Here is a 124,595-nt window from a genome sequence, read left to right on the forward strand (position 1 = left end):
GGCACAGCCAGCCTGACTGAGGAATGGCTCCAGGGCAAAGGTGAAGAGAAGATTGAGGCATTTAAACTTGCTGACTGCTGCAAAAATTGCACTTGACTCCTTCACTCCAGTGTAATCAACCATTACCTGGTTGATTAGCTTGCCCTTTGTGGGCACCTGCCCACCCCTGCACTGTGCTGGAACAGTTTTCTTACTCAGATTTGTTTACAATTCACTTATCCTTCATCAGAGGATGTAATCTTGAATTCCCTTTATAACTTTCCTCCTAGATGGGTCTGTTGGCAACACCTCTGGCTCCAGCCACTAGTACACACCACTCCCACATATCCTAACAGCTGGATAGGGTGTCTTTCTGAGTTAACAAAACCTGTTTTTTGAGGAACAAGAAATACTCACTTGCCGTTTAACCATCAGTAACTCCCAGAACAGACACCTACTAGCTTCTTTACAATAGCCACTCCTTTGAAATCATTCTCAAGTTCACTTTCTTCATCTCATTGAACCTTGCCTTCCCCTCAGTTGGACCCTCTCCTTTGATTCAAGGAGCTGCCTTTAATCATTTACTTTATGCTACAAGCTGATCAAATAACTTTTCCACATTCAGTTTTCTCAGCCCTGAGGATGTCTGTATGTGGAACCCAGCCACCTACAGCATTTCCTTCTTTCCCTCCTTTAAAACAAAACAACCTAACAACCCTAGTCTGTCTTCCCACATTGTCTTTTTGTGGGTTGTGTACTAGAGATCAGTTTCTCATTAAGATGTTTTCATTTAGGATAGAATGTTCAATCTTATGCTTACTTCCCAAGTCTGGACAATTAAAAGCATTCCCCACCTACATCTACCCTACATTCTAGAATATTCTCAACCACAAGGACACAACATAAGCCATGACTGTGCATGACTCATATATAAGATAACAGCAAGTGCTCTGCAACCAACAAAGTGTCAATGTTTGCAAATGGACCCAAGGATAGCCCTATACTAGTAATACCATTACCACGGCTAGGCATTCCTGTATGCTCCCATCCAAGAGGGAGAGAAAGAGGTGGAGTCACAGGAGCCATATACAGCACTGCCATGACCTCCAGCCCGGGTCATTTATGCCAGAGCCCTAGCCAGACCACAGCTACGGACATCTTTAATGGTTATGGTGATTACACATTATTACAGAGATTTAATCTGGATATATCCATGGGACTGGCCCTGCATTAAAAAGTACAAATCACACATTTCTTTGGGTGGTAACACCTGTTTGATCTTCAAAGAATTAAGAAGGCTAAAATTTACTGTATAATACTAAGTATAATGGAAAATACTGGACAGATAACACATTTTAGATTGGAAATTTAATCAGGATAGGTAGGGCATGCTGTATTGTCTGGGCACTATTACATGCTTTTTTTTTAAATGACTTTTTTAATTGTGTAAATCAGCATTGTTTGAGGACTCTTTTTTAAAAATATTTTTTAATTGATTTTTAGAGAGAGGAAGGGAGAGGGAGAGAAACATGGATGTGAGAGCATCCATGTACACCCCCTATCAGGGACCGAGCCCACAACCCATGCATGGATCAGACCCACCACCTGGGCATGTGCCCTGACTGGGAACCAAACTGGCAACCTTTCAGTGCACAGGATGATGCCCAACCAACGGGGCCACACCAGCCACTGGCCAGGGCTATATGCTTTTTTTTCATTCATTACATTGTGATAACCCAGCTAGAGAAGTTTCATAAAACCACTTCAATCTAAACAAAATCCTTTGGTTAAGTTATTTTTCCTGACAATTCAACTCTGCTAAATCAGTCCTTGGTGGTCAATTTAATGATACATGTCACAGCTGGACTGCTCTCACATCCAAAAGGTGTTCTAAGAAAGCAACTTAGCCATAAGAACTCTGATTTTTCATGCCATGGCATCATTGCTAAATAATACCTTTTCCTTCACAGGCATAACCTTTGAAGCAGATGAATCAATGCAAGACATTTCCCAATGTGTAGATGTCTTGAATAAACCATCTTTAAGATCATTTTCTTTTGAGTATCAACTGAACAGTAAAGCCAAGCGGGGGGACAACCCTCAATCGCATTTGTGGGGGCACACTAATGGCTTCTGCTGATCTGAGATTATATGAGGCACTCAGAATAAATAAAAACATCGAAAACTTTAGTTTGGCTTAATGAAATAAAAAAAGCAATTCAGGTTACTTATAATTTTAGAGTTTGTTTCACATATACAATGCTGTGTTACTAAGTAATGAACACTTTCATAAAAAAATTTATTTCATACTTTTATACAAATATCCACAGGTATTTTCTAATCATGAAATAATTTTACAATGCTAGTTAGTATAAAAATGTATCAAATGAGAATAGACCAGTGACTTGACTTGAGATGACATTTTTCACAACTATAAACGTAAAGACCACTACATTCTTGTTTCTTTGTTGTTGAGCCACCCTTGCACCCACCTCCCCACCCCTTCCCAAGGACATTCGTCTTTACAACAAGGGCCTATAAACATGTTTAAAAATCAGCTTCTTAGCAACCTATGAAGCCAGTACATTGGGTTCCAAGTTACCTAAGCAAGAAACTGAGATTTTAAACACTGTTATGACCTGTTCTCAAGAAATTTTTGTAAACAAAATATCATTTGGAAAACAATATTTGTGAATGAAATTTCTAAAGTACAACTAGAGTAATGTTCTTAGTATCTTAAGGGTGTAAGATTTCCAAAAAGGAAAGAAAATTAAAACTCCAAAGCAACAATGGTACATAGCTGTATTTTGTTTTTAAAAGAATGAGACACGGCTTACATTACATCCAAACAAATTAGCACCTGGTTTGCTCTTGCTCCCCATATAACTTAACATCTTGAAGCACAGTCATTTTTTAAAATCCGGCTTTCATATCTATTCAATCTCTATTGAATGTATAGAAGAATAATGTCTTCCTCCCCTCCTCCACTTTTACACTTAAAAAACAAGTTAAAGTTCTTGTTAGAGTAGTCCTAAAATAATTTGGGGAATATACATAGGGGAGGAAACACAGCAAAAAAATAGAACTCTGACTCACATGACGTGATTCCAATAATATTTAAAACATAAAGGCCATGATGTTCTAATCTGACTTTTGGTATCGGGTATTCAGTAGTCTTCCACTGGATCGGATTGGATCCACCATAGGCACTCACCATTTCTTTCAAGTCCTGTATATACAGCAGTGAAAGGTCAAGAAATAAACCCCCTTTTTTCCAAGAGTTCCTGAAAGTTATAGCATAAAATTCATAACTGTCACACAGGGCTCCAAACTCAAAAATATCCATTGTCTGTTCAGAATTAAACTTCTAACGGTTAATCCTATTCCTTAAACAAACCTTTTGGGTTTGGAGGGAGGGGGTCAAGGTAAGGGATGTCATGAAGGAAGATGTTTTAATAACTTAGGTTGTAAATTATAACAACTCTCTGGTACATTTATAAAGCATTATTTTCTTTTTGCAGTAAATACTTTAGATCAAACCAATGACCTCCCATGTTCTAATTCTGATTGCTTACTCCAACCTGCAGGACAAACTGGAGAATCTTTGGCCCGCTAGTCAATAACAAAATGGTTTGTAAAAAAGAAAAAATAAATACCATATACAAATAAGGATAACTAGCATTCAAGTCAGTTGCACCTGTGTGTTTTAGTGAAAAGGGAGAAGGAAACCTGGATGCCTTTGGTGTGAACAGGTATTCACACATCTGGGAAATGGAAAAAGATAGCAGGATGGCAACATCACCTTCTATTGCACATTTAATTTAAGATAGCACTTTAAATGGAAACACAGCTACCCCTACGGCATTGTCTTGTGATGGGGGACAGTTAACTTGCAGGTTCTCCAGTCCTATTGGGAAGAATGCTTGCAGAGGCAGCACCGACAGTCACTCTGCTGACATGGTGACCACGGGCGCCTTCTTCCAGTTACACTAGCGGGAGGATGTCAGATGAGCGCAACTGGGCGGGGCCTTCCCTGGCACGTGTGAGTCAGCCACACCAAAAACAAAGGCAACCGGGAAAGTTAAATTAAGGCAGTTAAAGAAAAATCCATTCCAACAGTCTTACATTTGGCTGTGCAAAACAGGAGCCGTAGGCTACGTAACAATGTCCACAGCAGTTAAAACTGTCGGTTCGTACTATGGTGCAGTCTGTCTGAACTCAATAGTCAGGGATCAGGCTTTTAAACCATTTGAACTTCTGAGCTGGGGAAGAAAAAAGCAGTTGGGGGCTGTGACGCTCCTCTGGCCCCTAGGAGTAGCTTTCATTTTCATTCCACCTTGTGATCCACTGCTTTTTCTCCAGGTGATCGTTGTATTTTTCATCTCTGATCTCTCGCTCTTCTTTCGGGATCTTTACAGCTTGGTATCGGGGAATGCTTTCATCGTACCTAGAGCGTTTGAAGAATCCACACTGGAGAAGAAGGAAAGATAAACAGAAGCACGTTTAGGAATCCCAAGGAAAGCAAGTGCACTAGCCGGGAATATCTAAGCTTTCTGTTCAGATCGGCCTACCTCTGGACTAAGGAAAAAAGACATGGTTTTCTTTTCAGAAGAAACTAATCGGCTGAAGATGTTAACAGCCAGTGGGGATAAATGGAAGAGAAAAATAGTTGTAAAACTGCTAGGAAAGTCTCTTTTTCCATATTGTTTTTACATTTGGAAACAATGTGAGCTCTCTCCTTACTGAAATTTAAGTTTATGCAACAGTGCTCCCATTTTTTATAATCCCAATACAATCTGTAAAAGAGCTAACTTTTAGATGAGAAGAACATCATTTTGAACAATTTTTTTAGAGGCCATAAACCAAAGGTTATTTCATGCCCCTCTTCCACTAACGAAATGAAACTCAGGTCACAGATATTTTACAAGTTACAGTTTGGACATGTCAGTGTTTGAATGGGTCAGTTTAAGAGTCTTCTCTCCCCCGAGGCTGCGGGACACATCCCCAGCGAGAAGGAGAATCACACAGCCCGGGCCTGTGCTGTGCTTCCCAATAAGCGGTTTCATTAGTAAATCGGGGAGTAACTCCATCCTGCAATCAAATCAATCAGGTACCAACAGAGAGCTGAAGGAAAGTATCACCAGACTGAATTTCAGAGCGCCGCCTAATTGTTCTTTTTTAATGAATGTATATTTTATTCATTTAAAAAATATTCAATATGATTCCAAGTAGATTTTTCTTGAGAACATATCTAGATATTTAAAAATCAAATTGAATATTTTAAATGAGGAAATATATGTGCCTTTTTTTTTTTAAAAAAAAAAGGATGTTTTCAATTTAAAAATGCAGTTAATAGGATGAGGAAGATACTTGGAATGGTTGATTAATTTGTTTATTACATGAACCCAACAGGAACAGAATGTTAATATTGAATTAATTTATGTTATCAGAATGTCATGGGGCAAAATAAAATTACATATACAGTTATCACTGAATAGACAAGAATAATGGGCCAAGAAGTTTTGTTCTAAGGCCATTTCAACATGGACTCCTTTATTCTGTGCAAAAAAAGCCAAAAGATCTATCTATTACAAAATGTGCTCTTGCTCCATTTAAACAAAGAAGGAAAGCAAGGGTGATATGCAACAATTAAAGGGAGATGCTGGGATTCACTGTGACAGTGCCATGGAAAGGGACTGTCGGAGTAATTCTATCCTCTCACACCCACAGGAATGGAAAAAGGAATCATCACCAATTCCTGTTTCCATGGGTTTACAAATAAGAGAAACAAAACATGAACTTAAAATCAATTGAATCCCAAGGTGGAATTGAATCTCAAGAATATGAAACAAGGTCAAAGTCCATTGAGAATAAAAACTGTCCAGAGCATTTTTATACTAAAATTTGGATACTGAAGGTAACACTTTGGTAAAGAGCTGCCTTCTGAAATTGGCCGTAATGTCCATCATGCCAATAGTCACAGTTTGCTGCAATGGTCTTTGACCTGAGGTAGATATGCAGGAAAGGAAGGTGCATGCTTAGCTAGCATAGAACAATATCTGAGCAACAATAAAAGCATTCCAAACCTCCCCCCATCTTTATAGCAAGGAGATACAAAAGATGACAGTGAGAAAGTCCTCTCACCCAGAGAAACACCATGTTTCCAACATGCAAAAGGTTAATTAGGCAGTCAATACAAGCGTCCATCGGTAGGAAATTCCAAAATGGACAAGAAATCGGGGATGATTTCTCATGCACCTTCGAAATTCCATGGGATGCTGCATACTAAATGAACAGTATGTGGCAAACTGGGCTACGAAGCCTCCTTCTGTGTGTATACAGATTTCAGTTTCTTCATTGCTATGGGTGATGTTTAACCACAACACAGAACAACTCACCTGCAACAAATGACTCTGTGCATTTAAAACAAAACAAAATAGCTTTCAAGTGACATAAATAAAACCATTCCAAGCAGGGCAAGCCAGTGTGGACATTTGGAAACATCTGTTAATTGGACACACATAGCAAGCTGTTGCTCTGAAAGTTAGCCACCACAACCATAGCAGGTCCCACAGCTAGCAATTAAAAAAACATTGATCAATTACCAATTACAGAAGTAGGTCACTACTATGCATCAGAAGTAAGCCTTTCTTTATCAGATGGCTGAGCATGGATCTCAGCCTTGTGATATGTGGCATCATAATGATCTTTCTTATTTCTCTTGAAGAAACCACACTACAAGGAAGCAAGGTATTTAGTCAGTTTCGGAGTTCTGTGAAGAACTAGACAAAAGAAAATCTCAGATTTTAACCTGTTTTCTATTCATAGTTCGTTTACAAAGAGACCACACTAATGGATCAACTGAAAGTGAACAGCCACTGCATTGTGTTACTTTTGGACAGCAATCAACCCAACTCTATTACCATGGGTCTCTGGTCAAACATTTATATGGATGACATTAGTCGGCTAATTGATTTTTCTATTTGTAACAGAAATCACAAAGACAAAAATCATCCTAAAAGGGAAAATGCATGCACATCTGATTTTAGGTTTGGGTGGTTTTTTTCTTACAGAAAAATATGGACCTTAAAATAGGTAGATAGCACAAATCCAAATAAAACAGAGAGATACTGTATTTTTCTACTTTTCAAGTAAAAATGCCATTTATTTGAGTCCTCTGAATTTGTGGGGTGAATCAGAATATAAATTCAAATAAACCATCATGAAAGAATGATTACAGTCAGTTTCCCAAATTCTGGGCCACCATGTAAGATTAGGTACTTTAAATGACTATTAAAATATAATTCCACTTTCTACTATAATTTCCTCCATTCAACAATGAGGATTTTCTCTATTTACTTTAATCTAGTTCATAAGGCCATGGATCTGCCCTCCGAAATGTAACTTGGGCGAATAAATCTGTGCCCTTCTGAAAAATTCTGTTTCTAAGTCTGGCAACTCATGAAGGTAAAACTCCAGATCTGCTTTGTACAATATGGTAGCTACCAACTGACTAGCCGTTGCTATTCAGATTTAAATTAAATTAAATTTAAAAGTCAATACCTCGGTTGCACTAGCCATATTCCAAGAGCTCAACAGCCACATGTGACTAGTGGCTGCCATATTGGATAGTACAGCCTCAGAACAATTCCACTATGACAAAGTTTTACTGGGCAGTGTTGATTTGGACAATGTATCTTGATATTTATTTGTGACTAAATACCTCAGTGAACACTCTTAACAAACTTAGGGAACCAAGAGCCCCAGTCCTGTCTCCAACTTGGCAGCCTATATAATACCCATGGGCATGAGCATCTTAATTTGCAAAATGAAGGCGACTGGAACAGCCCGGAGGACTTTCCTCTCTTACCTCCAGAAAAATTCCTATGTAGAACCCTAATATTTAAAGCAGATACAATTTAGGGGGATGTTGGTCTTAGCCTCACCTACTTAGTTGTGGCACCTCTGTGGATGTGCAAAATCCAACTTAAAGGACACTGCACTAAAGTCCTTTCTGGCCCTAAAATTCTATGACTTTAAACTTATAAAAATGAACAGTTCAGTTTCAAAAAGAAGAGTGTCTGTAAAGTTATAAAAATGATTTTCATGCAAGGGTTGTAGATATTTAGAGTTCCAACTTGTAAGTTGGAATACTTTAGAACTTACAAAAAAAAAAGAGAAAGAACCAATGAGATCATCTAATCTAACCCACTTATTAACAGCTAAGGCAACCCAGTATCCCAAGAAGGTGAAATGATTTGCCCAGGATTATAAAGCTTGGATTTCTCAACTCTCAACCCATTGCTCAATGGTTGAGTGTCGACTTATGAACCAGGAGGTTATGGTTTGATTCCCGGTCAGAGCACATGCCCAGGGATGAAGGCTCGATCCCCAGTGTGGGACATGTAGGAGGAAGCTAATCAATGATTCTCTCTGATTGATGTTTCTATCTCTCTCCCTCTTCCTCTCTGAAATCAATAAAAATATATTAAAATAAATAAATAAATAAGCAATATTCTGCATACATAATGCCACTGTAACAAATATATTAATATTTTTGCAGTGAAATTAATGCATAAGGGCTAAAGATTATCAATAGCCTCTCCTCTTCACATCATGTCAAGTTTTCTGCCAAATAAATAATTAAAAACTTTCAATTTTCAGCCGAAACCGGTTTGGCTCAGTGGATAGAGCGTCGGCCTGCGGACTGAAAGGTCCCAGGTTCGATTCCAGTCAAGGGCACGTGCCTGGGTTGCAGGCACATCCCCAGTAGGAGATGTGCAGGAGGCAGCTGATCGATGTTTCTCTCTCATCGATGTTTCTAACTCTCTATCTCTCTCCCTTCTTCTCTGTAAAAAATCAATAAAATATATTTTAAAAAAAAAACTTTCAATTTTCAGAGGTGGTTTTTTTTTTTTTTTTGGCAATTTGATAAGCGACTGTGGACCTCCATTACTGAGAATAAATCCAAAATCTATAGGTCATAATCTCTGGCAACAAAATTTGCATCCATCTCACACCCACTTTCTGGTAATGTAAATTACTTACTAGTAGGAAGCAGGGGAAAGATATTACATTTTATTTGCAGGACCAATTCTAATGAACACCATGTTGAGCCCAATCTTCCTCATGTTTGATGTAGGCTATCATGACCCCCTTGAGATGGAGTTATTCATTAATTTCATAATCCCAACCTGGCTATAATGATAAGAAACCCCAATTGCAGCCATGAACATTACTTTGCAGTTGAAATTAATAGGAATACAGATTCAAATTAATGTGCTACCCAAAAATTTGGCTTAGGTTTAGAAAATGATCTGATCATAGATGAAGAAAATGATAAAGTAGTAATATTTTAAAAATTGTTACTTGCCAAAGATGCTAACTTATATGTGAAAAACACCAAAATTTATACCTCTAAGAAACTTCTTATACTGTATAAATATTATATCTTTAAACACAAAGTATTAGATAGATGTGCAGGTATTTATTGTAAAATTTCAAGTTTTCTGTTAAAGTTTCATAATAAAATGTTGGGAAGGGAAGAGGAATCAATGAAAAGAAATTATATATATATATATATATATATATAATATATATATATATATATATATATTCACACTCATTGTTAGTGTGAATTCACTTTTTTAAAAACATGAAATAAAGTTTATAATGATGAAATTCAAATGCCAGGTATCACTTACCTTCCATAATAAAAGAACTAATAGAGCAAGCATCAAAATCCCAGCAAGAATGGCCACGAGGATGACCCACCAAGGAACTCCCGAGTGCTGAGCTGCCGTCTTGGAGGGAAACACAGTCACACGAACCTATGGCCACACAAGAGAACAACACGATTACAAAACAGGAAGACAGTTGACACCAGGAATCTGTCCAGACACACTTTGGATAATGCAGCCTGTGGAAGGATGAGATGCCTTTTTGATGCAAGACCCTCTCTTTTATTAATGGACTATTGCTTCTTTCCTAGAACCTGGAAAATGCTGGCTTATGTTTTGACAATGTCTGTATTTCTTTGCCAACGAAAGTAGATAAATTGTATAATAAATCATCATTCAACATCAAGTTGCAAGTTATCAATACACAGACAAATCTGTTTCATCTTTACAACCTGGTAGCTTTTTGAGAACGATCACACTTTTTAAAAATTAGTTTTCAGCGATGAAAACAACAGGGCCAGTTTAGGCAAAATTAGCCTACATTTGTCACTCAGATTTTAAAGATGTTGTGAAATACAAAAACAGGGATGGAGCTGCATGACTGACGCTGTCATTGGAGAATTGGATGGGTGGAATTTCCCTGTTGCTAGCAGAAGAGGGGATCTTACGTTATCTTGAGAAAAAGAGCTTTCTAAGACTCGCATGGGAGAATGAGAGATTTTTACTTTTGTGTGAAGTTATATCCCTGGGTTTCAAAAGTCCCATTTCCCTTAAACCAGCCCTGGAAAAGGTGTAGCTGGTCAGCAGAGCTGGAAGCAAAGCCAGTGTCCAGTTTCCTTTCCACGTGGAGTTAAGTCTGGCATAGCATCAGGCTAATCACAGTCCACTAGTCCATTGTGTGTGGGGTGGACATGGCTGTGGGCCATGTGGGTGAGTGCAGAGTGTGAGAGCACACCCCCTACAACAAGAGTCCTCCCGAGAGAGCAAGAGGGCCAGGAGCGGGAACTCCCTTTGCTCAGGAGCTTACGTTTCTCAGATATCACACCCTTGCAGTGGCCACGCCTATTATGGCCAGTGACCTACTACCAGACCTTCCTGGCATGGGTTTATTCTTTCTTTGCCCAGTCCCTTTCCCCAGGATCCGCAGGGAACAGACCAGAAGAGTGAAAAACTTCAGCTTTCTAGCACGAACGGCTTGCCTACATTATCTGGCCTTCCCTTTGCTCCTTTCCTGTTAATTAACTAAAAACTAGGTTAATTATAACAGTATCAGTACCATTTTAACTTTTCCTTAGGATAGCAAACTAAGGACCCTAGAAATATCCTAAAATGGCTTGGTGCCATCTTCTACAACAATATGTATGGATAGTTTAGACCCTGGATTCATTGATAGTTGGCAAGTACCAATTAAATAGAAACAAGTGTTCATTTAGAAAGCTAAGAAGTTGCTCATGGAAATTCACTACAACTTGGTTAATGTGAGTTTACAATTCCAGTGAATTTTTGTGATGCCAGGAGACGACCTGGTGATGGCTACACATATGATTTTGTAAACTATACTGATTGGAATTTGATCACTTTATAATTTCTGCTATTTCAGAGGTAAGAGAATAAAGAGTAAATTTAACTTCTGAGAAGTATCTTAGTCAAATATTCTACATGCGTATTGGACACTAAGTGCTGCCTAAAAATGTGCCTACACTGTGCTCCAATATTTCTAAGTTACAATTCTTTTTTTAATCTCTTCATTGAAGTACTTCCCTTTCTACTTATACTTGAAAACACCTATCCCTCCCATTTGATTCAGAAAATACTTAAAAAGCAAGAGAACTGCTTTTCTTTAAGCATTGAGCAGGAAGGCCCACATTCAGAGTTCCCAGCCAGCTAGACGGCCTGTAGCGGCAGCGTGAACACCTTACCGGCACCCTGGTTTCCTGTTTTGCTCTCAGTGAGGTTTCACTCTAGCTCCCAGCCCCGGAGGGGACCTCAGAGCGCACTTCCCCTCACCGCCCTTCCTCCCACTGGTGTCCCAGCTGTTAGGAAAAAACAACCCTTCCTTCAGGTTACTGGTTCTAACACAGGTGAGCCATCAAGGAGGGAAGAAAGAATGAGAAGAGACCAGTGAAGAATAATACAGTGGATGCGACCTGTAAACCGACTAGTCTAAACTAGACAGAAAGATCATTTCAACTGGCCTGTGCTGAAGCCCACTGGCCTTCGCTTCCCTTGTATCCAGCATAGCAAAGGCGCACAGTGTGTCCCTGGGGGCCAGGTGGCAATCTGGAAGAGCCATTCCTATTTGTAAGAGTAAGTTCTGATAAAACTGGCGGTGGAGAGTGGAGGGAGTCTGGTCTATGCCCAGGAGAATCAACCTTATTATAACCACACCGTATACCAAAGCCTTTTAAACAGCTGATCATAGGGGGAACTCTCTACCACAAAAGGCTGCAATCCAACAGCATCCTGGCTGAACAAGGTAACTTTTGACTTTGCAGACTAGGGGGGCAGGACGGACAGGGGGGAATCCAGGTGAGAGTGCTAAGCGCCCCCCCTCCCCCTCAAGTCTGGCTACCATGGTAACCAGAACTTGGAACCTTGGAACTGCAAAACAACTCACTGGACAAAGACTGCGTGCGAGGACCAGGACCGAAGGCAGGGGCTGGGCTCCCCATTTAAAGGGCACGTAAGGCCGAAACCGGTTTGGCTCAGTGGATAGAGCGTCGGCCTGCGGACTGAAAGGTCCCAGGTTCGATTCCGGTCAAGGGCATGTACCTGGGTTGCGGGCACATCCCCAGTGGGAGATGTGCAGGAGGCAGCTGATCGATGTCTCTCTCTCTCATCGATGTTTCTAACTCTCTATCTCTCTCCCTTCCTCTCTGTAAAAAATCAATAAAATATATTAAAAAAAAAAAGAAAGCGACTCCCAAAACATTAAAAAAAAATAAAAAAAATAAAGGGCACGTAAGCTCTACAAACCCAGTCTGTGCGAGGCCAGTGAGCAAGACTTTATTGTTTGTTTACCTCCATCGCCAACGGAAGGGTTTTTGGGTTTTGTCTGAGGACAGGCACCCTCCAGCTGGGATTAGGAAGAAGGAAGCGCTGGCCTCAGCATAAGTGAGGAGACCATGCCGGAGCCGCCGTTCCCAGAGCTCCGGGGAGCCTTTCTCATCTTGCCACACCCACTTTTACTGATAGACAGTAACAGGTTCTGGTGAGTAGAAGCTATTCCAACTCCAAAACCAATATTTTTTTTTTGTTTCATTAAAATCGAGGCACTTCCCTGGGAATGACCTCATCCCTCGTGCCTGTAAGGGGCAAGGGCTTAAGCTCCGCTGACCCATTCCATTCCACCACCAGCGAGCAGTGCTTCGACCCCAGCAGCCTGCCCACTGCGAAATGCTTCCCCAAATCACTCTGCAATCGAACGCCCTCCAGTCCTGCTGAGCACGTATCAGTATAAATCACCTGGTGAAGGAATTTTCGTATCTTTTATAAAACTCTCTATTACAGACACATTCCCTTCAGTGAATGTTGCTCCTATCAGAAACCCACCTTACAAAAGGATCCACCTCAAGTTCTTCTCTGAATTCAGAGCCCAGAAAAAGGAAAAATCACATTCCCCTGAAACATGACGTGTCCACTTTTTTACCTGTATTTCCTTTCCTCGTTGGCAGCTCAGACACTCGCTTCCTACTTCCTTAGGACTGAAGTGCGGAATGTAAGTAAAACAATGAACAACTCCCTCCCCTTCTGTGGCTCACATCCTCAGTGCCAGGATTAGAGTAAATGCAATGGGAAGACATTTCAATATTAAGACTAAAAGACATGACTGAATAACTCAACCTCCTTTGTTTCTATCTCAAAAGATAAGTAATCCTCCGAATGGAAAAAAATAGATGAAGCAAGATAAAGATGAAACTAAAACCCATGATAAGTAAAGGAATAAAAAGAAAAGGCATCCTGACACTTCAAGGAAGCTAAAACTTTTAGGACCCAAAAAACTTCTTAGAATACTAAGGAAATGTGTACGTACATATGGTATCTGAGCTAGTGTATCTCAGAAATCACAGTAAATATCAATGTCATAAGACTAGAGATGAGACAATGTCTCGGTTTTCAAAAGAAAGGAGTTCCAGATATGAGACCAGTAACCTGCACAAATCTACCAATTATTAAACAAAGCAGGATCCCAGCCAAGACTCCAAATCCCATTCGCCAGCACCAGCTCTCCACGCCCTCGGGACATACAATGCCCCAAACAACCTCCTTTTCACTTGTGACCCAGCCACTGGACTGGGCACCAGGCCCCCAATTCCATCGTCTTCCAGAAACAAGAGCCTCTACTAAGGAGCCATGAGCCCCACATCTGGTCTCATGTCCCCAGGCTGGCGGTGATGAGGGGAGGTGCACCGGGTTGCCATCGAGCAGCAGCTCCCAAGTCTACCATGTGCACTGCAGAACCAGAGGCCCCGGATTCACTCCTTTCTTCAGTGATTCTATTAAAATACAGCGTGCGGTGGCAGCACCTGAAGACGTTATGGGATTTCTCCTTGACAGGGTCGCCATGCTGTGAAATGAGCGCCAAGGCAGCACGTCCTGGGCCTTGGGCAGGGGTTTTGTTCCGAGTGAGGACTGGGGCCCGTCTCACCTGGGTGCCTGCGTGTGGCAGCTTGATGTTCTCGGTGGCAGCAGTTACATCAATGGAGGCCCGCACGAGAATGTCCAGGTAGTTCATTTTAGAGTACTCCTGTGTGGAGACAAAGGTAGCGAATGCGTTAGGGAAGTGAGACATGTCCTAGGAGGTGGCAGATGGCGTCCGGAGACAGCCTCCCAGCGGCCACACCTCTAGAAACGTGCTGTTCCACAACCTGGAGCGCAGCAGCACCGAGGCCTTGCTGTCCAGCCCCCGCAGCGGGCACCTGATGTTCACGCAGTTCACGTTGACGCTGCAGTTCTGGGAGGAGAGTAAGGCAGGGGTTAGAACGCAAGGGCTCGGGGAAGACCTTCCCCCCATCCTCCGTCAGATCACAGCTCTTGAGAAATACTTACAAGGGTCTGGTATTTCCTTTCAGCAAATAGTGAAAATTTCTTGCTACCATCAATCTGTTTTTCGGCAATTTCCCGTTTCCTTCTGGAATTGTGGGACTCCTGGAAGGAATTATATCCCAGATCATTCTACTTAACATGATTCTGTCATGATTTGCACCTTCCTGAGTACTCCCTCCCAAATGATGCCAAATTCACAGAGTCCACAGTATTTGCCCTTCTCCTGCCACCAAAGGTGCAGAAATAATTTAAGTGTAAAAATCTGCAAGTGTTACCACCTCACTTCAAGGTTACTGATTTGGGTAATTAATTCCCACTCTGACCTTAAAACCCAGGGAGAGAAAGAGGCTTTCTTTGTTCTGTCTCCCCACCGAACTGTGAGCATCCTAAGATAGGGGTCAAATCTCATTCCTGTATCCCTACCACCAGCTGGTACCTAATACAGGGTGAAAAGTCAGCCCATCTTGAATGAGAACAAACAGAGAAAGAAGCAAAAAGAACCAGCATGTGACTTAGCCAGAGTAGAGTACTGAAAACTAAGCCTTGTAGGAAGTTTTAAAATTGCCCTTCCCTTATAATAAGGATTAGGAATCATGGAGCATCTTACTTCTCCAAGTCGATGAATAAAGGATCATTCTAGAAGCCACCAACTACGAACACCGATCATACCCAGTCACTTTAGAATTCAAGATAGAAGAGACGGACCTTCACTAACTACGTCAATCTTCATCACACTGGAGTGTAAATGATAAACCAGGTGTGTCCGTGTGGAGCAGGAGAGGAAAGAGTTCCATGTGGCGGCTTTGAAAGCAGGCGGAGCTGAATGTTGAACCTGCCTCTTAGAGGCTGAGTGACTGAGAAAGTTCTGAATTTCCATTTCCTCATCCATGAAATGGTGAGGGAAAGAAAGCTACTCTCACAGGACTAGCCAGAGAACGAAATGAGAAAGTGCCAACAGAATGTTTAGCACAGTGCCCGAGACTCAGTAAGCACTCCATACATATCCACTGTTTTAAGAAACAAGAATGAAAGGCTTTGGAGGTCACTTGCTAAGGCGCCAATATCTTTTGGAATGAGTTTTCTTCTACCGGGCGTTAACACTGGCTGCACCCCCACCTCCCCGCCTGTCCCAGTCCTTTTTATATGTCATGCTAGGTCAGTGATGGCGAACCTTTTGAGCTCGGCGTGTCAGCATTTTGAAAAACCCTAACTTAACTCTGGTGCCGTGTCACATATAGAAATTTTTTGATATTTGCAACCATAGTAAAACAAAGATGTATATTTTCGATATTTATTTTATATATTTAAATGCCATTTAACAAAGAAAAATCAACCAAAAAAATGAGTTCGCGTGTCACCTATGACATGCGTGTCATAGGTTCGCCATCACTGTGCTAGGTCATACAACTTCAGGAAATGCCATTTGCCTCAACAAGCAGTGAATGACCCTGACTTAGGAACCATAATGGTCTTCTATCTACAGAAATCCTCAGCCTGGCTTGGTTACAACACAACTATCAAAGAGAAACTGAGATGCCAAAGGAAGAGTCGACATGCCAGCACATGGGTTTCCTAAGAAAGTAGTGGGTTCCCCCTCAGAAGTCAGCTTCTCCCTTCTTATCTATGGAGACGTGAGATGAACCCACCAACATACCTTTAAGTTCAGAAAGTTTATTTCACGCTGTGGTTCACAAGCTATCTTTTCCAATCCTTTGGATTCTACTTTCACCAAATAAAGCAACCATTTGCCGTTGCTGATTTCTTTTGGCCACTGGATGTTCAAGGTTGCTGTGCCCAGGTTTTTAAGAGGCTTGCCCAAGTTAATAACCTGTTAGGAAACAATACACATTATCTCCGTGCAATTGTTGTGACGTGGAATTAAGTAGCAGCTCCTATTTCCAAGAGAAAACAAACAAAATACTTGGCATGATCACACAATCAAAGCAAAGGCTCCGAAATTAGACTATAGATAGGGTATTCAAAATAGAGATTTGTGCTTAAAGGATTCTAGTCAATAAAACTGGAAAGAAAAAAAGGTCAAAGAGAAATGATGGTTCATTCAACCCAGGAACAGCTGCAGTGTGCAACAGGCTATTGGGTACAAATACACCCCGTTCTCCACGTGTCCGGGGACAGTCACGTGTGACTAGCTCTGTAACCACCCTGTTTGGCAGGTGACAAGGCCTGGGCCGTGGCAGTGCACCAACCACCTGCTTCTGGGAAACCCCACCGACTGAAAAAATGAAGCTGCCTGTCCTGGACCACCCTCGGGAGGCGTGGGATAGCACCTGGGAGACGGAGTAACACCCTGATGGCAGCCACAGATCTGAGGCCACGCTGCAGGCGGAGCAACTCCCTGCAGCAGAAGCTAGAAGAGGTACAAGCCCCGTGCCTGTGTCGGGGACAAGCCCTGTGTGTGGGGGACGAGCCCTGTGCCTGTGTGGGGGACAAGCCCTCTGTGTGGGGGACAAGCCCTCTGTGTGAGGGACGAGCCCTGTGCCTGTGTGGGGGACAAGCCCTCTGTGTGAGGGATGAGCCCTGTGCCTGTGTGAGGGACGAGCCCTGTGCCTGTGTGGGGGACTGCTCCGGAACCCAGACCTCTCTCAGCCACACCCGCAGAGGCCTCACAGCCACCACCGCCTGTCACAGCCATGTCTGTCGGGCTAAGAGCCGCACAGAGGAGAATTCAGCTTCGACCCTGCTGGAGTCGGGGGAGCTCATTCCTGCCATTTCAGTCATTCACCTCAACAATGGTCACAGTACTTTCAGGAACAGGATTTCAGCCACAAAGATCCAAAACCCGCTTGTCTAGGAGCCAGCTCTGTGCCATGCATTTATGTGCCACCACCTGGGCTGTGCTTGCCTACTGTGCTTGCCTACTGTGAAAGCGTTCAGAGCAATCATCGGTCTTTCTTACTGGCATATGCCAAACCCACATACCCCAGCACAAAACTGGGCTTGGGAAAGGGGAGTGGGCATTAGCCACGGCAGAAAGAGAGATGGCCTTAAAACGGAGGAGAATCACAGCACATTCTAAAGCAGTGGTTCTCAACCTTCCCAATGCCGCGGCCCTTTAATACAGTTCCTCATGTGGTGGTGACCCCCAACCATAAAATTATTTTCGTTGCTACTTCATAACTGTAATTTTGCTACTGTTATGAATCGTAATGCAAATATCTGATATGCAGGATGTATTTTCATTGTTACAAATTGAACATAATTAAAGCATACTGATTAATCACAAAAACAATATGTAATTATATATGTGTTTTCCGATGGTCTTAGTCGACCCCTGTGAAAGGGTCATTCGACCCCCAAAGGGGTGGAGACCCACAGGTTGAGAACTGCTGTTCCAAAGCCAAATATAAATCACTTTTCGATTTTCCTGCTTTTACACAGACTGGAGGGGGCGAGGGGGCGGGGGAGATCAAGTGTCCCTTTGTCTCTCTACCACACTGACATTCAAACTCTCTGATAAGAAAAGCAAACGGAACTGGATTCTGAACAAAGTCCTGTGTTGTTCTCTGTTCTGGAGGACAGGACTTTCCCTGTAAGCCAGTGTGTTAGTAACTGGGCGTTTATCAGGCTTATTTATTAATATGACTTATTAAGATTACATATTGGGGACCCTAGTCAGCACGGTTAGCTTCCCGTGTCTGTCATAGAAGGGCCCGCGCTAGGACTCACCCTGAACTCATACTCTATCAAACTTCCCACTTCGTCTTCAGATTTCATGGCTCGCTCACCACGGACGGCCCCTCCGAAATACACCTGGGAAGGTTTGGCAACTCTGTTAAATGAAAAAACACCCGTTTTAGTGAGGCCTGTAAGTGGTTCTTTCAAACACTGATTTGTTATGCTAAACACAAACACTTACCCAGAGACCGATAAAAGCAGTTCAATAACCACTTTTGCAGAAGCTGTAATTGGAGCCAAATTATCTTGATTGCTTGTTCTGAAAATGAAAAGGAAACAATAGGGTTTTATCTTAACAGTCAGTTTTCTCACTACAATTACACGTCCTTTATGAGGTAGATCAGGGCCAATCCGCTGACTGGCTGTGCTTTCACGAAATAATTCTGAATGGAAAGGTTGAAGTGACTCTTACGTTTCCAACTTCAGATTAATATCCAGATCTGTGGTGTCAAAGGTGACCTCCGTTGTACTTAAAATCAAGTAAAAAGTAACCTAAAAAATAAAAGTAGCCATGAGCACGGGTCAAACATATCAACATTATCATGGCACTTAAAACAGTAAAATTCAATATGGGAAGGCAGGACCTACACTGGAATTTCTTTTAAAAGGGTTTCCGAGCTCACAGTCCGCTTGTGAGCCATTCTGGTTGGCAACACAGCTCAGCTGTTTCTCCTACGACAGAAAAACACACTAGGTCACAACGGGCCCCTGCCACAGTGCGGCTCCCCCTCCCAGCTGGTCTCTCACTGCACTCACAGGGAAGGCCTTCAGCTCTCTGTATGCGGAGTAAGTCAGAGTGTCCGGGAAAGTCGCGATGAGCTTAGCTTCGTGCGCGTCGTCGCCATCTCGGGTGGGGTTCCTTGGGTCAGAAGGGCTGTTCGTCACTGTTATTTCTAAAGCAATGTCCTTCTGGTCTTTTAGGACTAGTTCTGGAACACCTTTTTGACTACTAAAGAAGAGAAAAATGACAAAGTCCTCAGTATGTTTTCAGTAAGCCCCTTTTTAACAAAAGCCCCCACAAAGCCAGAGTCCGATGGGCTGGGGCCACAGAGCAGTTCTTACATCGGGAGATAAGAAAACTTGTCCTGGTTTCCTTCCCGGGTACAAAACTTGTATTCTAGTTTAAGGTTGCTGTTGCACACGTTGTCGTCTCCACATCCCTCTTTTAAGAAGTGCACCTGGAGGAAAATAAAACCATGGTCAGAAATGTCTGCCCTTTGGGGCTCACAGAGGCGGGTGACTGGCTTTCTCCTCACGGTTCATTTCCGCGTGTGACAGTTACGGGAGCAGAAGCCCAGCTTCAAACACACTTAGGCATGCAGGCCATGCCCCTTGGTCTAACAGAACTGTGCTTTAAGACACTTGGAGCCCAGCCAATGTGGCTCAGTGGCTGAGCATCCGCCTATGAACCAGGAGTATGTCTGCTAGGTGCAGTGCTAATAGTGCTCGATAATCACCCTGATAAATAATTAGGATACTGTCTCCTTGTCTGTTACGTTTAACATGACTACAGAGCTGGCAATATACACGAGAAATATTAATGTGATAATCAACATGAAAAATATATGAAAATATACAAAAGTACAAGGACAATAAAAACTGACAATGTGGCCCTGGCCAGTTTTTCTCAGTGGTTAGAGCGTCGGCCTGCAGATCAAAGGGCCTCGGGTTCGATTCCCAGTCAAGGGAATGTACCTCGGTTGCAGGTTAGATCCACAGCCCTGGTTGGGTGCATGCAGGAGACAACCAATCGATGTGTCTCTCTCACGTCAATGTTTCTCTCTCTCTTTCTCCTTATCCCCCCTTCCACTCTCTCTAGGAATTATCCTCGGGTGAGGATTAAAAAAAAAAAGACTGACAATGTATACATTTAGGCATCAGCTCCTACCCTAACACAGTGAGCACTCACTTCTAAAAAGCTTCATCAGTGGACCACCAGACCCAGGTGCCTCCGAGTGGGCACTGTGGTACCGATGGGATTCTGACAGCAAGTGCATAACGTCCAATTAGGATGTCACAGCTCCAGCCTAAGCTTGCATCTCAACCAGCTTAAAACCTGGCAAACATGCCCCACCTTATAGGCATGCAGCGAGCCATATAATATAGATTTTTCTCCTAAGATTGTAGGGTACACTTAGCACTAAATGACTATTTCACAGCTGCTACTTTTTTGACTTGCTGAATTTCTATATTCCTTGATTTTAATGTTCAGACTAACAACAGTTGGTTTTCTACATCTTAATGTTCTTACTGGCAAAATGCAATGTATTTTTCTTCATACAGCTGTAGGAGAAACTTGATACGAGAATAAGAAGTTCTGCCAATTATGCTCTCAGTAAGTTGCAGTGGCCAAAAAAAAAAAAAAATACTTTCTGGCGGCAAATTGTATTCCGTATGCTTCTACATTCATGGCTAATCAGAGAAACAGATCTTCCAACTTTGCAGATATTTTTAAAAGCTTATTTAATACAACGAAATGACCTTTAAAGCACATCACTAGCTCTTGTGCCTTTAAAGACATGTGATTTAACATAATAACATGGCAAAGCATGTCAGAAAGACTTACATCTGTATGGACCGTCTTGGGCTCGTTGGAATTCAGAATTGGAAAAACCTCTGGAAGTGAATTTACTCGCCGCCGCGTGTTCGGGTCTTGGATCTCCACGGAAGCGGTTATGGGGATGGGACGCAGCTTATCCCTGATGTTTTCCTGAAAGGTTGCAGAGATACAGGTCAGCACGGGATAAAGGCGACTGGGAAACTCCAGGACAACGCTTCATTGCGTACTGAATAAAGGGTTTCTAGGATAAATTTCAAAACCTATACATGCCACCATAATACCCAACCCTTGTCCCCGCTAAAAAAAAACTGTTTTGACTGCCCGCCAGCCTCACCTGCAGCCAGAGCGTTTCCTCCATGCACGCCTTCTGCTTCTGCCTGCTCAGCGTAATCTGTTTACTATACTTGGGCTCAGCACCTTGGTTCCGAAACTGAACTCTCGATGACAGCCCGGATTTCCTTCTCTCCTTTTCAGCCTCAAGTGTGCCCACAATGGCTAGATAAAAGGGACAGAAATCATGTGATCTTCAAGTGCATTCATGCACATTCAGCTGTAAGGGTGCTGAGCTCCTTTTAAAAATATTTTGATTCCTTTTAGAAGGACACTTTCCCCACTGCCACCGTTTCTCTTCAGATTTCTTGATAATGGACATTTTGATTGACTTACGGTGTTCAAGTCAAGCTGTCCTTTCCTGCCCATTGCTGTTGTTGACAGTCTTAAAGTTAATTTTTCATTGAGCCACCAGGGGGAGCTCAAGAATAAGTCAAAACCTCTGAGCAGTGTCTAAGAATCAGTTTCTGGCTGAAACGCAGGGCACTCAAGATAACAGGAGAACCCAACGCTCCCTAAGGGCCTACACTGACTCTCCCTTCAACAGGCCGGTGCTTAAATGTCCTAGCACTTTGACACTCAAAAAGGGATTAAGAAGTAAAAATTGCCAGTTATAAAAACAGTCATGGGATGTAAAGTACCACACAGAAAACATCCTATATAATAAAAGCCTAATATGCTAAGTGTCCGGTCATCCATTCAACCAATCAAAGTGTAATATGCTAATGATATGCTAAGGCCGTTCACCTGCTCACTATGATGTACACTGACCACCAGGGGGCAGATGCTCTGACCAGTAGGTTAGTTTGCTGCTGGGGTCCAGCCGATCGGGACTGAGCGAGACAGGCCGGACAAAACCTGGAGCCCTCCCGTTGTCCCTCCCCAGCTGGCCAACCTCCCGCATCCCTCCCTGACCCCAATCTTGCACCAGTGGGTTCCCTTAGCCTGGCCTGCACCCTCTTGCAATCCAGAACCCTTCAGGGGATGTCAGAGAGCCAGTTTCGGCCTGACCCCACAGGCCAGGCTGAGGGACCCCACTGGTGCACGAATGCATGCCCCAGGCCTCTACTAGTAAATGATACTGTAATAACTATGTATAGTGTCAGATGGGTACTGGACTTACTAGGGTGACCACTTCATATGGCATATAAATGTCTAATAACTATGTTGTACGCCTAAGGTGAGTATATTATATGTCAACTGTAATTGAAAAAGAAATTAAATTTTAAAAAATTAAAAAGAAAAGAAAAACAATCCCCTTCAAAAGGGTCTCTAGACGAGCAGCACAGCATCTCCTGAGGTCTGCTAGGGATGCAGACACAGGCCCCGGCCAGACCCGCTGAGCCAGCTCTGCATCGTAACAGGACCACCAGGTAGTTCTTTACATGCTAAAGTTTAATAAGCACTGATAAAGGACAGGTGTCTAAAGAGGAATAATATGTATTAGAGACATAAAAGACTTTTGACAATAGGAAGAGACTTTTCAAGTTAAAAAAAAAAAAAGAATTAAAAGATAAAACATATTCCTTTTAATGGCTAAAGGGCCTGTGTGTCAGCTAACCTAGCTTCCACAAGCCACGCTTCCAACCTGCAGAGCTCTAGAAGGCACAGCTGCTCTTGACTGCTTAGACCAGCGGTCGCCAACTGGTGGTCTGTGAGGTCCGAAAGGTTGGTAACCGCTGACCTACACTAATGGAGCTGAGGCCAGCCAGGAGCTGGATAATCAAAATCTCCATCCTTGACTTCAGAATGCATTCTTTGCCAGTTCTCTGGATACAGCTGCTCTTTCTTTATGCTCTTTCTGAAGTTACTTACACTCATTAATCACTAGCCATCAGAAGGGAAGAAACCAAAGGGTGTACAGTGCCAGAGGAGGCAGCCTCAAGGGGAAAAAAAAATCTGCTCCAAAAAATGCAGAAAATTGAATCAATGCCCCTTGGTCTCTCATTCAAGGTAGAGTTTGCCAGAGCCCTTTTGAGAGCATCTATGGTAATACACTCTTCCTGCAGACGAAGAAATGGAGGCCCACAGAGGTGGGGCTGGCCCAGAGCCACACAGTGAGCAACAGAGGTAGAGCTGGCTTCTAAGTCTGTGTCACCAACACAAAAGACAATTGGTTGATTTTAAAGTTTCTTAAATATCCAGGTTCCCACTTGCCTCTAGACCTCTGCGTGACTCTCTCTCTCTCTCTCTCTCTCTGCCAGTTGGACCCCCTCTTTCCTCCCCTCCCCCTGACTGCCCACAAACCCTACTCCTTCAGATCTCAGCATGGACATCACTTCCTCTGGGAGGCCTTCCCTGACTCCCCCCACCCCCCCGCCGCCCCCGCACCCCGGGGGATCTGACAGTATTCTACACTTAGCCCATTGCGCTGTAACCACCTGACCACCTTCCCTGGGCAGAGCTATGGACAGGGACCACCTCAGTCTGCTCACCACTGTACTGCCAAGCAAAGCACAATACCCGATACAAATACCATTTGTACAATAGAAGAATGGAATCGGGAGTGACTAACCCCACATCAACATACACACCGGTACACATCTGCCCACACAAGCACACAGTGGGACGTTATCCTTATGCTGAAATGACAGCGCTTCATGCGCTAGACCAAAATTCAGAAACACTGACAGTTTCGAAAGTAATTTCTGTGTCCACGTAAAGAATTTTCAAATGTCATGGCTGCCAAATGGAATGTCTCTCCATTTTAGGCCCTCGGTAGCCTTGACATCATCCACTTATCAGTGACCTGCTAACTTCACAGGGAACCAGACGAGGGCTCCCACGCTGAGTGGCCCTGGCAGCAAGAGGAGGGGAGGGTGTGGGTGCATTAAAACCGCTTATCCACCCAAACCACTCCAACCTCCCCTAACCCTCCAGACAGTTCACATCATCTTAAAATCCCTGCAGGCCACCCTGGCCGACCTTTTGAGGGGCAAGCCACGGAGAACACTCATTAAGGCTCAATTATAAATATTGTCCGTACAGAGTGCCACATCCGAGGGCTGCCTGGCCCAACAAGCCCGCGTTCTCAGACCGCAGATGTATTCCCTTACACGCTCTGTGGACGTTCTGCTTAGTTTGATTTAGAATTGCCCAATACTGAGGAAATACAGGCAATGAGAGCAGGTTTTCTCTAAATGTCCTCGGAGACAAGAGTTCTATCCATAAGAGGCCCTCAATAAGCACTTGGTTAACGGAGTCGCTACATAAGATGAAATTAATATTGATTTGGGGGGAGACAAGGAATGCCCTGATGAGATTTCACGTCTATTGTCGAACTGAGCGTGGCCTGAGAGAATGACAGGCTGAGAGAACAGAAATGTTCCCTGTTCCTCTCCTGGCCCACTCAGAGTCCCCACGTCTCCCCGTCTCTCTCGTCCACTTCCCAACACAACGTAAAGGGCCTGTGATCCGAGCAGGCAGGCGTCGGGTACTGCATTTGGGTAGAAATGACACAAGTGATCCTGGGAGGACGGCAGACGGTGCGAAGTCATCGAAGCCGCACAAAGAATTGTTTCTCTGCTCAATGAAATGCCAGCGGCATCAAAAGCAAAGGGAGAGGCCGAGCTCCGCCTGCACACAAAGCCATAATCCGCCGGCACCGCGTGCCTGGGGCCCTGGTCGCAGGTCCCAGGGAGATGATCCAGCGGATGCCGCCGGCACGTCGGGGAGACGCAGAAACCACCTGAGAGCTTAGCATCTCGGAAGGTGAAGGCTAGGCGGCTTATGGCAGTGGCCCAGGTGGGAGCAGACTTATCTGCCAAACACTGGGAGAGGAAAAGGGACATCTTTTAAATAGAGAAAACAGGGCAATACTTGAGATAACAAGGAGCAATCTTACCCAAACTCATTATCTCGAGGTGGAGGAAAAACATGAAAAGAACAGGAACTACCTGTCCCTCTAGAACAGGGTGGGCAAACTTTTTGACTCGAGGGCCACAATGGGTTCTTAAACTGGACCGCAGGGCCAGAACAAAAGCATGGATGGAGTGTTTGTGTGAACTAATATAAATTCAAAGTAAACATCATTACATAAAAGGGTACGGTCCTTTTTTTTTTTTTTAGTTTTATTCATTTCAAACGGGCCGGATCCGGCCCGCGGGCCGCAGTTTGCCCACAGCTGCTCTAGAAGCTTCCCTTGGTGGCACAGACACCACAAAGCACAGCAGCGGGGACCCAGACCAGACCCCGAGGGAAATCAGCCTCACTCTCCGTACATCCTTTTGGGGAAAGATTTTCTGTCAACTTCCACACCCCCGTCGGGAGCTGGGGCAGGTGGCTTCCACCGGAAGAGGCATGGCTGCTCCAAGACACACCAGAGAAGCTCGTGATCGACCATCACTCTGGTTGTTGGAGGGGGAGCCCTGTCAGGATTTGCATTACAAAGGAAGGAGCAGAATGACACCTTAGAAATGACAAACTGCTTTCACTACATCATCTCCTCTGATCTCCACACAATGTTACATAGTAATTCCTATTAGAGGCATTTTGTTTTGAACGAATGGGAAAATAAAAACTCAGATGTGAAGGGACTTGCTCTGAGTTGTAGGGTCTGTCAGCATCAGAGCTGGAACCAGGAGCAGAGCCCAAGTCTCTGAACGGCCGAGGCCAGCCTTGGGGACACAGCTGCAGTGCTCCAGCCCCGGTGGGAGGAGGCCGGGAGCAAAGAGCAGAAACTGGCAATTACTCTGCCCTACTGGGCTCCTGTGGTCACTCGTCCACAACCACGACCCACCACCCACCACCCACCACCTACCACCTCGCAACCGCAAAACCAACTTTCCACACTGCCGTTCAAAGACAGACATGGAGGAAACAGTTGTGGTAACAAATGAATCCTTTTCCAAGACATTCTGCCCCAAACCATCTGCTCTGGAAAATTCAAATGGGGACCAAATGGCGAGTGTTTCCCTCGTGTGCGTGCGGCACCCTCCTGATGAAAGGGAAGACAGCGGAGAGACTTGATTCCGTAAACAAGAATGCACGGGCCCATTTTGGCCATTGCCGTTTTATTTTTCTGTCCTTTATGCAGAACTTTCAACCTGGCAGACAGAAAACACGTCATTTTTAAGGGTACTAGGTACTTACAGATTGAAGGATTGTAACCAGCGGGTTTGGCAGTATATTCGAAGCAGGCCTTAACCTTGAGGCTGTATAAAATTGAACACATACTTCTTAAAAGATGCATTATTGCAGCAGAAAAAAACCAACATGTTCCCCAGCTCTCACATCCCCCCACGGCTCATTGATGAGCAACTTGTTACACATGCACTCGGCAGATTCCTCTTCCCTCCGCCCATTTCTCAGTCTTCCCTGCAGCTCTTCAGGGCGATCGTGTCGTCACAAAGCAGACGTGTGAAACCAAGGGGTCTGTGGGCACGGCGGACACTCACCAGATCCCACTGGGCGCCCCGCAGGCCGTTTTCTGGCGGAGATCGAGCCTGTTGGGTGTCACTGTGACGGTTTTCTGAATATTAATCACAGGCCGGGATCTGAAGACAAAGGAGTAGGAAACAAGGTCAGTCCTTGCCTCCTTGCATGTAAGATGAATTCATCATATACACTGGCACCTCAGCTGCCCCATACGCCTTAAAACCACAGGGGAAAATGTTCCCCCGTGTAATTCATTTCCGCTATGACTGAAGAAAGTAACTGTTAAATATAATTTAAAACCCGATTCTGTAAAATTTACTTAAAATTTTTAAATAACACCGAAAATTCTAAAAAGTTTTCGTTTTAATAGGTGTTTTTTTTTTCATTTTTTTTTTCATTGAAAGAGTAATAGGTACAACATGTAAAAGTCCCAGGGTTTTTCAAGCAAATAGTGTCTCCGTCCCCACCCAAGCTCCCAAGTGGGCTTGTGTATTCTCCCAGACACGTCATAGTCTATGTTGGTTTAAAATTAAATATAAAAAGATACACATAATTATTTAAATGGGAAATCCCATGCTTTCTGTTGCTTTTCCCATTTATTAACGTTTTGGGTCTTCTCATATCTGTTCACATGGTTCCCACAGGTGGCGGGGGCTGCGCTGTGCTGAGGCGGCAGCGTGGATATAACCAGTCCCTCGTCGGTACCCACGCATATTGTTTCTGGCTTTCAGCCCCGACAATTTCTAATGCATCAGCCCTGATACATTCCTAACAGCAGAGTGAGTCAAAGAATATGTATATTTTAATTATGAGTGATCTTGCCAAAAGAGCCTTCACAAAGGTGACACCAGCATACGCCTAAGAGCTGGGATGCTCACTATTAGGGTTTCTGCATGCACATGAGTTTAGTGACACACGATCCTGCACCATGGGCCTCCATCTTACAAACATTCGCCCTTCCCTGTCCTCCCGGAACCACCATCCCCAACCTTGAGTCCTTGGCCTCCTGCTGCCGGAACGGACTACAAATTTTCTGCCCCACAATATCTCTGTAGGCAAACACTCGAGTCCCTCAACCTCTCCCCTCTGTGCTCTACCTCACCCCAACCTCACAAACACTCAAGACGCTGGAATCCCACACCGGGTCTTCTCACCGTATAAAAGCATCTTCTCTCTCCCTTACGTATTCACCTCTACTCCCCACAGCCACGGGGTCAGTGCTGGCCTGTGACCCAACCTCTGCACGGGCACAGTCCTGCAAGTGTGCAGTGGCTGGGGGTGCGAGTGGGATGGGGAGATACCTCTCACCTCTCTCTCCAGCCAGAACTCAGAGCGGATTCCGTGATTTCATTACCACACAGATTCCGTTAGACTGACTGTAGTGGGCTTGTGGTGAACCCGGCCATCCTGGAGAAGTATTCTGGTAGGAAAATGCATTCCAATTCCAAAAAACTAGGTTGAACTTCTGGAATCAATCTATCAGTAGGCCAGAGAGGGCCCGAGTACACTCTCAGGGAAGGTGGGAGCCAATGAAAGGCCAACGCTGCCCACAGTCTGTGTCTCCCGTTCATTCTATTGTTATTTCACATCTTGGCAGCTGCTAGTTCCTAAGATACTAAGTAGAGACACTCCAAGTTTCAAGAGCATATTTAAAAGGCAAAAATTCACAGATCTTTTAACGCCAGTTGCTGTAGATGCTAAAGTGTTTTGAATATCATAGCATTAAGGCTTCAGGGTGGCATAAATTTCAAAAGAAAGTATTTTAACACATTTTGGCCAAACTCTATTTTTACTTGTTTTTTAAACACCCAACATCCACATGCAATTCTGAGTATACAGTATATATGAATCATGAAAATTTTGCCTTTTAATACATAAAGCAAATCTTTTTGACCCAGCTGTCTTGTATTTAACTGGCATCTATTTATTAACTATCCTTAAGTTCTAAAATGATTTAATGGGGAAAATGTCCAGGGAAAGAGTTGGGAAGGTCTAGGTGCCATGCCCTGTTCCCACAGGATCCAGCCTTAAAAGCTCAGGCAAGTCTTGGGCCTCCATTGCTTCGTGTGTAAAATAAGGGAGTTGGCTTTCCTTTCATTATCAAATGATTTTGAAATTTACTTTCCTACTATCTATGAGGATAAAAGGAACAGGTTTATAAGATTCACAACCAGTTTATGAGGACAGGGAAAGTAAGGGTGTTAAAACATCAACGACAGCCAGAAGCAAGTATTTAACTAAAGACAGGTTATCTGCGGGGAAAGACTTGGTAACCAAATTTTGGTACAGGAAGTCAAGTCTTCTTGATACCTGAGGGCTAGGCCTCAAACTAGAACTAGAAATTCAAATTGCTTTTTGATGGAAACTTTGCTGAAATAGTTGAACGTTATATAGACTCTTCCACCTTTTAAAAATGTTGACTATTGTATGGTTAGTATCCATATGAACGGAGAGAAAAGGGTATAAAAGTAGAGCTAGAGAACCACCAGGTAAAACACGGGGTGGATGCTTTAACCTAAGAGAGGGCACGAAGTACCTCCTCACTCCCCACTGTGACAGCCGGGAAGGTCAGGTATCCGGGACTGATGTGTATTACCATCAACACAAACCACTACTGAGAACTTCCCCGCCCCGAATTCTTTCTCTTCCCAATCACATACGCGTGTTCATTTAGTCACCAATTCTAACCTATCTTTTCCTCAGTGAGTTCAAAATTAGCGAGATTTTACAAAATAGGTTTTTGTCACATTGTGATACTACTCGCAAAAGAAAAATCTTCACAATTCATACCAGCTTTTGTCTTTTGAAGTATAGGCATTACAAATTTCAATTCAAAAGGTCAAAATTTTAGTGTAACCCAAGTATTGAACATGCTTTTAACACACCTGAAAATAGTTACTGAATCTGACAGGGAGCCAACAGCAACATCAGGGTAGGAATTTCTATCAAGGTCCATATTTCCAGCAATTGAATATCCAAAAAAACGTGAATTACCCTCGAGAACCTAAAAAGAACAGGTCATCAGAATGGATACGGGGCCACCAAAATGAGCTTCTTACCGCCCATACTTTGAAAAAGACACACAGGGTTTTTGAAATGAAGTTTAAGGGCTCACGAATAAATAAATTATATTCAATTATAAATAAATCAGAACTAAGCATACATATGATGCATAAAAGTCACCTGACTTACACTGTATCTCAAAGAATAAAAGAGCTAATTTTTGATGAGCTTGTTTACTGCATTAAGTCAATCAGGATATTTCAAACCAAACCTTTCTAACTGTCCCCCGAATGTCTTATTTTTCTCAAAAGCAATTTTTAAATTATGGTGTCTGAATAATCCATGCAATAACAATCATCTCTTTCATTTGCCTGGTTTCATCTCTACTTAGTATATGCTACTGAAGGAAATACATCCCAGGTCCACCTACTTATGCTGCCAGTGTCGAACAGTCTTTTCCTTGGATTACTTTGAGTCCTCACTTATCAAAGACATTTTACAATTAAAACAAGCAAGTCATTGCAGTTATATCTATTTCCAAGCTATCTTCAAATAATACATTTTTTAAAACATAAAATTCATACTACTGTAGATTTGTAAGCTACAACTTGATTAGTGGGAAATTCACTTAAACTTGAATATTCTATCACCAAGCAAAAAGCTCAGACCCCCCCCCCATTGTTATCTGGTTACCTGTGTTGGTTTGGTGTTTATTCCGCTCGCGGAGCCGTGATAGATAAAAACCTTTCCGTTACCGTCATAGGGCGCTCCAACTGCAATGTCTGTTGACAACATCACATTGTAACAAACATTACATTTTTAAAACATTTCAACACAATGTTTTAAGTAAGATGCCACAAACACTCGTCAATCAAATAATCTCGCTACAAATCATAATCATTTCATAATCTATTCTTTTACCTGGGTAGCCATCTTGGTTAATATCGCCAATATTTTTGACGGCAATGCCAAACATAGAGTCTTTGGTTCCGTTAAGACGAATTGGCTTGACATTTTTCCACCGGCCTTGCTGGTTCATGTAGACATACACTGCACCTCCAACCTCTCCATCTCTATCAAAATACTGTGGGGCTCCAATCACAATATCCTGCCACCTAAAAGCATAAGGAGGGGAGGAACTGTGAACCATCAGCTGAACAGTGAGCTTGGGGGGAGTACCACCAGCCCAGGTACAAGGACACAAAGAGGTGTGATATGGTAGAAAGGGCCCCAACTCTGCAATTTCTATCTCATCAATTAAAATATTTTTTAAAACCAAAGAAAAATTATGGAGGTAAGAACTTGAAGCCAGTTCCCCAAGTTAGATCTAAGTGCAGAGACTCCCAGTAAAGATTCCACTCCCCTCCTGTTTCCATTCCAGACCCAAACTGGCACCACACAGACCTATGTACTGAGTTTATCTCCAATCCCTACTTTCAACAGGACATTCTAGATCAGTGATGGCGAACCTTTTGAGCTCGGCGTGTCAGCATTTTGAACAACCCTAACTTAACTCTGGTGCCGTGTAACACATATAAATTTTTTGATATTTGCAACCATAGTAAAACAAAGATTTATATTTTTGATATTTATTTTATATATTTAAATGCCATTTAACAAAGAAAAATAAACCATAAAAATGAGTTCGCCTGTCACCTCTGACACGCGTGTCATAGGTTCGCCATCACTGTTCTAGATGTTCCAACAGCCCCTTAAGAAACCAGTGAAAAGATCCATATAGGTGTCATTTTCCAAGTTAATTTTTTGCCCCAAATTTTAATTCTCACAGACCCATTCCCAAGACATGAGTAAAAACTAAAAACTAAAAAAGATGTAATCCTACCTCTCAGGAAGGGTAATGATTGTCTACTGCCAAAATATAAGTGATAGAGGCATGAAAGGATGCTAAAAATTTGGCAGCAAAAATATTCTTTGAATCAAGACCTACAGGAGCCGAAGAAGCCCCGATTTCTTGACAAATGCGAAATGACCTAACATGCTCTCACCCATCTTTGTTGAGGTCCACCACTGCCACGTCGTAGCCAAAGGAAGAAGCCAGACCTTCTCCTTCAAATATGTGCTCGGGGAGAAGGTGTGCAGACTTCATATCTCTTTTGAGCAAAACCACAGCTCCACTGTGATTGGCCCTCGGAGCACCAGATACAAAAGTGATGTCATCTTTAGAAACGATCCCTTTCCCTGAGTCCAAAGAAAAGCCTAGAAAAGCAAAATACAGCTCACATCAACTCTGTGCTTTAGAGGCATCGAACACTGGTAACTCCTTTCGCTTCCCACCCCTCTCCTTCTGACCCTCCCCACCAGCTATCACACTTATGATATGAAAGAGTCGCAGAGATATGACACAAGTACAAAGCAGTAAGCTATTTCACTGCTTTCTATGGAATATATTAAGACTTAAAGAAAAAACCTATGCTATTTAGCATCTGTCCAACTTGAATCATGAAAGATTCATTAATCAGTCTAACCTTATTTTAATATTAGAACTGTGGTAAAGGGAGATCAAATCAGATACTAAATTACCATAGCAAACTGACATCAGATACACAGAGATACAACCTGATAGAATAATAGAGTGCATGTTGTGGGGTTCTGCTATAACAAATGACTCGTAATGTCCATACTCATCAATCCCCTTGGTGATCAGGCAAGCGCAAATGCCAACTTCATCGATACACCACAAGCAGCATTTCATTATTTTGAACCCACTTAGTTCTCAGACACAAACATGCAAACAAAACCATGATTGATGAGCCACAGCATTTGAGAACACACGTAAACAATAGAGGTGAGCAACTTATCATCGGTATCATTTTGTCAGGAGGGGGGCGGAAAGCATTCGAACATCTCATCATAAAGCGTCAGGTAGGGCATCCGATTACGAATACAAGATTTAATTGGGAGGCAAATATAAAAGCCCCTATCAAGACCATTCAAATTAAGCAAGTATTTCTACAGAGGCAAGGCAGCGGCAGAGTAGCGTAAGGCCACCCTTTTCTATTGGGTTTTATTTATGCAAAGTTTCACCACTACTGTTGCAGTTCTCAAACTGTGTGCAGTGAGTCGAGAAATAGGATGAGCCACCAGTTTAGAGCAGGGCGATCTAATCGAATGCAGCTCTGAAAACCATCTGGAGGCAGAGCCTCCCCCGCAGCATGCTTCTCGTGCGGGCTTCACTTGGAACGAAATAGAAAATAAAAAGGTTTATGCTCTGTACGGATCCAAAAGAAAAAAAAATGTTTTAAATGACCATGACCAAGACAATGGATTTGTCGTCTGGGAGATCACAAACCTAGGTAGCTATTCATCAGCACGTCAGGGGACGTGTCGGGCTGCTCCCTGGGAGGCTGCGTTTTATAAACAAACTGATCGGGATCTGTGTAGGAAACGCTGGTCAGAAACAGCAGGCCTGCGCACGTGCGAGAAGTGGAAGAGACGGAAGAAAAAGCAATTACGCCGGGTAGGGGGCACCACGGCGACCGCCGTTCTTGCTGGATGATGAGGCCACCACGGCATCTGGCAAGCCACTCTCTCTGCCAGCTTCCAAAGCTGCAAGCAGATCATTTCATTCCTAAAACCCACTGACTTTTTTGAAATGACAGATGCACAGACAGCGTGGACAACTAAAATGTAACCATAAGAACTTGACTTTTTTCCCAGGCAGCCACTTTTGAGGAAATCCATTCTGAAAGCACCAAATGTCCCAATAGCAACGAAGCTCGTAAAACCCATGGGCCCCTATCCTAAAGACTAAAGTGTTGGTTTCCTGCCTAGAGCCATTAAAATGAAATGTTTCTCACCAAAAGCTTATCCTTGAATAATGCATTTGAAGAGAGGTTGTCTGTTAAAATATAACCGAATAAAGTATTGGTTTGGTGATAATATTTACCTTGAAAAACCATATTTAGTAACTGAGGCTGAAAACTGCTTGGCCCTATGTCCCCTTCATGTCCTGCAAAGCCACTCGCACACCCAGCAAGAGGGGCAATAATACTTATTTTACAATATTGTTGAGAAGATCAAATGAGACCTATAAAGCATTACGTAGGTGCTTGACAAGTAGTTAAGTATAACTTTTCTCTTCCCTCTTCTGTGCCTTCACACTAAGTTTTTAATTTTTAATTTTAGGGGGAGGGAGTGTCTGAAAATTTTTAATTAACAGTTCTGTCCATACATACCTATATAATTAGAACTTATTTTTTAATGTTATTTTTCAATTAAGTTGACATTTAGAACAATTTTTTAAGAATATGTTTAACACATTATTTAGAATTATTCTTATATTTATTCTTATTTTTTTCTCTCCATTGTTCCAGTAATATCTTTAGCATATGGGTTCTTTTCTTAAAAAAAAAAATAGGTTACTATTTGGGTTTAGGAGATTTTTTACATTTTTTCCAAGAAATGCACAGTAATTATTCTTTATGTCACATCATACTAAGAATTAAAGCTTTTAAAAGCCTTTGAGTAATTACCATAATGCACAGGAATAATTTAGGACCCCATTAGTAATGCAAACACGCCTTAGGAGTTAAGCAACGGGCACTTAGCCATAATCTGGGTGTCCCCTCGCTACTTCAGCAAGTCCTGCTCAGCCTCGGCTGGGAGGCCCTGTGCCAACCCGCCAGGGCCCGGTGACACGAGGCCCCAATCCAGAAGCAGGGCCAACCCCTGGAGAAAGGCAATCACAGTGGAAGGACCTGAGGGTCTTGACCTGCCACTTAAGAGTAACTTCATAAATGCGGCTCTTAGGAGTAGCTCTGGAAAGAGGCACTGAAGGGAGAGGGGAGGCAGCTCAGCTCATTGACATCCACGCGTTTATTCTCAGCTGCACGCTCAGCCTTTTTCAGGTTACAGAGGCCAACACTGGCTCAGGAAACAGACTTCCATGCAGAGGACAGACGATTTCAGGAGGAAGTAGGTTTAGTCCCCACTCGAGGGAGCCTAGGCCAGAAGGGAAGAATCGCAAGCCGCAGAACCACCAAGGCCTAAATCAAATCCCAGCCAGTGCAGCCGCAGGCCCCTGGCTCCACCTGACCTGTTCTCGGCCCAGAAGGCCAAGGTCTGGGGAGGGCAGTGTCTCCCAGAGGCCTCTGCAAAGGTGGGTGTGCCGTCTCCTCTCATTCCTACCTAAGTAACTGTTAGCAGGAACAGGAACTAGACTCTCGTCATGGTCAGTCTCTCCACCAACTTCATAAGGCCCATCTTCAAAGATGTTCATGTCAAAAAAAGTGTTATTCTTTTGTTCTACGCGAACAATCCCTACAGGAATGAAATGGTAAAAAACAACAACAAAAAGTGAAGATGAAACAAAATAAAACAGGTGGATCCTAATAAAACATTCCCCATGTTATCACACTAAGTACAGCAAGAAAAGTTAGGAGGAAGAAAAGGCAGAAAAAAAGAAATGACTTTTGAGGTTACTGAAGTTAAAAATTATGTCCATGTAAATTTTTATGTTAAAGAAAGTTGTTCTTGTAATAAAAAAAAATGGCCCATGCATTTTCATGAATTATCTTTAAAATGCCATGAAAGTAGGTGAAAATGGAAAGTTAACTAAGTCTACAGAAAACAATATTTTAAAAATGATATGAACCTGATGATACTTTACATTTTCTATAATCCAAAATTGTGACCTTCTTTACTGTAGTGTAAGATGAAATTAATATTTTGATCTGTTCTCCACTTGAACCAATATTTCATTTTTTAAAAAATTCTTCATTAAAAAGATTTTCTATAATAAGCCCACTATGTGACTTTTTAAAAAGAGTAACCTTCTAAGTCAGGGTTAATAAAATAACAAGACATGTTTCCCGTAAATGAAAGCATACATAATTGCTGGGTCTTTTTATTGTATCTGTTCTTCCTAAAACAAAACTACTTCTAAATTAAATGTGTTGTTTTGATTAGGTCGAAATAACCTGACAAATACCGTTATGTGAAAGATTTGATTGGGGGTTGGGGGACAAAGGATACTGCTGCCCAAGGTCACTATGGATCACATACAGGGTAAGTGTTCTCTAGGATTGTATCTAATAGGAATTTAAAAACTTGGAAGTTTTTTAATGGAAAGGAAAAGTTTTCCTAAGTTTTTTCTGACTAGTGAAAATGTTATAAAATTTATTTTAATGACTTCCTTAAAATGTGGGCCATTCTTCCCCCTCCCCATGCCTCCTTTTACTAACTACATCACAATGATAATTAAACAATACCATTAAACAACTTTTCTGCAAGTTATCTGAAATCATCATCTCAAAATTCCCTAATCTGCCATCTACCCTTCTAAGTCTGTTAGCCAAAGACAGCCTTTTAAGATAGCATAAAATGAAAGGAATTTCTATATTAACACACTGTTATTTGCACTTGACAGACTCAATTCTTATCCGTTTTCAGATCACTACCTTAACAAATATAAAACAGCAATACTACTAATGTTAAACTACTAATGTTAATTATTGTATAGCCGAAACCGGTTTGGCTCAGTGGATAGAGCGTCGGCCTGCGGACTCAAGGGTCCCAGGTTCGATTCCGGTCAAGGGCATGTACCTGGGTTGCGGGCACATCCCCAGTAGGAGATGTGCAGGAGGCAGCTGAGTGATGTTTCTCTCTCATCGATGTTTCTAACTCTCTATCCCTCTCTCTTCCTCTCTGTAAAAAATCAATAAAATATATTAAAAAAAAATTCTTAATTATTGTATACTCACAGAAAAAGTTAACTACTTGTATTAATGTAAATTGCTGGTGGGGAAAAAAATCTCTTAAAACATACACTTGCACCATTATTTGTTTTTAAAAGTCATATGATTTAGAGATTTTAATATCCTCCCCTACTTCTTAAAAGCACATTATAACACGTATTGTTTTAATTTAAAGTTTACCAAACCTTGGTGCATATCATAGAAATATAGTCTCTCTAATCTCTATTTCTATGAACACACACGTCATACCTTTCCAGTTATAGGTTCCTGGGGCTCCGAATACAATGTAGTGAAAGTCTTTAGTAAAAGTAGCTGCTACGCCTTGCTGGCAAGAACCGAACTTTTCATGGCCTCTCAGTCGGCCATCACAGAAACTCCAGTCTCCTCCATCCATCTCATCTTCAATCCTCAGGTTCTGACTCAGGACATAACACCTTCCAAAGATGTCTCGGGATTCCTGCTTTGTGTTAACGTGTTGTCTTTTTTCATATCGATGAGCACATGTCTGCAAACAGATGGAATAAAGCAGCCCACGCATGTCTACAAACCTTATGGTTTTCATCACAAATGGATACAATTGTCAACAATAAAAAGGATGTTAAATGTGCCCTCATCCTGGGATTGGATCCGAAACCAGCAAGTCTTCCCCCAAAGTGTCACTAAGAAGACCTTTATCCATAGAAACCATAGGACTTCTGTCTTATTTTCACCCAAAGAATAATGTCCGATCTGAACACTGAATGCCAAGCTGTAATGCGCAGGTAATTTATTTATAAATTTAGCTCATGCCAGAGCATGAACAATGGAAACACCTTATTTCATTTTCTTAATTTAATTGGCTTAGTGGCTGTATAAACCTTCACATCAGTCTGTTTCTGAAAACAGCCTGTTGCGGAGGAGAGAAACCATGGGCACGTTTTCATAGGAATCAGGCAAACATAGCCAAACCAGACATTTTCCTGTTACCCATACTACTCCCTTATAATCCTAAATCCTAATTTATAACCTAAGCTCTGAGGTAGTTTATCCTATAAGGCAGAGAGAATTACACTGCTGGGAGAGATGAAATCATCTCTATAGTTTTACAGGGTATTCGAAGCTGCACCCACGCAATACAGGCTAAAAATACTTGACAACTTCCAAGTCTATGTCCCATAAATCAGCCCTTCAATATCAATATTCAATGTCCAGTAAAATTCTCATTTTTTCTCCAAATTCTATATACATTTGTTATAGCAATCATATTTTGAAGGAGACTCAAAAAGATCATCATCATACTCCAGCCTGGGGGTCACTTCCCAGGTCACCCAGCATAATCCATCTAACAGACCCTCTCATTTTCCCTACCACTTCTACTCGAAGAAGCTCAGAATAAATCATGAGAGTTTAAACAATCTGACCTTACGTCCCATGACCATTCCCATATTTTTTATTCCTCATCTGTAAAAATACATGGTTCCTGGGGCCATGTCTAGCTTTGTTTTGCTTTTTTTATCCTAAGACCATCTAGAGTTTGAGATAGTCAATGGAATTTTGTTAATAAGTTCTTTGAATTTGAATGCTCTAAAGAAAAGCACTGCTGTGCTCACTGCGGTGAGCGGGGCACTCGGACACTGTGGGATGAACACGCTCCTCTACTCACCACCACTTTGCCGCCGGGACCCTGGCTCTGCACAGTGACCCCCATCCACTGGTCTTCCTTGCTTTCCGAGGTAGGGTCGGCTGTGGGAAGCAGCACAGGTCACACAGTTAGGACTTCACAGTGACTGAAACAGGCAATGAACCAACAGGTGAACAAAAACACAAGACACTTTTCTAAACAGCATTGACTCCGAGTGTAACTACTTAGTAAATTCAGCTACTCGGTCCCGAAAAATTACTTCTCATCTTAAGAAAACAGATGGGTGATTGTTGGTAAGACTCTTGCATAAAATTCTTTACAAAACATACAAAGGCTTACCAGGTGGCCCTTCACCCTCTGACACCCAGTGTCCCGACTACAGAGAGGTATTTGAAAAGTTAAGACTTCCAGCTTCCAAAATCACTACCATCCAAATTAACAGGAAGTGTACGCTTCTCTACACACTCCCAAATCTGCTACATGCAGCATGAGCTGTTCTCCACAGGTTCATTTTGTATTTTTCTATCGATGCCAAGAAAGAAAGGAGTGTATTTCTTTTCACTCCTTCTGCCCCCCAAAAGAAAGAAACCACAAATATCACCATGTGCTCATTTCAATATCAATTTGAATTTACTGTATGACCTTCTATCCAAATGTTTGCCCTTCTTCAATGAGAAGCATGGCAGGCAACAATTTTCAATCTTGAATCATTACAAAACTATGGAAACTAAACAACTTCAAGTAGACAGAAGGGAAATGCCAAATGTGAAATAAAAAGCGATTCTGTCTACATTACCAGTGGGTTTTCTTTATAGGTCGCTGCCATTTACAAGTTTCCCATAATTAACATGTATTATTTTCTAATCAGAAAAAAGTCAGTTCTAAAAAATGAAAAAGCAAGAGAAGAACATAAAAATAAAACATGAATCTACAAATCTACTCAGACCACGTATGTCAAATGAGGTTTGGTTGGAGCTTCTCAGTCGCTAATAATTGCTCTGCCCAACATACAGGCCTCACAAAACCAGCCTGTACCTGAGACAGTAGGGCAAAATTTACCCATGTTGGTCGGCTCATTTCAGAGAGATCTGAAATTTAAAATCGGCTTCCTCCCAAATACTTAACAGCAAGAGAGAACTCTGGGCTGCTGTGTACAAGACATGCACATTCAATTCTCTTCCCTGCTCTGAATTCAGCTTTTCAACAGCCTCCTGTAGAACTTCAACACGTCACTAGGTGGCAGCATCAATACACCATATCAGGGCTAGGAGGAGCAGCAATATTGTGCATCTCAATGGGATTTAGAAAGTAGTAAATGTTCTCAGGGCAAACAAGAAACAGTTAAGGCTGATGCAATAACAAGTGGCCGCCCTCTCTCCAAGAATGCTTGCTGGTCCCCCTTCCCTTCCTCATGGAAAGGGCAAGCGGGGTACCGAGGAGCTGGCCCAGGGAACACTGAGAGCGCGCAGAACACACCATCGTTGTCAAATTCAATCCGTGTGCACGGGTCCCGAGAGGTGATGTCGCAGCTGTACAAGCCTCCTGTCCGGTTGGCCCTCTGCAGCGGAAGGGCCACTGCCCGAGGGGCCCCCACCAGCAACCTGTGGACAAAACAGAGAATTGGAGCTGTGAGTTTAATACATCTCAACGAGTCAGTACCGAGATATTAGGCTTATTCTTTGTCAAGGAGTCCACTAAGTCTCTGCAGCCTAGGCAGGGAGGGGAGCAAAGGTAGAGTCATGTGACTGCAACACACACACATGCAACTCCTACACAAGTCAAGCACAAGGAGAGGGGCTGCTGAAACCAAACAAAAAATACGTCCATCTCTCCCATCGCTCCTAGCAGCAGCTCTCTCACGAGTACGATTCTGTTGTTTTAAAAGACAATTTTCATAGGACATGACCCCTTCACCTAAGCCAGCAGTTCTCAACCTGTGGGTCGAGACCCCTTTGGCGGTCCAACGACCCTTTCACAGGGGTCACCTAAGACCATCCTGCAGCCCTAACCGGTTTGGCTCAGTGGCTAGAGCGTCGGCCTGCGGACTGAAGGGTCCCGGGTTCGATTCTGGTCAAGGGCATGTACCTTGGCTGCGGGCACATCCCCAGTAGGGGGTGTGCAGGAGGCGGCTGATTGATGTTTCTCACTCATTGATGTTTCTAACTCTCTATCGCTCTCCCTTCCTCTCTGTAAAAAATCAATAAAATATATTTTTTTTAAAAAAGACCATCCTGCATATCAGATATTTACATTACGATTCATAACAGTAGCAACATTACAGTTATGAAGTAGCAACGAAAGTAATTTTATGGTTGGGTCACAACATGAGGAACTGTATTTAAAGGGCCAGAAGGTTGAGAACCACTGCAAGGTGATCCTATGGAACTCAAGAGACAAAACCAACAGTCTCACAATGGACGGGGGGAAATTATCACATTAAACATAACAAGTGATAGAAAATGTCAATTTCTAATATGTACTGTGTCTTCCTGAGGTATTTTTCAAAGGTAATTTTTACTATACCCTAGATTTCAGCTTCTATATTGTTAAGTGAGTTAAACCAGAAAGCTATTAAACTGGCATGGCTCTAATGTCATGGTGGCCTACGTGAGGAAAAAAAAGAAATCTAAGCTTGTAAATGTCTCAAGATTACCAAGTCAAACCCCAAGGACAACCAATCACAAACAGCCAAGGAGGCTTTAACCTATACCTGATCAAGTCCTCTCCTTTCTTTGCTTCCTTGCTTTGTCTGTATCAATCTTTCCCCCACTCCTATTGCTGGAGCACTTCTAACCTCTTCCTTTTTGGCAATGTGAATCCATTTTTGCTCAAATAAACTTGTAAAAATTTTAATATGCATCAGTTTACTTTTTTAAAAAAACAATACTGATTTAGCATCTAACCTTTGCCCAAGATAAAAACTCAATGAATTCCTCTCTTTTGCAGTGTTGGCCTCTTTCCCCATCAATTCTTACTAATCTTGGCAATCTTACCATCTCTGACAAACTCCTCCACTATCACCCGATCGGTCTTGCATAAAGGATTCAGGGAGGGTCTGGGTGGTTCCGTGTATGTACTAGACATCATAATATTGCTTCTTTCTTCCCACCCCAGTGTTCGTGCTATCTCCTCTAAGAGGGGCCCCTAACCCAAACACACAGTCCTCAAAATCTCACAGTTTCACAGCCAGGAGGGAACCCTGGAGACCCACAACCTTTCTGCTGGGTTCTTTTTGCTAACGCTCTTTACTCACCAGCAGTTTTACAATCTTTGGGATCTCGCTGACTGGTGGGGACAAATGCTTAAAGAAAGAACATACTCCTGACTGGACCGAGAGAAGTGAGGCTGGAACTGAGGAAAAGAGCCGAGAAAACGAGTATGAACAAACCACAAATTCCCCCAAACAGAAAACAAGCCACTCCTGGCCTTCAAGAAATCAACAAACCTCAGACACAGAAGCAAAAAAATCAACCCACAAAGCAAACAGTCCCTACCCTGCCTCTGCTGTGATCCCACTGAAGGACTGAATGAATTTTTTTAACCAACGCAATGCAGTGGGTGCAACAGGTAGAAAATGCACTCAGAAAACAGAGGGGAACCAGGCTGTGCTCAGGAAGAGCCAGGGAAGCAGGGTCTCACAGACAGAGTGAGGCGTGACTCACGTGGGAACACGCATCCCTAACACCATCGTTCCTCCCAGACCCTGCATGGCGGCCCAGTCAGCCGCCACCTCCAATCCTCCCTACCCTTGAAGGGACGAAACTAATCACACCAAGGTTCAGAACTGGAATGGAGTCTGAGCAGGACCGAGGCGGAGTCCTTGGTGCCTGGAACTTCTTGGCAAAAGGCAAGGCCAAGGGCCGCAGGGGTCTCCGTGGAGCCGCCCCACACCTATTCCCTTCATGTCCATGATCCCAGGAGCTCTGACAAATAGCTGAGAGGTGAACTGGCCTGGACTGCGAGCAAACAGGTTCAATTACCTGGCAGGTGTGGGGACGGAACCCTGTCCCAGGTCCTGGCAGGGATAAGCCAGGTGTGGGGGTCAGAATCACAGAGTCACGAGGTGTGAGCATTGGAAGCACAGACAGCACATCCCGCCTCTAGCTAGACGGGTGGAGAACAGAGCCCTGTGGAAGGAGGGCGATTGCTCTGCCTTAAGATCTCACAACTAGATGGTAGCCAAGACAAAAATTACTTTGGAGCAATGCTTTCTCCGTCCTTTTAAAAGGCTTCCTAGGAACTAGAACGCAGGACGTTAAGGCATTTACCACCCGCTGAAAGGGCAAACCCTACCCAGATGAAACACTGAAATAAGACCTGCACTGTATGCAAGACTCAATGCGGGAAGGGAAGGCAGCGGGGGAAGGCAGCGCCACAGCACGAGTGGGCGGGGTGAAGATCGGGGAAGAGATTTCCTGTAAAGGTAACCAACTCCCACCGGAAGGCTTGAAGGAGCAGCCCAGAGTTCCAAGATTATTACTGTATCTCCTCTGACCACCTCCTCTCCCCCTCGGCCACGCCCAAGGAGGCTGGCAACCTACCTGGGGCAGGTATGGGGCTTGTTGTTTCCTGTGTACTGTACTTGCTCATTCCTTCGCTTATTCATTCCACAGTCAAGAGCCTCCTAGGCTGAATAAGGACTCATCCCCTCCCCTTCTTGCCAAACTGTCCCTTGTGGAGCCAGAGCCATAAGCTGGTCATTACACCACAGGAAGGTAGAGGAAAGGCGAGGGCGGGCCAGAGTGCGGTGCGCAGCCAGAGGAGGGCGCCAAAGCCTGCCTGGGAGGAAGGTATCACCCAGAGGTAACAGTGGAGCTGGAGGGGCCAGGTGAGGAGCAGAGAGCCAGAGGGAAGGCCGAGAGGGAAGGAGCCAGAGGAATAGCAGTGATGAGATGGAGACACGGAGCCCCACACTTCCACCGCCTGCTGTGCCCTGCGGGAGACAGGTGTTTCCTTGCATCACGTTGTGTAAAAAGCTGCAGAGATTATTCCATTTACAGAGCAGCACTTCCTCCCAGCCCCTTTTCTCTTGGCTGCGTCCTAGGGTTTCTCCCTACTTGGTACACCTCCATCTTCCACTGAGTCCCTTACCCTTGTGGCTAAGGCACCACCTGGCATGGAAGAAGGCAGGGGTGCTCTGTGGCCTTAGGCCAGCCGTGGGCAAACTACGGTCCGCGGGCGGATCCGGCCATTTGAAATGAATAAAACTAAAAAAAAAAAAAAAAAAGACCGTACCCTTTTATGTAATGACGTTTACTTTGAATTTATATTAGTTCACACAAACACTCCATCCATGCTTTTGTTCCGGCCCTCCGGTCCAGTTTAAGAACCCATTGTGGCCCTCGAGTGAAAAAGTTTGCCCACCCCTGCCTTAGGCCCAGGCCCTGGCAGCCAAAGGAGGAAGAGCAGACACTCATGGGGGGAGGGGGTGTCCCTGGGACCACACATACAGGAAAATCAGCAAAACAATGATTGGGGGGAGGGGTTAAGTCAGATAAAATCAGAGTCATGGAAAAGGTAAGGTAGCACCTTAATGGGAGAACACAGTCACCCCAACCAAACTCAACAACTGGCAGGTGTCTTAATCCTTGCAGTAAAGCTAAAGCTGCCCTCTCTGGTTCAGGAAATAGGCAAACTCTTCATTCTGCTCAAAACCAGCCTTCATCACAGGAGGACACAGCCATTAGCTGAGGCTGCGTCTGGCAAGAACAAATCAAAAACAGAGCTGTGTCCAGTCAGTGACACCGTCCCTGGTGCAACCCATCTGCTTCCTAACCCAAGTCCTTCAGGACCCCGGTCTACGCCACTCAGAACAAAGCCAGCTCCTGAGCCAGCAGGGAGGGCGCAGCTCCCGGAGGGACAGTCTGCATCTAGGGGACCCTCGGGCCACACCAACACCCGGTTTCTGCTCAAACCCCAGCTTCCTTCCCTTTGCCCCCAGTGCCCTTTGATGCTGGATTCAGAGAGCAGCAGGCGTCTCTGGGCACCACGGGAAGATACCCACAGCAGCTCCTGGCACCCGGGCAGCAGCTGCCGGGCTGTTCAGCTCATTTCTCTTAAGAAGCACAGCAATAGCAGCTGCTCTTAGTACTGACCCACCCAGTACGTGTGGAGGAATCCAGAACTACAGTAACAACGTTCAGAGTGACAGGGACTAGGCGATAAATTATGGCCTCCAATGGGAAGTAGTGGAAATGAACAGAACAGCGTCTAAGAAGCCTATTTCCATATCAGGTCCAAAGGAAAACTACATCAAGGAAGGGTAAGAATTTGGGTTTAAACTAAGATAATTTTAGACACCAGAGGAACGGGAAAAATTATTCCTGAAATTGCTTTCCACACGGCAGTGGACAATGACCTCCACTATTTTAAAGTGGTACTGACATAAAAACTGCCCGGGGATTCCAACGTATTGAAAACCCACATTTAGAAGACAGAACAAGCCCTAGCTGGTTTGGCTCAGTAGATAGAACGTCAGCCGGCAGAATGAAGGGTCCCAGGTTCAATTCCAGTCAAGGGCACGTACCTGGATTGCAGACTCGATCTCTGGCCCTGGTTGGGGCACATGTAGGAGGTAACCAATCGATGTTTCTCACATCGATGTTTCTCTCTCAGTGTCTCTCCCTCCCTTCCACTCTCTCTAAAAATCAATAGAAAAAAATATCCTCGGGTGAGGATGAACAAAAATAAAAAATAGAATACATGACAAAACTGATGAGGAATAAAATTTGAAATAGTAAAATGCAATGTAAAAGGCTAACTACACAAGTGAGACTGTAACTGAGAATATAATATTAATTCAAGTCTTTGAGTCTAGATCAGAATTCTCGGCACCAAGATTCAGGATTCCCTATCATGCTATTAACCACAAGGTTATTTCAACAAACTTATTCAAATAAGCCACACTCCTGTTTCCTATAGTCAAGTTCTCACCCAATTAGCATGCTTTTATATAACTACTTCAACCAAAAGTCTTAAATACTGGGGCACTTTCCAAACTCTGGGGACAATAGCAGCTTTGCTTCATTGTTTTTGGCAATAATTCATTTCCTCAAGGATTAAAGATCCTGCCTCCAGCCATGCAACTTTGTCTCAGGAAACATGAACTATTGCTTCATTAGGACAAGGACACTATTATTGCTTAATTTAAAACACAGCCTAGCCTTCTTAGTTTGTCCAAATTAAGCCTTAAGAAATTAGGAGATGGCATTAACCGTTTCAACTGTTCTCTCTTCATTTAACCCATCTTCAAAGTTAGTTTTTTTTAATTTTTGTTAAAGTAAAAAATACAAATAAAAAAGAAAGAACTTACAATGGAAAGCAACAGACTCCAAACTCATCCCAAGCCCCACTCTCTGGGCAAAGTTTTTGTTTAAATTTCTGAATTTACTTTTAACTCTAGATATTGTTTATACGTTTATTTCTTGATGTATCAGCTTTAAGCAATACTTGTTGACCCCACAATACGAAAAGAACTTAAACTACTTGCTATTTTGTCTATGTTTAATAACTATATTACTTTAGTTCTTCTCCTTGCTACCCTTTAAGTTTTACATAATGCATGTTAACCTCTACTTTTCCCTTCATCAACTGCTAACACCACCTCTCCATTCCCCAGGCGGTGACATGACACTCAGCAATCTAACCCTTTCTCCCAAACTTTCCCCTTGGTTTCTCCAAGACCAACCGTCTGTTAGCTATACTTTTACATTATCAGAGCCATTACCACTTACATTTTGTCATGTAACCACAATTCGGTCATCTGTTCTTTAATGCAAACAGGTAAATATTATTCAGTGCTGAACCAAACTGCACTGAAATGATCCTCTTTCTATCTGAGACCAGTATTAGAAGCCCTCGACCTCAAAGGAAACTGTTCCTAGCATCAAGGTCAGACTTACCTTACATTCTATCAATTGGTGTACTTCGCATTTGGACCGTGACTTTGCTTTTCTTGGCTTTCCTTTCTCATTGCCTTTCCTTCTCCTTACATTGTTTATTCTAGCCTCAATCTTTCCTACGCTCCCAGTCATACCTGCATGGAATCAGGATCTCCTTGGTCCCAGTTTCCTTCTCAGAGCCCTTGCACCTCCTGCTACCGTCCAGACTGCTCCTCTAGGCCTGCTACAGGGTCCTCCTGGGACTTCCCTCCCTGCCCTCCTGGGTTGATCTGCTTTGACCTGGGTTCCCACATTTTCCTCTTATTTGAATTTCTTTTTAAAAAAAATATATTTTATTGATTTTTTACAGAGAGGAAGGGAGAGGGATAGTTAGAATCATCAATGAGAGAGAAACATCGATCAGCTGCCTCCTGCACGCCCCCTGGGGATGTGCCTGCAACTAAGGTACATGCCCTTGACCAGAATCGAACCTGGGACACTTCAGTCAGCAGGCCGACGCTCTATCCACTGAGCAAAACCGGTTAGGGCTGAATTACTTTCTTAAATAACACCCTAAGGAACACTATATGAAAGGTAAACTGAGTCCCTGCATAGACAAAAACGTCATTATTCCACTCTCCCCAGCTGGATAGTTTGGGTGTAGGACACTAGGGAAAAACATTTTCTTTGATGTTAACACTCTAACTCTTTCTAGTATCCAGCGATGCCAATAAAAATTCTGATGTTAAGTCCAATTTTCATTTCTCTGAGGGCGACTCTGAGGCTCTCCACTTTGCCCCAGGTGTTCTGAACAGCAGGACAGTGTCTGTGTGGGAGCCTTTATTCGCTCACTGGGCACTGTACGGCCTCTCGGTTTATAGACTCAGAACGTCACTTTCCAGGAAACACCACCCTGCATTGATCATTTCCCTCATTCCATTATCTTTGGATGAATCTACCTTCTCTCTCTTTTTCCTCTTCTCTCTGTGGTTCTGGGATTTTTCAACTTTGTTTCCCAGTCCTTCTATTTTAAAATTCAATTAAATTTAAATTCAATAAAAATGTAAATGTCAGCACTTATAATCTCCAAAAGCTTTTCATTCTGATTGTGCCTTTTACATAATGCATCCTATTCTTCTTTTGTGAATTTAGTATGTTCTCAAAATTCTGAGTATTTCAGTATTTTACCTAGAAGTCTCTCCCCTCCCCAGTTCTCTTCCTGTCCCTGGATCATCTGTTTCTTCCCGTTTTTCTGTTGGTTACTTCAGTCACCTTTTCTGCTGCTGGCTCTAATCCTTGGTTCTCCTGTTTGGCTGTTGTGGGAAAAGGCCCCTTTCTGGCTGGGTCTTGGCAGAGCAGGAGTTCTGAAAGGGAGCCCTGGGCGGGGCCTGCTGCCGGAGGTTTTCACTTCAGGCTCAGTGGGCAGGGAGCTGTTGTCCGGCTGCAGACCACTCCTCTAACGCCGGGGGAGGAAGGCTTCATTCTTGGGGTGCCAGCATTCACACGAGGAACCCTACACCCTTTTTGAAAACAATGTCACTGCCTCCCTCGCCTCTTCTACAGGAATCCATTCTTTTTTATTTTTAGTTGAGTTATAACCGATTTAAGCTTTGTAAAACATGCACATGTCAACATTTCCATCCCTCTCCCTGCCAAAGAAGTGTTATGGGTTTTTGTTTAGTTTCTGGCTAGAATAATAAATGCCAGCAGCCTGTACTCTGCTGAGTTAGTGGATGAGGGTGTCATGTGGCGTCTGTGGACCTCCACAAAGACCTTCCGTTCCAGAGCCACGCCTCCTTCCCAGGCCACGCCTCACTGATGACCCCCAGGTGGCCACAGGGGAGAACCCCCTCCTTCCTCAGTCCCCACCTGATTATGACTCCTTCCTGTAGTAAGGTCGCAAAGCAGAGCCCACCTGCTTTCTGCCTTTCGGTAATCTCCCAGCCACCACAGAGCCCTGAGGAGCCTGGAGGGAAGTACACCCAGGGTACCACCTGGAACCCCAAGTCAAAATCCACTATCTTGAAGTAATCAGATTTTCATCGCAGCCTAGTTCCCCCGCAGTTGAAGGCAATGTCCTTCCCAGCTGTTGCCACATCTCTTTAGCGCTGCTACCACCCCTCACATGCCAGGTGCAGGCCTACACACATAAGACTCTTTCCACAGAAAAAAATCCAAAAAAGGTGTGCTGTTTTGCCACTTTGCATATTTAGGCTTTTATGATGTAGATGAAATAGGTGATTGACAACATTTGATCATTTATATAAAAGTGTAAAATAATATATTAAACATTCTCTTAAAATAGTTTTATTTGTATTTCATGAAGTGATTTTGTTCAAACTTCCTATGTTTCTTCGACATTACTTCCTAAAAGCAATGTCTGAGCCCGTTTTCCAGAGCACTTCCAGGACATGTTAAAGTTTATAGCAGTATCCAAGACTTGCAATCTGGATGTCAAATCCTGAAGAATCGTTACCAAATGGAGGAAAAGACATTTAGTTCACTTCTTTAAATCAGTTTATTTTATTTAAAATATTTTAAAACCAAATTTAACCTCTTTCCACATCCACAATTACAACTGATTATGGTCCTTTTAGGCTAATGTGTTTATAACAGAACTTTGTGGTTCACAATAAAGTAATCAAGAGGGCAGCTGTCACAGGAGAAGTGTTTTATAAGGCTCAGATATAAGGCAGGATAGTTTCGGGGTGAAAAGAAATCTTGCTTTATATTCAAGGGTGTACAGAAAACAGCTCTTTAAGACCCCCAAATTGGAGAGCATGGCGCTTTCGACAGACATCGTAAGAAAGGTCCTGGGCCACGCCTTCTCTCCTGCAAGCTCTAGGCTCTTCTGCAGAAAGGCCATGTTGTACTGAGCCAGTTTTGGTCATCGGACTATCCACAAAGCACAGAGTGGTTAAAGCCTGCAGTCCTTAGCCAGGCTGACCATACATACAAACTCCCCCAGGACCTTTGTCCTGGGTCCCCTTTCATTCTCAAAAAATGCCCTAGTGTGGAAGACACATTACACGGTCACCCCAGCCTCAGATATAAAGCTGGCAAAGCAACTGACTCATGCAGCCGCTTGAATGTAATGATGCCCTGCTTGGAATTCCAATGGCGTGGCCGGGTCTGGCCGTGGTTCCACAGGCACTGTGAGCGCTTTGGCCCGGGAGGCCCTGTGCTCAGTCTCCACAGGGGCAGCCTGTCTGGTCACCAAGCTCCGCCGGTTTTATGAGAGCCCTTCTCCCCAACCAGGGGACTCTCCAGTCGTCCACTGACAGCAGCACTGTCCCTCCTCCGGCTGGAGAGGGAAGTGCCTGCTTTCCCAGGGACAGTGGTCAAGAGGGAATGCCACACCCTTCCACCATCCCCTGGCCACCAGCAGCAAACCTGGTAGCCTGGCGAGATGGCGGAGGGGTTCTGCCCTTTCCTCCCCTCCCTGCTCCACCTGGTGAAGAGAAGAAGAGGAGGCATTAAAGCTTGTTTGCGTTTTCACCCAAACTGTGCATCTCTGCCTGTGCCAAATTCCTCTCAGGGGAGAGAGGGCCTGGCCTGATTCTCTCTCCTCTGCAACCAGAAAATCAGTAAATAATAATAATAATAATAATAATAATATATTTGGAGATTGAAGAAATATACCTGAGATCTCTGCATTCACCAATATTGATACTCAGCAGTCCTGAGCATTAGCAAATATTACTGCACCCTAGTATCCTTTTGGGCAGATCTGCTGCCTGCCGCCCCAACTACTCCCTGGTGTCAAGGAGCCCCCAGTTTGAACTCATCTGAGCCCCCAGTTTTAGGGAAACAAGGATGATGGTTCATAAAGGACCTGCCCAGGTCACAGTGAATTACACGGCCTGCATTATCGCCTTAATAATCAAAACAACTAACCACCTGCAAAGAACTAGTAGGAGGAGAAAGATGGACAAGGAAAGTGATTATATCCCACCTCTTTCTGAATCAAACCAAAACGATATTCCATTGTATCGTTTGAGAGGACTCCCCAGAATGTCAAATCCCTCCACAGTCTCAGCAGTAAGATTGGGCACCAGGACTCTTCACTGCAACCCTAGGTGGCTACTCCTCAGGCAGCCCAATGCTCTTTTTCACAAGAAGGGCAGCACCCTGAGCAGTGAGCCAACTATGACACTCTGTAATTACAAGTCCTTCACATACACTTCTATTCAGATATGTCTCAGCAACTTAGAGATGAATAAACCAAGGCTCAGACATTACCTGACATGGGTAGGACTTCAAGCCCCACACCCTTCCCACATGCCGTACCCTTCCCAATACAACTGGTAGCCATCCCTCTGCCATCAGGCCACACCCCGGCCACCTACCATCAGTTGGCCCAACTCTCCTCACTTCCGGGCACACAAAGGCCTTGCTTGGTGCCTTTGCTCACTGTGCTTCCTGCCACCCTGCCCCCACCTCACGAGAACCCTCCTTACCAACAATTTCCAAACCCCAGCTCCACGCTTTCCATATGGATTTGCCTTCAAGACCCTGAGCTCAACTTTCACTTTTTCCAAAGTAAACTTGCCTGGACAGGCTTTCTCCCAGCTCCCCTTCAGTGGGCTATAAACTCCTTGAGGGCAGAAAAGTCGTCCTATTTTATTTTTGTAACCTCAAGGGTGTTTGGCCAAGAAAATTCAAAACCTATTTAACTATACAAACTGGCTGATCCAGTTGGGCAAGTATGAGTTACAACTCACAGTGGAACAAATCTGCTTACCTCCTAGCCTTGAGCTTTCACATACAGAAATCTGATGAGAAGGCTGAGGCTCCCTTTTCTCTGTGATTTACAAATCTCACTTTCAAAAGACTAGATTTCTCATAACCTTCCAAGAAATCACATAATAAAAAACATATCCCCTACCTGCAAATGAAGGCAAACAACCTGTCATTGTTAGCAATACCCTGGCAGCTCTCCTGTCCCCTGCTCTTATATTAGGCACTCTGCTCTAAGTTTATCGGGAAGTAGACACTATTTCCACCACCCACTTCACAAATGTGGATGCAGGTTCAGAGAGGACAAGCCACGTGCCCAAGGTCACACAGATGGTAAGTGACGAAACAGGAGCTGTGCCCTGCACTCTCTGATCTTACTCTAAACCACAAAACCCACACTCTCCTTTCTGCTTGTTTGGACAAAAACATCACTGAAGCACTTTGATCTACCCACCTTTTTAAAAAAGAGCATCTTCTGCCCTTGGCGGGTGTGCCCAGTTGGTTGGAGCTGCGTCCAATGCACCAAAGGGTCGCCTGTTCGATTCCCAGTCAGGGCACATGCTCAAATCATGCGTTTGATCCCGGGTCGGGCATGTATGAGAGGCAACGGATTGATGTTTCTCTCTCTCGTGGATGCTTCTCTCCCTTCCTCTCTTTCTCTCTGAAATCAGTGAAAACATCCTCGGGCAAGGATTTATTTTTTAAAGTATATTATAAGAAGGTGGTTGGTTCTAATTAAGGTCTATGGGTTTGAGATGCATGCCCACAGGGGCCCAAAAATACTTGTTGCCTTTATCTGTATCAAAAATCAGTAAGTTTTGTCCTGACCTTTCCAGAATTTCACCAAAAAAACCTTTTTTCCTGTCTCTTTGGAGAAACATGCCAGAACTGAATCCAGTTTCCAGTGACTATGAGACTCCTGTGAGGTTGGAGCCTGAGGGTTCCAGTTCTTAGCTGACTTGGTACATTTTGCTACAGCTGTGTCTCTGACCAAGAACAAGGGAACTCATGCAATAAAGGAACACCCAAAGCAGATCATGTTTTATTATCCACAACAGTCAACTCCTCCTCCAGTTCAGGAATCTCTACCATCAACCAGAAAAAGAAAAAAAAAAGATGTGAAATCATGTCATCCATCTCAACCATTTAAATGGAATACCAACACGGGTGGTCAGATCAGCAAAGTGGAGAGGGCAGTGAGGAAGGAATTCTGGTTCTATTCCTGGCATCACGTTTTGGTATGACCTTGGTTCCACACTTGCTTCTAATTTCTCAAAAATAAGGACTTAAATAACCTCAAGGAATGAATGCCATTATCCCCCACAAAGTAAAATTACAACATACCTGGCCTACATTTTAAATGGCCAAGAATTGCACTTCAATTCCACACAAATTTATAACGTATAGGTATAAATATAGAACCAGCTCATTTTCAGAATAAAATTATTGGCTGAAAGGGCTGACCAAGCAACTCCTACCGGTAAGACATCACTCAGCTGTAATAAAAATGCTGTTATCTACTGCAGTAAGGAAAGGAAAAATAAAAGTCTCCAAGCGAACCTGTTCTTTCAGTTTCACAAAGCAGCTGCCAAGATCTTGTTAAATGTGGCCCTTAGTCACTTCCTGTGCTTCTTTCTAAAAGATCAGGTACCTGACTTTCGAGGTGCAAATTACAAGTGTCCAGTGAACTGTCCTTTCAAGGAACAAGTCTAAGAACCTATATGAACTGGACCATGAGACCACACTCCTATCCTTGACCTTCACACGGTGCTTGACACAGAGCAGATGCTTAGTACATTTCTGTTAAATGAACAAAGTGTATTTTATAATCTATCACCATCTATCACCACATTCAACAATTTTAAAATTCAACTATGTTGTTCTCAACCAGGCTTTCATATGGCAGTGTGCCAAGCATCAATATTATCAGTGCCAACTCTTTTAATTTCTTAAAAGCTGTTATTAAATAGCTCATTTATAAAAGAATCCATCATTTTTCAGTAAAATAGTTTAACAAAAACCAGGAAGAAAAATGGAATAGTTAAAAAGTCACCACGCCCTGGTCAGCATGGGTCAGTGGTTAGAGCAGTGGCCTGCACACTAGCGGGTCGCCAGTTCAATTTCCAGTCAAGGGCACATGCTTGGGTTGCAGTTTGGTTCAATCCCTGGCTGGGGTGCATGCGGGAGGCAACCAGTCTCTCACATCGATGTTTCTATCTCTCTCACATGGATGTTTCTCTCTCTCCCCTTCCCCCCTCCTCCTTCCACTCTCTCTAAAATCAGTGGAAAAAATATCTTTACTCCTTGGGTGAGGATTAAAAAAACAAAATTTAAAAAGTCACCATATCCATTTTATTATTCCAATAACTTAAGAAATCCAAATTTTTCAATATTTTCTTCAGGAAATTAATAAGATCACATTGTTTATTTTCTAAACAAGATAACTGAAACAACAGGCTTAGTAGCTGTGCCAGAGACTGCTGGCTGTTGCCCGATAGTAGCTCTCCCCTTTTGCCATAAGGAAAGAATTTCTGCTTGGGCGTAAGGCCCCGTGAATAAAGATCCCAGCCGCCCCTTCCAGCTGGACCTGCCACAGAACTCGATCCTGATGCAGGGACACATGGCAAAGTGTCACTCTGCTGCAACCAGGACTCTCCTGTTGGTGATGGCGCCCACAAGCCTTTGGCTTTACTCCTCTTTGCCCCTTTTGTCATCCTGCATAGAATGTAGATGCTGCCACCGCGGATTCCCAGGCAGAGGCTGCACATGGTACAGCAACAAGGACAAGTACTGGCTTCTGACAGCTCAGACCAGCCACCCAGATGCTCACATAACAGGGAGACAAAAGCGAGATCTTTCATATGTTTAAAAAAAAAAAGAAAGATGTAGAAATAGTATACTGTGAACAAAACAAAAATGCAATTTAAAAAGAGTACCTATATCAATATTTATAGAAGTTGCATTGCTAAACAATTACATTGTTTACTACTCCACTCCTACATTTAAAGATGATATTTAAAAATATTTAGCAATCAGTTCTGCCTGGGAATTAACCGACACAGATGGTGACGTGACATTGGAGCTGTGCCCCAGAGGCCCCTGTTGTATTAGGACATGTCCCCTTTAATTGCTGGATTGTGGGGGGAAATATGGGGAGACAGGAATGTCCTATGAGCACAGTGGCCAGGGCAGTGTTGAGGGATCCTCAGGGAGGTGGGGAAAAGCAATTTACCAACCAGAAGTATTTCAACAGTTTACCAACTAGAGCCACTGCACTGGCATACACCTGCTGACCATCAGTCCTACGTGGGCCTGTCATTATCAGGATAATATGGTACGTGCTTGAGCACATACTGTCTCCAGATACCGCACACCTTCTTACCTGTCCTGTAACAGCCTGGCAAGCCCAAACCATAATCAAATACTGAGGGAGTTACAAGAAGACTTGGTGGGTTCAAGTGCCAGCTGTACAGCTTATTAGCTGGATATTGTGTGTGGGTTATCTGTGGAACGGTTCTATCTAAAGTTTCTACTGGTGTTACAAGGATCAAATGAATCACTGTCGGATTGGCTCAATGGTTGAGTGTTGATCTATGAACCAGGAGGTCACGGTTCAATTCCTGCACATGCCCGGGTTGCAGGCTCGATCCCTGGTAGGGGGTGTGCAGGAGGTAGCCCATCAATGATTCTCTCTCATCACTAATGTTTCTATCATTCTCTCCCTCTCCCTTCCTCTCTGAAATCAATAAAAACATATTTTTTTAAAAAAGAAAAAGCAACACTGTCAGATAACCTTGAAACACGAACGCGGTGGTGAGCACTACCAGTGCTGTTATTAGTATTCAGTTAGCACATATTCCAACAAGCCATTCTAATTTTAACAAGTACTTTTTAACAAGTGCAGGTACGGGGGTGCGGGGGGCGGGGGAGGGCTCAAATGCTGAGGCCATCACGAATGCAACAGCTCCAGTGCAAAACTGTCAACTCCACTTGTTGAAAATATCCCAGCGACCCCACTGGTAGAGTATCCTGTGACATCCGAGGGTAGGACGGAGCTTGTGAGCAAGTCATGAAGAGCAGCCAGCCCCTCCTCCCAATCAGCCATGACCATTAAACAGCGCTGGGCAAGCCTCCGCACTGGGACTCAGTGGGCCCTCTACTTAAAGGAGAGGAGGAGGTCCGCGGCCCTGCTTTCTATGCAACGGATCAGAAGTTACCTGGACACCCACACTCATTAAATAAACTGTGATTCCTCCTAAAAACCGAATGCTCTGCAGACATTAAAAATGAAGGAAGCTCTTATTTACAACATCAGGCACTAAAACATGGCAAGAGAGGTGAAGACTGGGGCGGTTGGTAGGGGCTGGGAGGAAGCTAGGGGGGTTGGGGGGTGGGAATTATAGATATCTGTAATACTATCAACAATAAAATATATATAAAATGACATGGCAAGAGAAAACGAGCAAGGTGCAGAAGAGTACATATGGCATGCTACCATCCCTGTGAAAAAGGGGGTGTATGTATTCGCTCTTAAATGTACAGGTGCCCGTGAGAAGGCACAACAAGCTGGTCAAACAGTCGTTGCCTCCAGGAAGAACAGGAGGTGGGAGGGGGCTTTTCGTTCCACATGTTTTTGTATTTTCAGCGGGACCGTGTGACTATTACTAAATCGAAAAGGTATAATTTCTACAGTGATGTCAGTCAGCGGACAATGGGTTGTAGAAAGTCTTGCGGAGAAACCGGCAGACGTCATCATGGAGGTTAAAATCAGTGCCCAGAAGTCATGAAGAAAGCAAACCTCGTAACTGCATAAGGCAAGCTCACACATGCTGTCCGGATGCAGGCGGTTGCAGGCAAGCAAACGCCAAAGACTGACTTTTACAGCCCATTCAAGAGGCATGACAACACGTCAATGAAGACGTTGATAAACCTGTCCCTCTGGTGCGCCCGGCACTGGGCTGGCCATCTGGGAATTGCAATAAAGTGCAAATGGAGGGCAGAGGTTGAAAAATACTGAGGAGAGGAAATCCAAGCTGCAAAGGTAGACAAGCTTTCCACTGTGGTCCAGTGGGGCAGAGAATAACATGGAATGACAGAGAGAACTCTCCCTTTCCCTGTGGAAGTCCAAGGCATTCGGTGGCATGACAACCAGCGATATAAAATGCTCACCCTTCCTTTAGAGCACATTTTTGTTTTACTTTGAGGAAAGCATGCACATTAGGCTCCACGTTCAAGCTCTGGGCATAACAGACTAACCAGTAGGGAGTGACCCTGTCCAGTTCAGAGGCAGCTCCGCGTGCAGAGCTCAAGCAGGTAAGTACCGTTTACCAATAGCTGCGGAGTTCGAACGCCTTCGCCTTGGATGCTGTGGACAATGCCACCTGTGAAGGGAGGATCTGCCGTGAGTCAGGCCTGAGTCAGACTCCTGACCTCACCTGTCATCTAATCTAAAACATGAATGAGTGTCGTGGAAGGGACCGGGAACAGAGCGGGGTGGGGATCCAGGTGGGAACACACAACTGCGTCTGGATGTGTGGTCAAAGGCAAACCCAGGCTGTTCCTCACCGACAAATGCTTATCTCAGGAACTCGGGATGGCCAACTCCATGATGAGAAAAGGTTCTCAGACAGTCTGGTGGGCCTTAAATGGATCCGCTTAAGTTTCTGGTGACATTTATAAAAACAGACACATTGGCTAGCTAGACCCCTGCTTCGGGGTGGGCAGGAGAGGAGGAGGCCAGGGGTCAGTGGGAAACCAGAAAGACTTCAGGGCACGAGGGGAAGGGAGATGGAGGTGCAGCTGTCAGAAGTCGGCCACCAATTCATGACATAAAGTGAGGGAGGCAGTGGTCTACCTTTCTAGATCGGTTCCTCCGTTCCTTCCCAACTTCTGCAGGTGGTTTACAAGAAATGCACAAAAGCATGGTTGGGTAATAATACTAGACTGCTCCCACTCCTGTACCGATGGAAACACCTATGGCCGACCACGGGGCTCAGATTTCTTTTACAGCACATTTTTGTTTTACTTGGAGGACAGCATGCACGTTAAGCTCCACGTTAAAGCTCTGGGCAAAATAGAAAAATCAGACCCAACTCGTGCCTTCAGAAGGCCCACAATTCAGAACTGTCATGAAGCTTTTATTCGGACAGCTCCCAAACAGCTCATTAGAAATTCCATAAATGAAAACATCAGTAAGAATAAAGAGAGTATGAAACTCAACAGGACCTGAACAACGCAGTCATTAGAAAAATCAAGAGGTAAGGAACAGAGGAAGAAAATAAAACTGCCTGTAGGCAACAGATTAACATGGCTCCAAAGGAAGCTGGGGAGCAGGATAGGGGGTTGTAGTGTGAACAAGGGAAGTATTTGCAAGACGAGCTAAAGATGGCCTGACTACCAGGGACAGCTGTTAGTCTAATCTGGTGTTGCCTGAACAAACACACTTCCTTTCGAACTTCGACCTGTAAATATCATATCAAACCTCAGCCTCAACCTGAACATATTGTGCCACTGAAATTACTGTTTCATTTTAAAGCTACTAAGAGAGTTAGGTAGGAGGAGCAGCGAGACATAAGAGGTAAATGAATGAGACCAGGCCTTTTATCTGTTGCAATTTTCTCTTTAACTCAGTTAAAAGCTTAGGACAAAATTACAGCAGGTCCTCAAATAACATCATTTTGTTATAACGCCATGGGAACTTAACTCTTGTTGATATCAATCAACCTATGGTAAAGATGGTTTCATTATATGTTGTTTCACCACAGTTCCAAGAACTTATTGATAACACTGAGGACATACAGGATTCTGGTTTCTCAAAAAGATGCCCAGAACCTTGGAGGTGCCCAGAGGGAGCCAGGCACACAGGAACAGTTCTTTACCAAAGTGGAAAACCCATTCTAAGCTATGACATGGAATTTAAAATTTCTACCATAAAATGTGTTAAACTTTTAATTACACTGCCACTAATCTAGTACCATCTCAAGTGGTATGATTTAGCACAATCCCATAGTCAGTTATTTTAAGTTTAGTTTATCAGTAATTTATGGCCTCATAATATGGGGCATATACTAGGTGTATCGGTTAATAATGCGGATTTTTTTCAATAGATAGAGTTACACATATGTTGATATATATGCGATTTGATATATATGCTATTTTGTTGTATTGACAACAAGCTTCAAAACTTCATATGTCAAATCTGCTGAAGGTGTTAACATCATAGATATTTTTACACTTAAAAATGTCGAATTTTGTGCCAAAAAAAGAGCATCTGTGGGAAGTTTTAATTCATTACTTTATTTTGAAGAAAAGTGCTGCTGAATACTTCAGGAAGCTTATGGTGAACATGCTCCATCTCAAGATACTTGTGAACGCTGGTCTAAACGCTTTAAAAGTGATGATTTCAATGTGAAAGACAAAGAACGTCCAGGTCAACCGAAAAAGTTTGAAGACCAACAATTACAAGTATTATTGGATGAAGATGCGTGTCAAACTCAAAAACAACTTGCAGAAAGATTAAACATTGCTCAGCAAACAATTTCCGATCATTTACAAGCAATGGGCAAGATTTTAAAGGAAGGAAAATGGGTGCCACATCAACTGAACAAAGACAAATGAAAAACCGAAAAGTCATCAGTAAAATGTTGCTTCAATGGCATGAAAGAAAGTTCTTTTTGCATCAAATTGTGACTGGCAATGAAACCTGGATTTATTTTGAGAATCCCCAATGCACAAAATCATGGGTTGGTCCAGGTCAACCATTAACATCAACTGTAATGCAAAATAGCTTCGGAAGAAGACAATGCTCTGCGTTTGGTGGGATCAGCAAGGTGTGGTATATTATGAGCTTCTAAAACCAGGTGAAACTGTTTATACTGACAACAAATAATCAATTTGAACCATGCTTTGATCATGAAATGATCAGAATGTTCCAGAAGACACAGCAAAGTAATTTTGCTTCATGATGACGCACCATCACACACTTCAAAACCAGTTAAAGACACGTTAAAAGATCTTGCCTGGGAAGTATTAACCCACCCGCGGTATTCACCAGACCTTGCTCCTTCAGATTACCCCTTGTTCCGATCAATGGCACACGCACTTTCTGAGCAGCGCTTCAAAACGTACAAAGAAGCGGAAAATTTGGTCTCTGAATGGTTTGCCTCAAAGTAAGAAAAGTTCTATTGGGACGGTATCCACAAATTACCTGAAAGATGGGGAAATGTGTAGCTGGCGATGGACATTACTTTGAATGAAGCACTTTTGATATTTCTCTTGAGATTGTCGTGTTTTCTTTGATTACAAAATCCGCATTATTAACCGGTACACCTGGTACGTGCCTGATGTCTACGCACTGTAGGACAAGTTGAAGAAGTGCCGGAGTATTCACAACCACGTGACTACACTTAACACCACTGAGCTGCACACTCAGAAACGGCTAAGACAGTGAATGTTATGTGATATGCATTTTACCGCAATGGGAGGAGGAGGAGGCTGAGAACCACCACCACCGGGTATAAAGGCTCATTCTGAAGAGAGTGTCATACCACTTCCTGTTCTCCAGCAATCTGTACTGCCTTTGGAAATCAAATCAACTCATAGAGCTTAACAACACATATTAGGGACCCATTTCTGTCTATTAGATTTGAACCAAAAACGGACAGGCTGTCAGTCTTGCTCTTAAGATGTCCACAAACAGCAGAGATAACATCTCTCAGGCTAACATTTCTAGAGCACCCTCTAGAAAGGTTTCGTTCCAAGAATAGGCTACTTCACCAAAAGGTAGATGTGTATGGCACAGTATTAGGTGGACCGGGCAATCAATAGCTGGGTCTCGGGGCGCACAATGTCACGACCGAGCTGTCACTTGACTTTCCCAGGTTCAGTTATCCCTCTGCAGAGAAAAGGTTGGGCTGGTCGGTGCTTCTCAACTATTTCCACAAAAGCACAGAGAAAAGTGAACAAGAATGGGGGCATAGCCCAAACAAAGCAACCACCAAAAGCTTGAAATGTCTCTAAACCCTCTTGGGGTTTTTTTAAGCCTCTTGTTTTATATGATAAACTTACATGTTCCATTCTGCACTATAAAAAAAAAAGACACCTCACCATCATGCCACCTAATTCGTGGCACACCCCAGGGAAATAGATGCTAAAGTCCTGATTATTCAAACTCTTGCATAATTTCAGAGATATTCTATTTCCTTTCAGATTCTGATTTACCACAGGCTATCTCTGCAGCCTGTACTATTTATTGTGAAAGAAGAGATTAAAAGCTGGCAGTGTTTTAGAACCCACAGTGCTCTTACCCATAGTGCACTCCTGGCAATTCAACGAGGCCATGAGTCATTTCTTTTCAGTGCGTGAAGGGAGACACTGGACATGTTGACCAGGATCACAAAGATGATGATGGACCAGGCCAGCAGGAGCAGGAGGCAAGGTCCTGGGGCCCCTACCCTGTTCTCAGCTCACTTCCACCTTGCACAGCACACGCCCACCTGTCGACGCCCTAGTGTCTACCTGGCCTAGAGGACATGCAGACACCATGCCATCCAAGATAATACCAGAACTTGCAGATACTCCCACATGGGAAATGCACACACAACACCTGAAATGAGCCTTATAAGGATTTAACAAAATAAAAAATGGGGGGTTGGGGGGAGGCGGGGGTCTCTGTAGCGGGAATATAGCATAAGGAGCTGGAGATTCTTGGAGGGTTTTGAAGTGTTGCCATTTTCTCTTCCTTCTTCCAAGCCTCACATTTCCCCTTCCTCTCTTCAAGACAATGTTACAGCTCCCATCTGCCTGTGAACTGCTCTGACTCTGGCTATAGCCCCACCCAAGGGGCAACCTCACCTTTGACCTGACGCCCAAAGGGCAGCTGGTTCCCAGACTATGAAGATAAGACAGCTACAAAACTCCTCTGTGTGAGGGAATTATATTGCTATTTTACGTTAAGGCAGCCACCACGGTACAGGCTGATGTTCACCGGACATGCCGGGCACTATGCTAAGTGCTTTATACTCCCACATTTAATCTGCACAAGCCTCTGGGGTTGGTACTTTCCGTGCCTCCATTTTACTGATAAGGCCAAGTAACTTGCCCAAGGTCAAATCCACAGAATGTGGAGAAGCTGAGATTCAATCCTCACATCCCTAATTCTAGAATGGAGCGCTTACTCCTACAGGCTACACAAGTTTTGAGTAGCTTAGAACTTATGATCTGCTGTTATTCACTGAGAGACTAGAAGCAAGCAGAAAAAACCTCACCATCTTCCACCTACCTGCACCAGTGCCCCTCTGTGATGTGGTAAACAGGCCCACCCACCACTGGTGCATTCCCCTCACCTCTTCGCAGACATCACACCAGCTCCTCCCTCTCCTGCATTCACTTTTCCTTTTCTACTGAGTCAGCATCAACTAACCTGCTGACTATAATTTTATCCCAACTTAAAAAAAAATGATGAGCCCTGGTCAGTGTGGTTCAGTTGGTTAGAGTGTTGTCTCATGCACCAAAAAGTTGCCAGTTCCATTCCTGATCAGGGCACATACCCAGGCTGTCGGTTCGATCCCTGGTTGGGTGCGAGGATGCGTAATGGGAGGCAACCAATTGATATTTCTCTCTCATATCAATGTTACTCTCTCTCTCTCTCTCATCCTCAGGTGAGGATTAAAAAAAAAAATTAAATTCCCTCTCAACCCCATTTCCCCCTTAGTGCTTGTTCTCCTCTCTTCAGCAAAACTCAAGAGTTCTAATCCTTTGTCTCCCTCTTCTATTCTCTCTCCAACCTACTCCAACCAGGCATTGCCCCCAATCCTCCCCCGGTGCTCTGGTAAGGTCCCCGATGGCCCCCACACTGCTATAGCAGGGATCAGTTCTCAGGGTCATATGACAACGATGGCTCACTCCTAAAGCAATTCCAGGACAGCACACCTAGTTCTACCTTACAGGCCATTCCTCTCAGGCTCTGAGGCTGGTTCCCTTCATCTCCCTCACCTCTACTAGTATATCTTCAATCCAAACCTTTCCACCTGAACTTCAGACCCTAATAAAACAGCGGACTCAACAACTCCACCTGGATGTCTAGACATCTCAAATACAACATGTCCTAGCCCTAGCCGGTTTTGCTCAGTGGATAGCGCATCGGCCTGCAGACTGAAGGGTCCCAGATTCTGGTCAAGGACACATGCCCGGGTTGAGGGCTCAATCCCTAGTAGGGGGCATACAGGAGGCAGCCAACCAATGATTCTCCCTCATCATTGATGTTTCTATCTCTCCCTCTCCCTTCCTCTCTGAAATCAATAAAAATGTATTTAAAAAAATAAAAATCAAATCAAATTCCTGACCTTCCCTCAGTCTCTATGCCCCTTATGGTCTTCCCTAAACCCTTCTATCACAACCTCACATCCTGCCAGCTACTCGGGTAAAAAACCCTGCAGACATTCTTTTCTACTCTCTCTCACCTAGTATCTAGTCCACAGGAAATCCTATTGGCTCTACCTTCAAAATATGTCCAGAATCCCACCACTTCTCACTATCTTCACTGCTATCATGTTGGCTCAAACCACCATGGCCTCTCATCTGTCATTACAGGAGCCTCCTAATTAATATCACTACATCTACCCTTGCCCTCATACAGTCTATTCTCAACAATGTAGCAGCTAAAAAAAAATGCATTTAAAAATCCAAGTCCGGCTGTAACCGGTTTGGCTCAGTGGATAGAGTGTCGGCCTGCGGACTGAAGGGTCCCAGGTTCGATTCTGGTCAAGGGCATGTACCTTGGTTGCGGGCACATCCCCAGTAGGGGGTGTGCAGGAGGCAGCTGATCAATGTTTCTCTCTCATCGATGTTTCTAACTCTCTATCCCTCTTCCTTCCTCTCTGTAAAAAATCAATAAAATATATTTTTAAAAAAAATCCAAGTCGGATCATACTCTTCTCAGCACACTCCAATAGCTTCCCATGTCATTCATGAGTAAAAGTCAGTTTCTCAATCACCATAAGGCTCTACACAATCTGCCTCCAGGAGACGATCGGTCTCCTTGCTGTTTGTTACTGAACATGCCAGACATGCTTCTGCCTCAGGGCCTTGGCACTTGCTGCTTTCTTTGCGGGAATGCTCTTCCCTCTAACACTGACATGACTCCCACCTTCACTTTCTCAGTGAAGTCTTCCCTGACTGACCTATTGCAAATCACGTCCCACCCCAGTCCCACTCCCTATTCCATTTCTCCACTTTTTTTTTTCCTCTGTATCACCTCTTACCATTAATATAATACCTTCCTTACTTTGTCTGTCTCCCTCACAGAACCTAAGCAGGAATTTTATCTATTTTGTTTGCTGCTATATCGCCAGCACTAGATCAGTGCCTAATACATAGACAATGACAAACAAATTATCTGTTGAACTAAAAACTTCTACAGGAAAACCCCAAAAGGCTGGTTATGAGTTCTGTAGCAGGTCCAGAGCACAGTCCCCTCCAAGTTTTTACTTGTTCCTCGTGTTCAAGAATGAAAACCCCTATTTCTTTTAGGTTGAAATATAACATACATTTATACAGACACACATACACAGAAATAAATGCACTTACCAAAGACCCATTTCCTATCCTCTGACAGTGAAAATCCTCAGATGGCTTCTGGCTGGTGAGCTGGTCAGCTGGAGCGTGGCTGCCTCTCAGCGCTCACTTCCTGGGATCATCCTGAGCGAGGGCCCCAGAGGCCTCCCCACACTCTCTGTTAATCTCTATAGCAGACTTGGGCACTTTCTAAATATAACACGAGGCTTAGAAAGCACTTTTCTTTCTAACTGACTGATCTGATATGGTATCTGGAACACTGCTCCAGCCGGCCCCCAAGTCCTCGCTTGGGCTTTGGACCCTCTAGATCGGCGGGCCAGGCCCATCAGGGTCCAGATCCACCTCCTTCTGCACGTGTGAGTTCATAGGAGACCTTTTTATCACCCAGATCTTCAAGCCAGCTCAATTTTCCCCGAGTACTGCCCTAAGTTAGCACATATGCCCAGTCTCACCAGCAGCCATGAGGCCGACGTGGCGAATGCCATTGTCCCAGAATCATGTTTCTGCACATTCCCTGGTCACATCCGAGCCTCTTCAAGCTTTCCCTTGTTCGGGAACGCTTCGAATTTTTTTAAAGCATGGGTTTCTTTGTGACACAGCAAAGTTGGATTCCTTAGGCCATAATCAATACATTCATCCCAGCTCTTTTAAATGCCTTTTTCTATCTATCTCCAACCTCTCCAGAGTCGGATAGATGTCTAAACACTTCCATTTCACAACTTCAAAACACCTTTTGTTCTTGAAGGACAAAGAGAACGACCCTGCCAGTGGAAAGGGCGGGGGGCGGCGTGGGGGGGGGGGGCGGGTGCCAGGCCATCACCTGACCCGGGCAGGACTCCTCACCCTCCTCAGCAAGAAGAGCAAACAAACCTTCACACTCCCCGAGCTGCCAAATGGGCCGCCCACACTAGGACCGACCACTCCGCACCGCTGGCTGTGACATGCTTTGGTGAGGATTCTGTCGCGGTGCTTTGTGGGGTCCACAGAGACTGGCCACTTGAGCAATGGCCCTGTGTCCTGAAGAACAGGGCTCTGACTCTGCCAGGAGAAAAGGGTCCACTGGCTCCGAAGGCTTATGCTTCAGTGACGTCCTCCCCCACCCCCCCGCGCCCCCAGGGCCAGAGATGTTTATTATCGCTTGTATCACCCACACAATTAAAATAACCTCAGTACAAATGAATGTCCTTGGCAAAGTGAAGAAACTGTAGTGACACTGATCCCGCCACCCAGAGCCAAGCACAACCCTGGGTAAGCAGGCAGGACCTGTGCTGCGTTTACTCTTCCTATCACTAACCAACGTGCCCCTTTCAAATTATTCCAACGTTTATTTTCATTTCTATACCCCCAGGCTTAAAAGGCCTATTTCTCTAAAAGGTTTTTCTGATACTGTATCTGAAATGGTGTTCCAAAAAAAGTAATCTTTGGATTGTATGACATGCAAAATACATCTCCGGTGATGGCGAACCTTTTGAGCTCGGCGTGTCAGCATTTTGAAAAACCCTTACTTAACTCTGGTGCCGTGTCACATATAGAAAATTTTTGATATCTGCAACCATAGTAAAACAAAGATGTATATCTTTGATATTTATTTTATATATTTAAATGCCATTTAACAAAGAAAAATCAACCAAAAAAAGAGTTCGCGTGTCACCTCTGACACGCGTGTCATAGGTTCGCCATCACTGATCTAGCCAATTGGCAAATAAACATGCGAGCAGACATCCATGGCTCCAGGTCACTTGTCTTTGCCTCCTACAGTTGCTTCAGCGGCACCTTCCCTGTTCCCCCTAATTCAGAACAGTCTTCTTTACCACATAATTGGTTTTAGAGACTTAAAAGTGTTCTAAAGTCTTTTTGCCAACTTGGGAATAGATGAAGTGCTAGCAGAATCCGTGTGTGTGTGTGTGTGTGTGTGTGTGTGTGTGTGTGTGTGTAAGGTCACTGCTATAAGGTCTGTGGCCTGTGAAAAGTGTCATTCCGCAAAAATGCTAACCTTGGAATAGCTAAGCTGAGTTAGACTTGTCTTGCTTTGCTTATCTAAATAAAAAAACCAGCAGCAGATCAGATGACCATCAGGCTAACAGGGTTCAACAATGGTGAAGAGCCAATCCGTAGGTCCCAGTTCAAGCCTAATTAACAACTAGCCTCTTGCTTTAGTTCCTAGGGAACACGGTTTGCTATTCTAAGTGCCAGTTTAACAAACCAGAATCTGCTAAAGGTCCAAAATCTGCACATTGCCCAGGCCAGGAAGCATGGACTACATGGATTTACAACCTCTTCACCTCTGACAACCTTGCCTTCCACGTTTATTTAACAAACACAAAGTGCCTCCTCTGGGCCAGGACTAGTCTAAGGTTCAATTATCCTCACTTTACAGCTGAGGAAAGAGAAGCCTAGAGAGGTTAGGTATTGACTTATAAAAATATACAGGTGTTATGATTGATAATAAATATATACTTGGTCTTTATCCTTGTTTCTGTCACAGGGCTCCTAAAACCCTTGGAATTTCCTAAGAGATCACAGTGACAAAAATTGTCTTTTGTTATGTCAATGAGATGTCTTTAGGAAAGTACCTAAGAATGGGGGCTGGTTGCCAGGAGAACCAAACACTTCATTAGAGGGTTGGAACTTTCAGTCCCACACCCCTGACCTCCTGGGAGGGGAAAGGGGCTAGAGGTTGAGTTCAAACACCAATAGCCAAAGATTTAAACAGTTATAATACCTATGCAAAGAAGCCTCCATTAACAATCCAAAGGATGGAGTTTGGAGAACTTCCAGGTTGGTAAGCACATGGAGATCCCCGGAGAGCAGTATGCTCAGAACCTGGAAGCTCACACACACACCCCACACACATACCCCGCCCCCCATACCCTGCCCTATGCATCTCCTCCACCTGGCCATTCGTTCCTGAGTTCATATCTTTTTTATTTTTTAAATATATATTTTTATTGATTGCAGAGAGGAAGGGAAAGGGAGAGAGATAGAAACAACGATGAGAGAGAATCATTGATCGGCACCGACCCTCACTGGGGACCCAGCCCACAACTGGGGCATGTGCCCTTGACCAGAATCGAACCTGGGACCCTCCAGTCCACAGGCCGACGCTGTATCTACTGAGCCAAACCAGCTAGGGTTTGAGTTCATATCTTTTAATACTAAACTGGTAATCTAATAAGTAAAATGCTTTTCTGAGTTCTGTGAGCCACTCTAGCAAATTATTTGAACCCCAGGAGGGGGTCGTGGTAACCTCCAATCTGTAGCTGGTCTATCAGACAACCTGGAGTTATAATTGGTAGCTGAAGTGGGGGAAAGGCGGTCTTGTAGGACTGAGCCTTAACCTGTGGGATCTGATGCTATCTCCAGGTAGACAGTGTCAGAATTGAGTTAAATTGTAGGATACCCAGCTGGTGTCTAAGAATTGTTTGGTGGTGTTGGGGGAAAACCCCCACAGTGGAACTGGGTGCAGAACTGTAGGAAGCCTGCACCATGCCACAGCTGGTAAATGCAGAGCAGGCTTTGATCCCAGCTAGCTTTAGACGACAGCTGGGATCTAGGCTCTAGCTCTAGAGCAGGGGTGGGCAAACTTTTTTACTCGAGGGCCACAATGGGTTCTTAAACTGGACCAGAGGGCCGGAACAAAAGCATGGATGGAGTGTGTGTGTGAACTAATATAAATTCAAAGTAAACATCATTACATAAAAGGGTACTACGGTCTTTTTTTTTTTTTAGTTTTATTCATTTCAAACCGGCCAGATCCGACCCGCGGGCCATAGTTTGCCCACGGCTGCTCTAGAGTCTACTCTTATCCACTACGTTATGCTGCCTTCTGTACATAAAAAGGAAAGTTCATTTAGCTCAAACCTGGAAAACTTTAAGAGCAGATTCTTGGATCACATCTACAGAAACTGACCACATCTATCTCCATAGAGCTGGGCTGAGCCTAAAATTACATTTTTTGCAAAGAGATTTCCCAAGTTGCCCTGATGAGCAGCCATCGTGTGCTGGAGAGGCAACCAACTGATGTCTCTCTCTCACACATCAATGTTTCTCTCTCTGTGCCTCTCCTTCTCCCTTCCACTGTCTAAAAAAATCAATGGAAAAAATATCCTCGGATGAGGATTTTTTTTTGAAACAAGGCCCCTGCCCTCACCTAACCTATAATCCAGTTGGGAGAGATTGGATCATCCTCTGAAAAGGCAGGTAACAGTTAAACAGAAAACCATCAGAACTGTCAGGCACATGATAGTAAGTGCTGCAGACATTCAAAGGAAGAAGAAATTGCTGGAGTGTAGGTTGGGCTAAAAAGACTTTCAATGAGAAATTTAAACTGGTTCTTGAGATATGACTATGTTCTTTAAGATGGGCTGACTTGGAACCAATCAGTGTTCCAGGTAAAACTGACATCTACATACAATAGTATTTTTTATTATGTCTCCATTGTTCCTCTTGCAAGTGCCAAGTAATAGGCTGGCCAACTCTGCCCACTGTAGTATGTTGAGCCACGATCCTAAGGGTGCCACATGCCATAATTCCAGTACTATTTGGTTACAAAAACTTAAATTAAATCAATATTATTGTTATGCGAAAATAGAGACTTATGCAGCTAAAAACAGAGTAATGGATTCTTTACAATAGAGGAGAATACTATATGAGCATGTAACCTGACTTTCCCAACAAATTATTCAGACCAAATGAATTCTCTGATCCTCATCTCAACCCTGTCTTAGGTGGATAAATGTAAACTACTTGGGTAAAAGTTAAACTTGTTTACTTCTGCGTTCTTGCAGAGTCCTATGATCTCTCAGTGTCCCTGTCCATGTTGACTCTCAGGACTCAAGGTGACTGAGCACAGTCACAGTGCCTGGATGATGGCCTTGGGCCACACGGCACTCTGAATGAATTCAAGGAAGCAAGTGCTTAGGTACACATCCTGAAGACAACTCTGATCCCTGGCTAGCTTGTCACTACTCACTGGGCTTTTTCAGAAGGAGGGGAAGACAGGCAAAGAAGGAGGGACCCAGAAGCTGATCCAAGGCCAGTTGGAATAAGGGCCAAGAGGAAGAAAGTCCAAGCACAGATATTTAAATAGACAGCCCTGACCCATGTGGGAAGCAGTTTAATAAATCAACCTGACATAGTGCATTTCCAAAACTCAGATGCTAGCCAATTTATTTCTGTCTGAAGGGCATTTCTGAATTTTCCTCTTAAAGATGGCATTCGCACGAGCCAGAAATATCAAGTTCAAATCCATATCCTGTTAAGATTCTGCTCATGCCATTGTGAGAATTTAGACATTTTTTAGCTTTCGGCTTCAGTTTCTTCATCTACAAAGAGAGCCAGTCGGACTAGATAATCCCTAGTCCAGTAAACATGATTTTTAAAGTGGGGGCATCACAACTCTGAGAAAAATCAAGAACAAGCACCATAGAATCCGAACAGAGCGACTGGGCCCGGTGAGCCTCTAACAGTGGTTCTCAACCTTCCTAATGCCACGACCCTTTAATACAGTTCCTCATGTTGTGGTGACCTCCAATTTCATTGTTACAAATTGAACATAATTAAAGCATAGTGATTAATCACAAAAAAATATGTAATTATATGTGTTTTCCAATGGTCTTAGGCGACCCCTGTCATTCGACTGCCAAAGGGGTCGCGACCCACAGGTTGAGAACCGCTGCTCTAGAAGGTAGTGATCAGAAAGTTCCCAAAAAGAAAATTGGGATAAATCCAGAATTATTCCATGGGAATATTTCTTATAGCTCTCCCTCTTCTGGGTTCTGCCTTATAGTCATACATAGATCTGTATAATCTTCCCAGAAGAGCTAAGAGTGATGATTCATAGAATGGGCATATCCATATAGCTATCTTCCCATACTTTCTACCTGGGAGGGTGGGAGATGGGAGTGGTGGTGTGTGACTCAGCCTTAACTACCTAGAGAAATGAAAGATTCCAAGACTTTCAGACCCTGGCCTCAGTAACTCAGCCAACCCTCTAAATATTTTGAAGTCTGAAACTTCTTTAATATACAGCCTAAAAACCTGAGTGATGTTTTATAGTCTCTACTTCAGTTTTATAGTGCTGAACGTTTGAGGAATACACAATATGTTTTAAGGCTCTCAGATACAGTATTATTCCATTATAAAATCTTAACTAGAGTTTAAGTTGTTACTAAATAGTCAAATGGCATTGTAGAAAATATAACCCAGAAATATCTATCGTGGTTTCTAGAGCAGTGCATTCATTTGATATTCCCACACATCTTTGATATTTTACTTCTCCTAACTCAAAGTCCCTTGTTCACTAAATTTTCTTTTGTTATAAATCTAATTAAAGCCAGATTAAGGTTAAATTGCTTTGAAAATGGGTTTCATAAATGTGACTCAGAGTTTAAAACATCAATTACTCAAACTACAATAATCTTTGGCTGTACTCTTTGGCAGTCTTAGAATCACAGAATGTTTAACATCTGTATAGTAGCTGGCACATAGTAGGAATTCACTTACTCTTTCTAAGTTTCTCACCATTAACAGCTACCATTTAATCAGCAAGTAAACAAGTCAGTCAGGAATTAAACACTTTGCATGTTATCTCTTAATCCTCACAATGACCCTCATTAAGCAGTAATATCTCCATTTTACAGATAAACACACTAAGGTTCAAAGTAATACAAGAGCTGCTAAATGGCTGAGAGTGAATTTGAGCTCAGGTCTCTCACCAGAAATACTCCCACTAAGCTTGTCCAGGGAGTGCAAAGTTTAGGAAGCTGGACAGTGGGGGTCTAGACCTCACCAGCAATTATTTACACCCACATCCTTTACTGACAAAGATGACAACGGATGTGGGTATGGCCTGTGTGTGCTGGTTACCCTGAGAGGGCAATGCTGCACCTGAAGCTGAAATACTTGACCAAAAGAAGTAGGGCAGGGAGTGGCATCTGACATACACCACAGCCCCCTAGAGCAGTGGTTCTCAACCTTCTGGCCCTTTAAATACAGTTCCTCATGTTGTGACCCAACCATAAAATTGTTTTTGTTGCTACTTCGTAACTGTAATGTTGCTACTGTTATGAATCGTAATGTAAATATCTGATATGCAGGATGGTCTTAGGCGACCCCTGTGAAAGGGTCGTTCGACCGCCAAAGGGGTCGCGACCCACAGGTTGAGAACCGCTGCCCTCGAGTGTGGTCACTGCCATACTCCAGGCTCTTGGGCAACATCCCCTTTAAAGTGGGCCTGTCCCTATCTGAGGGTCTGATCAGTCCCTCCATTAACCTCCAAGAAGAGCATTTCTAGAAGGCATCACACCCCCTACATAGGCTTATTCTTACCCTGGAGAGGACTTGCAGCAACTCTAACAGCCAAGAAGTCCACCAGCAGTAACAAGCTGTAGCAAGCACACTGCTAACCTTGGTGACAACAGAGATTCCTGGCTACAAACACATTTTTGCCCATCTCCCACCCCAAGGACATGTTCTTGCCCCAGTACTTCCCTTCAGAATGTTTGCTTGAACAAGTACCTCAAGGAAGCCACCAGCTCCAGGAGGCATCTGATTGCAGAGGGAAAACGCCAAGGACAGTGTCTTCCCTCTGCTGGCCCAGTCATGTCTGCACGAACAAGTTCAAATTCTCCCTATGGGTAGCTACACATCTAGGCACTCCTAAGTATTCAGACACACTAAGCCTCCTCCATTAACCGACTTAACAGAAACCACCTTTCACTTCAGATTTACAGCTCAACAATTCTTTCCAAAGCAGATATAAGCAGCTGGCCAAGCCTGCAGACCACTGGCCAGCGGCCTCCCCACCCCCAACTAATTCTAATTCCTTTACTTAACTAGCAGGTGTTAAAAAAAAAAAAAATCCAAGATTCAGGGGCCCACAATATTCACCGATTCCAAAGTTCTTAATTGCTGAACTCAAAATCCAAATTCCCATTCGCCTCTCATAAACACTAAGTCCTCTCTTGACCGTGCCTGCACTTTGCTTTCTCCGCTCTGTTGGTCCTGGAAGAACCTCAATTCAACTAAAGTCGCGGGGGGCGGGGGCGCTTTGGTGAGTTTATTTTTCGGTAGCACAGATCAAGAATGCAGCCCCACTGCGATTAAGTCGACTAAGCTCCCAAACACCCCTCTCTCCAACCTAAACAGTTTGATCATGTGGGAACCAAACACTATCTAAGAAAGAAAGAAAAAAAAAAGGAGAAGCTGAGCGTGCCGGTCTCCGCTTTCTCCTGGGAGGCGCCCGGCTATGCTGTGCTGGAAGGGGGCTGTCACTTCCAAACCTGGCTTGCAAAGCGCCAGCCCAGATCGGACATGTTGCTTTCACCCCTCGGCTGCGCCTGCCCACTGCAGGCGCCCAAAGGGTCTCGGGTGCCGCCGGGCGCTTTGGGGCCTGGGCTGGGGGCATGGCTGGGGGTGGCGAGCACACCATTCGGGGGGGGGGGGGGGCTTGTTTTCTCTGCAGATATGGCCCCTCGAGCAGGTGCTGGGTTAGTCCCATCATTGGGGGAGGGGGGAGGATGTTAAAGTATCTCGTGCAGGAGCACCCGCCCCGCAGGGAAAGCCACACGGACGCGATGGAAAGTGACTTTCCAACTTCTGCGGGGCTCGCGAGTCTGCAGGGGGACGGGGAGCTCCGTAAAGTTTGGAAAAGGCCTGGATCTTCCTGGAGCAACACTCCCGGTAACCCCACTGCAGCGGTGCAGCGACCCTACAGCCCAAGTCACCCCGCCCCAACACACACGTGAAGCTCAGCGAAGCGTGCCACCTGCCGGGTTCCCAGCAAACATGCCCGGAGGGAAGGACCACCGGAAAGTACTCGTTTAAAAAAAAAAAAAAAAGAAAGAAAAGAAAAAGAGTAATACTCTCGGGGCAGAGAACAGACCCGCCTGGCACCGGGGCCGCGGTGCGCAGGAGTCGACCCTCGGGGTCTCCTCCTGCCCCGGCTGCCTGTGGGGAGGCTCCGCTCCAGGCGGAGCCGGGGCCGAGCGCGCGGGCCGGCGGAGTCCCGGGCGGAGCAGCCGAGGGGTAGGGCGGCCGGCGGGACCCGGGGGCCGGCGCCCGGGTGGGGGTGGGAAGATCAGTGAACTCACAGCCGCTTGTCCTCGGGCTGCAGCTGCCAGTGCATGGCCAGCGAGAAGCCGAAGAGGCTCCCGGGGTCCCCAGTTTTCCGGATCACATTGTCCTCGCGGGTGTCCAAGTTGAAGGCAGCGCCGAGCCCGGGCAGCAGCCCCGCCGACAGGTAGAGCAGCCACAGCTGCCCCGCGGCCGCCATGGGAAGGTCGGCGCCCCGGGAAGGGAGCGGGAGCTGCGAGGTGCGCGGGCGCCCTGCGCTCCGGGCCGGGTTCGAGGCTGCGGCGCTGCAGCTACCGCGGCGGCCTCGGTCGGTTCTCGCCGCCCGTCCGGCCCCACCCCCGGGACGAGTCGCGCTCTCTGCCAGGCCGCTCCCCCTCGCAGGCAGCTCCCACCGCTCAATGAGCCCGTTGTTCTCTGGAGACTCGCAGGCGTTTTATCAAGTGACGAGGACGCCGGCCCCGCCCCTCCCCACCCCTCTGGCCCCTCCTCGCGCGCCAGCCTCGGCCTGCCGCCCGCACCTTCCCCGCGGGCCGGGCTGCGGTACCCTCCCCGGCGCACCCCTCGCCGCCCGGCCTCCCCTAACCTGGCCCGGACGCAGCGGCGCGAGAGGCCGGCGGACGAGCTCTGGGCCGCGCAGCCCCATCCCAGGGGTCCTCCTGGAAATAAGCACGTGAGTGGTGGTTGCCATTCGGGCGCAGAGCCAGAAAGGCGTTCACTACCTGTTAGTGAAGGAAAGTGTTGGGGAGGCGCCGGCCCTAGTCGCCTGAAGCGGCGTGTTTTTGCAGACCGAGGCCCACGTGCAAATGCAGACTTCATTCATTCATGCCACAAGTGTTTGCTTCTGCACACGCGTTTATGGAGCGCAGGACGCATGCCGCCAGATTCTTGGGGAATAGAGCTGCATAGACTGTTCTCGGCTCTCAAGAATGATAAGGGCACAAACTTTGATAATGCTGTACGACTTACAGCTCGCAGCTATTCTCTCATTTACTCCTCCTAACACTCCTGTGAGGTGGGTGTTTTCTTTTTGCCGACGAGAAAACTGTAGCTCGGCCTTGGCCAGAGCTTGTGGGAGAAGCCACACTGGTGTCAGCAACTTAAAACGTGGTCTCCAGGTGTGCTGAGGCTGGGAAGCCCCTGCACAGTAATGGATGGGTTGTTCCAAGTGTACCCACGAAGCTCAGGAACGCTTCCTCCCTGCCCCCCAATTCCCAGAACTAGTTGTAAGAACTTCCCTCCAGGAGGCGGTTCTGAGCTCTGTGTGGGTGGCCTAAGGGTTCCTGCCTCCAGGACTGGGGCAGCGGCCTCCATGGAGATGTTGACCCCTGGGGTGACTTTATCCTGTAGTGGTTCTTAACCCGAGGAGAGAAAATTCAAGTGAATTTGGATGACAAAAAAAAAAAAAATTTACATTTTTTTTTAACCTCTGACATTTAGCATTTCCTTTCATTATGAATGAAGGATATCCCACAGTGACAGTAGGGTAAGTATCTATGACTCCAGTAGTCTCCAGTAGAACCCACAGGTTCTTTACATCACATCACAGTTGTTGCAAATAGCTTAAATTACAGTAGTTATTAAGTAGACCCCCAGCTAGATCCACGTCAGATGTCAATTAAAAAGTATGTGTACTGCCGGGCTGCATGGCTCCGTATGACCTATGAACCAGGAGGTCCTGGTTCAATTCCCGGTCAGGGCACATGCCCAGGTTTCAGGCTCCATCCCCAGTGTGGGGCCTGCAGGAAGCAGCCCATCGATGATTCTCTTTCATCATTGATGTTTCTCTCTCTCTCTCCCTCTCCCTTCCTCTCTGAAATAAATAAATAAATAAATAAATAAATAAATAAATAAAATGTATATTAAAGTATGTGTATTGCTATAGTACAAATTTTTAAACATTGTGTTAAATGTATTTCAGTATCATTGGTTTTCATGTCTTTTATGCATTTAAGAACCTTGTTCTGAAAAGGGGTCTGTGTCATCAGCAGCCTTTCAAAGGGGGTCCCCTGGGATAAAAATGGTTAAGACTTGGTGCTAGGCCGGAGGCTCCTGGGGTCCCTGCATGGGAAACAGGAGCACAGAGCAGTCCGAGAGAAGAGCTGGAGCTCTGTGTGTGCACGTGGGGGTGGGGGTGAGGTGCCACACTGGTATTTGTACCAAGGGAGCAGCCGGTGCTAAAGAGAAAAGCCACCTGAACATCATCAATGGCTCACAGGTGGTGACAGCAGCCAAAGTGAGTCCCTCAGCATAGCTGGGGGTAACTTACCTGCCAATAACTCTAGTCATATGCAACCAAAAGTGGGATGCAGCAGGTTCCAGTTTAATAGATAGTCTTGGAGGTCCATATTTATAGCAATAAAATATGGAGTGCTACTGAATTGAACGATGCTGTGTAGGAGAAGGAAGGAATAAAGAGAGACTTGTTCTGGAGTGATAACCTTGTGATAACAAATGTGTGATAACCTTGATGAGGCTGAGAAACTGCTGAAGACTATAAACTAGTAAACTAGGAAATATCTGCAATATGGTTTTCCATGCAAGTTGGTTGCAAGTCTGCCTTTCCTCTTCATGTTAAACACATACTATTCGAGAGAGACAGGTCCAAGCTATTATAAAGCACAATGAACCTCACAGGATGGTACTCAGGGGAGCCACTGATAGAACTGTCATAGATGAAGTACTTCTGAGCTGGTTCATAAAAGCCTTACCCTGAGTTCCCTAAGTTCAACTACATCCTACCCCCTACCCCCCCCCCCCCCCCCCCCCGCCCCGCACCACTCCCCTAGGACACACCAGCTTCCCCACAATGCAGCAACTAAGGGGCTAAGCCCTTAAGCCCTGGTACAGCAAAGGCTCCTTCTGATTGGGTGTCCTTGTGTCGCACCAGCTGTTAACTATACTGAATATCACCCCTTGCTTCCAAAAGTCACTTTCTTCCCAAGATATTTAGTAGATGATGTTTGACTAGCCCAGGGTTATCTACTTGACCCCAAATACTGACTGTGCTCAAGTTGAAATCTTAAACAATGTTAAATTTAAATATAGCAATAAAATATGGAGTGCTACTGAATTGAATGATGCTGTGTAGGAGAAGGAAGGAATACAGAAAAGCAAGGGGGAGAGACTTGTTCTGGAGTGAGCCGAGTGCCCATCACATGAAAAACAGTCACACGGCCACCTCTACCCAGCTCCTGCCTAGGGTGCCAAACATACTTGAAGTTGAGTGTAACTCAAGGACTCAACAATAATCTCATTGAAGACAGTCAGCTCTTCCTGACTGATTAACTGTAACAATAAAGTTTTTGTGAATCAGTTGTCATTTCCGTGGCACAGACATAAGTGAGAATTCTGACTAAAGGGAGATGCTTCAGGATCTACTAGGACAATGTCAGTCTCTGGAGCCAAAGGAATGAAGGAGTCAAGAAACCTAAAAAGGATGAATTAAAAGCCCGGGAAGGGAGGAACATAGTTTAAATGAGGAAAAAAAAATCTGGGACAAGAAGACACTTGCCTGGAACCAAAGGAAGAGAGATAGCTTGATAATAAAGATGTGCTGACTATATAGGCCATGGTGTGTGTGTGTGTGTGTGTGTGTGTGTGTGTGTGTGTGTGTGTTGTGCGCATGCGCACACACACATGCACACATATGTATGAAAAAAAAAAACCATGGCATGTTCCCAAGAAGGCGGATTATTAGAAAACAAACAAAAGTGATGATCACATCACAGAAGAGACCTAAAAACTGGAAGTTTTAAATAAAAAGGCAGTGCAAGCTATGAATAGAGTTATTTGCTCAGATGAGAGCTTTCGAATTTTTATATTTTACCAATGCACTTTTCAAAAGAAAAATATTTCTATATATCACCTTTGGTAGGAGAGCTTTCAAGTAATTTTAAACTATTGGTCACCTGTGGAGAAATCTGAGGAACTCATGTCATGCCTGATATAATTTCCATTTCCTGGGACCTACTTTAATCATTTTGCCATCAGTTTCACTGTTGCGTTGACTTCATTATCACCAACAGCAGAGAATATCATATTTGCTACTTTTCATCAACACAGAAACTATCTATTGGAACATCTCCATTCTCCTGCGGTTGTACTTACCAACCATTTTACATGTTCCCTGGAGCCCTTCAGAGAAAGGTCACGTATCAGAATGGTCAGCTCAAGGTCCGTGGAACCTTGCTCAGATCCTGCCTCTGATGATGGCATCTACCCCCACAGCACTGACTTGCCTTAGGATTAATAAAGTTAATGTGATCTGAAGCACTTGGGATGCTGTGCTAATACCAGAACTTCCACGTGTCTGCAGGCTTTCAAAATCTGGCTTTTACGTGTGATGCATTGACCCTGATATATACCTATACATATATCCTGTGAACTGGATAGCTAAACTATTTCAAATAGGGATTCTACTATTCAATGGCAGATTTTTTTTGGGGGGGGGGGCGGGGGTCTCTTTAAGTATCCAGGGGTTTTCCTTCCACATTGAACCTTTGTTTTGATACCTTTGTTTTGACATTTTGTTTGTTCTAAGTCACAGCACATCTTTTGGGGCAAATCTGCCTTTGGTTGGGATCAGGAGAACCCAAATTGCCAGCTATACCTTATTTGCACACCCAGAACTATTTTATTTATTTAATTTCCAGTTTTATTGAAATGTAATTGATATGTAGCATTGTAGAAGTTTAAGGTATACAATATAACGATTTGATACTTGTGTACATAGCAAAATAATCACCATAATAAGTTTAATTAGCATCCATCACCTCAAATAGTGTAATTTTTTTCTTGTGATGAGAACTTTTAAGATTTACTCTCCTGGCAATTTTCAAATATACAATATAGTATTGTTAAGTATAGTCCCAGGTTGTGCATTACCTCCCCAGAACTAATTTATCTTATTAACTGGAAGTTTGAACCTTATTACCACCTTTTCCCACCCTTACCGCCTGCCTCAGGTAACCACTAATGTGTTTTCTGTTACTATGAGCAACTTTTTCTAGATTTCACATATAAGTGAGATCATATAGTATTTGTCTTTCTCTGTGTGACTTATTTCACTTAGCTTCATACCCTCAAGGTTTATCCATGGTGTCACAAGTGACAGGATTTCCTTCTTTTTTATGGCCGATAATTTTCCATTGTATGTACACCACGTTATCTTTTCTTTTTTAAGGGAGGAAAGAGGGAGAGAGAGAGAAACATCGATGCGAGAGAGACTGATCAACTGGTTGCCTCCTGCACTCGCCCTGACCTCGGCTAAGGATCAAACCTGCAAACCTACATGCCCTTAACTGGGAATCAAACCCTTGACTCTTTGGCCCATGGACCGACACTCTAACCACTGAGCAAAACCAACCAGGTCTATGCTACGTTATCTTTATCCATTCATCCATCAAGACTCTTCGGTGGTTCACCCACATATATTTTAAAGTAAATTCACTTGAATGTTTCTAATTCACTTATAGTGAGCTCATTAAAATGTTGTAGAGTATTTCATATTGCTATCTTAGGTGGGATTCTTTTTTTCAAGTTTGTTTTGAGGAAATTTTTCTATGCCAGGAAGTCGCATTTTGCCAGCAAGCCAGAAATAAACTCAAACTGTAAGTGAATCAAGTTAAATTTAAAATTGAGCTCCCAAGGCTGAGGTGAAACCCTCATTTGGGAAATTTGGCTTTCCGTCCCCAACATCGTCAGAAACAAACATGAAGCTATGTATATCTCATGCCACACACCATGCAGTCTTGGAAGGCCAAACATGGAGATGTTTTAAAATTAATTTCAGCCCTAACTGGTTTGGCTCAATGGATAGAGCGTCAGCCTTCGGACTGGAGGGTCCCAGGTTCGATTCCGGTCAAGGGCATGTACCTTGGTTGCGGGCATATCCCCAGTGGAGAGTGTGCAGGAGGCAGCTGATTGATGTTTCTCTGTCATCGATGTCTCTAACTCTCTATCTCTCTCCCTTCCTCTCTGTAAAAAATCAATAAAATATATTTTTAAAAAAATTAATTTTATTAATTTAAAGGAAATTTTTATTTGCTTTCTATAAAAATGTCTTCAGTAGGGAACACATGCAAGCTGATTCTCATTTAGAAGTTAAACTCGTGGTCTCTGGAGTCTATCAATTCAAGGCAAACACTCGAGGAAGACAGCTTAGCCTCACCCACTTCCCATCTGAGTGACTGAAGCAAGTTCCTCTACGTCTCTAGGACTCAATTTTCTAATCTGTAAAATGGCCAGAATTCTTAACTCACACGGTTGTTACAAGGATTAAATGAGATTATATACTACATGTGATATATGTAGCACAAGGTCTACTATTAAATATGTGCTGAATAGAATGATAGCTGAGAAAACGAAATAGAAGAAAATATACTAGAAAACGAAATAAGAGAGGACTTCCGGTAACGGGCATTAAACACAGGGAGACAGAATATGCAGATGAAGTCATCTGCACTGCACATTCGATCCATGTAAATAGGCAGGGCAAACCATTCCTTCCCATTATAGCTTGGCAGAAAATCCCTGTTGGATTGCAGCTTCTCAGTGCCTGGGGTTTGGGTGGAAGCAAGTCTGTGCTTCACACTGGCTCTGGACCGCTTCCATCTCTTACCAGTGTTCGGAGAAGCAACAATGGGTCCCCAACTCAGCATCACAAGTTCAGAAGAGAGAACCAGTTCAGACGACTAGGCAGCAAGGAGGCCCGGTAGAAGAAAGAGATGAAAGGTGAAGGACACTCCCAAACACATTGTTTTCTCCCTCATTTCACAATCTGTTCGGCCACCGGGGGAGTTAGTGCTAAGGATTATCCAAAATCACAGCCAACTTAAACATCGTTGTTATTTTGTTTGAAGCTTTATCTTATTAAATATATCTTACGGCTTATTTTTTATGTTTTAAAATATTTTTTTATTAATTTCAGAGAGGAAGGAAGAGGGAGAGATAGAAACATCAATGGGGAGAGAGAATTATTGATTGGCTGCCTCCCACACACCCCCTACTGGGGATCAAGCCCACAACCCGGGCATGTGTCCTTGACCGAAATTTAACCTGGGCCCCTTTTAGTCGGCAGGTCAACGTTCTATCCACTGAGCCAGATGGGGTAGGGCATTTTACAGCTAATTTTAAATAGCTTATACTACTTTAAATGAATTGGCATAGTAGTTAGGAGGATATAGGGTAATCAGACCTTCAACTTCAAAATCTCTTCAAAATTTTTGAATCTGGAAAGCCAGGCATTGGCACATGAATAAATACTGTATTTAACAAGTCGCTTCTACTGGCACATTAACAAGACATTTGAACGCAATATAATAAATTCTGCCCTGTGCAGATACCATTATATAGAACAAACAACAAAGAAAGGGGGGAAAGAATGCAGAAATCTGGACCACCTAAGAGCTGGGAATGTTCCTATAACCGTGGCTTTGTGGTCCCAGATCACATGATCAAAAAAGTGAGGGGCCAAATGGCTCTGCATTGTGGTATGTATTTCAGGACATTCCCTGGTGGAAAAGGAGAAAAATGGGCTCTCTGATACTTAGACCACATTTCCTTTCCAAAACCCTTTAGAAAGTCGGTGCAACTCCACAAGACAAAAGCCATTGTCCTAATTTTGTATCTGGAGACATCGAAGCAGGAACTCTTCGTAAGAGAGGAAGTCAGTGTATCTGTGACCAAATTAAGACTCAGGATTTCCCCGCTTCTGATTTCATCCACGAGGCCACACCTTCGTACCTTTCTTCAGTCTTGGCCCACAGAGTCCACTGAGACCAAATTTCCTGCCTCCCAAACAAGGAAATGGAGCAGTTCACAAAATGTGATCCTGATGGAGAAGCGTTCTCTGGCAGGAAAGAACAGTCACCTTCTATCGTTTAGGTCACAGTGATGGCGAATCTTTTGAGCTCGGCGTGTCAGCATTTTGAAAACGCTAACTTAACTCTGGTGCCGTGTCACATATAGAAATTTTTTGATATTTGCAACCATAGTAAAACAAAGACTTATATTTTTGATATTTATTTTATATGTTTAAATGCCATTTAACAAAGAAAAATCAACCAAAGAAATGAGTTCGCCTGTCACCTCTGACACACGTGTCATAGGTTCGCCATCACTGGCTTAGGATGAGCTGTTCATCCATCAGCACACGCTGCTGGTCCCTCCGCTGATGGAGGATGGAAAGCACAGAAAGGCCACCCCGGGGATCCGAGCCCTACCTAGCCCATCAAGCCAGGATGAATTTTTCAGCCTTGGCCCCCCTGGGAAAGTCTCCACCCACTGCTCCAGAAGAAGTTTACTTTCCCCAAGCAGCCAACCCTCCCTGGTTGCTGTTGGTTACAAGAAACCGTTGGGTAAACGCCACATTGGTTGAAAGGGAGGTAAGAGAGAAGGAGAGACAGTCAGCTCTTTGATTGAAGGGCTATTAGAATTTCCTACTTTACACTCTGTAAATAACCAAAATACATCTATTTCTCTGAGACTTTCTTTATGTGCTGACTAGTCAGCAGGCGATGTCTTTAGTGGTTATACACAGTTTCAATTTGTATTTTTTAAAAATAATTCAAATTCAGGAAAAATAACTATGTGTATTTTTAAACTATATTCCAAAGTTTACATATTTTCAAATGTTCATTAAAAGGATATGTACGTGTGTGTGTAGTATATATATAACAGACATATTATAGCCGTCAGCCACCTAGGATAAATATCCAGAGGAGAGGAGCATTAAGTAGATATTCTATCTTCTGCCCAGCACTCCCCTCCCAGACTCTAACACTCTGCATACACCTCTCTCCACTTTATATTGAGCGATACTGTGATTTATCTGCTTACATGCCTGTCTGCTACTACACTGTTAGTTCCTTCAAAGTAGGGACCATGCTTAATTCATCTCTGTATCCCTCATACCAATAACTAGACTGGGAACATGGAAGCTACTAAAACATGACTGACTACAGCACCTAACGGTTTTCACTAATTATCACTTTTAAGCCGGTAGACTTCTTTGAAACAAACATGAAGCTATGTGTCTATTAGAAAATTAGTTAAAAAACAGGGTTTTTTAAAAAGAAAATGTGTCACCCTTGTATTACATGCTTAAAATGGAGCGTGCCCAAAACCCCTGCATCAAGCCAGCCAATGAAAAGGAGCCATTTTGAACTCAAGGTCTTTGATGCTATAATCCTGCCAACAATTCAAAGACAGCTAGGGAAAAGTGAAAGTAAACTGTATAATTTGGAGCGGAAATTCTTAGCGCAGGATTCTGGGGAGGCTGGATGGAGAGTGGAGAGGAGGAGGATGGATTGGAGAGGAGGGGCATGATGGCTGCACACCCAGAAGTCCTTTGAGCAAAGAAAGCAGTGGCCTCCTAGGAGGGCTAAGTTCCCTATATGGGAAAACATATTCGATTCACTCTGGTCTAATGTTCCAACATGTTCACGGTGCTACCACCTTCAGTGTGTCTCACCCTTCAGTCACCAAACAAAGAGAAGACACAGCGAGATGGAGTAGGAAGATTCCGGTGATAGATTTCCCCTGTATTCCACCCCCTCCTCTAACCAACCCTCCCAAGAGTATATACCTGAGTCAGTCTGCCCTCTCCCCATTTCAACTGCACAGGCTTACATGGGAGGGAGCTCAGTGCCAGCTAGGCCTTCTCAGGAAAAGATTGCTGGGACAAAGTACGCCTTGAGTACCACCAAAGACGTGGCTGAGGCTTCTGAGCTTAAAGCAATACTACAGATGTGACTTTTTATTGCAATAAAAATTAAAAGACTGAGGAAATAGGTTTCTGTTTGCATTTGCAGGTGGTTCAAAGCCACAACTGTAGTTTACAGAAAATTCTGGAGACATGGGTAATAGGTGAAGGAGTATGGTTATAGCAATGAGATGATAGACCATGAGGTAAATGATGGGAAAAGGCATCCAATATGTGAGTCTCGGACTTTAATGCTTATAGACAATATTGCTTCATATACACATCAATTTCCTCTGTGATTTATTCAAGGTTGATAGTAAAATTGTCATCTAAGAGTTACACATTTGAAACCTGTGCAATTGCTCTCAATCATGATTCCATTTAATGGATCTCCCATTTGTTACTATTATTAAGCACTCAGTGCACACATAAAGGTGTCTCGGGAGTTTTCTTCTCCCATTTTTCCCCCATTATTGGGTAAGGGATTTGAGAAATACCTTGACATAATACTGGTCTTTCTCCAAGGTCATTAGAAAGGGTTTGAGGTGAACTCAAGATGGCCCCAGAGTTTTTTGACATTCCACTCATTGAAAGATGGGGTCTTTCCCTTCCCCTTGAATCTGAACTGGATTTAGTCGCTTTATTGGTCAATAAAAATGAGCAGATGTGACATTCTGGGGCTTTTCCCGGCTAAAGCATAAGGAGCCTTACAGCTTATGCCTGGGCCTCTCAGAACACTCATTCCTGGACCCTGTGCCTCCAGGTAAGACGTCCACCTCCCCTGGAGGAGCAACCATGAGCCCACATGGAGAGGGAGAGGTCTGCTGATCCCAGCCTTCCCAGCCATCCACACCAAAGTGTTAGGGGTGGGACTGAAGCCATCTCAGACGCTACAAACCTACCCAGCCACCAGCTAGATGCCACCAAGTAATCCCTGTGGACACTACAAGGAACAAAAGAATCAGCCAGCCAAGCCCTGCCTCAATTTCAGACCCATGGAATTGTGAGATATTAATAAAGTGGCTGTTGTTTCAGCTACTAAGGGGTAGTGATGAAGCAATAGGTAACCAAAACAGTTGTAATACAAAGTTCCCCCGTGGAACAACTCTGATGGTGGCATCAGCTTCTACTCAGCTGGCCCATCCTCTGCATCTTTCTCAGTGGGAGCAAGTCCATAGTGCCAGGCCGTGGTTGGCAAAGCTACTGAGTCATGCTCTTGCAGAAGTGCGATCAGTTACAGTTGCTTAAAGGTGACTAGAGTTTGGTGGATGATGATTTCGTGGTTCCATGACAAATTACCAATCGCTCAATAATAGGTCTAAAACACGTGCGAATAGGGTAGGTTTTATACAGTTCTTCCTAGCGTCTAGCATGGCGGGTAGGGGAAGAGCAAAACGCAGTCTGTCTGGCATTATGTGGTTGGTGATAGTGTCCACTGATCCACAGGGCGCTCGCTCCCTGACCCCGCTTCGTCTTTAGTCTTTTATGGTCCCTAGTTACCATCAGTGTCACACGTACCCATCATCACAACAAATTGTTTAAAGGCACCGCAGAGTGTCTGGTAAGCAGGAGGGCAAGTCGCAGAGTGTCACTCCCAACACCGAGCATCAGAATCCCAGCCCGAGGGAAGCTTTCTCAACACTTAACCAACTCCCGCACCCAACGACTCAGCCGCCCTCTCCATTAAAGGCTTTGGCTTTTTTTTTTTTTTTTTTTTGTCCCTCTCCAGCTCTAGTTTCATTCTGTGAAAAGGTTCACCGCCTTATGTGCCATGAGCAGACAAGCTTATCGAATGAACTGTAAATCTCATCAGTTTGGCACCGGGGTTTCATGGGAGCCACGTAAACAATAGCTGGAGTTGTGTTAAGCTTCAGTGACTCCAACTGATTCTCAGTTTGGCTCATTTGTGCAGAACAGTTGGAGGTACAAAGCCAAGCCCATTAGTTGCCAGAGAGCAGTTCTAAGGGAGGAACGAGCCGTCGATCCCCAGGAGGTTTTCCATCCAAGCTCTCATGACAGAATGTTATTTATGACATAAGGTGTGTTATGTAACTCTCAAAGGAGTTACTCCATCTCCTTCCATTTCCTCAATATTCTGGATTTCTAAGGAGATCCTGGCAGTGCTTGCTGACATTGGAATCCGCTGGGGAAATGAGCAGAGAACGTCTCCAAGTTCCTCTGGCTCTTAATGGTGATCGAAGTGTGGTGCCGAACCCCACCCACGAGGTGTTAGGGTTTTTTTGGTGTGTTTTTTTTTTTAATGTAGCTGTGCCCCAGATTACCTCTGGGGAAAAAAAGGGACTTCATTAGTTTCAGCAACTAATTCAGTTCTATTTCTCATTTATACACTTTTACAGCAACACATCCATTTTCAGTGTGAATTACACTTGAAAGACTGTGAAGTTCATGCAGTGACAGTGCTGAAGTCACATATGTTCAGTCTCTTAAGCTGCAAACGCCTAGTTTCCGGATGGAAAAATGAATATTCACCACAGCTCCATCAGGAACGCCAGTTTCCCCTCACTCCCTAGCACTGGCCAGTGCAGTTAGAAAACTGTGCTCATTTAAGGCATTTTCTGGGCCTCCCAGCCTTGTACTTACATACCAGCTGAAACTGCCAGTGGAAATGAATGGGGATGATGATATTTGCCTTATTCCAGTTTTTTTCCGTAAGAAGGAGAAAGGCTGGAAATAAGCAGATGTGAAAACATTTGTCACGAATCAAAATGTTCACCGCTAGGTTCGGAGAGACTGCCGGTGTAGAGGCAGTGAATCTGATGTGTGTACTTAGCAAGATAAGTGTGTTTAGTGTGACAGAACCCTGGACAGAACTTTTGCAGGTAACCACTAGCAACTCCATATTTCTTTGTCTATTAGGCTTTTTGCAGTTCATAAACTTGGCTTCCAGAGCGCCTCTTGTGTCTACTTTAGTATAGACTCTCACACTAATACACTCCCAGCTTCAAGTCACTACACCCACCGGTAATACTAGTACAGGGCAAAAGGCCAAGAACAATGTCACTATAGGATTGAAAGATTTAGCTTTGTCAAATAGTTCATGTTATATTAAGGAAACTTTCATTGGAATAAATTAAATGTCTAATGTTCTGAAGACAAAAGAAATCATGCAATTGCTCTCAAATTGATCCCAAGCATTTAAAAATATTTATAACAGGAAAGTCATGAAATAATATACACGAAGATGACAGAAAATTACCGATGTGATTTTGTAAATGGAATGCCCATCCGTGAGTGCCATGAAAGCCATGAGTCAGATGAGAAGGAAGAAATAGAAAGAGTATAGATCAAAATGAGAAGAAACAAGAAAACATGGAAGTATGTTAGAGGAAGTGGTCAAGTTAGCATTCAACTTTCAGATGATGTCCAAATGTTGCTCTCGCTGAGCTCTCTTGTTTTGTGCTATATAGCATGTCACAGGATGGTCACCATCAAATCACATCCAGCTTTAGGAGAGATCCAAATTGAGCATGACAAATAGCGGCCAGGAGTTTAGGCACATCATGCAGTCTCCCTTCCCCACTCTCCACAAGGCCTCCTTGGGGACAGCTTAAACACTCCATGAGGTCAGGCCAAACGAATGCATCTTCTTTTCAGGAACTCACCCAAAAGTGCCCCCCACCGGAGTGGGAATACCTTGGCCAGAAGAATACCAGTGACAGTGCCACTGTGCACTGCCCATGCTATGCACAGCTCTCCCCTGGACTAACATATAATTTGAAGGAAAATGGGTGAAATGGCCCTTATTTCTAAGGTATTGTGCTGATGAAGAGGGACTTGTCTCCATGTTTGAGCATGGAGGCTAAATCCTAATCCCAAGTCCAAATTTATTTCACGAGAAAACTTGAGCATACACCACTTTCTCAGTTCTCCTACTTCAATGTCTACAAAGCAGGTTAGGCTGACTTTGCTCTGACCGATATATCCGATTACATATGACATACAACAGACATATCTGACTGAGTTGCTATGTTTAATTAAAGTTGGGCTTTTAAAAAAGGAATGAGAGAGGAACTGTATGGTACTCACTATGCAGAATTCTTAGTTTATTGACCACTTTAGAGATCAGAAAGTTTTTGTCCTAAAAGAGACCTTAGAGAGCACATAGAACTCAATCTTTTCATGTGTGTAGAGGTGAGGAAACTGAGGCCCATAAAGGAATTGGGATAGAATCAGGATCAGGTTTTGAGTCTCCTTAATCTCACCAAGTATTTCCCCAGCAGACCAGGTCAGCGCAGAAGTAGCACCAACACACTAGAATTCACAGGGCTCTGTAATAGAACGCAACCATGGAAGTTATATTGGCCCAAAAGTTCTAAGATTGTAGAGCAAACACTGGACAGAGGCTGAGAACATGACTGTGTCCTGGTACCACACTCCACCAAGGCGAGATCCCGTCTGCTTTAACAGGACACGATGCTCACCAGTCACTGCCACCTGAGGGCTCCAAGCCTTCCTGGTTTCATCCTGCTTCTAATCTAAGGGTCTGGATGAGAAGAAACTGAATGTAGACCTCCTGCTTGGAGGGAGAAGCTCTACCCTAGATTTTGCCTGTCTATCTCCATGAGCTCCCCCCTCAATCAATTCCAATCAACTTATTCTAATGACCTGCATCACACCTGCTCCTGGAATGAGTGTGAATCCAGTTTCATTTCTCATAAGTAAAGTAAATGATTCTAAATAAAAAACAATGTTTTTAAATAGTTAAAATATGAGTCACATGATCATTATTAAACAAAGCAACTTAGACAATAGAAGTCTACAAAACAGAAAGTGACATTTTCCACCCGTCCAACACCACTCCCCTGAGATAATCATTGTTAACAGTTTGGTTTACATCCTCCCTTTTACGCATGTAGGAACATGTTTATAAATATTTAGCTGTTGAACCTTGACTAATGTTAAGAAGCTCCCCACTGAAGATCATAGTTCAAACTCCCTCTGAACAATCTAGTAATCGCTACTTCGGGGATCCTAAAACCAACCAGACAAAATAATATACGTATAGAAGAGGCCAACCTGGCTTGCTGTGACTAGTTTTGGCAGGGGACTCCAAACATGCAAATAAGTCAAATCTGGTCACTTTAAAACAGGACTCCAGCTCTTACTAGAGTTAATAATAAGAACTATGGAACGGGAATCACTTTCCAATGCTCTTCTGCTGGGTTTCAGGAAGGGTTCAAGCATAGAAAAGCTCTATTTAACACTAAATGGCATCTAATTAGGAATCTACTTGCACAATCTCTTTGGTGTTCTGCATTCTCTAGTGATTGTCTTCAGTTACAAGAGTAACTATGGCTAGGGCGATGTTCCCCTCATATTTGGGGAGGTGGTTACAACCTGGTCTGATCTGAAGACATTCTCTCCGGTTTCATTATGACTAAGGCAAGTGCACGCCCAAATACCTGAGGGTTGTGCCTCCACTTGCCACAGCTGAGGCAATGCAATCTCAGGTGCTTATTTGTTTGAAGGGCTCCCAAGCTGCTGAGCACCTGGCAGCTGCTCAAGAAGAAGGGACACCCGTACTTGCGGAAGAACAGCAGCTCCCATGGACCCTTCGTGGGTCTATAATTAGAAGCAGATAACACCTTGCAAGCTGACTGCCAGCTCTCCTGGTCTCAGACAAGCTATTAGCTTTCATCTCTTCCCTTGTAGCTGAATGGGACCCCTGAGGGAGGTACAGGAGTGTGTATTTAGTACACGTGCTCAGTGAGGCTCTGTGCATTGTGGTCTGAGATACCAATGAGTCCTGTTTAGCCAGAAGAACAAAAAAGGTAAAGCCTAAATGATTATCAGAGCAAACCAAAGGCTGGGCAATTTGTGTGATTACCCCTCACTTTTCCTCTCAATTTGGCACAACTTTGACCTCTCACCTAAACTTCACCACAACTTTCTCCATGCCCCTGGAGTGCTGTTCGCTGCCTCAGTTTCGTCACCTGCAGAATAGGGTTAGCAGTGCCTATCCCCAAAGGAGGATAAGTTGGTTCATGCCTGAGATGGGTGTTGAAAACATGGATTAATGGCCTCCAAATATCTCACTTACAACAATCGCAAAAGATTGCCCAACTTCTTCTGTTATCCTGGAATTAAAAAAACAAAAACCCAAAACCACAGTTACTACTTGAAATAAGCTAGAGCTATGCTTTTCAAACTGAGATTGACAAGTTCTGAAAGAATTTTTAAAATTGTGGTTTTTATTTGGATTCTGAGCTAAGAAAAGTAATATCAGAGTGTTCTGGGCCATTGGATGACAACCTTGCAATCAAACACTGTCTTGAGTTCAGCATCTGTCTGCATTTGTGTTTCCAAGAGACTAGTGTTAAACCTTCAGTGCTGTATCCAACACACTATACACATTGTATACAAGGCACTGTATTAACCTGATTGGACAACTAATATAATGAATCAGTGGATAGAAACCCAACGTAAAAACTAGCAATAATAGCAATGACAACAAACAATGATCCATCATATTCAAGATCAAAAGAATCAAGTCTACTAATGAAATATAAACAACTAATCACATCTCCCTAGCCCAGCCAGTGTTGCTCAGTGGTAGAGCAATGACCCATGAACCAAGAGGTCACCAGCTCGATTCTGGTCAGGGCACATGCCTGGGTTTTAGACTCAGTCCCCAGTAAGGGGAGTGTAAGAGGCAGCCAATCGATGTTTCTATCCCTCTCCCCTTCCTCTCTCTCTAAAAATCAATAAAAACATATTTTAAAAAATGAATACATCTTCCTATTATTAAACCCAACATCAGCAATTTAGTTTACATAAATATCTGTTGCTCATTTGAATTTTACTGATTTTATAATTATGGATATTTAATTGGTAAATATATGTTGGTGTTATGCTTCTTAAGGGTCTTAAACCTAAGAAGTATATACCTAGTTTTGTGTGTGTATATATTTAAGTAATGTTACTTTTAAAAGTAATAATTTGAATTATCACTTGGGCTAACAAGAATTTTTTTCCATAAAAAAGTCTATAAATGAATATAATTTGAAAAACATTCAAGGATCAGCTGGGGCTTGGTTTATTAAATAGAAAATCTCATTCCAATGTTAGCTATTATAAAGGAATTTTGTCAGTAACTTTCAATCAGAGATTTAAAGTTGGTGGGTCTTCCTAATTTTATTCAAAGTTTTCTTTTTCAATGCACATTCGTTCATATATTCACTTATTCACTCGTGAACCACTGAATACCTATTATTTCCAGGCACTGTGCAGGAATTAAAACAAAGAATATAATAGTATTTTCACCCTCAGGGTTTATAGCATATTGATAAACTGAAGAAATGGCCGGTAGACATATATTTAACTGAGAGGTAAGAAGCCTCCTTGGGAAGAAAAACTCGAGCTATATGTGTTCATCTCTGAGCATGTCTGCCCAATTAATATGTTATTTATTCTTTCCTATTGATCTATTCTTGTGATAGGTCTATACTGTATTTTTTTTAATCCTCACCAGAGGATATGTTTATTTATTTTTTAGAGAGAGAGGAAGGGAGAGAAAGAGAGAGAGAGGGAGAGAAACATCGATGTGAGAAACATTGATGGTTGCCTCCCATACTCACCCTGACAGGGAATTGAACCCCCAACCTTTTGATGTACAGGGACAATTCTACAACCAACCGAACAACCCAGCCAGGGCAGTGCCATACTATTTTAATAAAAATCTTTACAGTACATCAGTACATTTTCCAACCTGGAAAAGTCCTACATCGTTTTTCTACTTTTTCAGGATTTTCCTGGATACTCTTACATGGATTTTTTTTTTTTTTCCAAATGAACATTACAACATTTCTGTCTGGTTCTCCTTAAAAATCTCATTAGCATTTTCATTATGGATGTGTCAAAAATATTAGAGCTTAATTTGAGGGGATTGGCTTACTACTAATATTGTGTTTTTATTAGTAGGCATATAGAGTATGTTCTCATGTATTCAAAACCTCTTTTACATGTGTCAATAAGAAAGTTGGGTTTCTTTGACATATTGGTGTAGCATATTTCTATTCCTCTGAATTTTATGTTTTGTGTGTGTATATGTCTTACTGTGGGGCGCGGCTACAGTGTTTTGGCCAGGTTCAAGCCTCGGACTAATGAAAGGACAGGGCCCTCTCATTGCCACGTGCAAGTCCCAGCACAATTATACCCAACAGCTATGGCTGTAAGCTTGAACCTATGGTCCGAACACGTGGGCCCACGTGCCTTGTGCTAGAGTTCAGGTGCATGTAGTTGAGAAGGGTTGAAACTCACGAGAAAGCTGTAAACAATGTGATCACGCCCCTACTTTGCCTCGTGGCATCTGCTATAAAATAAAGACACGGCTTGTGGGTGCTGGCATTGTCTCCTCTTCAGGGAGCAGCGTCCCACCGAGACCCAGCTTTCATTCTCTTGTCTGTCTTTTCTCAATCCTTTCACCCCCCCAACTCAGGATCACCTTTGGCCGTAACATCTTACTGTGAATGAAATCTCTATTTTTAGTATATTTTCCACTTACTGCTTGCATACAGGCACTGTATTGATCTGCATAATTATTTTGTAAGTGAGATCCCTAAATGAGTACTTCTGAAGATTACTTCCAAGTCTTTTCACCTGAATGCCCTGAATGACAGATGCCATTTTAACTGATGTTAACTCAGAATTTCTTTAAATCTCTTATTTTTCCAATATTTGTATTTGATTCCTGAATATGGAATTGTTGCAATGTAAATAAGTTTGGAGACCCAGTTTGGTTAAGAAAATTGATTCTCTAGGACAGTGATGGCGAACCTATGACACGCGTGTCAGAGGTGACACGTGAACTCATTTTTTTGGTTGATTTTTCTTTGTTAAATGGCATTTAAATATATAAAATAAATATCAAAAATATAAGTCTTTGTCTTACTATGGTTGCAAATATCAAAAAAATTTCTATACGTGACACGGCACCAGAGTTAAGTTAGGGTTTTTCAAAATGCTGACACGCTGAGCTCAAAAGGTTCGCCGTCACTGCTCTAGGATGATATCTAATACATATTTCACAGTATGTTCATTCCTACTTGACAAACAGTTTTTCAGATGCCTCCCTTGGTGTAGGCTGTCTTCTAACAGTTTTGTAATTTTTTAAATGAGGATTATTTTTATCTCCTTTTAAATACGTTATCTCATATAATATCTTGTTATAAAACAGCAATGGAACAGGTTTTTAACCTTTATGTTACACTTTCTCCAGTCAGATGCCTTCCAGTAACTTTTAACATAGTGATAACATTGAATAATAACACACTGTTTCATATTTCCAAACAGCGACAGGTCAGAAGCAAAAATCTGGTTGCTAATCTGCTCTGCTCGTGCCCTGTCAAACCCTAGCCTGTGAGCAGAAGTTTGGCATTTTTGTTCTGCTTGCTCACTGCTTTGGCCCAAGGAAATGAGTTGGATGAGTGCCCTTCTTTTTTATTCAGAGATGCCATAGATTAATTTTAAAGACTTCCTTTCATCTACATAACAGAATGGGTTCAGATCGCCTTTTAAGCTATTATCTGCAGTTTGGAACTTTGCGCTGGAAAGCCACAGCGAGCACACAAAAGGGGTCTGTTAGGAACACTGAACAATGAGAGTTTGACATTTTTCTCCTCCTGCCTCCAGAAGAGAAGCACAGCAACTATTTCATTGCATTTATGCATTTCATAAAAGAATGTGGGGTTATATTTATATGCCAGCAGGCTTCACGGACATGACAAAACTGTGCAGCTTGGTTAAGGGGACGCGCATGAGGGCCTCACTCCCCCTGAGGTGGTTGGAGGAAAGTGGCAGCAAACTGGCCTGTGCTCTCCTAGGCTCTCAAACTGTGCACTTGTTTAAATGTTAAGAAAAATAGGAAGCAAGGCCTCATCTAGGACGAGATGCAGCCTTATTTTGTAAGGGGAGGGCCAAGAGGGAGGGGGAGAAGAGCAAATAGTGTGCAACATTCAGAATGTTGGCTGAAATGAGGCCATGTATACAAATATTTTTTACAGAAATTCAACACAAAAATTTTCATTTTGCCCTTTCACGTAAGTGTGTCTTGGTTGCATTCGCTTTTTTTTGTTGTTGCTGTTGCTCCCCCCCACCCCCCGCCCCCCGTTTCCTCTCTTGACTTCATTGATTCTGTGTGAGCCCACGTGTGAGCACGTTCTTTGAATATAAATTGCTTTAAATTAAGAGCCACCTGAGCCCGAGAGCCCACCCGGGCTCAGGAATTAATTCAGTTCTCAGCGTAACAAGGTGAAGGTCTGGCACAAAGGGTTTCGTGTCCGGCTGCCCTTCCAAAGGAGCTCGGATTTTCCAGGACAATCTCTTCTTTGAACCCAACATGAAAACACATTAGAGCCCTTTTTGGAACAAAGAAATATACATAGGAAATAAAGACATTGTTTCATCAAGTCCTCACCATCTACTCTGACGTAAGCTGGCTAGGAAAGAAAGAGTCTCCTTCCGAGAGGAAAGTGAGTCCGGCCTGTTTTCTCCATTCTTAATCCTGCTAAACTTGGTTGGTATTATTTTTTTAAAACGTGGAAGCAAGCTTCCCCGTTTTCTCTTCCGGGGAGTTTGGTCCCCATTCATCCTGCACAGGTTGTGAGCGCCTGCCATTCAGCAGGTGGGAATCCCTGACTGGGTAACGGGCGGCCCCATCCCCTTATGTGGGCTGCGCTGACACTTTAATCACATTTATTTCAGCCGATTCTGCCTTATTCTGGCATGAGGAGGAGCCTTTGCTGTCTGAACCTGGGCTGCTCAGAACACAGAGGAGGGCAACATCCGGTCTTGTGGCCTGTCCTTCATAAGTGACTTCCACCACCTCAGGCCCCGGAGGTGGCCTGGCTAGGACAGTTCAGACACCATCTACACCATGGCCTCTGACACACAGGGTGCCTGTGGTGACCCTTGAGCTCGCCACTGCACACAACCAAGAGGCCGACTTCTTCCTTCCTCTCTCCATGCTCACCGGATGCCCCCAAACCCCTCTCTGCCCAGCGACCCGCCCACAGGTCTGCAGTGACTCCGCCTGCCCCCCTGCGCTGCAGCCCGTTGCCTCTGGAAGTCTTTCCTACCTCCTTTCAGTTCCTCTAGCTCAGAGGTTCTCAACCTGTGGGTCGCGACCCCTTTGGGGGTTGAACGACCCTTTCACAGGGGTCGCCTAAGACCATCGGAAAACACATATATAATTACATATTGTTTTGTGATTAATCACTATGCTTTAATGATGCTCAATTTGTAACAATGAAAATACATCCTGCATATCAGATATTTACATGACGATTCATAACAGTAGCAAAATTACAGTTATGAAGTAGCAACGAAAATAATTTTATGGTTGGGGGTCACCACAACATGAGGAACTGTATTAAAGGGTCGCGGCATTAGGAAGGTTGAGAACCACTGCTCTAGCTGCTTCTTCCTTCTGGACTTTACTTGAAATCTAGTCTTTGCTCTCCACCTACTAGTGCAGACTGGATGCCTGCCCTCCACCTACCCTCGTTTTTGGACAAAAACGCCAGCCCCCTTCCCTTCCGTGACCAGTCTGAGGTGCTAGAATCCCAGCCCAGTCAAAGGCTTGGGCGGTCTCTGCAAGGTGCCCGATAAAGACACACCCCAGGACATAAGAAGACCGTGGGGTACACAGAATGCCCAGAGTGTGATCACTGACTCAATCACAGACTTCCGTTACTTCCTAATCTCAAAAGTCACAAAAGTCTGGTCACGCTACAGTCTTGTACCTGAGGACACTTAAGAACACCCAAACCAAGTGTTGACAAAAGTCGCATGGTGTAGTTCATATTCAACTTGCCACCCACTTCAGCAGATACAAACAAAAGGGGATATAATAATCTGCCATTCTGAAACTGTTTCATTAAAGAGATATAAACTTAAAACGTTTCTTCTACACTTATTTAGCATCTACCATAAATGGCAGGCAGGGGGCCAGGCACCAGATAAGAGAAATGAATTAGGACATAGTTGGTTACCACAGGGACTTTGCAATGTAATAGGGGGAAGTGAGAAACAGCAATGAGGCTGGAAGAGATATGCGCACTGGGGACAACGGGGCCCTGCCGCACAGTTTAAGAGACTCTGAGGGGACGGGATGGGTCATTCCCAAGGCCTACTGCGTTCCTAACACTGGGAATAGTTAAAAGACAGTCCCAGTTTTCAAGGAGCTCACCATCTACTAGGAGGTGACTCTGAAACAATGTGACACAGGGCACACCAGGGACATATATCGGATGCAGTGGAACTCAGGGAAGAGGCTCTAACCATAGGTTCTCAAGATGTGTGACTGACCAATCAGAAGTGACTCCAGCCCTAAACAACTGGCTCCACAAGTGGCTATACCAGCTGATTGTGAAAGAACCCCGTGCCCAGCCCAGTCTGGATGGCCAGGGAGCTTCCCGGAGGAAGTGATGCCTGATTAGACACTTAGAGGACAAGTCAAAATTGGCCAGGCAAGGGCATTTCAGACAGAGATAACAGCGCACGCACGCGCTTGGCGGAGTGAGCGCACAGTGCCTGTCCGGAAGAATCGGCGTGCCTTCCCCCCACACGCCCAGGGAGCACGCAGGGCACATGCTCCCATGGGCTTATCGGCAGCAGGCCCTTGAAATGAGGCAGCCTGTTTGTCGAAACCACCTAGACACCATCAGAAGTGACACTTGAAGATAGTCAGGACTGGAAACAACACACACATGCACACGCCACTGCTGTTAGTAACCAGAAGCCCAAGGTACACCCTACATGATGAAGACCAACGCCTGAGCCCAGGACCCAAAGAGAGAGACGGTAAATAAAAGGAAGCTGATCAACGACGGAAAGTGAGAAATGGACAGGCTGCCTCAGGAAAGCCTGAAAGAGAAAAAAAGGTGAAGATGAAACCATAAAACTGCTCCAATAAGAATCTAATTTGTGATTTAAGGTAAGACTGAATGCAAAAATGAAAATTGAATGGAAAAGGAGTAAATCTACTGCAACAAGTATAGTGGGCATCTATGGATTCTGCCTGCTCAGACTCACCCCGTTCCTCTGTACTGAAGCCCCTCTTTCCTGTGAGGGCCCCAGGCCCTGCGGTTCAGGTGGACCTGACCCTCCTGGCCCCTCCTTCTCCACAGGTCCTATTCTCCTGGGAATAGGACCTGACCCGGCCCAGGTAGCTCATTCCCGCTGGTCCGTGATGGGTTCTCGGGTGAGCAGGTGGTGTAGGCCCAGCCAGGCAGTCTTTGCTAGGACTTTCCCGGTGGAGTTCAGTGTGGGAGCTCTTCCTCCCTGGGACTGGGAAGCAGTTGCATGTGAGCCTTGAGATCCTGGAGACCTTCCGCACCAGAGGTGAGAGATGAGGCCTTGATTACATCCTTTTAGTCCCCGGAGCGACACCCATCCCTGGACTTCTCTGTTGTTTGAACTAATTCCCATTTTTGCCTGAGCTCATTTAAGTTAGAGTCTGTTGCTTACAACCCAAAAGGTCCCAGAAGAAAGGAACCTATACGTGTTGAGTCCCCACTCTGTGTGGGCACAGTGGTTACTTTATCTGTGTTAACTCAGAAGAGATGCTGCCCTGTGACATTATGGACCTGCCAGGGCCTTGTGTGTTCTGAGATCACCGAGAAAAAAAATTCAGTACTGGCGATTAAAAAACTGTTGACTTAGTTAAAATGTAAGGGTGCTAAAGACAATAATTAAGATGATTAATATTATGGATTTTAGTGCAAAAAATCCAGAATAAACAAAACATCAAAATTTAAAATAAAGGCAGGATCAGACCCTGCACTTGTGTGACTCATCTTCACTTGCCCACCGTAATTCCGGCCTTGCTCCTCAGGGGCTCTGTGCACCTTGTAAGATTTGTCACTTCCTGTCTGTGTTCCTGTCCTAAATAGCAAAACAATTAAAATGGGTGTGACTCCCGTGTTCATCTTTGGGGACACCATGATAAAGTAAAGCCAGAAACTACCTAAAAACGGTGCCTCCTCCCTGTAGAGGGGGGAGGAAGGGGGATGCACCCTGTACCCAATCTAGGATGGGAGGGAGGAGGACAGCTAGCGTGGATGATGGAATTCTCTTCCCTGCCGAGATAGCCAGAGGGCCTGGGTAGGAGGTCTCACTCACCAGTGTTGTTAAACAACCCTCTCTAGTTCCCTGATGGAATTAACCAAACCCCCTGAGCTTTGAAGAAACCAGTGAGTAATGAAATGCACACCATGGTCCCTAGTTCTTCTCTCTTCTCGGCCCTTCCCTTCAGCCCTTTTCTAGGAGCCTGTGGGGCTCGTATCCCAGTTACAGACGTGTCCACATCGAGCTCCATGCAAAGTACAGGGAACGGGGCAGAAATAAAAAGAACAAATGGGCTACCAACTAAGAATGAGACCAGCAAGGAGCGAGCTGGGGCCTGAGATCGACTCAAATTCTGCTACTAAACAGTTTTTCATCTGCAAATTGAAGATAATATTTCTGGCCTTGGTATATTAAGGTGCTCCTAAAAAATAAAGACAAAGCAAAATAGGGTTCAGATACAAGAAATTAATCTGTATATTTAGCTAGAGAATTTTTCAAAACTTATTTTTATTGGCTTTTAATTTAACAAAAGGGTGGGGGAGTTCTTGGCACTATCTGTGATTTATACTGAATGAGAAAGCATGCCAACTTTACTATCTCCATAAAAATAACTAACACTTTATGTGCCACGTACCATATTAGGTTTGTTTAAAAATATTATCTCATTTAAAGGTAGAGTTTGCTTTTTTTAAAATAATGGAATTCAAATAAAGTTAAAAGAAATTTATATACCTTCTGTTTATTAAGAGATTCATTTTTTTCATTCATTTATTCATTTGACAAATACTTCATGTATGAATAAATACATACTTTTTACTTCTACATGTTTAAGGCCTTATAGGGTTACTTTATGTGATCTTAGAAGACTTTGGAATTTATTTATAAAAAAGAAAAATGATTTAACCAATAACGTGATTATACTTACACCAAAAGTTAACTCAGGCTCTGAACTCTGAGTCAAATGTATTCCCCCAATGATACCTTAAAACCATGCAATTCTCTATATTTTGGCCTCATTTTTCCTGGAAAACCACCAAAATGCCCTGATGTAGTTTATGCAAAGCAGTCATTCAAATAACATTTAGCTAACACCTACTGTGTGCTAAGAACTATGCTGCCAGTTGCTGGTACTACAGAAATAAATAAATAAAGGACAGCTCTCTCCCTTCAGATCATTGTTAAGTGACAAAGAAGTGCACACGTAATTACAATACAACATGATAAGTGGCAACAGAAATGCAGAAAGTGCTGTGGGTGCATGAAGGATAAAAACCACAGGTTCTGGATCCTTCATGTTTTCTAAAAACGAAAGAGTACAGGACCCACTTCATAAAATTGAGGGGTATTATCAAGAGAAAGATCTGCAACCAAGTGAGAAAAACAAACAACCAAAAAAGGACCACTGGGAAGAGTGGTGCTTGGAGACCTTATCCAGAGTGTGGATTATCACACTATTGAGAGATGTCCCTTTAACCCCAGCGCACAAGTCTTTTGGAATCAGACACTGGAATCAATCATTGAGACATCAGATTTCAGCTGGGAAGAAAAGCTGGATTCCGTCTCTAGGGAATGGCCCAGGAGGGGCAATTCTCTGGATAGGAACCTTCTAGCATGTGCTGTAAACTGACTGGCTTAGGACACCCTCCACTCCCATGCCTTCCCCAGATGTTTTGGTGAAAACTGCCCCTTGCCAGTCCCTGAGTCTGGGGGAAGAAGGGAGAGAATAACAGAGAACAACAGAAATTCTCAAATGAGTGAGAAAATGAGTTCTCTTTCCCATAAGCCAAAGAGGATCCATTTACTGTACCAAGAGACCTATAATTGCTCCACATTTAGTCTTTTATTTTGGGCCACATCTCCAGAAAATAAAAGAATTGACACCACGTGGATTCAAGTTACTTGGAAACAGCCCCCTACCATTCTTGCCAACAACTGTAATTATTTTCGCACATGTTATTTGAAAGCTATTGATGGTTGACACCTTTTCTGATGAATAATTTGCCCAAGTGTACAAATGTCTTTGCCAAAACAGGTAGCTATCCAGCCGTGGGAAATCTGGGGCCCAGACAGATGAACTGAAGCCAGTGGTACGATCAGATCCGGAAGGCCACAGCTGAGCTCGTGACCGCCGAGGGCTTTGGTCAGAAGCTGTCTTGTGTACATCGTGGCTCTCACCCACACAGCGATGCCGAAGAAGAGAGAATGACGATGTTCACATCTGTGAGAGACTTTTTACGTATGAACGAGCTCTCATGCACATTTTCTTTTTCTTGGCAAGGCTGGTATCTCTTCCTAGCTATCAGCCCAGTTCCTTATCATGCTTCAGATTCTTTGATTCGGGGAGAACAGCCCTAAGGCTCAGCTGAGAGCTGTGCACACCCTCCCTGGCCTCCTCGCATTCACTGTGGAAGGTCCACCTGGAAGCCTCCCAGGGCAAGTCCTCCTGAGGGGAGGGGGAGATACCACCCAGAGAGCTCTGTGAGCCCGCCTCCTCTGGTGCACATGTGCTCCTGGCCCTGGCAGAGGCCGTCCCTGGAATTTAGCAAGAAGCCTGCAGAATAATTACTATTGCTGTGGGGCTGACAGCTGTTCAGGACTCATTAGGGAGTGTCAGTTTTCCACAGGCAACTGCATTTCTGAGAAAAGGCACTGACCTTGGAGGAACACCCCCCCCCCCCCTCCCCGCCACCCCAAACTAGCAGCTATTTCTAGTTCAAGAGAGCAAGCTTTTGAACCTGAAGTGGCGAGAGAGTTCACAAACTCCTTGATCTCCCACTTCTGGCCCGTTCCATCCACTCTGGACTACGATGTGGGTCTGGACTATAAAATAAGCACTTGATGAGTCTTCCCCTCCCCTCCTCCCAAACACATGCTGAGAATATAGCGAAGAGCCTCAGGGTCTGAAAGATGAGGCCAACCAGTTATAGCACATACTGGGATAGTCATTAATCACCTCGGATTTGGGAATGCCAGTAAGTTCATGTTCAGCGGCTGGGGCTTTAGAAGAAATGAACGAGATACAGATACTCCTTACCCTGAAGGACCATATGACCTGAAATGAGCGCTAACCCCTTGGAACAATTAAAGACCAAAACGAGATGGAGCAAAGTTCAGAGACGGTGTCTTGTGGCACACAGGAGTGTAGGGAGCAGAGAGGTCACTGAAGGCTGGAGTGGGGTAGATGCTGTCCTCTCAGGAGTCTGTCCCAGCCTTCCTGTTCAGTCTGATGCTTCCAGCTCGGTGGTTCCCAGGAACCCACATTGAGAATCTCAGTTGCCGCTGATGTGTACCCAACTTGAATGAGTGTAACTCAGGGGGTCTCCGTTCTGCAGCACTTTAGAATCACCTGGGGAGCTTTAAAAACCACCTCTGCCCAAGTCCTGTCTCAGACTGTTTGCATCTGAGTCTCCAGATGAGGGGCCCCAGCATCCGATTGTAATAGGCAGCCAGGTTGAGAACCACTGGTCTGAGCAATAGAGGGTAGTTTGCAGACTCAGAGGAAAACCACAGGGAGGGAGGTGGAGCTGCCCTTAGGGACAACCAGAACCAGGACACTGAACACAGCCAAGATCCTCTTGGCCCCCTGATCACTTCTCCCCATGTGTCTACTGCGTCTTCTCAGACCCATTCCTTGTGCCATGGGAACCATTGCTAGTAGCAGCTCTGGTGCACTTGTAGCAACTAGAGAAGAGAGGGTTCCACATTGAATCCCTCAAATCCCCACTTTTAAAAAGGGCAGAAACTCTGATTGGCCACACGGGGGTCCTGTGCCATCCCTTGCACTGTATTCAGATATTATTGTTGGTCCAGCTTGATTTGTGTTCATGTTCCTAGCCCTGAGGAGGATGCTGGGGAGACTGAAACGAAGCCCAGCAGGGTAGGCATCATTTAGGGGCTTGTGAGAAATGGAAATTCTCAGGACCCCATCTCAGGCCCCGTTCAGAATCTGCGTGCTAACAAGGTCCTCAGGTGATTCGAATGCACCTGAAAGCCGGAGAACTATTCTGCTCTAGTATCATTTCCTCAGGTTGGCAAGAGTATAGGTACTCCTTGCTCTTGGTTTCATGTCAAAGCCTCAGAAAAATGATGCCGCCAGCACCTACCCTCCCCCACCCCACCCCTCCCCCACCCCCATCCCCACCCCCTGCTGCTTCTGACAGCAGCAGTACCAACACCAGGTCTTGCCTGGTTGACAAGAAACCCAGTCAAGCTCCCTGTGCTATTTCTTTTTCTCCTTCTTCAGAGCTGGCTCTGACCAGGCTCTTGGGACAGGGTCTGTGGTTTCGCTGCAGGAGCTGATATGGAAGAGGATGTGGTGCTCTGGGCCAAGTCAGGCCCAGCAGCTGGTGCTTATCGGCCGCACCCTGGGGTCCACACAGATGTGTTCACGCTGACCTTCCTGGCTGAGGACATGTGGGAACTCGAAGCTTCCCATGGGAATGGATGGCAGGGCAAGGGATGGAGGAGGCTGATGGAGGTGTGATGGCATCCGGCCAACTGCCCGAGCACAGCCCCCGTATCTCTGCTAGTTGGCGAGGAGGATTTGCCTCTGAAACCTGGAAGCCTAAACATATAGTCTAGGCGTCTGTCGCTCTGTTTGCTTAGTGACGCTCCAGGTCCTCCCTGGAGGATCCTATTTGAATGTTCAGTGAACTCCCTAGGCGCCAAGCCCACCTTCTGTGTCCAGACCAGCCAACCAGTTTTTTCCTTTACCTTTTCCTTCCTGTGTCCATTTCCTTTCCCACTCCAAGAGGAAAGGGTGAAAATGAGTGGGCACTCAATAAATATTAGCTGAGGAAATAAATAGATGTATAAACAAACACATGAAATTTCTCATATTTTTGGAAGGAAGAGAGTGGAGCTTGGCTTTCATCTGCTCTGATGGGTAAATACCTTCACTTATGGGAAATTAAGTTGAATGACCACATAAAAGTCATCACTTCATTTTTGTGTGTATCTTTCCGGCCTCCCACCCTCCACAAACAAGAAGTCCTCTATATATTTGTATTCCAGCGCCTCGATTGTTTATTCTCCCGAATATGAGCTACAGGAAAAGCCTGCCTTTGGTCTCAATGACTTCTTACTGGCAGTGCCCCTAAAACATGGAAATAATCCCCCTCACCCAAATTATTGGAGTACTTTCATCCCCCAAAGATATGTGATTCTATCCCCTTATTCCAGAGCATAATTAGGACGGAGAGCTGGCCTAGCTGCTTCATTTTGAAGAGGAGGGAACGGAACTCCAGGGAGGGGACTAGATCTGTCAACTTACAACTAGAAAGAGGCAGGTGATGAGTTTTCTGAGTTCTGATCCAGTCCTTTCTCCTTTCGTACCACAGTGTAGCCCATTGACCGCCCTGCTATTAGCCTTCCGGCACTACCACCTTCCCATGACGGGAAGGCAATCTATGAAAGGCCCCTATGTGTTCAGGCCAGCGACCCCACCTCTATGGGAGGGCTGTGGAGAATGGACCACGTAGGATTCCAGTAGCTAGTTCCACATCAGCCCCAAAGTTACAGACCTGATTTTCCAAAAGCCCATTTTCTTCTGTCTCCCTTACTCAGCCCAAGCAGCAATGGAGAGGATTTTGCTCAAACTTTCCAAAATAACTTCCCTTTGGGCTGAAATCAAGCATGCGTAGCTTCAGGCCAAAGGAATATTAAGAAGTTTATGAGTCACTAAAAATAGACAATTACAAGAGAAACTCCCTCCTATTTCTGCCATCCCACCCACCCACCCCCACCCCACCCCCGGTTCGCTACACAAATACGAAGGACACTCCAAGCAAGAAGGGTGGAAAAAAAAGCAGCACATGCTCCAAGCTACGGTGTAATTATATGGGAAATAAGTTTAAGAAAGAACAGTCCTGTTTCAGGAATAGGTCTGACCCAAATATCATACCTGGAAAATAGAGGATCCATTGGCACATCCTCCAACCTTGAATTCTTCCTCCCAGAGCCAAAGAAGGGCAGAGGCAAGAGTGCTGGCTGGACTCACCCACAGCCAGAGTGGCCAACCCACCCTAGGCCTCTGCTCATTTGCAGGTTCCCATCTCTTTTTGGAAATGGAAGCCAGTTTTAATCATGGTGTAGGTTCAAGAACATTCCAGAACAATTCCAACAGCGCAAAGGGCCTCTCTGAAGTATGTTTGGACTGGTTATGCAGACTATCCCTTGCCTTCTGCCTAGACAAGGTCTGTATCTGGCTTCTGTTTCACTTTATAGAGCCTGGAAGATAAGCAAGTTAAGTATGGTCTTTAGGTTCCAATGTACCTGGTTTCTTGCCAGCCACATACCAGGAATCCCTGAAATACATTTCACCAGGGTAAGAGCTACTAGTATAACTTACAGGCTTGAGTTAGTCCAGCATCCACTGGGCCTGTATGACACTCTACATGGCACTGGGATGAAATGACAGAATCCCACCAAGAATGAGGATCAACCCAAGTGCTTAAGAGAAAGCAGTTGTATGTTTGGTTAGTCCTGAAGCAAATGACTGTTGTGGCCCTCAGGCTATTGTGGGTATGTCATGAAATTATGAAGTTACACAAAGTAAGAAAAAGAACAATAGATCTACAGAAAAGAAGACATATCTTTTCTATCCACTTTGCCCAGAAGGTGGGTGGGGCCCTGAGGTAATACTCCAGATTCTGGTTCTCCCCGACACCCCCAAGGAATAATTTAAAGTTGTGTGAGTCACAAGCATCACCTGGGCATTTCTTGTACTTGAACTCTGTTCAAGAAAGCCCAACCGATGTTTAAAGAGTGACCTAGCTTTTAACTTCTTTATGGCTTGGGAGAAGCTATAGTTTAGATAGTTAAAACTAAATATTGGACCTACGGTTCACATCTAAAAGCACAGTTTTCATCTAAGCACCACGTATAGCTGGGAAATGTATGTCCTCAATGACATACTGTTGAAATGGTCTTATTCTCTGCCTGGGGAAAAGAAAAACTTGCATTTGGTTGCCTAATCATGTGTGGTTAGCAAATTAGGAGCCAGCAATGCATCTTCTCACAACTAATGCAAGTATTAAAAACAAGTACTTATAATGTTAAAATTTTCTTCCTATTTTTATTCACTGTGAAAACTGGGGGGGAAAATAGTCGTGTTTGATGTTATTGCTAGAGTACCATTATAGGATTAAAAGAAAAAAGGAAAGGCTGAGTAATTGTTTATGTAATTATTTATGGCTTCTTATCTAAGATCATTTTTTTAAGGTCCTCCAAAGGGAGAAGGGAAGTGGTTATTTCCTATACACAAACTTGTTCTGTCACAATCAACAATTTGGAGACCATAATAAGCGGTGTAGAACTTGACGGTTTCTCCACCAGAGAGGACGGCTCCCTAAGAACTTTGAACGGAGCTCTTTGATTTTGAGGAGCCCGAAGTCTGGCAGACATCACATGGCGCTCAGCAGTGCACAAGGGGAGGAAATTCATGGCATTTTCAATTCTCACAACTTGGAGATCTCCTTTGACAGAGAGAAGTCCAAAGTGAAGAAGAGAGCATGGGACATTTCCCACAAATGAAAAACTAAATTGTAAGCTAAAATGTCATAGCCAGACCGCAATGTAGTACACAAGCTACCTCAGCAAGCTAGAGGGAGAGCATAGTAACTGTTGAGGGGTAGCCACGTGGAAATTGTAAGTAACCAAAGGCTGGCTTCCTAAAAGGGCTACACTTGCTTGCTGTAGGGTGTTGGGCATTTGGGAAGTCACTTTATCATTCCATTGCAAGATTCTTATGCTAAGAAACCAAATGAGCCCTGGTCGGTGTGGCTCAGTTGGTTGGGTGTTGTCCCATGCAACTAGGGGTTGTTGGTTCGATTCCCAGTCAGGGCACAGCCGGGGTTACAGGCTCGATTCCCCAGGGGTGGTGGTGGGGGGGGCATGCAGGACACAGCTGATGGATGTTCCATGTTTACATCAATGTTCTCTCTCTCCCTTCCTCTTCCTTCCTCTCTCTAAAAATCAATTTAAAAATCCTAAAGAAAAAAAAAGGGTGGGGGGGAGGCAAATGAGAACCAGAAGGCTAAGTCATGGCCAGTGGAAGTTCAGCACTTGATTTACACAAATCAGACCTCAGGCTTGATAGGGCTTAGGAAGCTGGAAAGTTGATAGGTACATGTAGGTGGCGAAAAAGCAAATGTACGGGTGAGATGATTGGATTCAATGTCTAGTGTCTCAAGCTGAGTCATGTGGGAAGCATGTTCTGAGAATGTGGCTGGGGTCAAAGTTCAGCAGTACCAAAAGGACAAGGAGGAATAGACAGTATCCTCCGTCGGTTTGAAGGTCAAGAGTTTGGGAGGCACCACCCAGACACAGCGCATTAGGATGTGAAACTGACAAAGTGGAAGAGCCAGGCTGGAAGGTTTGACCTTAGTTCACATCTTCAGCCTCATCTGAAACCAAACGCCCAAGTCGTATTGAATACTTTGAGACTTTCCGAAGAAGCTCAACTTTCTTTTCCTTGCTCCTGGGACTTTTCACATGCTGCTACCTCTACATGGGAGGTACAGAACTGTGCCACCCACCTACACACCCCGGAATCACTTTATGTGGAAAACCTTCCCTGATCCATGCCTCTCACCCAATACTGGATCAGGTGTTCTTTTCCATGTGCCCCCATAGCCCCCACAGAAATACCACCAGTACTGGAATTGTATATCTTATAGGATTTCAACCTTATTTCTAATTAACAGAGAGCACTTTCATCAAAAGAAATCTTACTCAGAGCCCAACGCAAAAGAGCAGATGCTCTGAGGAAGTAGAGGCAGGAGAAGGAGGGAGGCCCAAGGCCTTGCCTGCTTGGCCCCATTGCTTACCCAGGGAGATTCCCCCTGAGAAATTTCCAAAGAAAGGTTAAAGGGGGTCAGAAAATGCTTTTAAAATCCCAGGCCTAATACATATGACTAGAGGCCCAGTGCATGGAATTTGTGCATGGGTAGGGTCCCTAGTGGCTGCGAGCTACCGGCCAGGGCCTCCCTTCCTGCAGTTGGCTGGCCAGCCCCGGCCCCTAGTTGAACTCCTGGTCGAACTCCCAGTCAAGGGGACAATTTTCATATTAGACTTTTATTATATAGGATTGATTATACATAAAATATAGGCATTCTTCATTTAAAACTGTCCCCATGAAGTACTTGTTTATATTAATACTATTAATCACTGAAATAGTTCCAATCTATATGGCACGACATCAAATAATCAGCTACTGATAACCAGTGTAGCTGCCCTGGTGCAAACAAAATGAAGGAAGCACTGAGCATACAGTCGGTTACCCACTAGAAATCCTCCATTGGTGTGTGTGCTCTCCATGCCATGAGCCACCATCCCTCAGCTCACACTCCCTTCAGTTAAGCAACCACATTTTTAACCTGACGGGCACTTCCTTTCTGCCCAGCACTTTACATTATGCTGAACACTCATCATGGCCGATAAAGTGTGGAATGTTGGAGCTGAGCCTCCCAAGAAGCAATGGAGGTGACTCATGTAGGTTTGGGAATGCAAGTTTAAGGCACCTCGTATCACCTCCAAAGAGGTGGCTGAGGAAATAGTTAAACATCAAGATCCGGAGGCAATTCGGGATCAGTATCCATCATAGATATGACAGTGCCCTGGGAGGATTAACCTACCGGTGTACCAGTGAGAGTTGAAAAGAAATGAAAGAAAGTGTGCTTGCCAGTGCACCAGGGCTGGGACACAGCTCAACGGGGACCCTGCTACAGTGACTCTGTACACCAAGGGCCTGGGAAGGAAGATCCCCACAGACCCAAACAAGTGGGGCCTGGACTCTAGCTGCAGAGCGCCTGGGAAGCAGGTACAGAGGGTTGGTGGCAAGCCTGACCCCTGCTAAAGAAGGTCTCCCTGCCCAGAGCTAGAGCCGGGCACAGCCCATGACCCAGGCTCCTCCCGGGCGCTTGGAGTAAATGCAGTTCCGTCTCGCACAGTAAGAGTGCCAGGAAAGTCAATAGAGGGACATTTGAAGCCTGATGCTCAGAGCTTGTAAGATACTATCTGTCTCTGACTTGAGTGGCTTTCTCGGTCCCAGAAAGAAAATGAGCATTGTGAAAGGGCCCTAATTGGCCTGGACAGTGCCAATAGCAGCATAAGTTACCATGGTAGCTAATGCACACGCTTCCTTCTCAATAAGTAATACCCCCTTATCTGCTTTCTAAACAGAATGCATGAAAGAAGAAGAAAAGAAAGCAAAGCTACACCTCCTGCGAAAGATGCCATTTCCTTCTGCTTTTACTTTTCTGGGTTCTAGCTGTTGCCAGAGGAGCTGCCCTGTGATTATCTGGATCTCAAAGAGCAAACAACCCTTACTTCATCACAGATGCGTAAAGCAGGCAAGGGAACATTCGACTATTTGACTGCCGTAAGGAAAGGGGCACTTTGAGGCACCAGAGGGAATTGGGAGAATTCTTCAGAGTCCGCTCATGATGACATTTGCAGTAATTATGGAAGGAGAAATAGAAACACGAAAGGCTTTTTGAAATGACGATCTTACCACATTTTAGGATGACATTATGTGTGGGTGCTTTTCAAATGTCTTTGGTGCAGACAATATGGAATCAGAACCCAATTAAAGATGAAAGGGCTTGGGGGTAGAAGGGGGTATGAACTTACTTCTTTGTTTCATTGCTTCAGCTCCAGTCTTTCTCCTTCATAGAAACCAGACACAGAAAAAAAAGAAAAAACCAACTCTGAGGTCATCTTATTGATGCCCTGCAGGGTCAGCGCCAGTCTATTCTCCTCAGTCTGAGTGAAGTGCTTTATTCAGGAAATTTTGAAAGGATTTAAGTAATGCAGTTCCCACCATTTCCTTTGGCAAACTTTAGTGTTCACAGCCTTGAGCAAAGGTTTGGTAGTTTTCTTGTTTTTCACAAAATGGCAGGCAGATAATGGCTGGCTTTCAGGACAACGACCTGCAGGCTCTGTTATTGGTAGAAATGTCACGTATGTAGCAGGGGCCACACTAAGAGCAGGCTCCCAAGATGCCTCGGCATGGAGGGTGCGTTCACGCTGTTGTGGAGCTGTAGAAAATTCCGTTTTCTTTCTTTTTACATTTTGTCTTAGATTCTGGAGGGAGGGAGCCATCAAGTGCTGCAAGGCCATAGTCATCAGCCAGGGAAAACCGCCCCCCTTAACCCCCCGCCCAAACCCCGGCTAGGGGAAGACCAGGCAGGCCATCCACAGGCTGGTGCATGGCCCAGCAGGAAAGACTCTGCCCAGAGGACTGTCGGTGACTATCCCGGGCCAGTCAGATTTAGTCTCTTGTAGAATTTTGAATGTAAGAGACAAGAACACTGGTTGGCAGTGAGCAGTGGGAGTTCACAAGCAAGCCAAAGTTAGGAGGAAACAGAGGTCATGAGTATCCCGGAGCTGTGGGCTAGCAGAAATCCCTCAGGAGAAAAAAAGATACAGGATGAAACGTGACTCAGGTGGCGGGCGGATGCTGGGAAAGTCCAAGGACAGACAAGAAGAGCTCTGCCATGTCATGGTAGAGATTCAAATGTCGCCCTGAGGGAGCAACGATTTAGACCCTGGAGAAATCTTAGTTCTTTCAGTTCTTTCCAATTCCTGAACTCGATTTCCTCTTCCATGAGGACCCTCTGGCCTCTGGTCTGGGCTCTTGTGGGATCCCCACCTCTTGCATTGCTATCTGTTCTTAAAATGTCCCCTATTACCTGAGAGAATCTCCAGTCCCTCAGAGCCTGACGAACGAACCCTTACTCCAGCCCTAACCACACCTTGGATATGGGCTTGGGCCAAATGGGAAAGCAACAAGAGTAGAAAAAATGGTCCTGGTGGAAAATCTTTAAGACATGAAGTACAATTTGGAAAGCCAAGTTTTGGTCATTGGCCTCTACCGGGGGAATAGGATAATTTGCTAGAGGTTTCACATGTGGCAAAACCAGGAAGAGATTCTTTCTCACGTGGGGCCCTCAAGATGGCCTCTAGCACAGGGTCTGTCGCACAACTCTGAGTAGCAGCTTGTTGGGACAGGCAGATGGAGTAGGGACAGCGTCATAGGTCTGCCCCGTCCTTGTCACCTCTTCCTCTCAGACAGCAAGGCTGGGGAGCCACAGACGCAGGAGCCAGCGTCACACAACTCCAGGGCAAAGGAGGCCCTGGAAATGCACCCTCAGCCCTTCCTGGTAGCCCTTTTGGAGGTCCAGTGGCAGGAAAGCATGTTCCCTCAGCAGCTGCGGACCCTGAGCCCGCCTCCTCCCCACCCTCCTATCTCCAACCTGTGCCATCTCACTGTGCTTCCAAGAGATAACCCAACCTGATCACTTTTCAAGGCCAAAGTCATCCTGCTCAGCCCCCTTTCCCCACACCCACTACAGCCCCTTTTGCTCTGACACAAAAGCAACCCAGATCAACAGCTTGAGCCGACCACAACTTTTAGCCACTTACTCTTCCTCTTCTGAGTAAGAGGCATGTGATGCAGGATGTCCTAGGGAGGGACCAGGGGCAACTGGACATTTTTTAAAAATTTGATTTGAGAGAGAGAGAGAGAGAGAGAGAGAGAGACATCAATTTGTTCCACTTAGTTTTTCATTGGTTGCTTCTTGTATGTGCCCTGACCTGGGATCAAACCCACAACCTTAGCATATTAGGGTGATGCTCTAACCAACTGGGCTTCCCAGCCAGGGCCTACTTTGCTTTTTTATCAAAAGAAGCAGGGAGCACTAAGTAGAGAAGATCAGTAAAGAGCAAGCACATCCATCATTACATTTCTATACAGCAATTCATTACCAAAATAAATTGTAAAGAGAAACAAAAGCAAAAATGCAATTTACTAGTGTGCTGGATTATATGTAGGCACAAAGTGAGGGAAAGGTGATTGGTTTGTTGGTTTGTGTGTGTTTTTTTAAGTTTCAAATCTAGTGCTTATAAAATGCACTCTTATGAGAAAGGTGCCTACTACCGGGGAAATGTTTTAGACTTTTTTTCCCCAAGTGAGACTTTTAGAATAAGCAATTCCAGAAGTTTTCTGGAATTTGTGGCCAAAAAAGTAGATGGGGCCAAAAGCAGCCCCTCTTCCATAGCTTTGTTTTTCTTTCATCCAAATGCTGAATTCCTTAAATCTCTATGCACAGTTTTTATTCCCAAAATATAGTTATGAGTTCAAGATGGCCCATTGTTCAGACTCTATATGCTGGTACTGTCTCTTGGCTGTGGGTTACACCAGAGTCCCAGAAAACCTCACAGGCCACCGTGGAGGCCAGCTAGGGGTGCCTCTCTGGAAAGCCACTCACAGGCAGGGCACTTCCAAGGAAAGAACTAGGGTGGATGTGGGCACACTCAGGCAGGCCTGCTTACTCAGAAATGCATCCCCTGGGAGTCTGTGTTTAACTGACACGCCCTGCTTCTCCCCTCAAAGCCAGGGTGGGTCCATCAAACACTATGGAATGTCTACAAATTGCAGAAAGGTCCTCTGCTCTGAGAGCAGCGCTGGAGAATGTTAGCACAGGTAGCTGGGTAATAAAGGAAGGGAGCAAAGGGAATCGGACAGTATTAAGCACAATAAACTAGGGAGCTGAACTGGACAGGAAGCCTGATTAAGTCTGGAAGTTTCAGCTTCAGACATCTCAGGGGAACCTAGTATTGCCCCACCAAGGGGATTGACACCATCCGTCCCTCATGTACGTAGGAAGGACCAGCTTTCCAATCTCTCGAGGTACAGCTGGTACACTCACCCGGACTATGGGGGGCAGAGGGAGGAATAAACAATAAAGGGGAAATTCCTCTGCTGGGTGTTCCCAGTAGGAGCCAAGATGGTGACCACAAGGGGAGGAGCCTAGCCTGGGAAAAGATCGGATTGGTTAAGGGACACAGACCCCCCAGAAGATCTAGGAAATGAATTGCTTTGGGGAAAAACCCAACACAAGCCCCCAAAGGATTGGGAAATTGGTTGGTTAGTTTGAAAAAGTGCCCAGTCCTTCCCAAGCCCCAGAAAATATAATCCATTTAACAAATCTCAATCTCTCTCTCTCTCTCTCTCTCTCTCTCTCTCTCTCTCTCTCACCACTTGCCCAGTTCATTGGGGTGTATTCTCTCCATAGCTGCCATGCGACCCTAGCAGCTGTGTGGCCAGGTCAGCCTCATGGACTCAAAGCCCAGGCCCCAAGCACAAGCCTGGGTACAGCAATCCAGTGCCTGCTAGAGCAGAGAGTATAACCAGGAACAGACTGCGCTAGCCGATGGGGGCAGACATGGACTAAACCAATGGCACATAATTTCTGGACACTGCTCTTTGTTCTAGGCCTGCTGAAGACAAAGTTGGACTTTTTTTTTTTTTCACAGCAGGAAGGATGGAGATGAGACACTGGGAACCTGGGGGCAGCCATTCATTTCAATCCCAATCTATCTTACCAATAAACCTCACCTTCCCACTCGTGGGTCCCTGGAAATGCTTTTCCTGCAACTCGGTAAAAGGACCCCATTTCCCCCAGCAACAAAAGGCCATTGTGTTCTAAGAGAATAAGTAACAGGAACCCACTGATGGGAAGAAAATAAATTTTTGCTTTCATTCAAAATTTAATACTTTCATTCAAAATACTTTCACCTGCTCGAAAGAAGCTGGAAGCTGGGCAGCTTGCTGACCACGCATGCCGTAATTTTAGTGAAGACCTCCCCGCAGGGCTGCGCTTGCTTGCAGTAACGCTTTGCAATGCATGGCCCTCCGTCCTGATGGCTCCATTCCCAAGCTTTTGAGTCTCCAAAATTCTTTTGCAAAACAGAGCCTCAAATCCCTCACTTGCAGGTCTATCAAGATTCTATATCAGGATTTGGAACAAGGCTCAGCATTCACCAGAATCACGCGGCCTTCTTTTCTCCTCTTCGACTGCTATGTTAAGGAATCTATTGGACATCACTGTGACCTACAAGCTCCACTGCAGTGGGAGAGCCCTGTCTCTGAACTCGATCTTTCCCACTTAGAAAGGAAGAGAGGCCCTGACCAGGCCGAGGGGGTCAGGGAGTTTAGGAAGCCTTCCAAGACTCAGATCATTGTGTGGGGATGTAAGAGATCACAGCTCTCCTGGTTGTTACCAGTGATGAATGGCTGGGCGGGCGGTTCTGCTCCACAAGAATTGCTGAAATTGAGGAAGCCTCCTGGAATGAACAGCAATTGAGGAGGAAGCCAGAGGCCTGTGTCAGAGTGACCCCAGTGACAGCAAAGCCATGTGTCACATTGCTGTAATAATTTACAGCAAATATTTCTCTGTCTGTGATCTGCCTTTAAATAGAAATCGCAGACGATGCAAGCTCAGTTGTACCACATCCAAGCACAAAGTCCTGCCAGTGGGGAAACTGCAGGAAAGGGTTTCACGGGTTTGGGAGACTGTGCTGGGAAGAGCCCAGCTGTTGGAGTTTCATCTGCTATTTTTTTAAATAACAGTGGCTTTCTGAAAGCTACAGCTGGGGATGAGCAGCCTGTATCTCAGAGGTTTGTAGCCAACTCAAAAGCCTCAGCTCGGCACTGTGCCTAGGTTCTCCTAAGCGGCTCAGACCCTGAGCCCACTTCTGAGGGGTCCCACCCATATCCCAGGCCTCCGGGAGGAGCAGCGGTATCCACTAGTCTGGACAAAGTCACTCATAGCCATGGGGAGCCTCTGGCACCAGGCCAGCCACACACATCTCTAAGTTTTATCTCCATTACTTCAGAAACAATACTGAAATTTATGAGAGATGGACTGGGTTGGGTTACCTCCTCCACACTTATAAGGAGATGCACAAGACATTCCAGAAGTAGGATTTCCAGGGACTCAAAGACGGTGCCATCTCAGGCAGCTGGCCGTATGGCATACTTGATGAAGGAGTGGGCAGAATGTGTAGTCGTTAGGCTCACCAGCTGGTGAAAAGCACAGTTGCATCCTTTGGCTGTCACCCAGGAAGTCCTTCAAACTGTAGTTCTGTCTGTCCCTTCCCAGCATTTGTCAGTCATGAACTTGCCTCCTCTTTCTTTGGATCAGATGGGAAATTTCTAGCCATGCATTTCCTCAGGGAGAATTTTCTCTTGCATAGTTTGAGTTGAGGGAAGGGCTTGGCTTGGCCATCAAAACTTAAATACTATAGTTTTTTGCATCCACTCCCCATCCCCCTAGTCCAGCGGTTCTCAACCCGTGGGTCGCAACCCCTTTGGGGGTCGAACGACCCTTTCACAGGGGTAGCCTAAGACCATCGGAAAACACATATATAATTACATATTGTTTTTGTGATTGATCACTATGCTTTAATTATGTTCAATTTGTAACAATGAAAATACATCCTGCATATCAGATATTTACATTATGGTTTATAACAGTAGCAAAGTTACAGTTGTGAAGTAGCAACGAAAATAATTTTATGGTTGGGGGTCACCACAACATGAGGAACTGTATTAAAGGGTTGCGGCATTAGGAAGGTTGAGAACCACTGCCCTAGACAAATGTGGTGACACTGATGGTTATCAGGTAGCTTGTGAGGGCAAGGCATTCTACTCTCTTGGTCTTAAAGTGAGTCAACAAAGAAACAAAATTTACTCAATTGTTAAGCAAACACTCTCTTTATGGGTATTTGGCCTGAACAAGTTCTTTTACATGGAGCACCTGATAGAATTTAAAATGTGGAATATTAAAAACTAAATGCCAAGGATCAGTGGCTCAAAATAAACATAGTGGTGAAAGATTACAGCACATAGGTCATAATTAGAAAGTACAATAAATACAGTGTTCTTACAGCAGACATCCAGAAAAATATCTGCTAAAATGCAAAATGTCAAAAACAAACTCTGATGCCAGGGCTTCCACATACACACACACACACACACACACACACACACACGTGCACACATTTGTATGCATGTGTATGTATAAAAAGAGAGGGGGGGAGGCGGGGAAAGACCTCTTGGCCACCGTTCTTTCTTCCACACCCTGATTCTAAGAAACAAATAAATGGCCCTCAAGATTAAACTGTTGGGTTAGAGGGGACCTCTGGAACATTAGAGACAGGGGCCTCCATGCAGCTAATGAGAATTCTCTTTACTTTCACATGACTCCGTGTGATTTGTCATTACATAGAACCTTGGCTATGCAACCCCATTCCTCTCTTTTTCCTTCACTCACTCCCTTTCTCTGGCCTCCATGTCACTGCCTAGAGCAGTGTGGATCTCTCTGGAGACTTAGTATGGACTGTCTTAGGAATCACCTGCAAGGAATCCTGTTTATCTGGTTTGTTGGATCTGACAGCAGTTAGATGAATTATTTTCTGGTCAACAGTCAGGGGAGAACAGCGTTGAGCCTGGATGCAAAGGTATGTTGGCACAGAGCTGTTCCATCTTTCAGAGACGATAGCAAAGAGGAGTGATTGATGCCAGCTGTCACCAACACTGATGGTTGAAATGGAACCAGGATTTGGGAGCAGTGGTTCTGGATAGCATCTGAGGCAGCAGGATGTCACGCTTGTGAGCACCTCCCTGGATGGAATTCGGCTTCATTGACCATGGGGATCCCTCGTCATTCCAGGAACAGATCATCTTCTCAAAGCAGAGTCTTTACCTGTCTTCAGTGCTGCTTTCCAGCTGTCAGATGGAGGGAAATCTTCCGCGTGTCAGAGTTAGAGTACTTCATCTTTGTTATTTCGGGATATTTGCTGCTTCAGAGCCTCCAACATTCTTCCAGAAAGTTCATAGGACAATACGGAAACCCAAATAATAAAAGGACAACCCTGGGGTTTAGGGAAGATGGAGATGGGGGAATTCATCTTTCTACCCACTATCTTTGTGAGTGCCATGACTAAGAATATGCTAAACTTGATACATACTTTGCAGGCATTAGGCCGAAGGGCCAAGCCTTTTTAAGTTTGACTAGTAGGAGAGTAATTCCTTCAAAATTGCTACCTTGATAAATGTTTTTATTCTAGCCCCTGGATGGATTTAATTCAAAGTCATTTGCTTATTACCCTGAGAGAGTCAAGCTCGAAGATATTTAATTATGCCTAACCTTTATCCCATTAAGTAGATTAAAAGTCTAAAGCATTGGCTGGCCTCCTGTATGGCTGGTCTATTAGATATGTATGTTCAATGGCAGCTTGCAAAAATGCAAGAAATTACATCAGCCTTAAAACAGTATTTATTCAGGAATTGATTCTATTTTGAGATTACACTTGGCTTAATTGTGCAAAGCAAGGAAATAATATGACAGTGAAGCCACTGAATTCACAAATACATTTCTGTTATCGAGAAAGGCCAAGAGAGTCATCCAATGTAAATTTATCCTTGGCTATTGAGTAATCACTCTTTCAAGGACTTGGGAAATTGGCAAGACTTCTGATTCTGTGCCAGCAGTGTTCTTAAATGCAATCTTATAATAGGAGAAGAAATACACACCTAAGAAAGTAGATTTGGGTACCTTCTTTGGGTGAGGACCCTCACAGTGTGAAATCCCTTGGAGGGATTCAGGGAGAAATCTAAGCACTGCAATGTCTAGTAATGTTTATCTACCTGCCCCAATAAACAGGCAGATAAATATCTTGGAAAGAAATCCTAATTGTGAATGATGCATATACCACGATATTTTTATGCATAACAAGGTTTCCCTTGACATGTTATGTTGAGACATATAGTAAAGGTGATGATACCTGTGTTAGAAACAATATGGAAGAAGTCTACAATGGGGGAGGGTGTGTGTGTGTGTGCGCGCGTGCGCGTGCGTGCAATAATGTGCTGGTAGATGTTTAATAGACAACCCTCTGAAATAAAAAGCCCTGTTTCGTAGTGTTTGCAAATTTCCATGATGTAAATATTGCTACCATGGCTGATTTCGAGTTACCAACATGACTCACTGAATACAACTGGGGAGAGATGTACAATAGCACGTTATTATATTCCAAACATACAAATATAATAGGCGTAAGTAATTAGAAAGTGACAAATTTTGAGTAACAATTTATTTAATTATTCAGTTTATGTAGACTTTATTAATGGCTGTGTTTAGACATGGGCTTGCAAAGTTCCTGGAAATTTAACAATTAATTATCAGGAACCGGCGGAGCATACCGTGTGTGTGTGTCTGTGTGTGTGTGTGTGTGTGTGTGTGTGTGTGTACCTGCATGTGCTCACATGGAATAAAATTGAAGTCGGGACAAAGTATAAACCTATCTGTGAGCCAGGGAGTTTGCCAATCCTAGAGCACTTCTTTTTGAGTTTCAATAGAATTCCAGAGTAAAGCAAAATGCATCGTGGATAGAACAAAAACTGGCCACAATCAGGAATCCAGAGTGATCCCAAAAGCAGGTGTATGACTTTGACTTCCCAAGAGTTTGGGTGACATTAAAGTCGGGCTGCAAATGAAAAGATGCTTGCACCTTGGCTGACCCCACCCCACAGTACAAGATTTTAATATAACGCTTTTAGCTAATTACTCAGAGAATACTGTTTTTCTTTGCAGTATCTGAATTTTTAGCAAAAATATACATTTATATATATTTCTGTAGCCTGAAAATATCCTTGATTGTGGATCAAAGAGCATAAAAGAAGGGACTTCTATAATTATCACTGACCAGTTCTTTCATGTGTGCGACTGTGGTCACATACTTTTCTTTGGGTCTGAAAATATCACCCACACCTTTCTTTTTGTAAATAACCCAGTCCTCCTGACCACAGAAGTGGGTTTATGAACCAGGTCTGCCAACTTAGAGCATTCCATCCCTCTGAGAACAATAACTGGTTCATGGGATCTGTGTTTGACTCCTACATCTAAGACTAGACCAACCCCTGGACTTCTCAGTTCCCAGTTACATAAACTAATCAAGTTCTTACTCCACTGCTGCTACTACTTTTATTCCTCTTCCTCCTGATAATGCTAGTTGGTTTCCATCACTTGCAACCAAGAGTCCTAACTAATAAAGAGATTGGGATAGGCCAAAAAATCCTTCTAGTTAAAACCACTGGATGCCCTAGCCAGTTTGGTTCAATAAATAGAGTGTCGGCCCGCGGACTGGAGGGTGCTGGGTTCAATTCCAGTCCAGGGCTTGTACCTCAGTTGCAGGCTCCTCTCTGGCCCAGGCCTTGGTCAGGGCTTGTGCAAAAGGAAACCAAATCGATGCGTTTCTCTCACATCGATATTTCTCTCTGTCTTTCCCTCTCTCTTCCTCTCTCTCTAAAAATCAATGGGAAAATATCCTCGGGTGAGGATTAAAAAAAAAATCACTGGAAAGAAAAGAAGGGAGCGAGGGAGGGGATAAAGAAAGGAAGGAAGGAAGAAAGAAAGGGAGGGAAAGAGGAAGGAAGAAAGGACATATAAGGGAAGATCAAATTTAAGTGATAATTTCATGTGTGGGAGATAGTTGGGAGAGCTGCCAGATTCTTGGTTATTTGGGATAAATATTTAAGAATCATTTCCAAGAAAAATTATTATAAACATTCTTTTGAAAAACTCAATGCTTCCCATATATTTTTTTTTACAAGTTTTAGATATAAGGAACCAGGATCAGTAGGAAAAGAAGTGATTTGCTCATAGTGTTACTGAGAGGAGATAGAACAAGAGTGTTCTATCTAAATATCTCTGCCCCCCTCACCTTTCCTGTTCTTTGCCAAGGCCCCGAGTTGGGCCTTCTTTCTCTCTTGCCTGCACTGCGGCCACACTCTTCTGTCTGTGCTTCTTGGTTCTAATCTCTTCTTTATTCACCCAATTTTCATATTACTGTATGAATTATCTTCACAAATGGACATCTGATCATGCAAAATAAAGTCTAAATACGTTGATGTGGCCCATGCCATTCTTGAGTCTGACATCATTGCCTACCATGTCCACCATACACCTGGCATTCCAGATGAATTTTCTGTTGTTTCCCAAGCACATTGGGCTTTTCTCATTGCTGTGCTCCTGTTCATGATGTTCCTTCTTTCTGGGATAACAGTGCATCTTTTCTTTAAAAACTCCTACACTTCCTTAAATACATAGTTTAAATGTTACCATGAAGCCTTCTTGAGATTCTCCATAGAAAGAGCTCCCTTTCTGCACATTAACACTTTGGTTCATGCTTTTATTACTGCAATTATTACAATATAGAAGTAAAACGTATACATTTGTTTCTCCACTAGGCTATGAATTCCTTCAGGAAAGGGACAGTTTCCTGTATTACCATTACCCAACATGTTATTCTGTACCTTCTGGACGCTTGGCTTATTATTTGAATGAATAATTACATGAATAATCAAATTAATGGTAGCAGATATTCTTTAAGCACTTATTACACACTAAGCACTTTATTGGATTATTTTGCTTAATTCTCTCCAGAACCCCATGAGGTAGATACCATTACTGCAACTTCCCCAGGAGAAAACTACAGCTTACAGAGTTGAGTCACCCAAAGTTCACAGAGGAAATAGTCATAGAACCAGGACTGGACCCAGGACATCTGATTCCTGCTCTTACTCCTACACTAAACTGTTTCCCTAGATTAAAAATCTCCTTTTTGCTCCTGATACTTGGCTATTCCCTTTTTGCCATCTGGGACTGGAGATCTACACAGCCAGCTCTTATTCTGGAAGCCATAAAACACCCCAGGAAAATTCAATCCACAATCCCAGTTTCAGTCTTACTTGAGCTTAGAAGGAAGAGCTGCCTAACCCCATCTCTGAGACATCTGGGTGCAGGGCAGTGAAGAATTACTCACCTCCAAAGGGATTACTCTCCCCCTGGGTGAGCTCTTTTCGGTCCTTCCAGGGTGGGGCTTTAAGACTTAAAGAGCTAGTCTTAATTAGAGCATTTCCTGGCTGAGTAAATATTAACCTTAAATTCAGCTACGCCTTTGGTTAGCAAGTCACAGCTTGAGGCTTTGCCTTCCATGTTTTCTCCCAGGTTCTTCGTGGAGATGAGACGGCAAGGAGAGGACACAGTCTAGGGAACAGGGAGACCCCAGGAGAGCTGTTCTGTACATCTGTTACTAAACCCCAGGCACTCGTTACTCCTTCCAACTGGTTAACTATTAATCTGTGGCATTGTTCCTGCCACTGGGCATTAATTAGACTGTGTTTAAATAAGTAATTCCAATAGTCACTTACCAGGCAGACTACCTTAAACCAAGTAAGGGTTTCTGCACATTCTAAAAGGCCAGATACTTGGCAGTCACAAATCAAGGATTCTATAGTTTTTTGGGGCAACAGAAATGTCACTGGACTTAATCCTGGTTTTCCCATTTTAACGGGAACACTGGCTCGAGGACCAACAGGAAGAGTTGCTACACTTGGAAACCAACCTAGCCCTTCCCACTGGGCTCACGGGAACATGGCAGACATTCTAATGACCTGAACATACTGAGAACTACAAACAGAGGGCAGGACGGGCTGACCAGGCACTTTATTAGAGCGGCTATTATTGTGGGGGCTATTGTGTAAACTGATTTTGATCTTTTAGGAGACCATGGGTTCTAAAAGAAGACAGGAGAGAAGCTGTGAACAGTACGGATCAGAGGGCTGAACCCAGACACACTCGCAGGCATCGCTGGTCAAGGAACTTGGTGCCTGATTCTACCCTAGTCCTACCTTCTTTCCTTGGTTGGGACCTTCAATCAAGGCATTTCCCGACCCCAAGCCTACAAGGGGCCTCTGACTCAAGAGAGACTATTCAGGTGCTTTCTCTGAGGAATCTGAAGATTGAACAAAATAACAAATGACTGTTGGAATAGATTCCTCTTAGTAAGATAGCAGCCATCAACTCCGCCGCTTAGAGCACACCTTCTGCTCCCACTCCCACTTCACGGTTCCTGCCCATCCCGCGTCTTCTTCAACTAGCCTCCTGATGAAGCAGCTTGGGAGCACTGCTGCCCATGAGAGGGGCTCCCGGATGTGAAAGACTTGAATAAGGAAAGATTTGCAGCAAATGCCTTCTCTCTCCTTCTGCCTCTTCTTTTTAAAAAAAATTTTTTTTATTGATGTCAGAGAGGAAGGGAGAGGGAAGAGAGAGAGAGAGAGAGAGAGAGAGAGAGAGAGAGAGAGAGAGAAAGAGAGAGAGAGAGACAGACATCAATGATGAGAAAGAATCATTGATTGGCTGCCTCCTGCAGGCCCCACACTGAGGATTGAGCCCGAAACCCAAGCATGAACTCTGACCAGGAATCGAACCGTGACCTCCTGGTTCATAGGCTGATGCTCAACCACTGCACCACGCCTTCCAGGCTCCTCCTTCCTCCTCTTGATCCCTGTGTCCCAGCTACCAGAAATGAGGTTGGAGCTATCAGGATCAGAGGGCAGTTTCATCATCAGCTACACTGGTGTTTGTGGGAAGGCCTGGGACTCTAATGGTCTCTCTAATTGTTCTTATAGCAACATGTCTTTCTAGTATCAAGGCACTGACACATTTTCTGGACCCACCACTTTCTAAATGCTCCATGCTCCTGTACCTGCTCTGCTGGTTCTGGTACCACTGGTCTACCTGAAAGGCTTGATGATATTGCTGCCATTTGTTCTCTTCTTAAACAGTAATATGAACCTTGTACATTATCGATATCCTAGTATTCATGGATTACTCATGCCCTGGCCAACTTGATTTTAGATCCAGTTGGGTAAATCCCAAATGATTCTAGTTAATGGATATGCCAATGTACAGAAATACATTCTACAACACAATGACACCCAGTAGGTAAAAGAAGTTATAAGATCAGTTGTCATAGATGAGCAAAAAAATATTTTTAAAAATTTGTCCCCAAAGAGATTTCTGGGCACTTTTGCATTCAAATTAACATCAAGCCATGTTTAAGTATCACTGGAGTCTGTAGCTGTGGATTTTATTTAGTCCTGAAACATTGATGACAGTCATAGGTCAATTTATTAGCTTTTCAAAGAAATTATTTCCAAACCAGGCAATACAGAGCCCTCTGTCATAGCCCTTACTCATCAGTCATCCATATGAAGATTTTTAAAAATGGAGTCAGACCAGACCTGTCCAGTTAATTAAATTTCCTGAATTGTCTGACAGAGTAATCATCCCAGCATAGCTCTGGGCAATGTTACCTGGAGGTAAAGAGAACGGAAATTCTATTTTTCACTGAGTTACTCACTGTAACGTCTTGGGTAACTTAACCACCCAGGTCTTTATTTACTTGAGGGATAGAATGAGGACAAGGAAGTAAAAATACCAACTACATACATAATACGGTGGAATGTAGGAGAGATTAGTGACAATATTTTCATAGAATTACAAGAAGCCACAGATAACCTCTTTATCTTTTAAATTAATCCTCACCCGAGGATTAATTTTTCCTTTGATTTTTAGAGAGAGTGGAAGGGAGGGGGAGAGACAGAGAGAGAAAAACATTGATGTGAGAGAGACACATTGATTAATTGATTCCGGCACGCACCCCAACCAGGGCCAGGGATCAAGCCTGCAACTGAGATACATGCCCTTGACCGGAATCAAACCCACGACCCTAAAGTCCGTGGGCCGATGCTCTAACCACTGAGAAAAACTGTCTAGGGCCAGATTACCTCCTTTTGGTAGGAATAGTTACAATCAGAAATGGAAATATACTTCACTATGTGCATTCTTCCTCTCTACAAAACCTTCTCTCCCTAGAGACAATTAAGACAGAGATTTTAACAACCACTTTTCATCAGTTCAAAAACACCTATTTCCATTTCTGAAATATGGAGGTGTCTTAAGTTTCTATTTGTACATCACTGAACTGGGAGTGCACCTTACAATTGCTAACACCTTAAATTAAATGACATGCAGCATGTCTTTTTTCACTTACACAAGTAGGTCTACACAGAACTACCTCCCTTGACTGACTGGCTTGCTGAAGGGATTATGGTGGCTCTAGTGGCTTTGGAGCCCTGAACTTTTGCAAAGGGTTGACAGAGTCAGAAGCACCCTGAACCCAGTAGGACAGATTCATTTAAAAGACAGCTGATTGGTGAATGCTCTGAGAGGACACACACAATTCTGTGAGACCAGCCAGCCAGCCAGATGTGAGTTGGAGGAGGATTGTCAGGAAAACTTTGTGAAAGAGGTGATGTTTTCGCTGAGACTGAAATAAGGAATCAGTTCTCTAGAACACTGCTACTCAAAGTGCCCACTAAGTGTGTTTGTTAACGGCTTTCCCTGGGTAAGTACAGAAATGGAGAGTAAGCATTTAGAAACTTTTATAACAGCCAGACAAGGTAATTTTATGTCTGTTGAATCTAATAATAAAAAATCGGGGAATGTACAGTATGCATCTGTTTTAATTTTAATTTAATTAACTTTACTGTATTTTACAAAAATATTACTCGGGACAGATTTTAAATTTTTTTAAAAAGCAAAATAACAGATCTTTGGAGAAACACTGAGCTAGAGGCAGTGATGAGGAAAGAGATCAGTGGCATCAGTGAGGTCCTGACCCTACAGAGAGAGAGGAGGAGAGGTGGGCACAAGTGATGACCAACTTTTTTTAAAAAAAAGGTTTGCACTTTCTTCTTTAAAATGTTTTTATTGATTAGAGCAGTGGTTCTCAACCTTCCTAATGCCTCGACCCTTTAATACAGTTCTTCATGTTGTGGTGACCCCCAACCATAAAATTATTTCCGTTGCTACTTCATAACTGTAATTATGCTGCTGTTATGAATCATAATGTAAATATCTGATAGGCAGGATGTATTTTCATTGTTACAAATTGAACATAATTAAAGCATAGTGATTAATCACAAAAACAATATGTAATTATATATGTGTTTTCCGATGGTCTTAGGCGACCCCTGTGAAAGGGTCGTTCAACCCCCAAAGAGGTCGCGACCCACAGGTTGAGAAATGCTGGATCAGAGAGAGAGAGAGAAAGAGAGAAATATCCACTAGAGAGAAATATCAATCAGCTGCCTCCTGCATAACCCCCACTGGGGATGGAACCCATAACCCAGGCATGTGCCCTAACTGGGAATTGAACTCACAACCTCTTGGTGCATGGAATGACGCTCCAACCAACAAAGCCACACCGGCAGGACCAAGTGATAACCATTTTTATAAAATTTCACATGGGAGTTAGCAGACTGGAAAATACTGACCAAAATGTTACAAGTTGATTATCTCTGGATGGTGGTACTTTGAGGAGTTTGCATGTCCTTAATTTTAAGCTTCTATATTACAATGAATGCTGTTAACAGGCATGTTTTGCCAGTCAGCATCCATTCCCCTTCTGGGGAAAGGGTCCCAATTTCCTTCTGGGAAATCTCTGCTCTCTACATGTTGTGGTCATGGAGAGGCCATTCACTGGGTGCTCTGCTCTCCCAAGTCAACTAACAAGTGACTGTGGGACTCGGGCTAGACCAGTGGGTCTCTCACCCTGGGGTTTGCAAGAACAAAAGAGTGCTGGGCTCCTTCAGCCCATGGCAGTGGCTCCTGGGTCCAGACACCAGGAGCTCTGAGCTCCTCTGACTTCCAGTGCAACCCTGTGTCTTCAGTGTTTCCTTACATTCTCCCAACTACCTCATTCCCTTTGGTTCAAGTTAATAGAGTCAGTTTCTTTGCTTGTGAGAGAAGAATGTTGTCTATTAAACATGTATGTATTACCTTTGTAATTTAAAAAAAATTGTGAAACTAAAGCCTCCAGAGCTTGACTGATAGCATTGTGGAATGATGAAAAGTATGGGTTCCAGAGTTAGAAGGTAAGCCTCAAATCCTCCACCAGTAATTTACCAACTGTGTGGTTTTAGGCAGATTTCTAATCCTACTCTGTGTCTCAGTTTCCTCCTTGTAAAGGAAGAATGATAAAAGCACCTACCTCAGGATTATGGTGAGGATGAAATGAGGTAACACATGCATAGTGCTCAGAACAGTGCTGGGCACATAAGTGCTGTACCGTACTTGCTATGGTTTTGGGGCTAGAGCCTTGGGCCAGAATACACTGCAGCTCCGGACACTGGATTATTTCTTGGACGGGGCTTCCTAGTCCAATCAGCTCTTACCTGCTGCAGAGCTGATCAGGGTTGGGCAAGGAACGGCCTTGGGCTGCCCCACTGCTGGGCAACTTTGACATTTCCAGGACTCAGGTCTAGCTTTCCCATGGCAGCACCATCAGCCCCCAGGAAGCCCACCCACTTTGTCTGGTTCCTTGGGTGCTGCCCAGAATTGTCGGAGGGAGCCGACTGGTAGTGCTGTGTGAAAGCCAGTTCCAAGAGTCTCCTAAATGCTTACAGAATGCAGGAGGGCAGAGATGTTTCTCTATTGCTTCTTCCTGATGTAGCTGCAGGCATATTATGTCATTGGGGAACTTTTCAAAAAACTCAGGGAGAATGAGCGATGATATAGAAAATAATGTGCTTATAAGGAATTTAAAATCTCCTCGTCTACATAATTTGGCTGGCTTCGAGTATGAAGACTGGGTAACTTATACGATGGCTGAGAAGATGAGTTCAGGAATCCCGAGTGAAGACTGTATCTGGACTTTGTTGTGATGGTTGCAGATGTTAAGGCATGTGTGACTTATCAGACCCTAAGTGAAGCCGACACATGGCAGCACCTGCCTGGTAGAATTCTTTCAGCGTTGGGGCATCTGGGGCTGGATGCTGCTGACACCACATAAATCCCACCTCTCCGGCTTCTGTTAGCCAGGCCTGGGAGAAGGAGTAAGCAGAAACAGAGTCCAAAGGAGAGGAAGCCCAGGAGGAGACAGGACTAACATCTGGATAATGGACCAAAGCACTCGTCCATCCAGCTGTTGGGGACATGATTCCCATATAACGAATCCCATGTAATGGGCTGCATTATAACATGTTTCTACTAAACATGTTGTTTAGTTCATCATTCATTGTAATGTAGAAGCTTAAAATTAAGGACATGCAAATTCCTATTCAAGAATTAAGGTGTTGAAAAATATAAGCCCTATTTTTTTGGTTTAAGGGCAACTTACAACTTTATCTAGTTTCTGCATGAAAGTCAGGAGCTACAGAGGTGAGGAGAAAAATCTGTATACTTCCCAGAGACTATCTGGCAGAGGAGAGATGGGAAGTTTGACCTGGGAATTAAGCCAAGGTTTTCCATACATTTTCCTCTTCTGTCTATCCCGTTCCTTCTGCAGGGAATACTTTACCCTGTATTTTCCATCTGGCAAACGCCTACTCATCTCCTCAAACCTCAGCTCAATAGTGTGTTTTTCTGGGGAATTTCTTCTGACTGCCTCTTTCTGTTCTCCAGAGTAAGACATTTCTTTCAGTGTCTGCAAGTAGCGAACACTGCCAGCTGTCCCTTAAATCCATTCTCCTCTCCTGTAATACAAAGCGAGTGGTAAGCACACATGTGGCATATGATGGTCCAGCCAGAGACTAATTTTGCAGCCCCACCCCCAGCTTGCAGCTGTGTGTGACCATGTGGAGAATGTGAACTGATGTGATTTGTGCCACTTCCAGTCCCAAATGCACTGCTCCCGTCTGCTCTCTCCCCTTCATGGGAGCTGGAACATGGATGCACCGTGACCAGCTTTGACCATTATCAGTGAGCTCTCTCTAGTGTAACAAACCACCCATCGCCCAGGCTTAAAACAACCATCATTTGATCTCCCCCAGG

At 44.2% G+C, this 124,595-nt stretch overlaps 1 protein-coding gene across 3 annotated transcripts; it reads right to left on the minus strand.

Annotated features, from left to right (window-relative positions):
• Nucleotides 1-2,257: 2,257 nt before the first annotated feature.
• ITGA6 (integrin subunit alpha 6) lies at nt 2,258-72,650 on the minus strand. Of its 3 annotated transcripts, none has more exons than XM_070422751.1 (26): nt 72,293-72,650; nt 39,484-39,608; nt 38,029-38,108; nt 36,636-36,891; nt 34,819-34,950; nt 32,981-33,097; nt 31,677-31,887; nt 30,592-30,785; nt 30,364-30,452; nt 29,553-29,671; nt 26,688-26,786; nt 26,383-26,444; nt 21,296-21,456; nt 20,968-21,111; nt 19,464-19,579; nt 19,158-19,350; nt 18,990-19,073; nt 18,814-18,893; nt 18,583-18,660; nt 18,393-18,495; nt 16,360-16,533; nt 14,709-14,807; nt 14,503-14,613; nt 14,308-14,406; nt 9,684-9,809; nt 2,258-4,449 (listed from the first exon to the last, which is right to left on the minus strand). In XM_070422751.1, exons 1-26 carry the CDS (start codon nt 72,472-72,474, stop codon nt 4,288-4,290), a joined length of 3,396 nt encoding a protein of 1,131 aa, XP_070278852.1. In that variant the 5' UTR covers nt 72,475-72,650; the 3' UTR covers nt 2,258-4,287. The 3 variants fall into 3 exon arrangements, with proteins under 3 accessions (XP_070278852.1, XP_070278850.1, XP_070278851.1); XM_070422750.1 differs by lacking the exon at nt 32,981-33,097 and adding an exon at nt 6,585-6,714 and having other exon boundaries at nt 4,363-4,449; nt 72,293-72,649; XM_070422749.1 differs by lacking the exon at nt 32,981-33,097 and having other exon boundaries at nt 72,293-72,648.
• Nucleotides 72,651-124,595: the final 51,945 nt, after the last annotated feature.

Source organism: Myotis yumanensis, unplaced genomic scaffold, assembly GCF_028538775.1.
Source record: "Myotis yumanensis isolate MYYU_CA2020_CCGP unplaced genomic scaffold, mMyoYum1.0.hap1 SCAF_8, whole genome shotgun sequence".
In the NCBI taxonomy this organism is placed as follows: domain Eukaryota; kingdom Metazoa; phylum Chordata; class Mammalia; order Chiroptera; family Vespertilionidae; genus Myotis; species Myotis yumanensis.

Coding starts and splice junctions, on each gene's coding strand:
- ITGA6 (XM_070422751.1), bottom strand. CDS start 72,474: ATGGCGGCCGCGGGGCAGCTGTGGCTGCTCTACCTGTCGGCGGGGCTG. Junction 21,457..26,382: donor TGGTTACAATCCTTCAATCT/GTAAGTACCTAG, acceptor CCTTTTATCTAG/CCATTGTGGGCACACTTGAG. Junction 14,407..14,502: donor GGAACAGCACGTTTCTAGAG/GTGTGGCCGCTG, acceptor GTCTCCACACAG/GAGTACTCTAAAATGAACTA.